This window comes from Plasmodium brasilianum, chromosome 12, assembly GCF_023973825.1.
Source record: "Plasmodium brasilianum strain Bolivian I chromosome 12, whole genome shotgun sequence".
Classification (NCBI taxonomy): domain Eukaryota; phylum Apicomplexa; class Aconoidasida; order Haemosporida; family Plasmodiidae; genus Plasmodium; species Plasmodium brasilianum.
The window spans coordinates 935,024-1,071,184 of record NC_090125.1 but is presented as its reverse complement, the minus strand read 5'-3'; the positions used below and the strand labels follow the sequence as shown (position 1 = coordinate 1,071,184).

Genomic DNA, 136,161 nt, shown 5'->3' with positions numbered 1-136,161 from the left:
AGCTCTTTGTGTTAAGTGATCAGCGAAAAAATTCCACTACATATATTCATTATTACATAAGAATATAATATAACTGTTCATTTTTGCTTTATAAACAATATGACTTAATATATGCATATATATATATATATATATATGTAATATAATTCACGATGAACCATTTGAGCATTTGCTTTTTTACAAAATTTATTTCGTGCTAAACATATTTAAGCTAAACATATATAGGTACAACATATATACGCACAACATATGTACGCATAACATGTTTACGCATAGCATACTTAAGTAGATTGTATTTTCGATGTATGCATTTGTGCAAAATATTTTCCTTTATTTAAGATTTGCAAAAATGTTTAATTATATTATAATAAATAAAATACATTCATTTTTATGTATACTCATTTAAACATGTCATCTTTTACAAGTTTTTTTTTTTTTTTTGAAAAATCTGTTATATACAATTTTGCCCCTTTTTGCCGGAGAATGGCGTCAAGCTTTTGCTTATATAGCGCCACAACAAAAAAATACTGTCCGCTAAATTTATTACCTTCATAAATGCATACATCCATACGTACATACATCCATACGTACATACATCCATACATACATACATCCATACGTACATACATCCATACGTACATACATCCATACGTACATACATCCATACGTACATACATCCATACGTACATATATACTTAAGTAAATACATATATTCTTACTTACATATATTCGTACTTACATATATTCATACGTACATATATTCGTATTTACATATATTCGTACTTACATATATTCGTACTTACATATATTCGTACTTACATATATTCGTACTTACATATATTCATACTTACATATATTCAAATATACATATATTCATACATACATAATTCATAGATATATTCCCATACATACATAGGTTCGTGTGCTGCTTTTTCGCAGCGCAAAATAGCCACCAATCGCCTAAACGAATCATGCAACAATTTTGGCTTCTTTTTTTTTTTTTTTTTTATAAAATTCTTTAACATAACACGTAAAATAGTATATGAACATGTAATTATATACATTTTCGTACAATATATATTTGAATGTTTTCTTAATTTAAATTGTGGAAAATATTAAAAAAAATTAAGTAGAAATAAAAATTCATTCAAAGATAAATGCATTATTCTACATTTTTTTGAATATGAAAAATAATTTTTTATTATATATATTAAATTTTTTAAAGTTGCAAGATTTAAAATTTTTGCGGAACAGCTTTTTCATTTTGGAGGCTGTGCTCACGCAAAGAGAAAGAAGTACAGGTAAACGTGTAAGCCAGTACATGTGTAAATGAGTACATAAGTGAGTACGTAAATACGTAAGTGTTAAAGCGCTTAAGTGCGAAAGCCAGTATTAAACGTGTAATACCGCATAAATGCGGAATGTCGCTTAAACGCGTAACACTGAATAAACGCGAAGACATGCATATGTATACACATTACTTACATAGAGCGGTATTTATTAAGTATATAACAGCTACAGCTCCTGTACGCCCGAGTACGAGGAAGACCCATCATCTTTACCTGATAACACGTTCATTCCGATGAAGAATAAAAGGAGGAAAAATAAAAAGAATTCATTAAACCAATTTGGGAATAATGATAAGTCAAGGGTTGTAAAGAGAAAGAAATTGAATGAAAAAACACAAAATAAAGAGAACTCGAGTAAGAAATTGGAAGTATCATTTTACAGTTACAAAAATTTATACTTAAAAGATATTCATAATTTTATAGTTAATTTAAGAATAAAAAAAAGTATTTTTAAAAATGAATTATTTGTAATAAAAAATAACGAAAATTTGAATAATTTAATTATATGTCTTGTCCCGAATTTATCAAATTGGTATATTAAAGACATAACAACAAATAATGTATTCAAAAAATTACAGAAAAATAATAATTTCAGAAAAGTTCATAAAGAGAAATGTGTAAAGAATAATTGCAGTAATTTAATTTTAAAAACATTAAGTGTATCTGTATCTAGTAATAAAAAAAAAAATAAATGTAATGCACATTTTAATATAGAGAATTATCTATTAACTAAAGAACAGCTATTATTAAATAAATATCCAAATAATAATTCCCATGATTATATAAATTTTGATAATATTAAGTATGTTAAAAGGGACAAGCATAACATAAGTGATATTAAAGAGTATTTGTCTGTAACCATGAATTCTACATACATTATGAATGATCCATATTTGCATGTTCAAAAGCACGAAAAAATGGAAGGAAATTTCTTGGAAACGGAAAAGGAGAATAAACAGTTTGGGAATAAACAGGTAGAAAATGTGCACTCAGAAAATATAAACGCAGAGACCATACTTGCAGAGTATGTTGAAGCAAAAAATGAACCCTTAGAAAAGGATAAAAAAAAAGAATTCCTCACTGATGAACAAATTGATCAAGAGCAAAAAAATACATTTACAATCGAACACATAAATATGTATGCTGATGCGTTACAAAAACTTTTAAAAGCATCGACAAATTGGAAAAAAATACATACAACGAATAAGAAGCCACTTGTAAAAACAGAACTTGTACATGTACCGATTCAAATTAATGAAGAAAATGAGAAAAAGGAAAATAATGAACTAAATGGAAATTCAAATTTGTTTACCCTAAGTCCTGTATTATATCATAAATGGAGCAAAATCGGAAATGAAAAAGAGTACGATGATGGTGTTGACCTGTGTAATCATTTGAAAGTTGGTCAAATGGACACAAGCACTCTGTTAAATGGTAGCTTAGGTTTGCTTGGGACACATGAAAAAAGTCGAAACAGTGTTAAAAGCGAAATGGGAAAGGAGAGTAGTATCAACAACGAAATCGGAAAAGGGAGTGATGTCAACAACGACGTGGGAGAAGAGAAGTGTCTGAGCAGCGAAATGTGTAAAGAAAGCAGCGTGAGTAGCGAACACAATGGAGGTGAAGAGAAGGAGGAAGAGATCCCCTTTGGTGATTTCGATTTAAACAATATTTTTAGTATAGACTGTGAAATGTGCGAAACGACAAACCACCAAAGAGAATTAACAAAAATTACCGTCGTCGATGCTTATATGAATATTGTATATGATTCTTATGTTGTACCTGATAATAAAATTACGAATTATTTAACACTGTACTCAGGTATAAATGAAAGTACCTTAGAAAATGTAAATACCAAATTAAAAGATGTGCAAGAATATTTAAAAAAAATTCTAAATAATAAATCTATTCTAATTGGACATTCCCTTGAAAATGATTTACATGCACTAAAAATAAAACATGATTATGTAATTGACACTTCAGTAATATATTCGGGTTCTAATTATTATTTTATAAAACCCTCCTTATTCAATCTTTCAAAAAAGCATTTAAATATTACTATGAAAAGAGACAATGGTCATAACTCCATTGATGACGCCAAAATAAGTATGTTCCTGGCCATAAAGAAGGTAATAATTCGTAGCCCCCCTATGTAGTGACGCCTTCGTTTGTCCATTCGATTGGACATTTTCCTGTGTATTTATTCGCATATATGTTTATTCGTATATATGTTTATTCGCATATATGTTTATTCGTATATATGTTTATTCGCATATATGTTTATTCGTATATATGTGTATTTGCACGTATTGTTAATCGCTATTTATTTATATACTGCTTATTTATTTTTCTACCTATTTATCCATTTGGGCGCCCCCCTTTTTGCACTATTGCTGCTTTTCAGATTAGCGAGTTTGGCGCAAACGAGTTCAGCAGCTTTTACCACCCCCTTCCCCTTTTTCTTAACAGAGATAATTATTCGAACATAGCCAATAACATAATTCAAGAAGAGGATATATGTTTTAAGTATGAGAAAAACTTATGTATATATGATTCAAAGAATAAATATATTGAAGAGAAAGTGCCAAAGATTTTTTTGAAAAATTGTTTCCACTGTGTGTGTGAAAATGATGATGAATGTGCAGAAAATTTAATTATGAATTTAAAAAATAAAAATAAAATAAAAAATTATATTTTAATATTTAGGGATTATGAAAATTTATGTAATGAAAAAATGTACAACTGTTTTAAGAATGCTAATAATGAGAATTTTAAAATTGAAAATAATGAAAAAATGTTTGAATTTCCAAGTAGAGTTGAAGCAAATGAAATATTAAATAAGCTTAGCTCAAATATTGAAAAAATTTACAATAATATGGGGAAAAATGACGCTTTAATACTTTTATCATTTAATGACAACTATTTAGCTGAAGAAAAAATTAAAGAAACATTATGTACAGCAAAAGATATATTTTATTCTGCAAAAGATATTAATGAAAAATTAAATAATGTTGATCAAAAAATAAAATCTTTAGAAGAATTTATAAACAGAAAAAAAAAAGACAATGTTTGGACAAAAATTCATTTTTTTGAATTCCAGCATTTATTATATACATATGATAAATGTATTTTAAATTATTTGAATGAAAATAGGACCAATGAAAAAAATATGTTCATTATTAACTCACTTAGAACGTTAAGAAATACCTTATGTGTCAACGACAAAAAAAGGAACTTCAATGGCTGGTTTTCCATTCTCCTCAAAAGTTAAGCATGTATATGTGTGCCTGCGCGGTACTCAACTCTCCTGTGTCGTCTTTGTGCAGCATAGCATATTATCGTGTAGTGGTACGCCGAATATCAACACGGTGCGTATTCATTTTATACATATTTGCTACACAGTCGTTTGTTTAATATATCCTTGTCTCATTGTATTTGTTTCATAAGTATATGCTACTTAAATATTTGCCTTTTACGTATCTACACACTTACCATTTTTGACAGTCTTTTTACACGTATCAACTGAACATGTGTAAAGAAAAAAAAAAAGTAAAACAAAAAAAAAAAAAATAGCAAATAAGATGTATAATCATTTTCAGTTAAACATAATGGAGATCAAAAAAAAAAAAAAAAAAAAAAAAAAGAAAAAAGAAAAAAAAAAGAAAAGAAAAGAAAAGAAAAAGAAAAAGAAAAAGAAAGAAGAAAAAGAAAAGAAGAAAAGAATAAAGAAAAGAAAAAGAAAAAGAAAAAGAAAAAGAAAAAGAAAAAGAAAAAGAAAAAGAAAAATAAAAAGAAAGAAAAAGGAAGAAAAAGGAAGAAAAAGAAAAAGAAAAGAAAGAAAAAAAGAAAAAGAAAAAGAAAAAGAAAAAGAAAGAAAAAGAAAAAGAAAAAGAAAAAGAAAAAGAAAAAGAAAAAGAAAAAGAAAAAGAAAAAGAAAAAGAAAAAGAAAAAGAAAAAGAAAAAGAAAAAGAAAAAAGAAAAGTTAATTACAGATTTCTTTTCTTTCAAATTAGCTTTATAATAGCTTTATAATAGCTTTAAAATAGCTTTAAAATAGCTTTAAAATAGCTTTAAAATAGATTTAAATGTTAGTTAAAATATATTTAAATAAAATTTAAATGATGGTGCAATTTTTTTTTTTTTTTTTTTTTTTTGCATATTTTATTTTTTTCTGTAATGTAATAAGTCATTCTGTTCTTCGGAATAAATAATGTGTTATCATAAGCATACCCGCAACGGGAAAAAAAAAAATAATAATAAAACAAAGCAGTACAAAGCAGTGAAGCGCAGCAAAAGAAAGATGATCATTTATCGTTTTCTCAAATTAATTTTCACAAAAGAGTATTATTTTTCTTATTTTTATAACAAAAATCAGTTGGCATTCATATCACGAATAGCTCAATTTTATTCTCAAGCAAAACGCAGACAATGTGTTACAAATTGTGTCATGGATCTGGAAAAAGAAAAATTTATGGAAATGTACGAGAAATTCGTTGTACGCGAATAAGTAAGCAATCAATTGTGTTTACTTGTATGTACATATATACAAATATGTGTATATATACTAATTCATATGTACATAAATGTGAATGTCGTTTATTATTTTTCCCCCTTCTTCAAGATCGTTTGAATTGATAATTCACCTAGTTAGCTATTAAGTATTCCCTCTATGTTATTACCTTGTACACTTATACATATGTCGGTTTGCGCAGGTATATATGTAGGCACATACATACGAACAAATGAAATAGGGGAAAAGGAGAAGGTAAAATATAATTAAAAAACGAAACAAAAGAAAACGAAACAAAAGAAAACAATGCATAATAAAATAAAACAAAGCATAATAAAATAAAACAAAGCATAATAAAATAAAACAAAGTATAACAAAATAAATCAAAGTATAACAAAATAAATCAAAGTATAACAAAATAAATCAAAGTATAACAAAATAAAACAAAGTATAACAAAATAAATCAAAGTATAACAAAATAAATCAAGGTATAACAAAATAAATCAAAGTATAACAAAATAAATCAAAGTATAACAAAATAAATCAGAGCATAATAAAATAAATCAAATCACGATAAAACTAAACATTACGAAACAAATGGAAAAGAAAGGATGCAGGCAGACGACTGCAGCGACAGGTACGCGAGTTACCTGTGCACCAAAATAATAAAATTCTTTAACTTAAAGAATGATGAACTGGATGTAAATTACATAAAATCTGTTTTAAACTGTAAATCATATAGTTTGTACAGCTCAATACACTTAATAAATGAATCATTTTTTGAAAATAATAAGAATATTAAATACTCACGTAGCAGGGTAGAGAAATTTACACAAGAACTAGTTGATTCAAGAACAAAATTTTTTGCCAGCGTTGATGAAAACCAGTCAAATGATACCATAACTGATAAACAGAGTTTCAATAATTTTATTGGTAAAACCATATGTGATTATTTTGAAAATGTGTTTGAAGGAAAGAATGACATTACGGAAAGTAAAAAAGTGAGTGTAAACAAAAATGTAAATGTGGATATAAGTAAAAACGCAAATACAAACAAAAATGTAAATGTGGATATAAATACATACAAGAACAATACCAGCAAAAAAGAGGTACGCTGTGTTGTACAACATAAAGATAAAGCTAAATCCGCCGAAGCGGAATTAAAAGAAAGTACTTGTGTAAAAAGTAAAAAAAAAGAAAATCATAGTGAAGAGGAACAAATACAAAAGAAGAAGGATGTTTTAAAAAAAAATAGTAATGAGGAAAATTGCAATAAATTAGTAAAGGTAGGCATCACATGCGAAGCATCAGGAGAAGACAAAATTGTGGAAACCAATAGTACATCGGTTGAAAATGTACGGACTAATGAATTAATAGGGGGTTTAAAAAATAAAAGAGTTGATGAAGAATTTAAAGGAAATACAAAAAATGACGCAAACAAAATAGGCAATTTTGAATTTATAAAAAATGTAGAATTAAACACATTAAAAAGTTGTAGTAACAGTAATGATAATAATAATAATAATAATAATAATACTGGTAATAATAATGGTAAGAGTAATAGTAATCATAATAGTAATAATAGTGGTAATAATAATGGTAGGGGAAAAAAAAGAGAGGACGATTATTTTTACATTTTTAAAATAAAGGAAAACAGTTATTCGTTAAGGACAGTCATAGATTTCATACAGGAAGAAAATACAAAGTCGGACGAAGGTGTTAACCAAAAGAATAACAAAAAAGAAAAAAAAAAGAGCAAGACCATATGTACATGCAATGGACAAAATCACAAAATTTATGCCAACTGTTTAATATGTGGAAAAATTTATTGCACGAAAATAAAATATAAAATATGTATTTTTTGTGAAAACCAATTATATGAATCGTCCGTAATAAATAATATATTCATACCTACTGAATGTGTAGATAGTTCACCTAAAAAAACTCTGATGGCAATAAAAAATGCAGACGCTTTCTTCCATAAATTTTATTTTGATTCAGGAAATAGCTATTTGAAGGAAGGTAACTCCTTTAGTCCATTCTGCACTATTGTTGAAAATCTGCATTTAAAAAAAAAAAAATATATTACAAGCATTTGGAAGTATGTGCATAAGTACACACGAAATGAGCAATGATCAGATGCATACCTACATATGTGTGCATATATGAATATGTGTTCTACATATATATGTATGTGCCGTTTACCATGTGCTTATATAAATGCACATGTTATGCATCTTACTACACAAACGCGCATTTCTAATGTCGTGTGCATGCTTGCAACTGTGAGCATATACACCTATTTGCATGCTTTCTTTACTTTTCTTTGTAGCCTTTAACCTACGAGATAAAATGCTAAGTAACTCTCATAATGAAGAGCAAACGAAAATAATTGATGATAGTATTGATTGGTTTGAGGACGATATTAAAAACGAATTTAATAATTATGAAATACATTTTTCTTGTTATGACGACGAAGTAAAAAATGAAATTATAGACAAATATACTGAAATATTCGGGAAGAGATTCAGTAATATAAATCAATACACGATATTATTCTCGTATTACATACATGCCACGTTCATCCATAATTCCACGTGTATATGAGTATCCCTCTACTTAACAATATGCTTAGATTTAGTCATTAGCTTCGAATATTTTTTATGTGCTTCATGTGAGCTTTTCCTGAGTAATGCATTTACAGTTGTACCCATTTGTTTCATATATATATATAATTTTTCTTTTTCCTTTTAACTTAGGTGATATCAACATCGACATCGATTTTGTAAATATGAAAATAAAGGAAAATAAGGACTACTTAAATATTAAAGAATTTAATGAATATTTAAATGAAAAAGAAAAAGAGTATAGAAGCAAAGTTGAGTGTAAAAAAGTGCTTGCTATTAATAGGAATAACGTTAGCAATTATTTGTCAAAGAAACAAAGGGAAAATTGCACTTACATAAACGATTTAAGGATATTATTTCTTAAGGAAAATATAATTACAGGTGATATGCCTTTAAATAAGGATAACGGGAAGGGGGGAAACAAAAATGAAAGAAGAAAAGACGACAAAAAAGGAAAAAAATACAAATATAACGTATTAAGTGTTAGTGAAGAAGACGAAGATGCCATATAGTGTGTTATTTTTATTTTTTTTTATTTATATTTTTTTTTTTATTTTTTTTTTTTTTTTTTTTTTTTTTTTTTTTTTTTTTTTTTTTTTTTTTTTTTTTTTTTTTTTTTTTTTTTTTTTTTTTTTTTTTTTTTTTTTTTTTTTTTTTTTTTTTTTGATTCTCCTTATACGTTATCTTGTTCTCATTTTCGTTCATATTTCCACTCCCTCTTCCTTTATCCTTTTTTCATTATTTTTTAACGAATTGGGATTGACTTTTTTTTTTACAAATTAAAAACCATAATATAGCATTAAAGAATAGCTTATTTAAAGACCCTTGAACAAACTTGTTTGTGTTCATATAACTTGAAAATACGGAACGGTTCATTTTTTCGAAATTGTCTTATTATTTCATTTTTTTTTTTTTTTTTAACAGCATGAATACACCTAAGAGGGGCAGCAAATACTGAATTGTTTTTGCTTCATGAGTGAAAGTAATTTGTTGTTAAGTTGTTCCATTACGTAACTGCTCGGTTGTTCACTATTTTTCATACGCCTTCTTTTTTATTTTATTTATTTTTTTTTTTTATAAAAAGTAAATTTTTTTAGATACAAAAAAACAAAAAGTTTAATTACCTAGAAAAGGAAGACTCTAGTTGGTGGAATTTATACAATTCAAATATTGAAATGAAAAAAAGAAATAAGGAAAAAAAATTGGAAAATTGGTAAATGTTTGCATTAAATAAACTGAAATTTAAAACTACTAAAAAGGTACACGCACATGTACATATGTATGTACTTATGCACGTATATGTACATCTATATGAAGAAACATTAAGATTACTCCATATTTGTAAGTTTTAATTATAACGCATGCATAAGTTTATATGGTCGTGTTTCCACGCCTTCACTGCTCTTTTTTCCCCCCATTCTTTTAATAAGATGCTTGTTCATTTATGAACAATTTGTATATGATTATTTAAATTACGTTATATCGTACTGGCCAGTCCATGCTACGTTTAGGCAATTCAGTTTCGAGGAAATATATACCTACACACACGTATATGTACGTATGCATCTATGTTTGCACACTCACGTGCTCATTTTTGTACGTATATATACATATGTCTACATATGCACGTACGCATATGCGCATAGATTCGAAAACTGTAATGAATGAAAACTGCATATAATTTATAGAGATGAATAAAATTGCTGCCTCAAGGTTCAGCTCTTTTTTTTTTTTTTTTTTTTTTTTTGATAACATAAATAACGGGCAGATATTTTAATTATGGAGTGGAGCGTAGACTATTACAATTTAATTACATATAATACATCTGTGTGAATTACGCATTTGGTTATACATTAACTTCGTGGGTATACACATATATATATATATGTGTGTGTGTATTTCCGTGTACATATTACTTCTGTGGGCTTCTTTTTTTTTTTTTCCCTGAAGGCGCTATGATACGATAAGGTTAGCCCTTGGAAAATAATCTGACTTGTTCACGTTCTCGTGTATATTCCATACTATTCTTAATAATCGCTTCAACTGGTTGTTAATATTTCTCATTCGTTTTGTAATATTATGAGTAATTAATCTGTCCCTCCCTCCTTTCGTTCATTCATATCATTCGTTATGCTGCATATCGGTTTCTTCTGTTGGATTGTTCTGCATATTAATTATTTGATCATAACTCAAGTTATTTAAGATGCTATTTTCGTACTCATTCATCATAGAACTAAACTGGTGTATTATTTCATTTTCGTTATCATTTGCAAAATTGCTGTTACTATAATTTTGATAATTAACATTATTTAACAAATTTACAGAATTATAATCATCCTTTTCGTTCGTACAATTCTCCTTCTGTTGCTTTACTTCCTTGTCATTCGCACAACTATATGTAATGTTTTTTATATTTGAATGAACATTATTATTTTCATATGAACTGGGTGCAAAAGATCTATTTATATTGTTATCCTCCCCGCTCTGGACCTCGTTACGGTTCACATTACAGCCAACACTACAACTGACGTTATTACTCAAATCGCGGCCTACGCTTCCATTCACGTTACGGCTTACACTATAACTGATGTTATTACTCACATTACGACCTATTCTCCCATTGACGTTATGGCCTACGCTTTTATTCGCGGTATTGCTACTGCTAACTTCACTACTAATCATATTATTGCTAATGTTGTTGATACTACCAGGACTTGCAATTTCAGCCAAATAATTAACCTTCCCCGATTTTTCCATATTATCTATTTTGTCATTATTTTCAAAAATCATGTTTATGTTTTGCGTATTTCCTCCTGTGCCTACGTTTATTAAATTAATATTTTCAAAATTCGTTGCAGCGTTTAGTAAATTTATATCCATAAAATCTATATTTGGTGATATATTAACATCATCATAAATGTTTAGCGGTTTTGATATGGAGGCATTGGGAATGATTGCATCGAACATAGCTGCATTGGACATAGGGGGACTACCAATACTGTTCATAGGTACCGAATTATCCGGTGCGTAATTTACATTTTTTGGCTCAACATATAAATGTTCATTGAAATTGTTAAGTAAATTAGTTATATTATCATTTACTAAACTATTTTTATTTGTACTTATCTCACTACCATTCGCTAAGTTTTCCTTTGCGTGTTGTTCGCCATGTATACAGTTGTTCTTTAGAAAGTATTCCTTATCGTTGTAATTAATCCTGTCACTGGTTTTACCGCCATTGCTTTTGCTGGTAATGATGTTAGCATTTTTGCCGCTAAAACTATTATTCTTCATATTGGAAATGGTTCTGCTATCCATGTTTGTGGTACCGCATTCATTACTATTGGTAGAGTTAGGCAGACCAGGTGCATTATCAAGGTTGTTCTTCACAGCGGTCTGAATAGGGTCATTTGGGGAATTTTTATCAATACCGTATATTTTATCTTGGTCCTTTAACTTTTCTATGTAATTCATAATTTGGATAATATAAGCTTCATCTTTTTCATTTGGTTCAACAGGAAATAATTTCCTTTGCTTTTTTTGTTTTCTGTTAATAAATGTTAAAACATAACTTGACTTAAAATTATCATAATGAATGTAGCAGTTGGTACATATCTCTTTATTTTTTTGCACGTTTTTATTTAAATTCCTTATGTCAATCTTTTGGTATTTCTTTCTTTTATCCACAGTATATTTTTGAAATTTCTTCGAATGTGAATGCTCCAAAATATGCTCCATTTTTGGTTTGCTCCGAAATGTATTACTGTTACCACTGTACTTCTTGCCACCGCCACTTCCACCGTTACTCCCTCCTCTATTACCACAGCTATTTCCACCGCTATTACCACTGCTATTCCCTCCCCGATTGCCATTGCTCCTCCAACAAGTATTGTTGCCCTTATTGCTGCTCTTATTGCTACTCTTATTGTTGTAGTCACTATACCCCCCTGTTGTACAGTCTATTTTTCGCCTTTTTTCCTTGCCTTTGGAAGGAAAATCAGTGGAATATCTGTCCGGCATGTTGCTAAGGGAGGAAAGCCTTCTACCCTGACTATGGTTCACATTATTATAATTTTCCTCATCAACAGAAAAATTATAATTCATAATATTTTCATTATTTGTGTTCATTATATCAATAATTTTTTCTATGTCATTATTTATCCTATCACTTATTATATCATTGTTTAACATATTTGGAAGCACTATATTATTAGGGTGAAGGAAGAATCCATCGGAAGAGTTATTTTTATTTTGTTCATTTCTTAACACACTTCCAAAATTTAACATATGTTTATAATTATCATACAATAATAATATTTCTTCATCATTTGTATCATATTTTGATTTCGCTTTTTTATCAGATACGAATGGCGTAGGTGCCATTTTAAAAGAGTCTTCTATATTTGTAAACTCATTCTTTAGTATTTCATCGTTTTGTATTATTTTGTGTATATCGTTGTATGTATTATTCGTAAAATTCATTAAATCATATTCAATATTGTTTTTTTCACATTCTATCATCATACTGTTATTACTTATGTCATTTTTTTCATTAAAATTGTTATAAAGATCAATATAGGAATTGTATATTTCGTTATACATCATTTCGTTATTGTAATTTTTCAAATTCATCTCCATATTTACGTTGTTCACTAAGTCTTTATTTATGTTTTCCATGTTTCCCAGATTGTTATTCCCTATTATCTTCTCGCTTCTTTTTTCGCGCATTACTCCTCCGTTCGAGTTATGTTCTTCTTTACCCATACTATTATTGCAGTAGTTGAAGTAACTGCTGACGTTGCTGGAGTTCGCATTGCTCAGGATGTTCATATCGTTGATACAGTGCATGCTGTTCATGTTGCTCATATTGCTCATACCGTTCATGCTGTTCATATTGCTCATACCGTTCCTACTGTTCATGTTGTTCCTACTGTTCATACTGTTCATGTTGTTCATGCTGTTCATGTTGTTCATGCTGTTCATGTTGTTCATACTGTTCATACTGTTCATATTGTTCATACTGTTCATGTTGTTCATACTGTTCATGTTGTTCATACTGTTCATGTTGTTCATATTATTCATAATATTCATGTTCACACCGTATACACTGTTAAGGCCACTTGCATTGTCCATACCGCTTACCCCGTTATGATCGCTTGTATTGTTAAGACCTTTTACCCCGTTAAAATCGCTTACCCTGTTGAGACCTCTTACATTGTTATGGCCCCTTAAATTATTAAAATCTCCTATGTTGTTCGAGTTGTTCAAACTGTTTGACCTATTCATATTGCTAAAACTAGTACTTGTTTCATTCTCATTATTGCAACTAAAGAAGGGTATCCTTGCATTAAATCCGTTAATATCATTTTTACTCGCATCCATAATATATTTATTCTGTAAAAATATATCTCTACATTCATCTTGTTGTGCACTTATTAACGCGATCTCTTTATTTAATTCGTTCTTAATTTCCTTTTCATTATTTACTAAACGTTCTGAAGATTCAATGAATTTCGCTTTGTCTGCATGGATATTGTTAAGTACATTGTTGCTTGAGCTATTTTTTAAAATGTTGTTACTGCTGCTGCTGTTACTGTCTCTACAGTTGTTACAGCTATTATTTCTGCAATTGTTACTGCTATTATTTCTGCAATTGTTACTGCTATTATTTCTGCAACTGTTACTGCTATTATTTCTGCAACTGTTACTGCTATTATTTCTGCAATTGTTACTGCTATTATTTCTGCAGTTGCTCTTACTGCTTCCATTACTGCTTACATTGCTGCTTCCATTACTGCTTCCATTACTGCTTCCATTGCTGCTTCCATTACTGCTTCCATTGCTGCTTCCATTACTGCTTCCATTGCTGCTTCTATTGCTGTTAATGCTGCTATTGCTTTTATTTATGTTATTGTTATTGTTAACGTATTCATTTTTCTTTTCCTTCCTATTTTCATCCTCATCCTCTTTTTCATTCTCGTTGTAGTTATCATTACTTCGTTTATTCCTTTTATCACTCTCGTCATCGTCATCATTATTGTTACCACTGCTGCTGTGGTTCCTCGATTCTCTATTGCCACTACCACTAATACCACTTCCGTTATTACCACTGCCGCTATTACCACTGCCGCTATTACCACTGCCACTATTATTATCTATCTTGTCCTTTTTGCTATTACTATCATCGTTGTTGCTATATGAGCAACTACTCGTCTGATCGTGCTTTGCACCCTCACAACTGGCACTATTCCATTTATTGAAACTGATATTTTCTGATATCCTATTATAACCAGTATTGTCAATGCAACTATTATAGTTATTATAAAAGTTATTCTGATTATCCTCATTACTGCCATAAGACTGAGCTGCTACCACGATTGCACTAATATCATCGTTCGATTCTACTATCGAAGTGGGTAATGAATTCCTTATGACTGCATCATCTAAATCATTATCCTTTACATCATTCGCTTTGTTCATGTACATTTCCTTTGTTTCATTATGGAAAATATTATATGAATTTTCATTATTCTCAAGATGGTAATCATTCACTTCAATAGTGTTACTATCTGCTGCTTGCACACTTTTGTAATTACTTATATGATTAAATTCTGTTGTTGTATTAAAACATAAATTATCATCATTTGAATTATAGTTCACATCATTTCTATATGTTTCATTAGAGTACGTTTTATAACAATTGCTTTCGTTTTTACAACTAGAAAAATCGTCCCTATGGAAATTCTTATATTTTTTACTTTGCTCATATAAAAGAGAACTATCATCTCCTAAATCTAAATCCACATTCTCACTCACACTCTCATTTACACTCTCACTCACATTTACACCTACACCATTTTGTATAGCTACATTGTCTACGCCGTATTCTATACTGGTAGACAAACTGTTCTCATTCATTATTTTACCATTTTGTTTTTCCTTGCTATCCTCTGCGTTTATTGATTCACTTTCTGTAACACATTTTACATCAATACCTCCATTATTCATTTTAGATTTATGATAATACATAATATTATCGATATTATTTTTTGTGGGTAAATTTGAAGTACATCCGGATGAAAATAAACTGATTAAATCAGATGTGTTACGCTGGATCAGTTCGTTGCTAACGTTATTGTTCTGATCTCTGCCATTTTGACCACTACTACTCTGATTATCTCCACTATTGTTTACTTCATTAATCATACCATCATTACTGTCTCTTCTGCTGGCTGTGTTACTGTTATTACCTGCACTGTTATCACTTATCACACGATTCTGACCTGTGCAGATAAATTCCATATCTGCAAAAACTGTATTATTATTAACTTTATTACTATTATCATTATTATTTATTATTTTTTTTGTTTTTTCACGATTTGCGCCGTATATAAAATTGGAATGATAATTAGTCATTTTATTTCCCTCTCCATTCTTTTCATTTGCTCCTGAACTGTTCATGTCAATTTTGGGTGTATAATTTCCCAAACTTTTTGCGTCTACGTTATTGTCAAAAAGTATGATATTATTTTTTGCACAAACAAAGTCAGGTGTGGGTACATTATTATAATTCGCATTATGATTATCACGAATAATATTATTATTAATTATTTCCTTATGTTTTCTTAAGCTTTCTAAGTTTCCATTTGCGCAGTTAAATTGTGTAGTGGATAGGTCATCTCCAATAAAATTGGTGCTACTCACATTTGGAAATACTAAACTAATTGAATCGTCTTTATTTATAGGATTATATGTATCTTTAAAATTTATTACGTTTTCATTATATAATGCGCTTGAATTGGTATATTTCTGACTATTCATGTAACTGCTGTGTTGAATGTTAGTGTGTGTATATGTACTTTCCACCGTATCCACAGCGTTGTCATATCTTTTTGTTAACATACTATCACTTTTCACGCTATTATTATTATTATTAAAAGGACGAACTGATGTATCCACTAAATTATTTATATTGTTGAATACACTCATTTTGTGTATAGAATTGTCGTTTATCTGACTATTCATATTTTTTCCAAAATATAGTGAACTGTATTTATTACAAAGGGCGATTTTCTTAAAAACTGGATTACTAAAATTGCTGCAATTTTTGGTACCATGAAAATTGTCATTATTATGATTATTTAATGAATAATTCGGAATAGCTGCATTTTCACCATTAAATTTTTTAATTTGCACATGTTCAATACTATTAGAAGTAAGCGGATTATGACGTAGGTCCACATTTTTTATATTGGTAAAATTATCATTTTCTTGAAGAAAATCTTCTTGCAATATATGTTTTTTTAAATAATTTAAATGGTCTTGTGTAATTCCTCGAACGTTATATTTTTTAAAAATATCTTCAACAATATAATCATAATTTAGTACTATTTCATCTAACTTTTTTCTTACCCTTTTCAACTCATTCTGATCTTCTTTAAATTCTTTGATATTTTCATCAAAAAATTTATTAAAAGGGGATAGTACGTCCATGTAATAACTTATGATGTTAATATATTTTATTTTTATTTTTGACAAACTGAAATTGCAAATTTTGTTATAATTGTGTATATTTTCGTTCTTACTTAAACTGCCATTAGCAAATTCTACCTGTTGCTTTGGTTTATTAGCACTATTATGTTTTACTATCTTTGAACTTATACTGTTCCCCTCGTTCGTGCAACCTACTCTGTTCATGCAATCTGCCCTGTTCATACCATTTTTCATGTTAGTATCCTTTTTAAAATTATTCGACTGTTGAATAACACATTTTATAAGCTCTAACAGAATAATATGCTTTTTTAGCTTCACCTGGTTTTCATTTATGGAATCCTTTTCACTCTTCTTACTCCTAACAAGATCGGTGTGAGGATCTACATTCGTACTCTTCCTACGTACGGGGTATTCTACTATATGATCCTTACTACTATATATTTTACTGGCGCATATACTTGTATCTGTGCAGTTTCCCTTCTTATCATCAAAGTTTTGTTTATTAAGTGTTTTACCCCTCATATTACTGTTCATATTACTATTAATATCGCAATATTTTACCGCTTCATTTAAACTGTTCTTATTCTCTTTTTCCTTATTACATTCATTCCTATTATTTTTGTGCAGATTCAAGTTATTTAACTGTACAATGTTGTCATTTTTACACTTATTTGTGGTTACCTTATCATCATCATAGATATGCATTTCGGAATAAGTTCCTCTGTATATATTTTGCTGTAAGTATTCTTCCACTAAATGCTTTAACAATGTTTCATCATTATTTATTTCTTTTTCGCAATTTATATAATTGTATTCATAATTTGTGTTATCCTTAACCGGATTTCCATTCATATATGTACTACCATCACGTATACAATTCATTTCTTTATCATATTCATGCACATTTGGTATGCTAATAGGGGTCATGTCGTCTGCCCCTTTCCCCTTATATATGGTACTTAAATCGTTTAACGTATTAACATTACATTTATTTGTTGCTAATGTTGATAATTTTGATGAGGATGATAGTGTTGATACCACATTATTTCTGCACAATTTTATTTCTATTAAATTGTACACATGAGTTACTATCGTTTGGATGTGATTTACTAATGTTTCGTGGATATTTAGTATGTCCAAATAAATGTTGTTAAAGTCTATTTTACCTACACAAAAATGCATGTCGTTGTTAATATTATTATTCTCAGTCATTTTTGTTTATATGTATATTTATACTTGTCGCATTATTTTTCCTTTCCTTCTGCAGTTACATCTGCTGCTTTTACTGCTGTTGTTCCTTTTTCTGCTATTTTTCCTTTTACTTTTAATTTTACTTTTGCATTTTTTTTTTTTTTTTTTTTCTAGCTTTTTATACTATAATTAATTTTTCATAATTTTCATTGAAAGATGGGCTTTAAAAAATGAATTCCAAATATATATGAGTACGTTTGAATACAAAAATGTTTGTGAGTAAATGTGTTTCTATATTAATATGCTTATACATATATATATATATATATGGGGTAACATACACATAAAAATACATGTTCAAATACAATAAAGAAAACAATGGAATGAAAAAACTTAAATAAGGATGCATATACGTATTTGCGCACACATATGTATATGCTTAATCATATATGGATGAAATAGGATAGTCGTGTACGGATGTGCATGTACGTGTATGCACGTGTATGGATGTATACGGATGTGTACAGATATGGTATGTATGAATGAACGAAATAAAATAAATACAATATTTGGTTATACAAATTTTCATTTAAAAAATTTGTCTTTCGATTTTTCAAAAATTATATTATTTAAAAAAAATTAAACAAAACGAAGAAAAATGAAACATAGAAATCATTGTTTTATGCCGTTCTTATAAGGACGCGTTTCAATAGACATACTAGAATTATGAAATGAATTAATCTGTACAGGTCATATTTTAAATTTTCGACACTCATACATATAGTTTGGATGTATAATCTAGCTACTATATAACTGTACTAGATGAAACACCAAATTTTTTAACTTATTTTCTAAAAAAAATTGAAAAGCTCTTTTTATGCTGTACATTAAAAACTTTGTATGGATAAACGCTTTATAAATATTCGCGTTCCGTTAGATTTAATTGCACGTATGTACGAGTGTATATATGTATATGTGTACATACGTAAGTATACGTAGGTGTAGGTAAATGCGCTTGGGCAAATATATATTTGCCTTTATATATAGGCAGCACCCAATTAATATGCAAAAGTAATAAAAGCAAAAATAATATATATATAAAGCACCTATAATTTGAGTACTAATAAAAGTACATGTTTTTATATAATTACAAAAGCACCATGAATATGCGCAGGAACAACGATATTTATGTTAACGCAACGAAAATTAGAAAAATAAAAGGGTTAATTATATATGCTACACATACATACATACATACAAATATATATATATTATATATATATATATATATATATATATATATAATATATATATATATATATATATATATGCATATGTGTGTATAACTGCTGCTTAATTTGATGTGTATACAAAATTTTTTTTTTTTGATCTCCAACAGACGTTCAATAATATTATTTTTTATAAATTAAAAAAAAAAAAAAAATTGAAAGAATGAGTATAAGAAGGTACGAAAGAAGGAAGAAGGAAAAATAAGGAAACGTTTATGAACTTATATACATCTGTGTTCAAATCAATTCACCCTATGACGCGCATACATAAGCATTAATGCATATCTACACATATACATCCCTATATATATATATATATATATATATATATACGCATTCCTACATGTGCACGTTCCTACATACATACGTACATGCATACGTTTACACATGTGTAGTACAGGCATATGACTGTTCCACACTTCCTTGTCACTTTTTACTTTTTTATTCCCCTTTGTCTTATAAAAATATATAGGTATAAATAAAAAATGTCCTAATAAACTGCCCGAAAAAATTATAAAGTACTTGCTATGAAATACCTTAAATATCTTATTTAATTAATAAAAGAGAAATAATGAAGAAAAAAGGCTATTCAAAAATTCAAAGAATATAAAATAAAATAAAACAAAAAGGTGTACATAGTAGAGTAAAAATTTACATATAATAAAGTAAAAATGCACATATAATGAAGTAAAAATGTGTATATAATATAGTAAAAAATGAAAGGATGGTATATATATAAAATACAAATAAAATAAAGTAATATTATATTTTATAATATAATGACGATTAAAGATTGAACATTAAAGAAGTTCAAAAGACGCTAAACATAAAAAAGCACTTTGACACAAGTAATTATATAAATAAAAAATTAAAATACAACTCAAACGTATTTATTATATCTTTTAATTTCTTATCTTAACAGATAACGCGTTTTCTCGTAAACAGTTTATATATGCATACAAGCATACACATGCATATATATACATATACACACATGTTTAAATACCCATTCTAACATGTGCATACGTACATATGTGTGCGCATATATACATATACATATACCTATGCATATATATATATATATATATATATATATACCTACATAACTAAGTGCTTCTATTTTCCATGAAAATATGCTTATGTCTATTTTCACAAAATAATATACGTGTTCCTATTATAATATATACAAGAAAAGAAAATATACAAAATAACAAAAATACTTCAAAATAGTAGAAAAATAACAATTTTAAAAATACAATATATATATATTTGTATTTATTACAGAAAAAAAAAAAAAAAAAAATTAAGCAGAACTTGGAAATGAAAAAAGAACATATATATCATTATTTTAATATTTCTTTTATTTTGTTATGTATATTGTAGCAAAATGTAGAAAATAAGAATATAATGAAAGAAGGAAATAATAAGAATTATGTACAAAAATAAAAGAAAAGAAGAAAGAGGAATGCAATATGTTGAACGTATATTGTTGAATGCAGAACGTAGAATGCAGTATGCAGACTGAAGAATGAAGAAGAAAGGAAAAAATTAAAGACTACATATATATTAACACATTTAAAAATTAAGAAAAAAATAAGTTAAAATACAAGACCTTAATTATAACTGCTTTGAATGGAAATGTATTTTTTAAAAATTAATTGTACATATATGCAAATATTTATTTAAAAGAATAAGCAATCTATGTATTAATATAAATAAAAATTGAATATGCAAATGGGAAAGGCATCTCATTATATATAAATATATATATATATGTTTACCTATGTATGTTTGAATTTATATGTATTTACATACAACATGTATATGCACATAAATATACAGCGTTTGCGTCCTAATGTGCAGTTATATAAATTAAGAGCATATGTAAATTTTGGAATACGTGTACATAAAAAAAAATAAGGCACATTGTTTACCTTGGAAAAAATAATATATATATTATAAATAAAAATACATAAAAGTATAAAGCACCATTGCAAATGTGTGTGCACCTATGAAACAGGTGAAGGTATATTAAGCTGACATGACTACCATGAGTAATAACAAATAAACTTGTTCTTAAGCTCAGTAATTAATTTGCGTGCATACATGTACATATATACATATTTCCACATGTATACATATACATAACATATATATAAACATCCATACGTGAGCATATATACATATATATATGTGCGTATGCACGTATGTGTGTATGTGTGGTGTAGTATGAATGTAACAGCAAATAAGGGTATTAAATAAGCACGTTCATTCAGCAAGGTATTTATTAATATACTCTTTTATTTTACATGCTTAATGTTTATAACTGTACACAGAATTTTATTCTTTTTAATCTCTTTAATCTTTTTTCAGGAATGAAAAAAAATAAAAATAAAAATAAAAGTAAAAATAACGTATTTCATTTTATTTACCTAAATGAATATTTCTGCATGTGCAGAGATAGTGTTTCTTTTTGCAGTTATGTCAAGTATTTTGCAAAAATTACACAAGGAATATGGTAATATGGTTCTTATTAATCTATTTAACGTTATATAGGTTTGTATTATGTACAGGTACACGTGCATATAAATATTAATATGTATGTACATACGTATATATATGTATATATATATGCACATATATATATATATATATATATATATAAGTATACATAAATATATATACGAATATGCATTCGAGCATTTAAATGTACGTCCTACAGGAACTCTTATACACATATTTGTATAAACAGGCAATTATATATTCACATATCCGCACAAGCCCATGTATACGTATTAACGTATTTATATAAATGCGTACTTAGGTGTTCATGTATTTATATAAAAACTTATTTATACATTCAAGCATTTATATCATATATAAATATATATATATATTAAATATATATAATAATGTCTAAGCAATAATGTAGCAGTTTGCATATGTATGATTTTTTGCTCCAATTATGAACAAATAATCAAGGTTCAGTAGTTGTTTTTAAATATTATTGCTGAAGGGAAAACAGGCGATAGGAATAAAAAAAAAAAAAAAAAGAAAGAAAGAAAGAAAGAAGGAAAGAAAAAAAGAAAAATTAATTAAAAAAATATATATATATACAAAATAAGCAAAATAAATTTATGTTCAAATGAGATGATTAATACATATGCTAGTACTCAAATTTAACGCGGCCGAATGTTTTGCACCTTTTATTTTGGTGTACTTTTTTTTTTTTTTTTTTTTTTTTTACGTCACTTTGCAAAGGGAAGTTGATAATTTGGAATTTTGCAAAAAAATAAAAATAAAATATGACAGTTTATAAGTACACATTTTTCTTTCAATTTAATACCATATATCATGTATACCAAATTATGTTGAATTTAAAAAAAAACTGAAATACATAATTATCTATAAATATAAGATTATACACTTTATTCCAAGATCATATATGTATGTCGTACAGTATTTTGTAGGAACGATTTTGATTAAACAAACTCATATATGGGTACACAAAAAAGTATATTTTATCTCCTCGTGGCATACCATTTCTAAAAATGGCATATAGAAATATGTATGCGTACATGCACATGTACAAATGGTGCAATTTGTGATTCTATAAAGAGCAATTAAAATAACATTAACTCAGTTGTATGCACACATATATAAATATATATTTACGTATTTATACTTGATATTTACATACATATATATAATTTATATTTACTTATATATATATATTTATGCAAGTGTGAACATTTAACCTTCTATTAGTGCTCGCTTGTTTGATTAAATTTTAACAGGTACATAAAACCTAGTCGTGCATTTGGGGTAAAACAAGCCTAAGCATGTGCACTTAGTAATAAGTGCGTAATTTTTCATGTTTTCTATATACATTTGTATCATGGTCGGAAGTGTACGTATATATATATATATATATATGTACGTAGATACATTTAAATTCGTTCATTCCTTAAAATCTTACATATTAATGATTACCTGATACACAAACTTTATATTTTCGATAAAAGAAACCCTCCAAAAAAAAAAAAAAATCGAAAAAATAGTTTCTTCAATATTATTATTATGCAATAGAAAATTTTATACTGTAGATACTAAATTCTTATCAATATATTTTTTCTCTCCAAAAAATTGAAGTACACATTTATTTATTTTGAACTTTGAAAGAATAAATTATTAACTTGCTATTTTAAGGTGTCATATAATATTTAAATATCTTTCATATATACAAAGTCGAAAAAAAAAAATATATTACCTTTTGAACTGATAAAAACTAATATATTAAATTTTTATACATTTTTTGATTAAATCACTAAACAGATTAAATTGTAAATTAAATTTGTTCTCATATAGTGAAGATACGTATAGCATGCATTTTATGCGGTTATTGAATCTGCAACAGCAGTACGAAGTTATTTTATTTTTTTTATTTTTGTAGTTTGATGTTGCTATTACGTTTCCTACTGCTTCAATAAATGCCACGTCGAAATTTTTAATCGTGTTTGTGCATTCCATGTGATATATATATATATATATATATATATATATATATATATATATATATATATAATATATATAAATACTATTCGTATGACTAAAATACAAAAAAAAAAAAAGATTAATAGCTGGTAAAAGAATGGGCAAAAGTATCATTGTATATTCCTCATAACAGATCTTATTACAACATACTACCATAGGTTGCCGTCAACATTTAAAAAAAAAAAAAATTTTTCAAATAAAATAATAAACTTATAAATTAACATAAGTGTAGAAATGAAAATGAAAATGAAAAATAAGAAAAAAATTTTGGTTAGAGAATGATTTATTTATATAACGACACATACATAAATACACATTTACTCATTTTGCTAAATATTTTTATTACATTCCTTTTAAACACTTTCCATATATGTTTGCATCAGAATTTAAGGTTATTGTTATTATAAAATATTATATTATAGCCCTATATATTAGTGTAATTGTAATTGATAAAATACTTTCTATATAAATGCTAAACGACAGACACACTACAATTACCATTTTATTTTATGTTAATTTTTTCTCACCCTTTATTACAAATTCAATGTGATCAATGTGATAAGGAGTTTGCACTACTTCACTAAATTCACTAAATATTTTATTTTTTTACATTCTATTTTTTTCTTTTTCTTTTTATTTTTCTTTTTATTACGACATTTTAAATGATACAAAATCGACAGCTACAGGATTTGAACCTGTGCGGGCAGAGCCCAGTTGATTTCGAGTCAACCTCCTTAACCACTCGGACAAACTGTCATAATTATTACTATTATATAGATAGGGCGTAATAAATAAAAAATTTTTTTTTTTAATGTAATTCTTTAAAAGCTTTTATGTACATACATTTGCAATTGCAATAGTTCTTTATTATCTGAAAAATATTATATGTATTAGTCAATACCAAGAGAACTTTTCAAAAGTTGAGAAGACTGGTATTTTATTTTCTTCTATTTATAATTTTTTTTTTTTTTTTGTTCTGTTTTTATTTAAATTGAAAAATTGAACCGTTTCTCCTATCATTTGGTATTTTTCAAAATTTGGTTGAATTTTGTTTTATCATTTTTTTTTTTTTTTTTTTTTTTTTTTTTATTATGTAGAAAAAATTACAAAAGGGATAAAAAAAAAAAAAAAAATTTCCTGTTCATTAGATTAACTTTTGTACGGGAAAAAACGAAAAAGAATTTAAAAAAATAAAAATATTAGCAATTGAAATGGAAAAAATTTATAATATTTTTTTTTTTTTCTCAACATAAATTTTATAAAACATTCTTACACCATTTTGTTCTAGTAATAATATTTCCGCGTTTTATCTTTTTTTTTTTTTTTTTTTTTAATATCTAACATTTTAATGTGTATGGTTTTTCCTTTTCCTTTGGCTTTTCCATTTTAAGGGTTAACAAAAATTGTTGCTTATAAATATTACATTTGTAATACTTTCTTTTTAATGTTAAGTAAAGGGAAATGTGTAGTCCCAATCACATAGGAAAAGGAATGCATATTATATGGCGTGTTAAATAGCGTGTAAATTGAGAAGAGAACGAATACGAAAAGTAAAAGTTAAAACAAAAACAAAAGGAAAAACAACAGGGGTGAACAAAACGTGCCTTCTAAACTAGCATATTTTACGATTTAAATAATTACAAAAAAATTATATACGAAGTAAATTTTTTCTTTTTAAAAATATGACCATTAATTTTTGTATGTTCCAATATGAAAACTGTCAATTAATAAAACTATTTTAAAGTAAATCATTTTATCCTTAATTTTATTTCGAAAATTTGGAGAATCCCATTTATTTTGAACGGATTTCAACATGTGCAGTTAACTTTTGTGTATTTCCTCTTTTAATCTGTATTACATGTTTATTGTCTATATATGTATATATAACATACATGCAAATAACATCTTTATTTTTTTTTTTTTCGTGTAGCTATTTCTTATTTTTTTCGGCAAGTATTAAGTCATTCTTCGTAGTGCGAAGTGATGTGTACATATGCATATAAACACTTGCATATATACATATACATACATATGCATACATATGCATACATATATATACGGATGTATATATTTTTGTATTTGTACACAGTGCCATATGCCTTAATATTATGCCAAATTTTGAAGTTTCCAAAAATAAATTTCATTTAATATCCATTTTGATGAGAAAAAAAAAGAACAAAAAATGGAACTGTGCCTACCGGTGCTTCTCATTCACCTCATTTTCACTTTACGGAAAATTTATCATTGAAACGGTTTACATAATTTACGAATGTTAAATGAATTTACACATGCATATATACACACATACATACATAAATACCCACATACATACATAAATACACACATACATACATAAATACACACATACATAAATACATACATACATACACAAATACATATATACGAGCATACATGTACATACATTCGTTTGTATAAGTATACGCAAAATTGGCAAAAGCTGCTTATTGCAAATGGTGTTTCTGCTGATAAACACAGGACAAATGAGTTAAGTTCTGCGTAGATTAAAAACGAATAAAAAAAAAAAAAAAAGAAAATATAAAAACAAAATAAAAAAAAAAAAAAAAAAAAAAAAAAAAGAGCATTATAATAAATTAAGAGCAAAAAAACAGCAAAATTATGGCAAAATAATAGCAACAAGACAGAAAAAAAAAATTCAAAAAAATACATAAATTTGCGTTTTGTATTCCTTAATTTTGTTCCTTTTTTGTGCCCTCTGTTTGAACAAATTCGACTATTCATTAAAGTACATAATTTATTGAAATAGCGAGAGGGGTAAAGAAGAAAAAGAAAAAAAAAAAATGTTTGACGTCAGTTCACTAATACATCTTGGAAATAACAACTCAATAAAAAAATGTATTACAGGTGAACTGTACATGTATATATCAAAAAAAAAAAAAGTCAAGGAACATTATCCTTTCACATATCTCCAAAAAAATATCACAACGAAAGAAAATGATGATTATTATGCAAGTTTAGAAGTTTCATGTAAAGGAAATTTTAAATGGATAAAATGCATTTGTTTTATTAAAGCAAATTTTTTTTATGTGTATAAATCAAAGGGGGACTACAGACCGTATGTTGTCTTCTTGTTAGAGGGTAGTCAAGTACAAACTATCAATTATCATTTAGCATTGAAAAATAAAGTAAGTTCTTAAAAGAGTATAACACAGCTAAGGCGAATAACAGACAACAAACTTCTGCATAAAGGAATATATTATTATTATTTTTATTTTTTATTTTTTTTTTTTGCAATTCATTTTTCCCTTTTCTCCCTACATTCATATATAACGTTTATTCAACATGATTGCTTTCTCAAAAAATTGTTAATAATATAGACTTCTTTCTTTTGTAAAAAATAAATTTTAAGTTCCTGTTCAGGTGATTGAAGATATAGGTGATATTAATTTAGGACAGAATGAAGATATTATACAAATAAAAACTTGTCCGTATATTGAAGATAACATTTATACATTTTATCAAAGTGATAAAGGGCTTTTAAAAAAATGGGTAAAGACTTTGAATAATTCAAATTTTACAACAATAAATAACAACATAAAAATTTTAATAGAAGAAAATGAAGACATAAAAAGTAATGCAGATAATGTCAAAAAACTTAAAGATATTGAAATAAAAAATAGGGATATCGAAATAGCTACCTTGAATGAGAGAATAAGATCCTTGAAGGTATGTTTAAAACGTCCATTTATGAAAGAACTGTAGTAATTTTTTTTTTTTTTCATGTTCACTGCAAATGATGTCCTTAGATAGGCATGCATACATACATGCATACATACATGCATACATACTTGCATACATACATGCATACATACTTGCATACATACATGCATACATACTTGCATACATACATGCATACATACATGCTACATACATTTATACCTCTTGGAGGGCATGTATTTATACATTAAGGCTTATATCCGTACATACATACATGTTTACAACAGTGCAATAATGAATGCAGCCAAATGCGAAATTTTTTTTAAACCCAGGTGGACGTAGAAAATATAAGGACGAAAAATAAGCGCCTGCAAATAGCAGCTGATGTGAACATCAAAAGTGCAGATGAATTTTTGCAGAAAAAAATAACAGAAATTGAGTTTATACATAACGAAATGGGCTTAAAAATTGAAGGTAACGGCAAAAAGTACATGTGCACCGGTATATGTGTATCGAGGTGTACTTTGCATAAATACATGACTGTATGCGTTTACCGATGTAGTCATTCTTCTAAGTCTAGGAGAATTCACATACGTTTCTGTGTACATAGCACAAATAGAAAAAAAAATTTCTTTAAAGACTAGAAAGATTAACTCTGCTTGCACACGTAAGGTAAAATTTAATTTTTTTTTTTTTTTTTTTTTTTTTTTTTTTTTGTGCAGAAAATAAGGAACTTAAGGAGAGAATAAAAAACTTGACAAATGAATCTGAAAAGAAGATAAAACTAATGAATGACTTAAAAATGGAAAATAGCGTACTAGAAAAAAAAATAAAAGATATAATGATAACATATGAAGAAGCTTGTACAGAACCAGAGAAAATAACATTAATTAATTTTAACACAAATAAAAGATATCAAAAGATAGTATTAAATAATAAAAATTTAAAAGAGGAAATAAACAAAATGAATGAACGTTTTTATGAACTAGAAGATAGATATAAGGAAAAAATAAAAACAATAAAAGAAATTGTTGAAATTGGAGATATATTTGATTATTTACATAAATTAATTATTTTATGTCAGACAAAAATAAAATTTTATGAACAGTGTTATAAATATAATGAAGAAGAACAGAAGGAATTAATAAGCTCACTTGAATATATGATAAAAGAAACAAAATTATCTGAAACAAATGCAAGGGTATGTTATATAACACATAGATCAAAAATATTAGAAGAGAGATTACAGTATTATACAAAACATAAATTGCCATCTGACTACTTTTATTTTGCATGTACAACCTTAAGGAGATTAGGTTGGGTATTTGGTGAAATAGAAGCATTAACACCTCTTCAGATAGATAAGAATGAAGTTTATCCTTTATATTCTTATATAGACGATATGAATGTAATACCAATGCGTGAGCAAATTTATTTTAATGAAGGTATTGAAGGAAGATCGAATTTCCAAATAGTAAATGATGTGGATATTTATTCCATGCCTATTAAAATGTGTCCATATGAACAAAAAATTTTAAGTGATAATAAATATGATTACATAAAAATTAAATTAAATGATTTAAAAAATGATTTTAATATTCTTAAAAAAAAAACAAAGCCTCAAAATAGTTGTATGATATCCGATTTACAATGGTCGGAAATTAAAAAAAATGCGTACGACAGATTAGAAAAAAATATGATCATTCTGAACAGGCAAATTTCCGAGCAAAAATCCAAGTTCTAAACAAGCACGAGAAGAATTACGCGGTGTTGTACGGACATGTACACTGTATGTTAATGAGCATGATAAGTTCTCGAAGAATAACCTTATTTGGTATTCTATAGCATTTTATCGATTTTATCGCATTTAATTGTATTTATCTTATTTTATCGCATTTATCGTATTTATCTTATTTTATCGCATTTATCGTATTTATCTTATTTTATCGCATTTATCGTATTAATTGTATTTTTTTTTTTTTTTTTTGTTATATTGTTTAAAATTAATTCGCTACTTCGCCCATGTGTACATACATATATATGTTATATATATACATATATATACATATATATATATAGATAGATATATATACATATATATATAGATATAGATATAGATATATATATATAGATATATATATATATAGATATATATATATAGATATATAATGTGAGCACTTCAATTTTTAAAAGAATTTTTAAATTTTTGGTAAAACGATAAATTTTTTTTAAACCATTTTGCACACGTCTTATTTTGCTAAGTTGGAATATACAACTTTGGAGATTTTATCCTTGTTCGTATGTTGTTTATGCTCAGGTAACTTACTAGGTACGTGAATACTACCATACACGTTCGTATATATACCCCTTTGCTTAATCATTCAAATTTACACATTTACATAATTCATACTTGCCTGCGGTACGTTTCCTATTACAAATTGGTAAAGCTCTCATAAGATGTTCACAAAAAACCCAAAATTTAACAGATAACATGATATGAAATTTATAGTACATTTGTTGTTCATGTTAAAAATTTAAATAAATTTTTTTTTTTTTTTTTTACACAAGTTAAAATTAATGCTAAATAAATTAAAGGAAGAAAAAAACCAAAAAACCAAAAAACAAAAAGCTAGCTATAGTTAGCTGTTAGGAGGGGGGAAAAGAATAAATAGTAGAAAATCATATAATTCTGGACAGATCATTTTTTTAAATAATAAAAACGTATTATTATAGGCATATAATTTTTTAAAATGGTAAAAGCAAATTATTATAGAAACATAATTTTTAAAAATAATAAAAGAATAAATAATTTTTATCAGAACAAGAGAGCTATTTATTTTATGATAACGAAAAAAAAAAAAAATTATATTTAAAAAGGGAAAAAAATGTACTTAAAAGAACAGCTTACAAAAATCAAAAGTACAAATTTGGAAAAAAGGAAAAATGTGGTGGTAACACGTAAACAAAAGGATAAAAAGTCGCTAACTTCTAATGGAGACTAAATTTTCGAATGAACAAAAAAAAGGGGCGCTGTTGTTTTCTTTCACAATCATTTAATATAATCAAAAGAGAATATAAAAAAGAGAGTCAAAAAATATTAATAGTGTATGAGGACATATATGTAGCGTAAATTGAAGAATAAAATGTAGCTTAAAAAAAAAAAAAAAAAAAAGGTCTGTACAAATTAAGTAAATTATAACGAAGAGACAAATAATGGATAAAAGATGCAATGCCAAAAAGTGGAAACTTCTCAGCGCATATCAGAATGTGAAAGTACGACGAGAGGGAAGTGGGGGGGGCATTTAGTGAGATATTGCACGCCTTGTATTTGTATTTTTGTACTATTATATTGTTGTATTTCTAAATTTGAAGAATATTCGGATGGGTAAAATTGTTATGTGTAAAATGCGTATGTGGTTATGTAAGGCTAAACGATGCAATGTTTTTACGAACTCGTATATATATGTGAATGCACGTACGTAACGTGGGGCGATATAATGTTTTCACTGCTCACACCTTCGGAGTTCGCTGCCGAAGGCATTACTCCTTAGCACCTGTCATCATTTTGTAAAATTCCTCGTAGTCAATGTACCCATCATTATTGGAATCGACCTCTTTTATCAAATTTTCAATAATTTCCTTACTAAATGAAACTTGAACAGCGCTAAAGGATAAAATTTTGTATAACTCCTCTTTTGTAATAACTCCATCTCCATCAAGATCAAAAACGTTAAAAGCATTTCTACAAATCACATCTTGTTGAAATAAGCTGTGATCAATACAAGCAGCTAAAAATTCTGTATAATCAATTAAACCATTACCATCCGTGTCTAGTTGTTTTAGTAAGAAATATAATTCTCTATCTAATTCAGTATCATTAACTTTTAGACATTGGAAAATTTCTGATATTGTTAATACACCATCTCCATTATAATCAAAAGCTTCAAAAGTTTTTTTCAATTTTCCTATATCTTTTTCATTTAATTGATAAGCAATACATGTGACAGCTAATTTTTTAATTTTACACAATTTATGGAATTCTTTAAATTTTTCTATTAATGTTCTATTTAAATTTTTATTAATAGAAATATTATTTGTTTTAAATTTTTTAAACCACTTATGATTTACAACACCTTCAACATCTATTCTGTCTTTATAATTGTAATTTAAACATTCACATATTAAATCTTTAGCATCATCACTAACTCTAGACCAATAATTAGCATCAAATACAAATTCCCCTTTTTTTACTTTCTTTAATATTTCATCATTATTTTTACCATTAAATGGCGGGTATCCACATAATAAGATATACATAATAACTCCACTACTCCATATATCGCATCTTTTATCATATTTTCCTTTTAGTATTTCTGGAGCAATATAATAAGGAGTTCCAACTACAGATTTTAAGTTATGATTGTTCATGCATTTACTAGCAAATCCCCAATCAATTATTTGTATAGGGGAATCTTCAGAGCTATCTACATATAAAATATTTTCTGGTTTTAAATCTCTATGCATTATATTTTTTCCATGGCAATAATATAAAGCAGAAAATATTTGCTTCATTATTTTATATGCTTCATATTCTGAGAAATTTCCATATTTTACAATTTTATCAAATAGCTCTCCACCTGTACATAATTCTAATACTAAATACAATTTTTCATTATCTTCATATACTTCATACAACTTTATAATATTTGGATGATCCATTTGTTTCATTATTAATATTTCCCTTTTTAATCTTTCTATATTATGTATTTTTTTTTTTTCAATTATTTTAATAGCTCTTTGTTGTCCTGTTTTCTTACTAACAGCTTTTACTACATTACCATATGATCCTTTACCTAATTTATACCTGTCTAGTTCATATACATCTGATAATTCGTTATTGTTCATAAGAATTATTTCTTGAACTATTTGGGATCTATCAAAATAGGGGGATAAATTTAAATGATGAGATAATGGATCAGATGTGTTACTTACACTGCAACGACCTTTAAGTCGGTTATCCTTAAAAGCTTTACTGTCCAATATTGTTTTATTCTTATTCTCTTCTGTTTTCTTTGATAAACATTTTGTGCACAATGTTATGATAGAGTAATCCTCATCACTGTCAGCCAACGTACTCTTTGTAGTACATTTTCCTTCTTCCACTTTTCCACTTGCTACTATTTCATCTTTAGCTGGTTTCACCTCCTTTCTAAATACCCTTATCTCTTCCACCTTCTTTTCTTTCATCTTTCCTTCTAAACTACTGCTAACTTGTCCTTTGTATTTCTCTACTTGGGCGCATAAATAGCGGTACATATAAATATATATATGTAAGTAGATGGGCGCGTATGGGTGTACGTGGGTAAGTAGGTATGCACGTATGGAAGCAGGTGTACACGTATATTAGCAGGTATGCGCTTATTTACGGGCGCACGTATGTTTGTATTTATATAGTATAATCAATTTAATAATGTATCTTTGCTAATTAATAGCTCAAAATTGAGCACATATCTCATAGAATAAACTATTAACAAATGGGACAAAATTTTAAATAAAAATTAACGAGTAAAAGAAAATATTTATGTAAGACAAACAAAGTTACAAACATTTAATTCTTATGCCAAAAAAGTCAAAATTTTGACACATAAAAAGATAGAAATAAATTTGCAAATTTTGCATTAACAAGTCAGAAAAAAAAAAAAAATTTTTTAAAATTATAAAAAATTACGGAGTCGCTAATATGCAAACAAAAGTTGGTCCTCGTGCGTATGTCGATATGCAAATATTATATGCATACATAAACACATACGAATAACGAATAGCAAAGTTATGTAGAACAAATCTAACAAAAAGAAACAGTAAAAATAGCAAATACAGAAGATTATGTTTTAAAAAAAAAAAAAAAGATTAAAGATTAAAGAAATATAAGAATATAACACTATTTTTTTAATTTTTTCTATTTTTCTGATTCATTTGTAGAAAAATAAAATGGCAAAGAAACGGTTAAACTAAATGAAGAGGGAGTATTCTGTAAAGTGTATAAAAACACTTAGTGATGATTTTTCTATATTTATATAAATACAGGAAAAATAGATCGAAATTTTTTTAGGATATTCTAAATTATCATAATGCTACTATTACCAATACTACTAAAAATTAAAACAAGGTAACTAGTACGTATATATGTACCGCGCGTACATATTATATACATATATATAAAAATATATTTTTTATGAATGTAAGCATGTATACAAAATGGCATGTACACATTTACGTGTTTAATTCGTCGAAGAAAAGGGAAACAAATTAAAAATTAGCTAACTTAATTCCAAATAATTTATCGCAAATATGTATGCAAGTGTTCATATATACATAAACATATAGAAGTACATATGTACCTTTTCCAAATGCAACTTAAGAATTTTACGAAATATATGTTTTTTCAAAACAAATTTTTGCAACATTTACAATATTTGCAACATTTGCAACATTTGCAACATTTGCAATATTTCCAAAAAATAAAAAAAAAAATTTTAATTATAGAAAAGAAGAAAAAAAAAAAAAAAAATATATATATATATATATATATATATATATATATATAAAGAAAGAAATTTAAAATAAATATTAGAAAAACTTGTGAAATCCTGTATTTATATTTAGCTTTTTTTCTTGCAGTTATGCATACTCAAATAAACAAATATATAGTTGTAATCAAGTGTACTTATAACGTAAGTTTATATGTATATATGTAAATCTATATATAATACGTATGTATATGTAAGTATAATTTTGAATTAGTAGAAACGCATATGCAAAGTATTTACAAAGAACAGTTCTAGCATCCGTTAAGCCGTTTAAAAAAGAAAAATTAATTTATTCTTTTTTTTTCTTTTTTTATTCTAATTAAAAGCTATTCACAATATATATTTTCTTTTTTTTTTTTCGATTCTTTAAAAGAGAAAGAATAAATATGTTCCATTTTAATTTAATACAACGGTAAAAAAAAATAAAATAATAATAATAAATAAAATAAATTAAAATAAAAATTAAAATGAAAATGAAAATAAAAATAAAATTAAAAAAATAAATCATATAAGCTATTACGACATATATACGTAAATGCATAGTATTGTACATATATATATGCAAGTTCTTTATTTATAGTAAATATAAAGTATACATGTATATATATATATTATTCTGAAATATGCGTATTTAATTTATTTATATGTATATAATATATATATTTACATTCTGTATATGAAAAATAAAAATTTATAAGTTATAATTTTTTTTTTTTTGGTAAAAAGATCATTTCATTATTCATATGTTTAATACATGAAAATATATGCTAAAAAATATTTCTTCATATATATATATATATATATATATGCAAAACTAAAGTAATTTATTTTATATATCCCTTTTATTTAAATTGTATACGTATATACTCAGTTTATTAACACTAGGTTCATTTTCATAAATATATTACTTTTTTTTTATATTTATTTAAAATAAAAATTTTGCAACCGTTCCAATGCACACAACTATAAGTTGTTTTTGACAACGGTCTCTCATACGTTTTTCTGTTTCAATATTTTTTTTTTTTTTTTTAAAAAAGGAAAGAGAAAAAGAGAAAAAGAGGAAGAAGAAGAGAAAGAAAGAATAAGCATAAAACAAAAAAAAAAAAATAAATAATAAATAAATTATATAATGAAAAAAAGTGAATAACAAATGCGTTTATTTTATATATATTAATTATATTATTATTTTATTGTTAATATTATTGTATTTATATATTATGTTTTATTTTGTTCTTTTATTTGTAAAACTTTGCATGTAAAAAAATAAATAGTAATAAATTAATAAATAAAAAATAAATAAATAAATATATATATATATATGTAGAATTAGTAAAAAAGGGAGAAGGAAAAATAGCTTTTATATAAAAATAATCTTTCAGGAGAGAAATAAAAAAAAGAATTGTAGATATATATGTATATAAAATGGGAGTTAATAAAATAATAATTATAAAAAAAGGCAGAAAAATTATTGCTAGCGTGTTGTTATTATGATAACTGTAAGGACTGATTCATTTATTTTATAGCCCCATAAATTTGTTATCTCTACATCGACATAGGTACATAAATATGTATATATATATATATGTTAAAAACATACTTTCCTTTGACATGTTAAAATTTTACAATATTTTTCGGCACATAGGGCAGAACTTTAAAAGCTGTAACTCTTTTTATATTTTTACGGTACGAGCATTTATTTTCTTATTTTTCTGCCTGCCTTATTCCGCTTTGTTTTCGATCTATTTTATTCTCTTTCTTTTCGTTCTTTACATGCCATTTATCTTTTCTTATCTTATATTTTCTTATATGTTCTTATTTTATCTTATCATATCTTTTTTTATTTTACATTTTCTTATCTTACATTTTCTTATCTTACATTTTCTTATCTTACATTTTCTTATCTTACATTTTCTTATCTTACATTTTCTTATCTTACATTTTCTTATCTTACATTTTCTTATCTTACATTTTCTTATCTTACATATTCTTTTCATATATATTCTTTTCTTATATTTTCTTATCTGATCATTTCTAATCTTTTTTTTTATCTTTTTTTCCTTCCTTTTTCTTTTTTTTAAGGTCTTACGAACAGTATGATATGGTTTGTTTAACGAAAAAGGCATTTAATGAATTTCTCGAATATTAATAATATTTAGTCTAGTTACAATATATACGTTATATACATATAAATATATACATATGCGCATAGAAGTAAGGTGCACCCTTTAAAAGCACTGTTTAATTTATATGTATATATATATATATATATTTTATTTTTTTTATTTTTTTTTTTGAAATAAATATTTTCTGAATCCATGATCACAACAAATAAAATAAACAAGCCCTCCTTCATTTTGAACTTCCTCAACAATTATGTTCATCAGATTTCCTTGTCATGTTTTTTTTCTTTAGATCGAAAATCAGTCCTTACATGATATGTATATGTTTCAGGCGTAATAATATTTTATACTTTGTTTTCTTTAGAATATGAAATAGGGTCCTCATGATTGAAATAAATATAACATTATCACTGTCATCTTAGAAAATTTTACACTTCTAAGATATGTATATATATATTTTTTATTAGTATATGGATATAGAAGTATACCGTGGTATATGCATATATTATATATGTATATATGTAGAATCGTGGTTCGCCCACCAAGGTAGTGCCGTTTAAGTGGTATATGTAGTACATAGTAAGTACAACGACATTACAAAATATTATTATACATATATATATATATATATATATATATATATATATATATGTATACCCTGAATGGACTTGTCTAAAGATATGAGTTTCATTTAACAAAAAGATTTTGATCATTTTATTACAATTTACAATTACTTAATTTTATATATCATTCTTTTTTTTGAGTGGATTAATAAAAATTGTTTTAAAAAAATTTACACAACAGGAAAATGTCTTCTAACGATCGCATAAAAATTAAAATCTATTAAGAATTTCTTTTTTTAATCTTTTATTTTTGTACAGAATTTTACCACAACTTTGTAATGATATTACAAAAAATTGTACTAGGCAACAACTTTATAAATAGGACAAATATTTTTTTTATTTTTTTCTTTTTTTTTTTTAACAATAATAAAAATCTACAAGTAAAAATATATAATAGCATGATAAAAAAAAATATATATGATGGCAACTCTGTATTTTCTTGAAAAGTATAGTTCTTCTCACACACCTCAAATATTTTAGCAATAATGAAATGAAGAGGGTAAACATACATTTAATTTTTCAAAAAAAAAAAAAAACAAAAAATAATGTATGATACATATAAAAGAATATATTTGATACATGTTCTGTCATTACAAATATAATACCATCTTACAACGCATATATCTATTTTTTTATTTTTATTCTATATATATGCTTTGTTAATATGGGAGAATTTGCTAAAGGAAAGCCTTTTTTCGACATAATTCTTTTGCTGCTATTTATTGCTTAATTTATTTTTTTTTAAAAGCGATTTAGCAGTAAGTAAATGTAAACGTAATTGTATTACCAAGTCAACTTTTTTTTTAAAAAAACAAAAAAAAAGAAAAGTAAATACATAATACTCATATACATATATATATATATATATATATATATATATATATATATATAATATAGTAACGTCAAAATAGAAACATTCCAATAAATTATTTTCATTTGAATTAACTTTTCTTCCCGCGGTGAAAAAACTAAAAAAAAAATTTTTTCTTCGGCATTTTATTGAAATATGAAAATAATTTATATACTTTTTGAGAAAAAAAAAAAAAATGGTAAGTATTTTAGCAAGAGGGGGAAAGTAATAATATTTAACACCCTTAAAATTATTTTTTCTTTTTTTCTTTTTTCCTTTTTTATATAGTATATAAGACGAATTATGCATAATTATTACAAGAGAAAGTCTTAATAACATAAGTAAATTAGTTGAATTCTATCATCCTTTTTGCAAAGATGGATGGGTATTATTCAGATGACGACTCGGACAGTACTGTAGAGGAAACATTGATAATGCTAAATTTACCGCAGCTAAATAATGATGAAAAGAAATTAAAAAATTTAAATATTTGTCGTAAGAAAAAAGGAGAAGAAATACATATAGAGAACAAAAAAGAGATAAAAAAAAATGAAAACACTGAAAAAAAATCAAGTTCAAATTTATTATCAAAAAAAGGTACAATACATAATTTGAGCAATATAAATATTGATTTAACCAATGATGAAGAACATATAAACGAATTTTTAAATAGTGACCATGCCCCAGAAACAGTTTATGGAGAGAGTACTAATGTTAAGTTAGATGGAAATGAAAAATTTCATGAAAATTTGCAAGATAAGGGAAACAAAAATAACAGGAACGAGAATTCTAAAGAAGATGCATATAACCTAAACAATAATGAGGGGGATATTATACCATTTGAAATTAATAGTATTTCTCTAAAAAATTTATTCGCGGAATGTCCTGAATGTATCATAAACAATAAATATAAATTTAAAGGCATGCATACGTCTAGTATTGGTACAAATTTATACTTTAAGGAACCGTACAATTTAAAAGATAAAAACCATTTAAGCAGTTATGAAGTGTCTTATGAGAACATTAACAGAAATATGAAAAATGAAAACAAAATAACTAGAGATGATTTTACTTCATACGAGGGATATTCTAGAAAAATAATATCCTTTGAAATAGATTGCTAGTGTAGCTTCTCTTTTTCTGTATTCAAAGCGAATTACTCTCATAGTTGAAAAATGAATACATGCGCACTTATACGTGCATGTGTGTACAAACTTGTGCATACATACATACGTACATACATACACGAACATACATGCGTATAATTACATATGAACGTTCATATGTGTATCTTTTTACAAAAATACGTACTGTTTACATAATGTACGTTCCCTTCCATTTTGAATGTTTTCTATATATTTAATGCACATTTGTGATCCTTATATTTTTTTTTTAATTCATGTACTCCCTTGCCCCGTTTATTAAATTATGCACAGTTAAGAAAAAAATTATTATATTTTTTAGTTATAAATCATAACTCTAATTCGTTGGAGTTTAACGTGGTGCAGTTTACCATATTCGGTAAGCTCCGCTACATTATACATACATATAGAATTGCAGTCATTTCTTCGAATGTATATAAATAAGATATTTTTGTAAAGTGTCAAATACAAATAGAAATAAAAAAAAAGGGAGCAATAAATAGAAGAGTAACGACACAAAAGTATCTGAGACGCAGCAAAAATAAAGGCTCTTATAGGGCACAATCTTTTCTATTAAAATAATTAAAGTGCGATTACAAGTTTGTTCTACTTCTAAAAAATGTTTATTTTGTTTTATGCTGTTTTATTTCATTTTATTTATTTATTTTTTTTTTCCTGTTTTTTTTATTGTTCATGTAAATATATACCTTTTTAACTCTGTTTATTTTTTTGGAAGTAATAGGCATATTTAGTGTACCCTTACCTGTTTGGCGCAAATTTTCTTTTTATCCTCTCTGTATAATAGTGTTATGTCGCATTTGTTAAAATTTGTTTGCACTTTCAACTAAATCTTCCCTTTTTTATATTTTAAATATTTAAAAATAGAAAAGAAAAGAAGAAGGAAAAAAGGAAGAAAAAGTTTAAATCAACAGTTTTCAGTATTATTCCATTATTCGTAAAACTTCAATGTACTAATCTTTTTTTATTTTGTGTAAGATAATTTCCCTCTTTTAGTGAAATGCTTTAGCAGTAAGTTTTCCTTTTCGGGAGAATATGGTAAAAAAATTTATTAGATCTGATGTATTCATTTCTTTTTTCTTTTTTCTTTTTATATTTTTTTCTTATAATTTATAACCAGTTTTTTCCTTTCTCTTTTTTCTATTTTATTGTTTTTCACCCACTTGTGATGTGCCTTTTTTTTTGTGGGTGGGAAAGGGAAAAAGAAAGTGCCTCACAAAGACTAATAAAATAACAATGAAAAATTAGAAAAGGAAAATTAATAATTTTATAACTTATATTTTGTAATTTATGTTTTATATTTTGTAATTTATGTTTTATATTTTGTAATTTATGTTTTATATATTGTAATTTATGTTTTATATATTGTAATTTATGTTTTATATTTTGTAATTTATGTTTTATATATTGTAATTTAAGTTTTTTGTTTTTTGTTTTATATTTTGTATTTTATGTTTTTTGTTTTATGTTTTATATTTTTTATTTTATGTTTCATATTGTTGGTTCATAATATATGAACAGACATAATTTTTTTTTTTTTTTTTTTTTTAAATGCTTTGTAATGAAGTGTATAAAGGATTATTTAAAGTTAAGTGAAAGTGGAGGTTACATAAAAGAATATATTTATACAAACATATAATATAAGTAAAGCATAGAAGTCTAATGGATATCATAGCTTGTAGTACCTTTGCTATTATTATTCTGGTTAGCTGTAACTGTCAATACATGAAGGAAAGGACAAACCATATATATATATGAGAATGTGCTTATGCATATAGTACATATAAGTTTTTATTACTCTGTTCACATTTGCATATTACTCTTGAAATGTGTAATATATGCATTGGGCTTGATTAATCGTTTTACATTATATCATAAATTATAGGTAGCACACGCGTGCATCTTATTTTGTACATATATATATATGCACACATATAGGTGTATGTTTATATATGGACATGTACAGCTAGCCATTTTTACAACCATACTTTTTTTTTTTTTTTTTTTTTTTTTTTTTTTGTTCTGAACAAACTTTTTATAGTTAATATCTGTATCATGTGGGACGTTTTACAAATATTTTGTGAAATCAGATGAATCAACATTATTAACAGCAGTTGCCTTTATTTTATCCTTAAGCACAAGTTTTATTTTGGTTTTGTTCATTCCAATAGATATATATCTAGTGTCCAATGGAGTACTATTGCATAAAAGAAATTTTGTATTTTTAGTAGAAATATAAACAGTAAATATATACACTTTTTTCCCATGACTTTTTTTTTTTTTTGTAGAACTTAGAAATTTCGAATTTGGAAATAAACCAGAAACTTATATCCAAATTTTATCATTGTTAGTTTGCATAATAAGGAAGTAACGTGCAATATACATGTTATACCTTTTTATGCTGCTTAATCTTTTTCATCATATGCGTGTGCATGTCAAATTTGTGAAGATATAGTTGTCACGTTTGCACATGTTCAATTGTTTACTTTTAATTCATTACTTTTTTCTGCAGTTATGTTTTGGGTGCTAATATTTGAAGCATACGTTGTGGTTCCCTTTTCCTATTTTTATCTCAAAAATAAGAGTAAAAACAAGAGCAAAAATGAGGGCATAAATGAGTGCAAAAATGAGAGTAGAAATAAGCGTAAAAATAAGAGCAAACATGAGAGCCAAAACTATAGTTTCTTCCGTATTTTTATCTCCTTTTATAAAAAAATTAAAGAGTGAAATATATGTATACATATATTTGTGTGTGTGTGTGTGTGTGTATTTGAGCATAATCCTAATAATAGTAACTTCTTTTTTTCTTATGCACCCAGATTCGTATAAAAATGAATTTGATGATAACATAATGCCATGCGAAAATGCGATAGAGTCTTTAAAAAAAACCGTAATAAAAAAAAGGATAATTTGTTGTGTGTATACATCAACGTCTTATAATAACTGTGGTATGTAGATGTACAATATTAATATGTTGTAGATATATTTTATATTTTTCTTAGTTGTACTGTCAATAATTGGGTTAATCTATAGACCGGGTCATAAGCTCGCTATGGTACTTTAAAAGGATATCATACCTTTAAACGCTAAACTTTTAAACATTACACTTTTACATGAATGAAAAAATAATTTTTTTTAAAAATAATTATGTGGTTACTGTGACTAATACAAAACAGTGCATGAAAAATAATAAGCAACAAGCAATATGTATTAGTCCTTTATAAAATTTTTTATTCTCAATAATAAGCATATTCAAATATATATTTTTACATATTTTTCCTTAATTTTGTTCATAATTTATTTAATAGGAAAAGGGAAAAGAAATGGAATATATTTCTGACTTGTTGGACATGAATCACAGTTAATGAATAAAAAGAATTTTAAAAAAAAATGAGAGAATAATTAATTATATAAAAAAAAAAAAAAAAAAAAGAAAAGAAATAGTAATATATTGAAAACATGGTGAAATGTTGTAAAATAATTTACGTGTCAGTAATAATTAAGAGCTTTCTAATTCGTTCATTTTGTTTTGTTTTGTTTTTTTATTTTTTATTTTATTATCTTTTATTTTATTTTATTATCTTTTATTTTATTTTTTATCTTTTATTTTATTTTTTATCTTTTATTTTATTTTTTATCTTTTATTTTATTTTTTATCTTTTATTTTATTTTTGTTTTATTTTTTATTTTTATTTTTTTGTAGCTGGACAGTCGGCAATTTTGTTTTTGATGGGATGCATTGTTTTGGTGGGTGTTTCGTTCTGGGCCACATACACAGTAATGATAAAGATAAAAGAATAAAAAAAAAAAAAAAAAAAGAAGAATGGATGATGGATGAGTGCACAAAATATCACTTCTGTGAATAAATAAAATAATGAAAATTGAAAGGATATATTTTTCTCTATGTCATAAACTTATGTTGTTTTGTATATTTTTTTTTTTTTTTTTTTTTTTAAAGAGTTATGGAATAGCTTGTCTACCCTTATCATTCTTACAACAAAAAAATATTGAATATGATAGAATAGAATTAGAAAACCGTTTTACCAATTTGAAGGAGAAAGAAATGATGATTAAAGTAATTAATATATTTGTGTATGCGTGTACATGGACAGTTATTTGTAAGTTTTAAGTATTCGTGCATAATATTCTGTAAGTACTCATTAAAAGGGCTCATAATTTTTTTTTTTTTTGTAGTATAAATATAACACTTACAATGAAATAAGAGGTAACGATAAATATGAAATGGAAAAAATAGAAAAAATGAAGAGGTAAAAATTTTCGTATGCTTAAATGTATGTTTAGTTTGATAAATTGAAAAGTGTTTATTGACATATATACATATATATATATATATATATATATATACACATTAGTGAGAAAAGTAATGACAATTTAGTGCGCTTTTTACAACGCACAAAAGGATACCTTCTGTTATTAGTTAGTGGGGGCTAACATATATATATGTATGAATATGTATTTGTGCTTATGTACATTTGTGTAATGGACATACTCCACCTTTACAGAGTGTTAAGTAAGTACAACTATAAACTTCAAGAAATAGAAAAATCGTCCGAATCTTGGGTTTCGTATGTTACAGGAATAGGTCTTACGTTTAGGTTAAAATATATACATACACATGGTCATACATATATATATATATATATGTGTGTTTATAAATATGTAGAGGTTTATATATACAACGTGCAGTTCGATATACTACTATTACTATTACTTTCTTTTTTTTTTTTCCTAATTCAAGGGTTATAACTGGGTTAATATTTCTAACGTTTTCTTTTATAATATACATATCCTTGTTAGCCTCTATAACTGACAAAGTAAGAAAGAGGAGTATGCTAAAATTTCTAAGGGAAAAAAAAAAAAAAATTATAAAATGATTAAAGAAAGATAGTTTGCAACCATATAGACATTTTTCACAGATATAAATAACTGTACATAATTCTTTTTTCAATGTTTTTAATTTAGTATTTTAATTCTATTTGTGCCTATAAATGTGGTTTTGTACTGGAGCAAATAAATACTATATTCAATTTACTGGATACGTTGCTTATATTTTTTTCACGGGTTTGTGCAGAATATGCAAAAGGGAAAAGAAGTATGAATGTATATAGGTGTATATGTGCATATATATTTATATTCATATATATGAGTATGCGTGGGTATATGTTTGTGTAAGGTACATATACATGCGTGTGTTTTAGTTATGCACCCTTTCGAAATACATCATAATTATTACCTTTTTTACTTTAAATATTTCTTAGTTTTTTCCCTTGGATATTTTAGTCATAGCTAGTTTAGCTATATACATTTTCTGTTGTTCTTTATATGGAATTGTAAATGTAGGAATACGCATTTTCTTTATACCCTTGTATAGATTAAAACCAAAAAAGTCTTCACCTGAGGTAATTATTAAATCGTAAAAGACAACTAAGTTAGAGGGTGGCTATTCCTTAGCACTCTTACCTTATCCAATCACGTTAAATTCTATTGCATTATACTGAGTTATATTTTATCTCACTAATCTCATTTTATTTTAATTTCTTTTTGCGGATTTTCTCTGTTAGACGCTTCTAGTTCTTTGCTTTTTAATTATTCATATTATTCTTGTTCTGATAATGACATTATTAACAGTAAGTAAAAAATATTAAGAAACAAGGGCATGATACTATTCAACTTTTACCCATTTTTAATTTATTCATTCATTTGTCCACTTGTGAACTCACAGATTTATTCATTTTTTTGTTTTAGATTGCACCGAACTACATTACCTACGGAATTCAGAAAATAAAGATAGACGTGAGCAAAATTAAAATTAGAAAAAAAAAAAAAAGGGCACAAATGGACTATATATATGTATAAGTATGTATATGTATGTATATGCTTATGTAATAATTTACTTATATAAGATATGCTTTAAATAAAAAACAAAATTTTTTTTTGCTAATATTTACAGGATAATATAGGATATATAAAATGCTCCTTAAAGACTGATAAGAATGTGTGTAAGATGTCTGTTTTATCAGTCTTCTTTAATAAGATTTTCTTCGGTATGTATGTATGCATGTATATATATATATATATATATATATATATATAAAGCTAATAGTTACAGTTGCATATGGACAATGGGTCATGGGTGATTTGCCTTATTTCAAAGAAGTGCGCAGAACGTTAATATGCACATACGTACATGTATACACATACAAATATGTGCATCCTCTTTTAGGCATTCCCTATTTTGCTAACAGTTACTTCTTTTCTAACTGGATGTTTATATGTATGGAAAAAAGGACAAATAAACGGAAGAAAATTTTAAAAAATATTTTTTCAATATTTTAATTAAATTTTGATTTTTCATAATTTGCTGATTTTGCACGAATAAAGCTTATATTACATAACATATAACTCATAATATATATTTTTTTTTTTTTTGTTGTTGTTGTATATTTTTATTTTTAGTAATGTACACATTCGCGTTTGTTTATCGCATTTTTTTCAAGAAGATAAGCTATTTGGACAACATAGATGTATGGAAAAAAAATAAATGAAGAGAAATGAAAAAAAAAAAAAAAAAAAAAAAAGAGAAAAAGAAAAAGAAAGAAATAAGAAAGAGATATAAGAACTAAAAGATAAAATATGTACTATTTGGCTTTAAATTGTACATGCCTATTTTTAAAAAGAATAAGAGTTTATATTTTTGCTTATATTTTTGTTCCTATTTCCATTTCTATTTCCATTTCTGTTTCCTTTTTTTATTTTATTTTTTGTTTTCTTTCAACCAGGAACAAGACTTTAACAAAGAGGACCTCGACGAAAATATAAACCTCCTTCCGTTGGAAACCTTGACCTAGTTTTAGGGCATATACCAATATGCGCGTATGTACATATGTATATTTATACGTATAGGTGTATGTACTTATGTATGGGTTTTTTGTACTTATGTATGTACGGATGGATGGATGTTTGTGCATATGCACCACCATTTGACATGTTCCAAATTTTAAGTATCAAAATGTGTTATATTTTTTATTTATTATTTTAACATTTACTTATTAATAAATTGATAATTGTAATTAAAATGGTTTTTCTCATATCGGTATTATTTTGTTTATTTTTATGCTTTTTCTTTTTTCCCTGTTTTTTCCTCTTTTTCAGTTTTTTCTTTTGCTTTTTTTAAAAAAAAAATTTCTAATGTTTCATTTTGTTTTTGTTCGAATTCGCATTTATTCACTTACCTACTTGTCTACATACATAATACATACATCTTACCATTTCAGTTGTTTTAACTTTTCATTTTGGTTTTACTTCTCATAGTTATACTTTTATCTTTTTTTTTTTTTTTTTTCCCTTTTTTACATTTTCAATTTTTGTTCCTCATTTAATCTTAGCCTGGCTTGTCAATTTGCTTCTCCATGTTAGAGTATATGATGGAGAGCAAAATTTTTTTAGACTTTATTTTTTTTAAAATATGAAACGAATTCATTTTTTCTGTATTTTTTTTTAAATCTTACCATTTTGTAAACTTTACTAATATTTATATGTGTGTCATATGAAACGGAATAAAATGGAATGGTCTTTACATAGTAGTAGAATGTAACACCATGGATTATGCTTTTTTACTTACAAGAAGAAAAAGGAAAAAATAAAAGTATAATAAATATTTAGGCTAACAAAAAGTGACTAGTTTATATTTTTATTTTTTTTTTTAAATCTTATTAAGTCTTAAAGTATGAAAAATATGGATAAAATTGTATATGTTTTCCCATCCATATAGCAATGTATTTTTTTTTTTTCTTTGTACGCTAATTTATGTTTTACTTATTACACAATTTCTTTTTTTTTTTTTTTTTTTATTTCACGTGTGCTTGGCATGAAAAATATTACATAGCGCCTGTTTAAGTAAACGGAGTTTTGTTTTTATTCCTTTCTTTCGAGAGCATATTACTACTAAAGAAGGAATGCCATAGGCATGTACGCATGTACGTATGTATGTATGTACGTATGTACGTATGTATGTATGTATGTATGTATGCATGTATGTATGTATGTATTCATATGCATAGATATGCATGCCCCATTATGCTTGAAAAAGCACATAAACTAAAATAAAGGAAAAAAATCAGTAGGTGCTTCATCATACATCTCCGAGTAAGCAACTTCAATCTGTAATTAGTAATATACGTTACGTTATACCACGCTATATTATACTTTTTACGATACATTAATTTTTTTTTTTTTTTTTTTTTTTTTAATAACAAAAAAGATAGTTTTTATCATGTTTGCCTGGTCATGACTCGATCGTACACTTTCAAATATTTTTGTAAAAACGAAGCAAGATTATACCAAGAAAAAAAAAAAAAAAAAAGAGGTACCATTATATTTTTATAAACCCATATTCTTAATTTTAAATGTTAATTCTTCATAATTAGAAGGATCTGAAGAATTATAAGGACTTGAAGAATTAAAATAATTATAATAACTAGGAGCGTTAAAATAATTATAATAACAAGGAGCATTAAAATAATTATAATAACTAGGAGCATTAAAAATTAAAGTAAGTCACTCTTAAAAGTTTAAGGGGGAAAATTCTTTTTTCACTGATACTTTTATTTTGCTATAATAGGTAGTACGAGAGAAACACACACTGTGTAGCTGTTATGTACATGTTTGTATGTATTGATGTATGTTCGGATGTAAGTACATATATATATTATGTGCAATAGCCCGTACGCGTAATAATACACATTTGCACGAGCGAATAAGAGAGGTAGCATTAGGGAAGAGGCATATGCATATGCATATACATATATATATATATATACGCACATATACATATAATATATACGTACATATATAGATACACTTTTATTCATTTCTGTTCATTTTTTCTCCTTTTCGTTCCGAAGCTTAGACCGAAGTGGAAGAAAGAGATGAAGGAGAAGGTGAAGAAGGTAGAGTACGCAGAAAAAGATGTAGAGATAAAGGAAATAGAAAAGGATGAAGGGAGCAATGTGTTTGTAAATAATCTATTAACAAGTATTAATTACATCAACAATGCTATAGTATTTAAGGATAATAGATATATCCTGCGGATGTTAAAATATATAAAGAGTATGAGATTAAGTATAAAAAATGAGAGTGAGATTTTGATGCCTATAATGATAAATTTAATAAAGAAAATTTTTAAAGAAAATTATCCTATATATACTATATTAGATAAATATATAAATGAGTTTAAAGAAATTCCTAATGTATTAAATGAATTTGGAAATATAAATGAAAAAACATATATATATTCTTTACCAGAAATAGAAGTATTTTTTTATATAATGATACTACTATATTTATTAGACAAGAAATATTATGAAGAAGCAATGGTATTATCAAGAGTAATAGTTAATAGAATAAATAAATTAAATAGGAGATCATTGGACTATATAAATGCAAAAGTTTATTTTTATTATTCATGGGTACACGAGTTAGGTGGTAAATTATCTTATGTTAGACAAGAATTATTATTTATTTATAGAAATGCATGTTTGCATCGTGATATTATGACTCAAACAGTTGTTCTAAATTTAATCTTAAGGGATTATATTAAACATAATTTATATGATTTAGCTGTCAAGTTTATAAGTAAAACATCATTTCCAGAAAATTTATCTTCAAATGCACAATATGCTAGGTACTTGTATTATATTGGTAAAATATTAGCAATCCAATTAGACTATAGTGAAGCACATAGTAAACTTACTCAAGCTATTAGAAAGGCACCTCAAAATAATCAAAGTGCAAAAGGGTTTAAACTAGAAGCGACAAAAATGGAAATTATAGTAGAGTTACTTATGGGGGATATACCAGATAGATCTTTATTTAGTAATAAAATTATGCGCAATAAATTAATTCCGTATAAACACGTTGTTACAGCTGTTAGAAATGGCGATATAAACAAATTTTCCAAAGTTATGCATGACTACAACAAGCTCTTTATGCGCGATGGGGTCTACCTCCTCATTAAGAGAATTCATCATAATGTAATCAAGACTGCCCTTCGGATAATTAACTTGTCTTACTCTCGCATTTCAATCGTAAGGGAGATGAGTGGCTAGTGGCGGCAATATTTACACACGATAGTGCAAAGATGTAATGGCCGTATATCGTGTCTTGCGTGGTACGCACAGGACGATATCCTTGTCATCGCGTAACGCACGAATGTGCCGCACATATATATATATATATATATTTACATTTTGTATATGTATATTTACGTGTATGTATATCTGTGTGTATCTATATTTACGTATACATATGTGCGCTTGTGGAAGTACAATGTTGCTTGTTCCCCGAAAATGCTTCCACCATTCTATCGCTCTAATATTCTTGTGCTATACGCTTTAGCGATGTACGCTTCACCCCATTCCCATTTTTTACATTTTGCAGAGCGATATTGGGAAGAAGATAGGAGTGGAATCTCCCCTGGACATAGTAGGAATAACGGCGAAGGCAATTCACGATGGAGTGATTGAAGCCACAATTGACTATGACAATCAGTATGTAGAATCAAAATCTAATAGTGATGTGTACATAACAGGGGATCCTATGAAAACCTTTCATAAAAGAATAGCTTTCTGTTTACAATTATATTCTGATGCTATTAAAGCAATGCAGTACCCAGATGAAAATGAAAAGAAGGAAAATGAAGAAGCGAAGGAGAGAAAAATTAGACAACAGGAGGAATTGGCGCAGGCAGAGGAGGGCGATCTAGGAGATGACAACGATTTGTTGTAACGGCAGAAGGGTTCACAACTACATGAACGTATATGTGTGTATATGTACGCGTGTATTTGTATGTACATGTGTATATACATGTGTATGTGCATGTGTATTTTTCCCCCTCTTAATGTTTGGAAAATTACCATAAATCAACAGCTTATATGAGGTAGTAACGCTCCCCCTTTTATACTTCCCCCGCATGCATACCTTTTTGCATAATAATTATATATTTTTTTTTTTTTTGCTCCATATTTATCACGCGTTTTATCATGATTTTTCCAGAATTTCCACGGTGATATATTTATATGTATATATATGTATACACATATACATCTACATTTTTATGCCCCACATGTTAACACTGCATTTTGACATACTCCTCATTCCGGCATGCTTCCCCTTTTTTTAAGTTATTATGACAAAAAAAGAAAAGAAAAGAAAAAAAAAAAAAAAACTAAACATGGCTTTATATACAAAAATGTAAATATAACATGTATTGCTTATATATGTCCCCAAGGGATTATCAGAATAATTTTTCGTAAGCAAGTTTTATTATTTTGTATTTCGGTAATATACAAAAAAAAAAAAAAAGAAAAACGAACACACGAGCATAGAAACTGGTACATACACACACACACACACACACCCAAGAGCTCGGCTATTTTTGCCTAAGTAATAAAGAGACGGCGCGCAAACCCCTCCTTTAGATGTACATCAAGAAATGGTCTTCTACATTTGACGTCGAAGTAGTTAGGAATATTATGTGCATGAGGATAATACCTTACAAGGTAATGTATTTTACATATATATAATAAATAACCGTATTTCCGCTTTAATACGTAATTTTCTTGAATCCTGATAGTTGCCAATAGGTTAGTGTTGTTATACACATGTACATGTATATATATACATGCATATACATATATATACATATACATATATATACATATACATATATATATATATACATATAAGCGCATAATTCAATTTTTATACTACTGCAAAGTGAACTTCTCCACTTTATACGTTCAAAACAGGATGCTACTCATAATTGCTCCATTTGAAAAAAGCATAAAACACTATTCATGTCTATCAACCGGTGCGTATAATATTGCGCACATGAAATTATTCTACGTATATTATATTTCTTTTAAAACTTAATTTTTCTTATCATTTTGTTGTTATGTAAAAAGGGCTTCCGTGCAATATGACGCGAGTGTAAAAATACGCATGTACCCATGTACACGTATGCATGTGTGTATATGTGAAAAAAATATAAGCAATGAGACAGTAAAGGATTAACTCGCGAATACAAGCGATTATGTGTACGACTTTGCAACGGGTTCTTCGTTTATAGAAGAGTAAAAAAAAAAAAAAAAAGAAAAAAAAAAAGACGTATACACATACCTCATATATGTGCAATGGCAAAAAAAAGGAAAGTATTTACACACGCTTCATATAAGTGCAATGGCAAAAAAAAGGAAAGTATTTACACACGCTTCATATATATGCATTGGCAAAAAAAAAAAAAAAAAAAAAAAAAAAAAGACTACAAATTTAGAATCTCATTTTATGCAAAGCCATATCATTTCTCAAGGTAAACCTCGACTGCAGATAAGCGGTAAAAACTTTATCTTTCAGAATTTCTGGTTTTAATAATGCTCCAAGACTTTTTTGTATTTTTTCAATTTTTTGTACTTTGGGGTCTTCTTTTCGAAATTGTCTTATTTTTGCAATAACATCATTCATAAAAAGAGCTTCATTTTTATTTTTAAGTAATTTCTTTTGTTTTTTTTTTAAATCCAAAGACTTCAAAAATGAATCATCATTAATATCTTCAGTTAGTTTGACAAATTCATCTTTTAACCCTGAAATATTTTTAAATTTAAAAATGTCCGTTGACGTAACAACTATATATCTTGCATCAACTCTTTTTAATGGTACTCCATTGACTTCATATGGGCCAACAACTGCTAGTAAACCTGATTTTAAAATTTTTGTTATTATACATCTTTTACCCATGTGTTTTCCTGTTAATATTATTGCAATCTTTCCTACCTCGATTGATTTTCTTATTTTTCTTTGAACCATATATTTTTTTTTTGATGCTAATTTCCTCCCATAATATTTTTTAGCTATTGTTTTTTTAGCATTCACTGGAATTAACACTTTTTTCTTTCCTTTCACAATATAGTATTTTTCTCCCTCGTCATTTTTTACACTCGTTTTTGCCTTAACTGGCTTACCCATTGTGATATGAAATAAAATAAAAAAAAAATAAAAATGGGGGAAAACGAACAATTATAATATACTGCAAGTTATGTGTTAAAGCGATAACGAAGCTTGACCTCTTTAAAGGGAAAAACGAAATAAGAGAAATGCCTTTTCAAACGAGAAAAAATGTAAACATATATGCATATATATGTATATTAAATATGTATATATATATATATATATATATATATATTTTTTTATGTCGTTAAAATTCAGCGATTGTTTGTACATTTACAAAAACGATACAATATACAAAAATTTTAACAAAAAATGTAATAAAAAATGATTATACTTTTTTTGCTATTTTTTTTAATATAAAATGAAATCCGCGCATGTTTATATATACATGGGATATACATATATTGGGGGAGGGGTTGGAAAAAAAAAAAATGAATAATTGAAGGAAGAATTTTAATTTTTTCTCTTGAAAAGCAATTTAGTTTGAAGCAGAAGATCGTATGGGTGTTTGTTACGCATTCAATATATTATATATACGTATAATAACATACCCTATGAATGTATACATATATATGTATGTAGGTGATTTATATTTTTATGAGTTCACATGCACATGTTCATAAATAAATACTTGTATTTAATTTTTTTTTTTTTTTTTTTTTTTTTTTTTTGGCCTTAGGAGAAAAATAACACAGGTCGGCAGGGTGCAAATCTGTTTTGAACTCTAAATAAAGAAACTACGTCAAAATAATGAAAAAAATAGTTCAAAATGGATAAAAATGATTAAAAACAATCCAAAATAATTCTCAAATTTATTAACAATTCTCAATATTCCTCAAAACGAAATTAAAAAAAATTAATTTGTGTAAAATTTAATTATGAAAGCAGGTTTTCTATTTTGCATATTTTGCCTTAAAAGAAAAAATAATATTTTATTTAAATGCAAAAATCGAAATAATTTCAACGTATCTGTTTTTATAACCCCTTATTTTATTTCAATTTTAAAAAATAAGCTAAGAATTTTTTTGCTTTTTACTTAAAAAAGGTAAACTCTTTTGTGTTTACAGTATTATGGAAAACTTTTGTTATTCTTACGTACAACAGTATTATCACGTATGCAGTTTTTATGATAATCCATTTACACTTACACAAACAGATGGGGAAAAACAAAACAAAATAAAGCAAAATGAAATTGAAATAGAAAAAATAAATAAATAAAATAATAGGAATTAATTTTTTCTAAGTGAATATGCATTTTGCTACCCATTCATTAATTTTTAACGTTTTTTGCAGCTGTTTATATGTTGTCGGTAATTATTTCGCGCTAGTGGGATTTTTTAACTCCGAATTGTAACTACTGAGGAGCTTAATTTTTTGTTTTTTTTAATTTGTATGTGTACATATATATATATATATATATATATATATATATATATATATTTATACATTTGTATGTATGGCATGTACACGTGCAATTATTTTAAGCCTTTATTAGGAATATTTTTCAAAAGTACACCACTTACGTACCCGTTATTCATTCATTACAAGTGCATAATTTTTTTTTATAAAGGGTCGGGGTATTATCAATATTTTTAATTTGTTTTATTTTAATTTTTTTACAACAAAAATGGGTCCTTCCATAAACATATATACATACATATATATATATATAATTATATACCTTATGCTACTATGCAATGTGTGCGTATTAAGGATACTCATTAAAGCATATATGCTTCATTTAATATGTAGATGAAAAGAGAAAAGAATACAAAAAGAATACAGGACACATAATTCATATTATTTTTTTTCAAACTAAGAATCATTTACTATATCGAGAAAAACACATCTGCAAAATTATAATAAATTTGTAAAAAGCATAATAAACAAAAAAATAAAATAAAACATTGATATAATAAAATATGCACAAAAATGTACGAAATTTCATTTTACGTACATAATAACAATGCCTTTATTAGTATATACACATATATATACATTTATATATATATGTATATACCCATCCTCTGTTACGAATAAGTGAAGCAACACAATTTTTCATACAAGTGTAACGTAACTTTTATAAACATTATATTATAAAGAAAAAATATGAACATGTCAGGAAAAAAAATAATTTTATCCTGATAAAAAGAAAAAAAAAAATAAACAAATTAATAAATAATTAAGTTAATAAATAGATTAATAAAGCAGGGAAAACAAAACCTTCTATATTTAAAGACCAATAGAGTAGTAATAAATATACATAAGTATGTATGTATTTATATACATATATATGGACAGTTTTTTTTTCTTTTTATATTTAATTTAACGCCTGAATGAATACTCTTCCAATTAATAAAAATATAGCTCTCGTAAATTTAATTTATAAAGGTTTTCACTTTATATTTTGTTTAGAAATTTTAATTTGCCAAACAGGTGTTCCTTTAAGAATAATTTTAATATTTTCTTTATATCATCCGTTTACAGTCAATCTTTAATCATGCTAATATAAAGATGTTTATAAAGGTATAAATATTATATACGTACGTTTGTACATTTATCTGCATATATATGTACACGTACATAAATTTAGATTAAAAAAAAATATATATACATACGTATATATATATATTATGTATATATACTTTTTTGTTTAAGATCATTTTTATCGTAATATTAACTGGAGAAAGCAACAAAAAAAAAAAAAAAAAAAAGCAATACACAAAAAATAAATTAAACCAGAGACCCTGAATTTTCATATATATATATATATATGTATATAAATATTATGCATATATAATTATCTGTGTTTATGTTCGTTTTTGCGCATTGTTCAGTATTGTGTAAGTTTTTTAAAGAATTATATTATTTTTTTCTTTTTTACGTATGTGAAGAGTTGGCAATGATATATTTACTAATCTGTTTTTTAAATAAATGATATGATTTCACCTTATTTTATTTTATTTTATTTTTTTTTTTTCATCATAATTTTATTTCATCATTTCGTTGCATATTTATGCAAATATAAATGAATTTAATAAATTATTAATGTAATTAAGTGCTTTTAAATGTATTTAATCAAAGATAAATGTAATTGCGCAAATATAAATTTATGTTTATGCATAATTATATGTACTTAAAATTAGTAGTAATAGTTCTTAAAAATTAAAGCGTTGAAGCCCCCAATCGACTATTTGAAATTTACGTAATTGTTTTTTTTATTTTTGTATTATTTTCGAGAACTGTAAAATTATTCGTTTAAACATATTTAAGGAAAATGGATTTTGTAAGAATAAAAATTGCAAAAAGAGAAAATCTCTATGCATATAGTTTGCGTAGTGTAGTAGTATGTACAGTGTAGTTGTATGTATAATGCAGTAGCATGCATAGTGTAGTCGTATGTACAGTGTAGTTGTATGTATAATGCAGTAGCATGCATAGTGTAGTCGTATGTACAGTGTAGTTGTATGTATAATGCAGTAGCATGCATAGTGTAGTCGTATGTACAGTGTAGTTGTATGTATAATGCAGTAGCATGCATAGTGTAGTCGTATGTATGATGCAGTAGTACGTATAATGACATAATGCGCGTGATATGCATTTCGTATGAACAAAAAAATGAAGCAACGAAAAATATAAGCAGAGTATGTGATACTCATAAAAGGCATAAAGGCAAAAGCACAGTACCTAATCTATGTGCACTATGCACAGTAAATGTATTATTGTAGGCATTTGTATAAATTAGGGTGTGCATAAATTTAACGGCTGTTTTTATGATTTACCATATTTATACAATATGCACAGCAGGAAAAGAATGTTATCATAAGAAATGAATGCTATTAGCTACATCGAAGTTGTGCATCTGTGTTGATGCATGTTCATGTGTAAGCATATGTACAAACGTTATTGTATGCATATTACGGTGCTTCACATTCGGAGGTGCGTTTGGGTAATTGTGCATATGTATCTTTCCCGCAAGGGAAGATATCATATTGAAAGAAAAAGGGAAAGGGAAAAAGGATAAAGGGGAAATAAAAAACAATAAAATAAAATAAATTAAAAAAAAAAAAAAAAAGATGCATTATTTTGTAGTGTGTATAAAGTGCCACATAGAAAGAGTTACTCATGCTTATGATAAATTAAAAAAATGATGAGACACACACAGACACGCACTTTTACACATACACTCTGCTTTTTGCTTTTGTGATGCCCATTTGCATACACATGTACTTGCATGTTGTTTCCTTATGATTTCTTTTTTCCCTCTCTTTTTTTTTTTTTTTCCTTGCAGAAATTACTGGGTCCAAAAAATGATATACGATCAATGAAAGTGCAAGCTGTAGCTTCCTTTTGTAATATAAAGTTGAATATACCTCAGTTCGAAATAGGAAAAGATAATAAGAGTGAAGAATTTTTGAAATATTCCCCATTGGGTAGGTTACCAGTGTTAGTAACACCAAGTGGGAGCTTATTTGAAAGTAATGCTATAAGTAAATATTTGTGCAGTTTGAGGAGAGAACAAAATTTATTAGGAAAAGGAGTATTTGAAGAAGCAGAAGTAAATATGTGGGTAGATTTTAATACATATGAATTAGAAATACCAGTATGTTGTTATATTAGTAATAAATCGAATGAAAAATCGTTAAAGCATATTAAAGATACGTTTACCTGTGTTAATAATCATTTATTATTAAATCAATATATGGTAGGTAATAACATAACACTTGCTGATATTTTTATTTGTGTTATTATTAGTTTTGCTATAAAATCAGGAAAATTAGAAGAAAGTTTAGTTAAGAAATATACAAATTTGTATAGGCTATATGATACTATATTTAATCAAAAACAATTTAAATATTTGTTTGCATGCCCACAAGGTGGTAAAAAAGGAGCCCAAGAAAAAGGTACCAAAGGAATGGATAAAGGGACAAATGAAAAAAAGAAAAAGAAAAAAGGGGAAGGAGATAATAGTGATAATGATGATAACACCAACAATGCAGGTGATTTACTAAGTGATGAACTTACTGAAAAAAAGCAAAAAAAAACAAATCCTTTAGATTTGTTACCTGCTTCCACATTTTCTCTTGATGACTGGAAATATAAATTTAGTAATGAAAAAGATTTACTTAATAATGCTATGCCATATTTTTGGAAAGCATATGATGATAAAGGTTTTTGTTTATATTATATGAAATATGATAAATTAGAGGATGAATGTCAAATATCCTTTGTTGCATGTAATATGGCAGGAGGGTTTTTACAAAGACTAGAAAATAATTTCTCAAAATATTCGTTTGCTGTTATATCAGTGTTAGGGGAAAATAAAAATTACGACATTGAAGGTGTATGGTTATTCAGGGGTACAGAAATACCTTTTGAAATGAAAGATCATCCATCTTTTGAATATCATATTTTTAAAAAACTGGATATAAGTAATAATGATGATAAGAAAATCGTTGAGGAGTACTGGTGTTCCAAAGAGACAATTGCAGGTAGGCCCCTTGTTGACAGGAAAGTTTGGAAATAATGTCGCATATTTTTAGCCATAAAACATTGGTACATTGGTGTGATACAGTCTCTACCATTTGAAGGAAAAGGCAGTATTTTTAATTGAAAGATGTGAAATAAAGAAGCGTAGAAATGAATAAAGTAAAATTTGCTCCGAAATGGGAAAATTTACATGCGAGAATGCATTTGGTGGATGGAGCGGAATGATTCAGATTTGTGCTTCGTAATAGTTGAATTATTTAAATTTGTATATTATATATACCTCCTTTTTTTTTTTTTTTTTTTTTTTTTATTATTATTCATTTATTTACTTTTTTCTTTCCTAATTTCTTCCTTTCATTTTATCTGACTTAACTAAAGAACACAGTTATGGATGAAAAAGAGGAAAAAAGAACGACAATTTTGAAGGCGTAAAATTACTGAGAGGTTAGATTCATAGTGTATATTATTAATAAGTACACTTCGTTAAATATGCAAAATGAAAATTGCAGATTTTTTTTTTTTTTTTTTGCATATTATTCATCAACATGATTCGCAGTTATGTTGAAATTTACGTCTGTTGGGCGGAAAATAAATTCGGAAATATTCCGTTTGGCAATTTGTTATTATGTTTAACTCTATTATATTTTATCATATTGTATTATATTATACTATACTATGTTTTACTAATATTATGTTTTATTTTATTTTTTTCCCCTTTCCTTCCGCGTAAATTGCTACAGTTCTATGCAGTAAAATCTGCACGCGCAGGGAAAAACAAAATTCACGAATACGTACTGTATACATTTATATAAATACGTATGTAAGTGGCCATAAGTACATGCATAAACGTTGGAACGTTTCGGGTAAGCATAAAACGAAATTGATAAGAATGTATTAGGTGAGAAAAATGTACATTTAAAAATATAATACTTTTTTTTTAAAAAAAAAAAAGAAAAAAAAAAAAAAAAAAAAAAAGTATTACTGGGGTATAGGCAGGATGAACTGACAAATTGCCTAAAAAAAAAAGCAGATCGAAATGTAATATATTGTTACCTCGTGCTGTACTAAGCTTAGTCTATTTCAAAATATTTTTTGCTTTCAAATGCTTTATGGTAATCAATAGAAATATCAGGGAATGATAATATTTTATCTTGGTTATCGTTAAATAAGTTTTTAATGATGTTAATTATGTCTAAATTATCTTCATCTAATCTTTTTTCTGAAAAACTTTCTTTTGAGTCTAATATAATTATGGCATCGTTAACTGCTTCCTTATCCATATTGTCATCTCTTTTTTCAAAGAATTCTTTCGTATGAGTAGTAGAGGTTGAGGGAGTACAGCAGTCATATTGAAATTTAAGTGGAGTAAAAGTAGTGTGAGTGCATGAGTACAAGAGGTGTGTGTCTATGTTGGTATGTATTATGCATATATAGATGTATATATGTATGCACATACGTACATATACAAACACACGTTTACAGCTTGTATTACCATTTTTTTTTTTTTTTTCTCCTTTATTTTATCTAATTTATTATCGAATGGAACAACGACTTGAATTCCCTTTTGCTGATCTCCTAACTCCTTATTTTTAACATCCTCGATTTCATTAATTTTGACGAAATTGCCACAACAGTACGATGAGTGTCTTCTCCCTGAACATGTTAAGAATTTTGTTTGTATTTTTAAAATTTCCATTTTAAGGTTTTCTAAATGGCTTCTTCGTTGCACAATTGTGTGTGTGTTGGGTGTGAGGAGGAGGTCAACATATGAAACTTTTTTTTTTTTTTTTTTTTTTTTTTTTCCTGTTTTGTTTCGTTTATATTGCCACCTCTCTATTACCACATCTCCATTGCTTCAACTTCATTTTTTTTTTTTTTTTTTTATGCCTATGCCTTAACTTACACCATTTTTCCTTTGGTCCCGGGGGCCTGTTCATGGATCTCTTGACATACCCAAAATGAGGAGGGTAAGTTCGGCAAACCCCCTTTTTGCAAAAAAGAAAAAAAAGAAAAGAAAGAAAAGAAAGAAAAGAAAGAAAAAATTTTAAGAATACATAATTTGTTTATCATACTTTTACTATTTTGTTTATTGGTCCATTTTTGTCTATATATTATATGTTTTTTTCTTCTCTTTTTTTATGTATATTTTTTGTGCATTTTTCCGCTGTTTTTACCGTGCACCTCCAGACATGATTTCTATAGAAGTTGACTTCGTTATGAAAACTATGATAAATCGTAATACATAGTCCTGTTGCTTTATTTATTCTGTACATGTGCTTTTTAAATTCCTTTTTTTAAGCGTAATACAAAATGGGTAGTAGCATATTTCGATTGTTAATGTAAACGAAAATGCGAAATTTTTGATCCACACACACAAAAAAAAAAAAAAAATAATAAAATAAAAATAAAGGTAATAAATATATAAATTCATAAATAAATATATGCATAAGTAAATATACGCATAAATAAATATACGCATAAATAAATATACGCATAAATAAATATACGAATAAATAAATATATGCACAAATAAATAAGCAGATAAATATATATGTATCACTATTACAGGTCCATGTCCATCGTGTCTAGAGTTATGTCTTGTTAAAAATAAAAACGCATGAATCATTTCATGAAGTAACGTCTCCTATAAAATAATATATATGTATATATATATATATATTATATATATATATATATATATATATATATATACATATATATATATTAGCATAATATAGCACAAGTAAAAGGGGAAAAAAAAAAAGGTTTGTAAGGTGAAAATTAGTATATACTCTGTATTCCTTTATTTTTCTTAGCTTCAGAAGGGGAAGTGATAACCGAATGCAGCAGTAACCCGATTTCTATAAAATAAAAGTAAAGGTCATTAAACCCATTGGACATAAGTATTTGTGTGGAAGCAGAAATGCAATTAAATAATGGTAGCATTTATTCGACTTGAGCGTAAAATGTGTATAAGTGAATGTATGGGTATATGCACAAGTAACCGGGTGTGTAGCATACCTTAAATATACATATCCCTGCGCACAACTTCATTTTATTGCTCCATTTCACTTGTACTGATTTTAATTTGCTAAAAAAATATTTCTCATTATACTCTGAAAATAATTCTTGCAGGTCAGGAAATTCCGTGTCCTCTTTTGAAAAGGGGGCGTGAAACATATGCAAAGGGAAAGATGTGAAATGGTATGAATGGCATATATGTTATGAATGGTAAAAAAAAATAAATAATCCTTTTTCTCATTTTTTCTTTTCATAAATGAAAAGAGTACTCCACAACACAACTAACAAATTCATTTTTCTCCCCCCCTTCCCCCTAAAGGTGAAGCAAAAAAGCAGTGTCGAAGTACGTACAGTAGTAGCAATATACATATCATAAATACTAACCAAATAAATGAAAAAAAAAAAAAATAAATATAATAAAATAAAATAAATTAAAATTAAATGAAAATGGTATATTTTACTCGATTCATCATATACGACTGCATCTTCAACACATTCTACATCGGAAGTGTCATAAATAAGAGACAAATTATTTTTTCCTCTCTTTTTTTTTCTTTTTTTCTTTTTTTTTTTTTCTTTTTTCTCTTTTTTGGAATTAATATTTTCTTTCTTATTATGAGCTATTTTATCCTTATTACAATTTTCATCATCTGATTCTATTTGGATAGAACTCAGTTGTCTAATAACTTCTAATGTGTCGTAGTCCTCTTCCGAGTTTTCCTCTTTTATGCCTTCTTCACAATTAGAATCGTTTGTACAACTAGAATTTTTTACATAATTAGAATATTTTACACAATTAGCATCTTCTACACTTTTTGAATCTTCTACACTTTTAGAATCTTCTATACCATTAGAATCTTCTACAACATTAGAATCTTTCACAACCCTGTACTGTTCTCTCTGCTCCTCTTCTCTAAGGTTATTATATGTCTTCTCTACAGCATCGTTAACTCCAATTGATATATTTACTTGATCTATAATTCTTGTATCATTTACTTGATAATCATAAGAAATTTCCTTATCTGTTAAGGTTTTCTGTCTTCTTTTCTTTCCGCTCTTTTGTAAGTACTCACTCTCAACTGATGTTAGTTTGCTAATCCCATAACTCATTTTAAGAAATCCCTTATCCTAATTGCATATTCTTTGTGTGTTTACTATTAAAATAGTATTGTTATACGCTTCATATATTATCTTACCGTACCATATAGTATACCGCATAATTTCTTATGGTATGGTGTGGTATGGTATAGTACCGTATCGTATGGTATATTTTTCTTTTTTTCCCTGTAAACACCTCTTTCAAAATATGCAAAATATTGAGTACTCCTAGATTTCTTTTATTTTATAAATAGCTTTCTTCTCTTAACAACGATTGACTATTCTTCGTTTTCATGAAGGCAATACGATATTTTGCTCTTTTAAAGACAATGCAAAATGGAAAAGATAAAAACTAAAACATTCATATAGAAGAAACTGCTTTTATTTTAGCAAAGATAAAAATAGTATGATTACAAGCAATAAATGATATAAACAAACGCTAGAGCGGTTCATCATACGTACATATGTATATGTGTATATATACATAGTCTATCACACATCGTTATCATGAGGTTAGGTTAATAATGATATTGAATATTGCACTGCTCAGCTTCTCTTTCCTCTTTTCCTCGAATCGTTATATAAGGAAACAATAAGAAAAAAAAAAATAAAATAACATAATGAATAAAAAATAAAGTAGATGAAAATGTGGATGTCTTTTTTTTTCTCTTTTTTTTTTCTCTTTTTTTTTTCTCTTTTTATTTCTCTTTTTTTTCTCTCTTTTTATTTCTCTTTTTTTTCTCTCTTTTTTTCATTTTCTTTCTTTTTTTTTTTTTATTCTATTTTCAATTATTATAACAAAGGATGGAAAAGTCTAGAAACAAAATGAAAGAGATTATCCCATCTGATGAAGAGGACTCATCACGACAGTAGTTTTCCCTATTTGTGGTCCTCCTGCTCTTTTAATTCTGCTACACACAAGAGGGATACGCTTTGTGCATTTTTTCCGTTCATTCCATTTCCTCTTTTTTACGCTAAATTGTTAAATTCAGTAAAATTAGAAAAAAACTCACAGTGGCTTGCATCAAAATGTGAGCATCATATATAAAGGCATAAGAAAAAAAAAAAAAAGAAAAAAAAAAAAGAAAAAAAATGTTTTTGCCCCTTTTTCTGACTTGCATGTATAAAGAGAGAATTTCCTTAATTTTTCTTAAGCATATTGACGTAACCTTGAACATTTTTTTGTGTATATCGAATTTTATTTACTCTTTTCATTTTTCAATTAGGTTTTTATATGGTAGAAACAAAATGAAACAATGAACTGGTTAAGAGAAAAAATGGCGAAACAACAGCGTGTAGATGACGACATCATGGTGTGGTCAAGAAAATGTATGATATAGTTGCACAATAAAGAGAATATAATGTAGTATTGGACCGGTTTATATTTTCAAGTGCATGTATTTGTGCTTAATTTTAAGCATGTTAAGGATCTAGTATTTTTTTTTTTTTTTCCCCTGCTCGATGGTATATTATAACATATTTTACAAAATTGGAGTATACAATAAAATTGTACTCTTCTTCTTTTTTTTTTTTTTTTTTTCATCTTTTTTTTATTCCTCGTGTTCCATATATCATGTATATAATTTACAAATTTTTTCTCTATTTTTTTTGATAGAAATATACGAAATATATCTACGTAACTCTTATGCATCATGTTGTAATTCTTTATAAAAATGCTTATCACTTGTAAATTAGTGAGAATGGCACCTTTTTCAAAGAAAATTAATTTATTTCATCCTTACTTGTATATTTTAAAAAAAAACTATCTTAATTTAACAGCAGTGAGTAAGAGCAATTTAAAGTACTGCCACTATGATAATAAAAAGAGGCATATTACAACATGCATCGAAAAGAACAATTTTAAAAAAAGTAGGAAGGCAAATCTGTTTGATGAAGAATTAAAAAATATATTCAAAGAATATCCAATTTTGAAGGTAACTAACAATGGGTGTAAGAATGAAGAGCTACTAATAATAGTGGATGAGGAAAGAAGTGAGTGCAAAAAAATAGGAGATATTATTAAGTTAGACGCTCATTCGTATGGCATAGTTTTACAAATAAATAGAAACAGCATTGTATTTGGTAAAATAAATGAAAAGAGTTTTGAAATGAGTGAGGAAAAAAAATTGAAAAATAAGGATCAAAAGAATGGAAAAAAAAAGACGAGTGAACAAATGTCGGCTAATGTAGAAGAAAAAAAAAATGTATTTTCCCCGTTGGAGTATTTAAATTATATTTTTTTTAAAAAAAATAAAAGCGTAAACTCATATTTAAACTTAGAATTAAATTCTAATATAAATATAAATTTGTTTAGTCAAAACAGCAAAGAAATATACAGCAAAAGAGCCATAAAAAAACAATTATATAGTAGCCTTTTCCTTAACGATATTTTCAATAAAATAAATTATGGACAAAAAGTGTGTGTAATAGGAGGTAAAAATCAAGGGAAACAAAGTGTGCTAAACTCAATTATTTATGAAAATTTGTTAGTTAACTTAATTAAAAAAGATGAAAATTTTTTTATCATTTGCGCAAATAGCTGTAAATCAGAAATTGTTAACCTTTTTCAAAATTTGTATGAACGGTTCAGAAATACGCACAACTGGTCATGTGAAAAAAAAAAAAATTGGTTATATAAAAAAGAGGAGGAGGAGGAGGAGGAAAAAATGGAAGAGATGGAAAAATTATACTCAAAAAATTATATATACGAAAATGTAAAAATCCCAAATGATATAATATTAATAAATTCAACGGCAAAGGACTCTTCCAAAGTTTCAATTTACGTTTCCCCTATTTTGTCCTTATATAATTTAAACGAATATAAAAAAATATATAAAAATGTTATATTCGTTTTTTATAATGTAACCACATATAGTGAAATTGTTTTAGAATTGCAAAACGAAATGAACACTTTAATAAAAAATTATTATCACAGAAATGAAAAAATAAACGAAACCAAATGGTTGTGCGTTTCTGCACTCCCTTTATCTATTTACACCATCCTTTCGAAAATTTTCTCGTTTTCCGTGTATCCCCATTACGTGGTGGATGTTGAGGAAAATGTGCGAGCGGGTCGAGGTATGGACTGCAAGGGAGCATCATCCAGAAGGGTTGCCACAGGCACGACTATTACGAGTTCTACGGATACTAATACCACTGCTATTAGAACGACCAATAGTGATAGCAAATATAGCGGCGTTCGATGCATCGCCCATTGTGAGTACTCGTTAGACGCCTTCATGTACTCGGACATGTTACATATGAAGGAGGAGGAAAGTCCGGATACCATATCAAACAGTGTAACGACTTTGTGTTTTTTTGATGAAGGTGAAGCGGTGAGTAGGATAAAAAATGATGCATTGTCATTAAGTGAAAATAATATATATTTATTAAAAAATGATTTAAATATTATCCCAGAAATAAATATTAGTCATATAATAAAAAATGAGGTAATTGAAAAAAATAAAATCTGGAAAATTATTAAAGATGAAATAAGACACATTTTTGATAAAAGGAATGAATTAATCTCATTAATAGAAAATAAAAAAATAATGAATATATATATAGATCATTGGGAATATGAAGATATGATTTATTATAATAATATATACTACATATTAGTTTATAAAAATTTTGAAATATTTAATTTAAATTCATTTGAGCAGTTAGTCTTTTTACGAAATTTGCTAACATATAATTTCACAAATGAAGTAATATCGAAAAACAGTATTAACACTTATTATAATCAATTCTTTGCATATTATTTTCATCATATTAAATACTTTTCTTTTTTACAAACTGAGTATTTTAAACATTTGAAGACCTTTACTCAGGACAAGAATGCGTCCATGTTTCTTCACACATTAGACACAGTTCTGAAGAATGTCAAACCGGCTTTCATTTACACCCCCCAGATGAAGCAGTAACGTAAGCAAGCGTGCATAAAAAGGAAAAAATTATAGCAGCAAAAAATAGCAGAACGCGTTAACAAAATGGAAATATTGTATTAAGGGTTATCCTTCTGAAAACACTTTTGCGTAATAGCTTTTCCCACTATCTGTAAATAAATTACCACATATATATGTGTAACATTTTTTTTTATTTTTTTTGCATAAGGTCAAAATTTTGAAGTCAGTAAAACTTACAAAGCGTGTATATTTTTACTCATTATATATTTGTGTGAAACTCTTGCAGTTAATTTGGTTTTGCGCATGAAATGTATTGTTGCCTTGTTATTTTGTTTTGTTCAGCCGGTTTTATGTAGTCATCTTATTTTGCATTTTATTGTATCACTTTAATTTATATCTATCTATATCTATATCTTTATATACATATATATCTATATCTTTATATACATACATATATATATATATATATATATATATATATATTTTTATTTATTTATTTTTTTTTTCTTTGTTATTACGACATAAAATTTTTTAAAAAAGTGAAAAAAAGTGAAAAGTGAAAATATTTGAAAAGTGAAAAAATGTGATAAAAAGTAATAAAAGGTGATAAAAAGTAATGAAAAGTAATAAAAAGTGATAAAAAGTAATAAAAAGTGATAAAAAGTAATAAAAAGTGATAAAAACTGAAAAAATGTGATAAAAAGAGTGCGGTGCAGGAAAAAACGCAAGAGGTGAACGTGTCTACAATGGCACTTTACGACAATGATAAACCAGTTATAACACGCGGTCAATTATGCAGCAAGTTGAAGATGTTATAATGTAAATATATACATAACCAACTTACCCACACGCCCAAGTTAACACTCCTTGGGTATGATAAAAATTAGTACACGGGGTACTCCTTTTTTTCCAATTCGAAATAGCTCATTCGTCCGGCATGTAGTCATCATATTCTCCATTGTCCGATTCTATTTCATTGTCATATTCTTCATCCTCCTCATATTCATCTTCTTCCTCCTCATCTTCATCGAAAGGAGAGTTGATCATGCTGCTATTATTTTCATCGTCTATCTTGTTAATATTTTTAATAATATCAATATTTTTTTCCTTATAGGATTTGTTGATATCCTTCAGTTTTTTCAGGTCATCGAACTGAATTCCCCTTATCTTGTCTTCGTTATCGTCATCGTCTTCATCATAGTCCTGTTTAGCAAATTTTGTGCTTCTTTCACTTCTCTGATCCCTCATTTTTGTTATATCCTTTTTTACATTCCTGTGCATATAGTTCTCCTTTTCCCTCTGCTTCTTTTTCGTTTCGTCACCCTGCTTTCCTTCCTCTTCCTCCTCTTCTCCGTTTACTAATGAACCTTCCGTTGCACTTAGTGCACTCCCTTTGTCCTCGGACGAGCCCCCCTCCTGACCAATACCTGCTTTCAGAACGATATGATCCCTTAGCTCATCTTTCGTATTTTTTAGGACAATTTTGTCAATAAGGTGAGCCATAACATTTTCAATTTTTTCATCATTCACATTAATAATAACGTGAAATACACTAGGCGATCCTAGCAAAATACCTTCCAGTGGTTCAAATATATTATCTTTAAAAAACACGACAACATCTTTACCTATGTTTCTATTCCAGTCTTTTCTACATACTAGTATATTTTTACTTGGTAAGGATGAAACAATTAACTCAAAAAAGGGAAGAATAACAATTTCTTCATCAATTTCTAATTCTTTCAATCTTTCTGCAATTTTTTTAACTAATTGTTTTAAGTCGAATAATGAAATATTATAATTTTTTCCTTCTTCTATGGTTACAAATACTTCTACTTTACCAGCATACCATGTAACATCATACAAATCTAAATTTGATGGTCTTCTTAATTCCTTATATGGATAGTCATACATTATAACATCTCTAATAACTTCTTCAGCTCTTTTCCTCCATGTACATTGAAGTGAGTCATCCCACTCATATAAAATATTGTCAATAGGAGACTTCGGTTTTGTATATAAAATGTTGTCTTCTAATAACCTGAAGTTCTGAAAATTATTTTGAAAGGCATCATCTTCGTTTGTTCCCTTACTCTCTAAATTCATTGTTAATGCTTCATCGTTCATTGCAATACCATCCGCCACAGGATCTCTACCACTATTACAGCCAGCAGTCCTGATACCATACGGCACTTGGTCCACATTACGCAGTGTATCTTGCGATACTGATACCTCACTCATCTTTCTTATCATATCCCTCTTCTCCTCCTCATACTGCTTGTGTTTATAAAAATACAATTTTCTGACTTGTTCAGGAAGTAAGTTCAATTCTTCTTTTGTCAAATTCCATCTGCTTCTTGAACATTTTTTTCTCTCATCCCATTTTATTATTTCTTCTTTCGCTTCTCTAATACTTTTAATAACTTTTTTGTAATACAGTTTTCTTACATCACTCACCGTTACATTGGTTATACTATTTGAAGTATATTCTGAATTACCAGGAGGTACTTCATCCTCACTATGAGGAGAAGCAAGCCCACTTAATTTATCATTGTTAATTTTTTCCCTTCCGATGTCAGAATATATATTTATATTTACCTCTGTTCTCTTTTGTTCTCCCTTATTTTTATCATTACTAGTACTTTTTTCATTTTCTTTCATTCTTTTTTTAAGTTCGTTTTGTTTAAATTCTCTATATCCTGTCTTATTATACGTTATGTTATATTCAATTTCAAGATCAGTTTTATCAAATTCATAGTTATTTTCATTCATTCTTAATTCATTTATGGATGGCCATGGCCCTATTCCACTAAAAGCAGAATCGTACTCAGTGAGATCGTGTTCTAAATCATTTACATCAAAACAGTCTACAGTAGCAAGTTCATCATGTTCATCAATATGTTTCATCATAGAATGATGTATATAATATTCACTTCCTTTTTCAATCTTTTTAATTAAACAAGGATGGATATACTTTTCATATTCTGTATCTTCAATATAATCCTCTAAAGTCGGTTCAGGTAATTCCCCATAAATTTTCACTATTTCATTATTGCTTTTTTTTTTGCATTCATCAATGGACATATTTCCCATTTGGTCATTTTGTCCGTTCCACTGTACTAGCTTCCCTTTGTCGTTCTCTTTCCTCTCACTCTCATTTTTCTGCTTTGTGTATAAGTTGTCCGGCACAGATATATACGGGTATCTTCAAAAGAGATTGGGGAGAAGGGGGGGGGAGCAAACAAGCCACGCCCATGTGTGTACATAAACTTATACATACGCATATACATATACATATACATACATATACACATACACATAAACATACACGTACACCCATACATATACATGTTTATATATACATGTTTATATATACATATATATTTCATTTTTGTGATACTAACAAAATTGCACACGTGCAAATGATACAGCAAAAAAAGGAAAAATACAGTGGAATGAACATAAAACAATCATAGATAGATATATATGTCTATTCTTATGCTTGCTAATTTCTCCCCAACGATAAGTGGAGAAAGGAAAAAATATAAAAAAAACAAAAAAATAAATATTTGGCTAGCTATACTTCTCATTTCATATATGCTTACATTGGTTCCTCTGGGATGTTATAATCTAGATACTCTTGAGGAATGTGAAACTCCGAAGAATTTGGTATATTTATTGAATTAATAGAAAAATCATTTCCCTTTTTTTTTTTTTTTATACTTTTACTCTTTATTACTCCACATGAATCATTTTTAATAAAATTGATAACATCCTTCTGTCTTGTGTTTATCTTAATGGGGGTTAATCTGCAGGGATTAAGAATTTTCGCATGTGTGTAAATCGTTTAGGAAATATGCTAAGACTAGGTAGCTCTACCAGAGTCGGGACACATACACACGTACACATAAATATACATATGTATATGCACATACATATACATATACATATACATACATATATATGTATATATATACCCGCGTACATTCCTAATCGTGCAAAGCAGAATTGCTTTATTTTTATACCTGTAAGTCCTTCCACCTATTGTGTAACAGTAACAAGCAGACTCAAAAAAAGTTGTACATAAGAAAAAGATCAGAACAGTGCTATATATTTTCCTTACTATGCAGTTAAAACACATTCTACTTTTTTCTAAAATTCAAAAAAAGAATATACATTCTGTCTCATTACAACTCTCCCAGGTATTCTCTGACATTTGTCACATTCACGATATTGGAATAACAGCAATAATTGCAATATTTCGATATTGAGATAATTTCAATGTTGCAATATTCTTACATGTGCAGATTATTTTTTTTTTAGCCCCCTTGTTGTGAATAACCCTACCGCGGAATTATTTTTGCTAATATGCACACACGTTTGCAAAAAAAAATGAGAGAAAAGAACATTTGTCCAGTCATTTATTTGCATATTTACTACGCATTTACTCATATGTTCATAATGTACGTACGTACTTTGTTTCATGTATATTTTTTGCCAAATGTTAAAATGAAAACATAAATATTATGCCTTTAAATGAAAGACGCTTTTCTCATTTTGATGGACAATTGCATTATAACACGTATGTACGTATGTATTTACCTACGTGTACTTAAATTTATATACATATATACACGTACGCATGATCGGCTTTTCATGTTAAAGTGTATGCTACTATTACGCATTATGGCAGTATCAAAAAAAAAAAAAGAAAAAAGTTCCTGACACGTACAGAAAAAATGCAGAGAATCTTAAAAAATGTTTTAATATAAGTTAACCTCCACCTAATCAAAAAAAAAAAAAAAAAAAAAGGCAATTTGCAATAAATAGAAAGCACATTTAAAGAGAAAAAAAAATTTATAGCATATGGTTCTTATGAAAATTCTTAATTTTTAGTATGTAATAACAATCTTTTGAGTCTTCACACAAGTGGGAGTATATATGCACTTACGTAAGATATATGTGTATTTGTATGTATTACGTAAGTATGAAATATGTACGTATGATCGTGGCACTGTTGCTAGACCCTATTTAGCACCCTCTCTTTTCGAATTTTGTAAATTTCACTAACAATATATTACATACGACACAATAAAATGATATAACTTATATAGTCGCACTTGCGCTCTGCCCTATCATCATAAAGGTGAAATTACATAATGGTAGTATACTTAACCAAAATGCCATGAGGATTTTCCTTTTTTAAACTATTCGAGATGGCTAACTATGTATAAGTACACTTAAAAAAGAGCAGCTCATTCGTTCTTTTTTGTATATTATTGTGTTATTATTTATTTTGTTTTAATCACTTTTGGGAGATACGAAAATCCGCCTCCATTTCCTTTGTAAGTGTGTATGTTTAATATTATACAAACATAAATGTTATACGTGTTCGCAAAAAAAAAAAAAAAAAAAAGAAAAGAAAAAGAAACAAGACGAAAAGAAAAGATAAGAAAAACACAATTTTGATAATTTTTATTTTGAATAAACCATTTGCTCATGTTTGTTATCTTAAAAGTATATACAACAACAAAAAAAAAAAAAAAAAAAAAAAAAAAAAAAAAAAAAAATTAACAATTTAGCTAGTTAACAAATATAACTATATAACACTATAACAGTGTAACAGCGCAACAGTGTAATAGCATAACAATGTAATAACGTAACAGTGTAACAATATATATGCATGAATATTTACCATTTTATATGGTTAACCATTTAATGGATACATTTTGAAATATCTTAAAACTGCTCTGCACTTGGGTGAACAAAAAGGGGGAAATAAAAAAAATAAAAAAAAAAAGTACATGCATACGAACATAAAATTAGGTGTATGCACATGCCATCATGAATATTTCCAATGACATGCTGATTCAAAAACATAAGAGCACACATACACATGCATGTACGCCCATGCCGCAGCTTAACAGACTAACGATGTGTAAAAAGTGAAAAGCAAACTGGAAAGGAGAACTTCCAACAAGAACAGCTTGAGTCCGATGAAGAGAAGGGGGGAAAATAAAATTTAAAATATATTCTTTGAGAAATCAAAGTTTTGCTATAATAATTACAACAACGATGAGATAATAGCACAATATTGTTTCGGTCAAAAATATACAAAAAGTTTTGTTTTAAAAAAAAAAAATAAAATAAAAAAAGACGGTTTCCTTTCATATTTATTTGGCAATGCGTATACATATATTTTTTCTTTTTTTATCGTTAAAAGATAGAGGCAAATCTGGTATAGATCCTGATGCATTCAGTTCATACGAAAAAAAATACCTTCAAATTTTCCCTGTAATTGTCGAACTGCGAAATGGTCGAACTACGAAATGGTAGAACTGCGAAATGGTCGATCTGCGAAATGGTCGATCTGCGAAATGGTCGATCTGCGAAATGGTCGATTTGCGAAATGGTCGAACTGCGAAATGGTCGAACCGCCAAAAGGTAGAACTACCAAAAGGTTAAACTACCAAAAGGTAGAACTACCAAAAGGTCAAACTACCAAAAGGTCAAACTTCCAAAAGGCCGAACCGCCAAAATGTCGAATTATCTGTTGATAATGCTGACCAACTTAACCCCTGACCATTCCCAACGGTCATAACCTGCTCCTGTCGAGCTTAACCAAATACTCAATATCGTTCGGTGAATTACTTAGCCATTTTTTTGGAGCAGTAGTAGGTAAATACCAGTCGACCTCATCAAGATTTTTGGTAGCGGATGACTTTAAAATTAATTTTAAAAATTCATGTCTGATTTGTTCAAAACTTTGATATACTTCATTTCTTTTCTCTATCATATAACCACATGCTTTAATATTATTCGTTATTTTACATAATCTCAAGAATTTCGATGAGCTGTTATATTTAAAAGTTGCTGTATAGATAACTTTAAAAATTGTTAGTACATGATCCCGAAATTTGGACGAGTTACTTGGTTCGACAAATATTATACAAGAATTATTTTTACCATTGCTATTACTGCTATTACTATTACTGTTACTATTACTATTATTACCACAACTATTAAAATTATTACCATTACTACTATTACTATTATTACCATTACTGTTACTACTTTTACATCCACTGCTTTGCAAAGAATCGGATAAACTGTTAAACATTTCAACAACTGATGGAGAAATTTGCAAATCTTCTTCCCAGTCACAACTATTGCCAATATTATCCATTCGGCACGTAATATAATCTAAAGTACTCTTTGCAAATATATATTTAAAACTATATGATTTGATAAAATCAGTTTTCGTATTTGGAGGTGATATATTCGACTGTGTTACTATACCATCTAAGGTATTATCCTCTTTATAATATTTCATACTTAATACTTTTATAAATTCCACTTTCCTTTTTAAAAATAAATTTTTTAACTTTTCACATTTTAAAGCTTCTTTACTAGCTAACCCACTGAATTCTACACCTACATATCTTCCAACTGTTCCCCATTTCTCAAACATCTGAACAGCTAAGGGATGATTACCATGTCCTATCTCCATTATTGTATCATTTTCCGTTATAGGTGAAAACAATTCTTTATTTTCAATTTTTATTTTTTTTACTTTTGACTTCAACAATTCGCTAATTATATTGACAGCTAATTCTGTCGATATACCAGTGAATGGTCTTACCTTGTCATTACTTTGGGTGTAGTAATCATCCCAGCATTTTTCTTCCTCTTCCGGTTTGAAATCGCACTCCATAATTTGGTACCCCTCGCCACCACCTTCAGTACCACTACTTCCACTGTTCTTCCTGTCATTATTGCTTTCACTAATGCCACTATTACTATTCCCAACGATATTGTTGTTGCCACTACCATTACCATTACCACCGCTGTTACTTCTCACCTCTTTCATCTCACCTAACGTTTCCTTCTTCAAACTTTCCACATTCGCGTTCAGCATTTTGTTTATTTTGGATTTTATTAATCTTTCGCTTCTTTTCAAGGGGCTACATAAGTAAGACACATATTCACTTTTAATATGTTCAGGTAATTCATTCACATGAGATTTATTCATTACCCATTTATCTGCTGTTTCTATTTTTTCATAATCAGATAGTTCCTCTAAATTATATTTCCTTTCTTCTCTTAAAGGTGTATGTGAATGTATTAACAATTCATCATATATATTTTTTTTTTTTTTTTTTTTCTTTTTCTCCGTTTTATTTTATTTGCACTTGTATTTATAGTATTATCATCATCATCATCAACATCAACATCAACATCATCCTTATTATTCATTTTTCTTTTATTTGAATAATATCTCTTTTTTGGAGTGCTGTACATTGACGCTTTGTTAATGCTTCCATCATTTTCGTCATTTTGATAATTTTCCACATTAAAAATGCTGTGGTTTTCAAATTTACTAGGTGTGTATACTCTCTTCTTGCTACTATACGTTTTTAAATATTTGGAACTTTCGGTTAAATCTTCTGTTGCTTCACTTGATGTCTTGTTGTACATATTGTGCAACATCATTGTCATCCTCATCATATCATCCGGTATTTCCTTCATATTGCTGCTACAATTTGTACGTTTTCTTAATTCACAAAAAGATTCTTCCCCAATAATAGTTGGTAATTCTTTAAAAATGTCCTGTCCTTTTTGTTCTATTAACATATTATCACTAAAATGATCTTTATCTTTCTTTAGTAGCGATACTAAATTGCTGTATTTTTTTTTCTTATTTATTTCAATACTTTCTATTTTGTTACTCCTTTCTAGGACGTAATCCCTTTCACCCGATGTGTCCATTATACTTGCCCCTACAGTAGTTGAACTTGCAGCTCTACACGCTTATATTGCTAGCGCGATAATTCTCACTGCTTCTATTGCTGTTTCTGTTGTTGCTAGTTTTACTCTTCTTGTTATTGTTATTGTTATTGTTATTGTTATTGTTATTGTTATTTCTTTTTTTTTTTTTTTTTTTTTTTTTTGGCCTTACTGCATTTTTTATTGTTATACTGTCTATCTAGATGTATATATATGCACATATACGGACATACACATGTATACGTATATATATGTATATTTTTTTTATTTTTTATTTTTTTTTTGCTACACCACTGTTATGTTCCCATTTTTTAATATTACACAGTTAATGTATCATTATTTTTTATGCCACGTTTATGATTTATAATTTTTTATATTATATTTTTTATATTATATATATATATATATATATATATATTATTATTTTTATTTTTTTTTTAACACAATTTTTCTATGTACATACATTCGTTTAAAAGAGACGATTTGCACATCCGTATACCCCTCTAAAATATTCCCCTTCTGAGCATACTAACTTTACAAAAAAAAAAAAGAAAAAAAATGTACACATATCGGATGTTTCCCTGTAACAGTGATCCCTCATTATATGGTTATCATGTATAAGTACGTAAGCAGCGCGCTATCCATTCATGATATGTGTAATATATGTACATGTATTCACATGCGTACATATATGAATATGTGTATATGTTCTCACTAGCTTTCTTTCTTGCCCATTCAACTTGGTAAGCAACTTAAACAAGCGGGAACGTTTTCCTTTAATTTGCAAGAGAAATGTTTTCAAGGACATAAAACAGGTACCAAATAAAAATAGCGATGATCAATGAATATATTTTCTCACTTCATCATTTACAACACATAAATGATGTGCCATTTGGTCGATATAATGATAGTGTGCGCAAATTGTTCAGTTTGTGGTAAAAAAAAAAAAAAGAAAAAAAAAAAAGGGAAAAGAGAATGAAAAAAATATATATATTTGAATCCTCAAAAACTAACCACAATAAACCAATATAAAACAAATTATTGATATATGTCCAAATGGCTGTATGGCCTTTTTTTTAATTCATGGAAAATAAAGAAAAAAGCAGCAAAAAAATGAATGTAAAATGGGAGAAAAAAAAAGTAAAAAGATGAAAACATCATAAAACTTTAAAAATGACCATTTTTCTATTTCGTAATATACATATATATATGTATATATATTACCTCCCTATTTTGCTTCGTATCAATGCAACCTAAACTTATTGCAAATTTTTTTTAAAAAAAAAATCGTATATCCAACCCTTTTAAAAAATGAGGAAAAATAAAAGTAAAAACAAAAAAATGATTTTAAAAATATAAACAAGTACATGTTAAATTAACACATAACTTCTCTTATGTACCTTTTTGAAAGAATTATTTATTTTTTATTTTGTTACTATTGTTTTGCCTTCATATATGAACATGTATTATGTATTACATTTTGTTGTACAACAAAGACGGTAAAAAATAGGCAAAAAAATATTCTAGTTTAATATTTGCGTATGTCATATATGCACAGTACGTATGTATTTACGCATGTTTGTATGTAAGTACCTGTGAATATTCATTTAAATCGTCAAAATAAAGAATAAAAATAAGGATGAAATTTGGTCAAGTTTTACCAAAAAAAATATTTTATACTAGGGGAGTTATTACAATTTAGTTTACTCCTTATTCATTGTGGATTATCCATTCATTCATTTTTTATTTTTTATTTTTTCCCATTTCATGACTATTTTTTAAGCGATTTTTTTTGCACGTTTATTTTAAGTATTTGTGCTAATTTATTAATATGTATATGTGCATATATGTATATACGTATGTATATTTGATGTATGTACGTACATTGGGATCCTATACGTAGTAGATATAAATATATATAAGAGCAATATTTCGTAACTTTTGTTTCAAGTTTAGAAAAATTAAATATGCCCCTTCAGATAAAATAAAGTTATAAAAAGAAGACTATATTTCAAATGACACATGCATATACACATATGTAAATCTAATTAAAATTGATAGAGAATAATGCAAAACTAATGAAACTGTTATGTACATGTCAACCGCTAATTTGTTAAAATAAAAAATATAAGTAATTAAAGCTTAATATGGCGCGAGCTGGTCCAATTAACAAGCACAGGACGTTACGTTATTTTACGTTGCTATGTTATGTTTTTCTTTTTTTTTTTTTCTTTTTTTTTTTTTTTTTTTTTTTTTTTTTTTTTTTTTTTTTTTTTTTTTTTTTTTTTTTTTTTTTTTTTTTTTTTCTTTTTTTTTTTATTTGATGAGGGGGGAATAATTATTAAAATGACGTTACATATTTGAAAGAGCTGATCCGTGTTCATAGTGCTATTTTGCATATACATTAAGACAACAACTATGGGAACAAAATGATATAAAACTTTTTGTTAATGTAGTGTGAAATTTGACTATGTATATAAACCTGTTTTAGTTTTATATTGTTCACGCAGGTATGAAGTATAACACTATATTTTTGTCTTAAGCAGAGCATATCAGCTATTTTATGTAGTCTCATTTTAGTTCCGAAAAAGTTGCTTATATGTATGTGCGCATGTATGTATATAATTATACAAGGGAAAAAAAAATTATTCTGAAAATTTTTTTTTTTTATGCCTTCACTTTTTTATTTCGTAATATTCATCAGCTAGCTATTTTCATTACATAAATGCACATACATGAATTATTTTTAAATAATTATTCCCGTTTCGGAGTCAATGGGGCCTGCAAAAGTGGCAACAAGGTAACAAGATACACAGGTGAATGAACATATGTACGTATGTACATTAGTTCGTATATGTGTAAACGTACACATATATGTACGTTCATACATGTATATATATATATATATATATATGTTCGTGGGTGCCAAACAAAAACCATCCTTCAGTGTTTTACCGCTGTCCCGTTTTATGGAATTTTCAGTCAAGTAATCCACGGCAAGTTTAGTGTATATCTGCAAAAACGTTACAAACAGTAAAAGAAAAATAAGCAAATAATAGAAAAGGGTTTAAAGGTGTAATTTCGAAAAAGGGAGCGAACAATTTTGCTCACATGGAAGGTATATACACATACATGCATGTGTACGTATAACCATGTGAACATATATATTTGTGTACATATATTCTCTAATTTAGTACCGCGGAGTTCTGAATTTCGCCTTCACATGGCCAATCAATGTTACAAAATTTTAAATAATAGTTTTTTTGGCTATCTGAAATATTTTTAAACTGAGATTGTTTTTTACAAATTTTGTTTTTATATCCAATTGGTGCTTTACAATACCCTTCCTTATTAGAAGGTATCCACCCCATAGGGCACATAAATGAGTAGTTACGTTTACACTCGGTCCTATCTGTACATGAGTAAAGGGATGTGCGTGTACATATATTTTTATGTTATTTAATGTTCATATTTAAATGGGGGGAAAATGTGTGAAAAGGCTTAAGACATTATATTTTTGCGTATTTTTTCTCATTACTATTTTATTTTTATTTTGTCTCTCATGAATTACCTTTAAAGGGAAAATCAACATTACAAGCGGTTGAATAAGATTCCTTCTGCTGCAGGTTCATGTTAACAAATGAAACTTCGTCATTGCATATGGAGGTTAGCTTGTAATTCTCAGGAGCTTTACACATATTATTTTCCATCAACGACCAGCCTCTAAAGGGTGAAAGGCATCATAAATTAATTAAAAAAAAAGAAAAAAGAAAAAAGAAATATCCATATTTTTTTCATACGTGGTTGTTGTTTTTTTATTTATTTATTTTATTATTATTTCCTTTCTTCATATTTATTTTATTTTTCGGTTTATTTATCGTCCTTTTTATTTAATTTTCCTATTCATTTATCATCCATTTTAATTTCATTTTAATGTTTATTTATTCAAATTATCTTTAATTTTCTCATTGTGCGGTCGGGGTTGCTTACATTGGGCAGGCCACGCTGTAGTCCCTTTGGCGCGCATTATCTTTGACATTGTAAGGCCAGTTCACTAAGCAAGCAATTTCTACGTTTTTCTTTCCTTCCTCAGTGTTATATTTTTTTAAATTAATAATATTTGGGCAAGGTCCTTTATAATCTTCTGGGGATTTACACTTGTAATCATACAGGTATGTCCAATATAAGGGGCAGATTGATTCAAAATTTGTTATATAACTAACAGACTTACATTTCCATCTTATGCCACATAATTGTTCGAATTTTTTCTTATCAACAATAGTCGTACTAGAAAAGTCTATATCATTTCGGCATTTTTCATTTATATATATACTCCTGCAAATACCTTTTCCTATATCTATCCAGTTAATTGGACAAGTAGAATCATAATCAGTTCCATAAGGACAAGCTAAAGGTATACATGGCCAATTAGCGCCACAAATATCAGCCCAACTCTCTTTTTGATTATCATATAGAAACATTAGCTTATCTTGTACCTAGGTTTTGTTTAGTCGTAAAATGTTTTTACATGGTAGATACTCATTGTTGTTGAGGGTGTTCATATGCAACATGTAAAAATACTCATGCGTGTGGGTTTGTATTAACGTTTACATATGTGTGTGGACACACGCTTATGTAGTATTACGTACTTTATTGCATGGTCCTTCATACGAATTTTGCGGGACGCAACCGGAGCTAGTCCGGAAAAAGTTCAGAGGGCACGGCAAAGAATAATCCTGATCGCATACCTAATTTTTGGTAAAAATTGGAAAAGAAAAAAAATAAAAATAAAATAGTGGTAGTGTTGGTTGTAGTGGTAAGTGCTTCCTTTTTTTTTTTTTTTTTTAAATCTAAACGAAATACGAGTCTTACGTCTTCTGAGTCCTTCAGTGTCTAAAAAAACGGGTGCATAAAAGGATCACAAAATAAGCAGAAAATGTACCGAATAAATAAAGAAAAAAAATAATTTTTTTTTTTTCTCCTTTTCCTTTTCACTTCTTTATTTTTTTGTTTTACTCTCCTTTCTACCTGTTCAAATTTTTCCAATTCATCGGAATCAAAATTTTTGTAAACGTTGTCCTTATTCATGGAATAGATAACTTCCGCCTGGTACTTCTTTACATTCTTTAATTCAGTTTCTTTTTCGGAGCTATTTTCATTCTAAAAAATAAAAAAAAGCATAAGAAAATATTTAAAATGTTTTCAGAGTTTGCATTAAAGGTATAGTGTGTATCCCCTTTTTACTGCACCATTTTTAGTTCTTTTTTTTTTACAACCTGCTCATCGGAAGAAGAGAAATTCTGAGCCGCTTCCTCCAAGTCATCTAGAAGAAATGCGCTTTCTTCCTTTGCTTCTTCTTCTTCTTCCTGAGTAATTCTTATAGTAACAATAACTTGTGTATTTGCTTTTAAATTAAAAAGAAAAACAAAACGGAAGCGCAGATAGAGACAAAAACATAGAGAGAAACGACGTATCATTTGATTTGTATTCATCTCACTTACTTCACTATTTCCAGATGATGGGAGTTGGTTTATGTTATATTTCTTTTTGATTTCATTTGTAGCCTCATTAACAATATCTGGAAAGTGGAAAGACAAGAGTACATTAGTCAACAAATGATTTTATTTTAATAGCTATTTGTGAATAATGAGTAATCTATGTAACTGTAATAACATTACAATATATTACACTGTATTATATTTAAATTATGTGGAAAAACAGATTAAATATTTTAAGAAAGAAAATTCGTTTGTTTGTTCACCACTCTATTGTCTTTGTTCTTCACAGGTGCACACATATTATTTATATAAACATTTATTTTAGGCTTATTTGTGAGTAATTATTTTCAGACGGTGCATTGTCATTTCTTGCGTTTTATTCATAAGTACATGAAAAAGAAGTTTAATTACGAAGAGCCGCACATATATATATATATATATATATATATATATATAATATATATATATATATATATATATATATATGTGTGAGTGTGTATGCCCGTTAATATATAGGCAAGCACACGCATAAATATACAAACGTATTTATACGTCACCGGGGCACTAGAATGTATATGTATGTACCTTCTCTCAATGAAATCATTTTAATAAAAAAATCAAAAATTTAATTAAAAAAAAAATAGAATTTTTACTTTTTACATTCTGGTCTGCCTCATTCATTTTTTCTCGATCCTTAATAATGATATCTAAGTTAATTGTGTTGTTTTCATTTTCTTCCTCTAATGACTTATTCTCTTTGGAGTATTTACTGCTTAAATTTAAATCACCCGAAAAAACAAAAGTTTTTTTATCATTTAAGACAACATCTGAAACACCGAGTTTTATTATATTAAGAAAAGACAAGGCGAAAAAGATAATAAATTTTTTCATTTTAAAAAAGAGAAAAATGAAATTAACAAATGTTGTTATATGTAATAATTAATCTAAAAGATTAAGAAGACAAAATTTGAAGCTTTCTTTCTTTTTTTTTTTTTTTTTTTTTTTTTTTTAAATTAAGAATAACATAGAATATATTTGTGTGCAAGAAATTGTACTACTATTATGTATGACGTTTTTCTGATTTCTCATTTATTTATTATGTCTTTTGATATTTACTCATCAATTTGTAATGCCAAATGTGTTACTAAATTAGCCATTGAGTTGAATATGCACGATCGTTTGTCCAGATATTAATAGTTGTTACATAGACACATATGCTAAAATATGCTCTTATATAACTTGCATATGTGATTACATTTCTTGTCTCATTTAGTTATGATATCTTTGTTGCTCTTTATTTTTATTTCATTTTTTTTTTTTTTTCCCTTAGCCAAAATGGTATGTAAATGTACGTACATTTTCCTCTTAAAATAGGAAAACAAAAAAAACAAAAAAAACGAAAAAAACAAAAAACACTAAAAACACAAAAACAAATTAGAAAAATGAACAGAAATGGGTATGATAAATATACTGTTCTAATTTAATTTTTTTACCACAAGGTCAAACATTTAAAATGAAGACTGATTATGAGCGTATGATACACAGAAATGTATTCTCAAACTGAAGTTAGAAATGTCTAACATGGTCATAATTTTTTGTTTACCAAATGAAGTTTTTTTTTTTTTTTTTTTTTTTTTTTTTTTTTTCATTTGAGATAACAATATCACAGAATAAATGTACAATTTTTATTTCTACAGCTAGAAATTTTATTTTTAAATAATGTACGGTTAAGGAGTTGTTAATAATTAGAAATGTAAAATGGGAGAGAAGAGAACGATGGATATAAGTCTATAATTATATCATATGTATTCCTAAGTGTATCGTACATATGTCTGGTTCATATTCATAAAATTCAATTGCCTCTATGTGTGCAAACTATCTTTGACAATTTTAATCCAAATCGGTGACTAGCCAAAAAAAGGAAAAAAAATATGGTGCACACACAAGATATTACAAAAAAAAAAAAAAAAAAAAAAATATAATAATAAAATACAGTACAGAAAAGAACAGTACATTCAAATAAATTACAATTCAGTACGGTACAACATACTGCTCTTCCTGGCAATACATACAACATGGACCCCTGTTACTGTTACAATGGTGTTCTCACTTTAAAAAAAAAAAATAGCTCCATCCTTTGCATCATTTCTCGTTCCTTTTCGCTCGTTATCACTTATTAACACTTGCCACTACCTACCAGGGAGAGTTAATTTTCCGTGAACCATGCGTGGTTGAGAGCCTGTTCAGCAGTTATACGAGTAGAATAATCAAAGTTTAGTAAACTCTTCAACAAATTTCTCGCGTTTTTATTTGGGAGTCCAACTCCCGATGGGTCCCTTTCCATCAAAATTTTCTCGAATTGTTCATCATTACAAGCATTACTGTTGTTACTGTTGTTGTAAAAAAAGTCTTTTCCATGTTTATTAAGCGGTTTAGTAACGTTTCCGTATACAACGTCAACGGGGAAATATTTTTCGTTCGAAGGAAATTGTGCTTTATACTTATGCACACATTTCCAGTCTGAGCATAGAGGAGAAGTAGGTATAGATATTAAAGAATTATATTTATTCGAAATGATATTATAAATAATATTGGAGGTATGCTTTTTTATTTTAATCAGGTTATTATTAATGTAATATTTCAATTTGTTAATAATGCTATTATTATTATATATAGACGAATAAGATGGCTTATTATGAAGTAATATTAAATGGTCCGATGAATTCGACCATGGAGTTAAGCATAATTCAGATAAGCTTTGCAAAAATATAGCTTCTTTTAAAATGTTTGTAGAATATTTTGAATACAAATTTTTAAGTTTCATTTCAATTCTTTTATTTTTGACTTCTAAAGGATTTTTAGTACCTAAGACAAATTGCAAAAATACAATGCCAATACCCCACATGTCATAATATGGTAAACGCATAAAATTATTTTTCATGTGACCAAATAAAGATTCCGGGGGTTGATAACCCTCTGTTTCTTCATTCTCGGATGGTGTATAAAAAAATTTATCATTTGAAAATTCAATAGCACTACCCCAATCACCAATTCGAACAGTGAATGGTGTGCTTGAGGACACAAATATATTTTCCATTTTAATATCTCTATGCGTAATGTCTTTTTTATGTGCAATATTAATTCCGTTTAATATTTGACGTAATAAATCTTTTAACACTAACATTCCTATATTTTGTTTTTTTATACTCCACCATAATTTACTAGGTGTAAGCATTCCTGAGTTATTCGTATCGGTATCGAAAAGATGTTTTGATAAGGAATACCCTTCATTTGCAAATGCTAACCATACATACATATGTTGTTCCTTATTTTCATCAATTTCATATTCTTTAAAATATTCAATAAAACGACTTATGTTATCATAATTTTTTAATTTTTCTCCAAAATATACTTCTCTCATAGCATTTAATTCAGACGTCTGTTCATCTTTATTTATTAGTATTTTTTTTAACACTACATCTTTAAAAGGAAAATCTTTATTTATGTTTATAGCATACCATATTTCCCCGTACGCACCTTCCCCCATTTTTTCTTTTATGGAATAATTTATTTTCTTCGGATAGTACCTGTCTATTTGTAGGTACATTGTTTTTTCTTTTCTCTTATCCGAGCTTGTTAAGAACAGACGCTTTGTAAAATCGATCATTTTGTATTTGCCCACGAACCAGTGTAAGGGGCGGAAGTCTACGTTCGATGGTGCTTTTTTTTTGCTTGTCCCTCCTGCTTCGGTTTCGGCTGCTGTTGTTGCTACTACCGCCGCTTCTATTTCTGCGATTACTTCTTCCTCTCCTTTTACTGCTTCCTTTTCTACTTTTCCTTTTTCTGCTTCTTTCCCCTCATTTTCTTCCTTTCCCTTATAAAGTTCATTACCCGCATGAAGCATATGCTCATAATCATAATACACTTGCACATCGGTTGACTTCGCTTCTGACAGAAGTTTACTAGCATCATCATCAATATGTTCACTTCTTATTTTTAAGGAATACAAATATTTCTCTGCATTAACTATGCAATTTTTGCATTTTAAATTGTTTACCAGCTCTCGTTTTTTTACTATGGTATCAGGCATATAAATAACGTCAACTTCATTTGGACTCTTTAAACTGGTTTTTCTAAAAATATTTTTTATTTTTTTTGTAAGGTAATATTTTGTATTTAATAAACTACTTCTTTCAAAATTGTAATAATTTCTTTTGTCATCCTTCAAAATGGGAGTACTACAGCCACTATAACTCTTCTGTTGAAGATTACCACTTCCACATACATCACTCCTTGTTTTATTCTTCCCGTTCAGTATATCTTTATTTTCGAAGCTGAAAAGGATGTTCCTTTCATCATTGTGTCCTTTCCTGTTCGGCTTAGAATATTGCTCCTTTTCGTTTGTTCCCCATTTTGACACTTCCCTTTTATTAGTGGCATCCCATCTCTTTTCTTCTTTATCAATATTCTCATTGAATTGCTTTGCTTTTTCTCTTATATCAGACGAGTGCTTCTTTATTCCATTTGCGAGAGCAAAATAGGAAGTATATGCAGCATCAATTTTTTTTTTTGTGTCTTTTTTGAGACATGTTAAAAGTTGAATTCCGTTTGCTATTATATTATAATAATTATAAATACAAACAAAGAATTTTTTTAAAATTACATGTGCTTTTTTTTTTTTACAAAAGAGAGAATAAAGGTAAGCTGTAAACGAGCTTTTATAAAACCTTCTTTTTTTTCTTTGTGAATTATCGTAAAATGAGCAAAATGCTTTATTATTCAATGCAGGAGTTAAATACCTTTTTATGCTAAAAAGAAGGAAAACATTTGGTGTATTAAATTCTATCGATTTTTTATATATAGCATTATATTTAAAATTATATAAAAAATTTTCGTCTAATAAGAGTAAAAAAGAGTGATATATGACTATTGTCACTGTAAGAATGTTGCATAATATGGAGGCGTAAATAATATAAGAAAAGAATTTCATTTTCTTTTTTTTTTTTTATTATCCCACCAACAATGGACGAAATAAAATTGAAGAAAAAAAGAAAACAAGATAATGAAAAAAAAAGGGGAAAAAAAGAAAATATGAACAACACTGTAATGATGAACTACCCTTACATGTATATAACAAATTAATTAAACACATGAGAAAACAAAAAAAAAAAAAAAAAAAAGGGAACATTCTTTTTCAATATATTATTAACACCCTACCCCTTTTAATAAAAATATTCCAAAAGGACGCAATTAAATACGTACAAATAATTAAGTGTACATTCGAACGTAAAAAAAAAAATAATAGAACGGCATTTAGAAAATATTTGCCTAATAAAAAAATACATGAACAGACCTAATAATAGTTCTTAAGTTTATTCCTTTGTTCATTTTACCTTTTATTTTCCCTTTTCCTTTTGTTGTTATAATATGTATATCCTAGTGTTAAATTATGTAATTACGTATACGTCACATTTGGGCAAATTTTATTTGAGTAAAAAGAACAAAGCAAATTAAATTAAATTAAATAGCTATAATTGGAGCAAAATGAATAAAAAAAAAGGGGAGCAGCATAAATACCTATAATTCGAGAAAAATGAATAAAAAAAAAGAGGAGCAGCATAAATACCTATAATTAGAGAAAAATGAATAAAAAAAAAGAGGAGCAGCATAAATACCTATAATTAGAGAAAAATGAATAAAAAAAAAAGAGGAGCAGAACAAATACCTATAATTAGAGAAAAATGAATAAAAAAAAAAAAAAAGGCAACAAAATAACCATAAATTGTATAAAAAAACTTAAATAGCTAGATATTGTAGAAATGTATTACCTGTGCAGGTAAAATTTACATTTAAAAAAAAATAAAATAATGCAGCATTTGTGGCTGAAAACGTAAAAAGTGGGAAAAACACCTTTTCCCATATTTTACGTTTTCACAAGTATGAAAAAAAAATTCAATGAAATAAGTCTTTTCACTGTACACAATAAAGAAAATTGGTAAAAAAAATTCATTCAACTGTTCACATAAATATTTGTACACAAATATGTTTACACACTTAAAGAATGAAATTTTGATGTTTTTAACACAGAACAAATTTTTTATTACACCATTAATTTTACTACTATAAAGGTACATATAATCACTAACACTGTTTATCCTCGTGTTCGGCTATTTTTCAAACTCCATTTAGTATAGACTTATTAATTTGTGTATGTTTTAATTAGAAGCAAAGTATTTTCGGAACTTCTAATTTCTCTACGATTTTTAAACAATGAAATAGACATATAAACCCTCATTTTTTGAGTGAAAACTTGGAAACTGACCAAATACACGTAAACAAACAAACACATACGTATACACATATGTATATACATGTGCATATGTCCATGTTCATGTTCATGTTCGTGGGTGTGTGTGAATATATGTTCTTTCACATCAACAGGTTCAGTGCTTTATTGCTTCCCTTACTTTAGCACTTCAAACGTTTATCCTGCTTTTGGCATATCTAGCAGTTAAAAATTATATACATTGAAAAATTAAACAATTCTTTAAAATAAGAAAATTTTAAGAAGCATAAAAATAATGAACATAATCCAAAAAATGAATGATAAACTAACGCTTAGGTAATAAGTAGAAACTATTACAAAAAAAAAAAAAAAAAAAAAAAAAAAACATTGTTTTTATTTTAAAACAAAAAAATACATATATAGTCAATAGGAACAGAGATTGAAAAATGGACATACTCCTTTTTTTATACCATTAATTATGCTTTATAGCTTCAAAATATATATTTTGGTAACCGTATATTTACAGCTAAATTATTTAAATGAATTCCGTGTATAATATGGCACATACATGAAATGTAAATATAGCCATGATTGCAATAATTATTTTGTTTTAGTATCTTTTTTTTTTTTTTTTTTTGTTTTTCTTGTAAAAAATAAAAATACATATTTATTTTCTATTTCCCCCTTCAATTGAGAGTATTTTTCTCCCTCGAGAGAAATTTACATTTATTGTTGTTTAAAGCGTTTAGGGTACTAATAATTGTATGTGTTAATTTTTTTGAAAACATTTATATTACATTTCAAAATGTGTGCATTTTACATCTTGTGTAAATATATATGTGCATAAGGTTAATTAGTTGTCTTCTGTGCAAATTTTACGTATAAATGCTCTACTGGAATTATAATTATAAAAAGGCGTTTAAATATTGCACGAGGGGGGAAAAGAATAAAATAAAAAAGAAAAAGTTCTTATTATGTTGGGCGTTCTAAAACTGAAATAAAAAGTATAATTTCTTAAGTGAAGAAAAGCTCAGTATTTTTTGTTATTTTTTTTTTTCAACAAAATAAAGCCTTAAAAAGGGAATAACTTTCGTATGACCATTATAAATTATAATTTTCTTTGTATTGTATTTTTTGCCTTATTTTATTTTTATATTTTAAATAGCTATTTTAGGTTTGCCTTAATTTTTAACTTCGACTCTATGCTAATTTGATATATATAAAGATGAGCATTCCATTGGCATCTTATTTTTAAAATGAACTATTAAATCAAATAGGATATATAATTTTAAACAATTCCTTGTTTTGGTGTAATCCACGAATAAACAATTTTTTAAACTCAATTTTATCATTAACCAAAGAATTAGTAAACGCCTTCTTAAAATGTTCACAAGAGACGGTAAATTTTTTTAAAAAAATAAATAAAATAAAATGTGTTCTTCTTATTAATAGGTTTCAGTAAAAGGTAAAACAATAATTAAATGTGTATGTGGAGATGATGAAGTATAATATAAAAATGAAAATAGCAATTTTGTTAAAGTAGTAAACCATAGAGTTGGTAGAGCAAGTTCGATAATAGCAGAAAATTAGGGCACTCCATAGTGTGTGCGTGTGTGTATATGTGCATTTACGCATATATATAAATATAAATACGTACAAATACATATACATACATATATAAATGTACATATATATATATATATATATGTATGAACACATTTGTGCGAGCTCATTGTTGAGCAAATTTTTGATATATGATTACTAATTTGTTTACTAATTAGAAAAAGAAGTATTATTAAACGTCTGTATTTTTAATTCTGAACATTTCTTGTAAAACACCAGCTCGTAAAATAAAGGGTGGTTTTCCTTTTATTTTTTCTTTCTTTCTTTGTTCTTTTTTTTTTTTTTTTAAGGAAAAAAAGTAATTCATTTTCACCTTAATAAAAATAAATGCAAATTTTTTCTTATAACATATATAATTCTCTTTAAAAGCTAATATTATATAAAAAAGAACTGTAAAATGTAAAGGAAATGACAAGTATTTACACCGCAAGTTAGTTAAAATGTTCCCATTCAGTTTTATCGTTTTTATTAATTTCTATTTTTTCTTTTTTCTCTTTTTTTTTTGTGCGTTGTATTATGTATCAAGGAAAATGAATTAAAGTATATTTCTCTTTTCTTTGTTTTTACAAATTACTTATCAAATATAAGCTATACGAACTAAATAAAAACGAACATACACATGTATTATGTGTATGGTGACAAAACGAATTCATTATCCCTGAAGGCACAATTATAATTATTTTTTATTTTTTTTTTCCCCCCTCCCTTTTTGTGAAAAGAGCATACAATTATAGTAAACAATAAAACAATACTTTTATTTTTTGTTCATTTGATTTTAATTCTCTTAGTTTAATTTTTGAGTTTTGTATTTACATTAATGGGAACATTGATACTTTTTTAATAAATTTAACTTAATGATTTATCAATTAATTATAAATTAAATTATTTTATTTTTTTTTTTTTTTTCATTCTACGTTTTCATGTTATAAAAATAACGTAAAGGGCCTGATTGGGGTGGGAGAATACATATTAGCGCTTTTAAAAGGTTGACTCGGCTACATACATATATATATGTTTATATAAACCTGTATTCATATAAATTTATGTTCATATATATACGCGTTTGTATAGGTATGAGCTCATATAGGTATGTGCTTACATAAATATAAGCTCATATAAACGTGGGTTCGCATAAACGTGTTCTTATGCATATAACTGAATTGCTTGTGGTATATTTATACATATATATATGTACAATCTTAATATTCTATTTTTTTTTCCCAAATAAATATTAGGCATATATATATATATATAAATATGTAATCACGGCAATTTTATATAACCCTCTAGATTTTGTTGAAATGTATAAGCTGGTGAGGTTCTACCATAAGCTGGTATATATAAATTCGTGTTATTGAATGTATGTGAAACTACTATGAATAACGTTAAAGAAACATGAACTATTAACACAAGGTATTATCTTCACAAGGACTTTTACATTTTACATGCATCAAAAACTTGCACAAATGGGGCTCTCTTTTTTTTTCTCCTTGTTTCAGGTCATTAATAATACAAGAAAAAAGCTCTTACTTCTTAACACTCTTACATTCTTACATATAAAATACTTTTACCTTCTATACTCTTGTTTTTCCTATATTCTTGTTATTCATATTTCACATTGTTTTATTTTATTCCAATTTGTTTCGTATCATTTCAATTTGTTTTGTATCATTCCAATTTGTTTTATATCTTTCCAGTTTGTTTTATTTTAATTTTTTTTTTTGTGTTTACCTTCGTTTTTACTAGTTGTTTCAATTGCACTTGTAAGCCCATGTAGATATAGCTTCTGTAGAAGAAAATCAATACTTATAGAATAAACTAAATTATTTTTAAAAAATAGCAAAAATGTTTTGTCCTTTATAAATATAAGAATATGCATAATATTTTAATATAAAATTTAGTAAAAAAAAAAAAAAAAAGTAGAGTTTTTATTGTACGCGCGTATATTTAAAAAAAAAAAAAAAAAAATATTATATATGCATATAATTCTCTGTATATATATATATATATATTATATATATATATATATATATATTTATGTATGTGATAAACGCTTATACCTATATATATATGTTAACAATATACAGAAGTGCAAACCATTAATTTGTAATGATAATATTTTTTAGATGAGGAAAAAATAAAAAATATATGACATATTGATTATATAATTTTATTGAAAGCAGCGTAGCTCAGAGGAAGAGTGGGGGGCTCATAACCCCCAGGACCGTGGATCGAAACCACGCGCTGCTATATATATGTATATAACATAAATAAGAAAATGATATCTTGGAAGGTGATGAAAAATTTAATTATTTTCAAAATTTGCTTTTAAAATATTATTTATTTTGCACAAATTTTTTATTATTACACTTAGTGTTAATTTTAATATATAGCAATATAATTAAAGTATTGTCATTCCCTATATAATGATTTTAATTTTGTGTTCCGCTTTTTTTTAATCGTTCAGTAGTGTGTGCATAGCTGCATGTGCTTGAGCATAATAATAATAATGTACTATTGAAAGTTTATCAAATTAAAAAAAATAAATAAACACATCATGACATTATATATATAATATATATATGTACATATAATTATTTATATAATAATGATGGGGGATAAGCGGAAAAAGAAAAGCTTTTTAAAGGAGTAAAGCAAAACGAAATATTCTCACTCTTTATATTTTAACAACTATATGTATATAATATTTATATAATACATTTTTATATAAGCAAAAGGAATCTAAAAGAAAAAACTCTTTTGAGTAATTAAGCAAAATAAATAAAAAAAAAAAAAAATAGTGTTTATAATTTTTAAGTATAATAAACAGCAGATTTATTTATTATGGTCACATAAGAAATGGAAGCGAACTCTCTGACATAATTTTTGAAAAAAAGATTTACTTGCCTTATTGTTGGAAGTTCCTGCGTAAAGGATAGGTTAATATATACATACACACATACATGCACACTTACATACTTACATACTTACATGTCGTGAGTACGTTTATGTAGCTTTTATTTGCTTAATCATTTTTTAAGTGTATCCCGGTCACTGGCTATTATTTACACAGTTATTACGATACATACTATATGTTGTATTGTGCATAGTTACTACTTAAATATTCGTAATCTCTGTCAAGCCAGGATTTCATTAGTGGCTTTTCCCCTTTTAAAGTTGAACCATTTGGAAAAATTTATCACATGCGTATTTTATTAAAATGAAATGTAAATGTAAACAAAACGAACAGCATATTTTATTAATTTGAATTGAATGTTATTCGCTTCTTATCAATTAAAATTTTGAATGAGAACTTCACTTATACGCTTATACATACACATACATAAGAAAAAAAAAATTAGAAGATATACAAGAAAAACATTTATAAATTTTTCCTGAGATTACAGAAAAATGCACAGCTTAATCTTTTTATTAGAAAAAGCTCACAAATGAGTTTACATGTAAAATTATAACAATTACATTTTTATTCTTCCGTTATTCTTCCTTTTTGCGCGGATACAAAATAAGAAAAGTATTACATGAAATTATTTAATATGCGATTTTTTTCTTTTTTCTTTTTTCTTTTTTCTTTTTTCATTTTTCTTTTTTCATTTTTCTTTTTTATTTTTTCATTTTTCTTTTTTATTTTTTCATTTTTCTTTTTTATTTTTTCATTTTTCTTTTTTCTTTTTTTTCATTCACTGCATAATAATTTATTGTATTCTTAATTTTCCATAAAAAAAAATTATGAAGAAAGGGAGGATATTTCACTTGACGAATATGCTACTTGTCATCGAATTAATCTGTACACAAATTAAAAAAAAATAGTGCCAACAAATAGCCTTGCGTTTTTGCTAAACAACTGTTTTAGTAGCTTTTATTGCATAATAAATATTACAATTATGTATTCATATACAATATAATAAAATAAAAAATAATATAAACCATGAGTAATCAATCATGAATACATTTATTTATAGAATTAGTAATATATATCACGTAAAATTTTATTCTCATTGTATAAGTATAAATATGTAAAAAAAAATACACAAAAAAATAAAGCAGTTCCGTTATGCGCTATTTTGTTTATTATTGCTACACACGTTTATATTAAAAAATGTGCATATGTGATAATACGCCAATAATTTTAATATAAATACATTATTATATGTAATGTATTTATACATGTAACACATTAAGCATTTTATACAAATCTTTTATCTTCGTTATGCACACAACATACAGTAAACACAGTAATACGCCTTCATAATTTCGCTTTTTAAATAATAATACAAAAATAATCTAAATTTTTCTATTACATATGAATAAGGAAACGTGGGTATATATATATATATATATATGTATATATATAGTAGGAGCAAAAATTATTTATTTAAAATTTTTTTTTTTATCTCAAAATATTTGCTCTGTTTTAGTTTTTAAACGTTAATACATGGGCTACTCCGGGAATTGAACCCGGGACCTCTCGCACCCAAAGCGAGAATCATACCACTAGACTAAGTAGCCAACTATTAATAATTATGTTGCGTAAAAAACTATATAATAAAATTTATTTCTTCACTTGTTTACTTTGACTCACATATTCAGTAGTACATTTTTAGTAGTATGTTTTACCTATTTTAAAATTTTTACAAGAACTCTTTTGAAACGATCAAAAATTATTTTATTGTTTTTCGCCCTCTCCCCCTTTTTTAATATTGCTTAATTTAAGAAAAAAAATATGTTATGTGAGTATTTTTAAAAATTACATTTTTTCTGTAATTTTTGTCGAGTTAATCTTATTTTTCACTTGTTTAAGTACTAAATAGAATGTTTTTATAAAATTATAATTTTTATTTTCGTGTACATGTTTCAAAAATATTCATCAAAGTAACATTCATCGTATGCTTCAAAAAATTGCAGTATTCAATTTTTTTACATTTTTTATATAAAATATATTCAATATATACTTATGAACTACGCTTTTTTTTTTTTTGTTTTTTGTTTTTTGTATGGGGGAAAAATTTCCCTTAATAAATCTCATTCAACCCGCAATTAATAATATACTACTCAATTGTTCAAAATGAAAAATAAATTTTATCTATTAACTATATACCTTTATGTGTAAATTTATACATGTGCACATATATATATATGTATATATACATATACGTTTTGTATGAAATCATTTTTTTAAGAGAAAAGCATTGCACAACGGAACAGCACGGTCTGTTATATTCGCATAAAACATTTTGAAATATATTCTTATATACAAAAATTTATAGAACTATCGTTTATTTTGAATTTTAGCTGATGGAATTACTTAGAAAGATTAAATTGTTTTTTCATTTGCAAATGCTTAAGACACAATATTTCTCTTTTATGAAAAGAAAACATTTATTGAGTTTTTTTTGTAATTTTTTAATAAAACAGTAAATAAGAAGTTGTTCATTAAATCATTACTCATTACTCACTAGTTGACTGTTTGTATTTTAAAATAAATTTATAACTCCTCTCTATATTAATCTATAAAAGGTGAGGTTTTCTCGTTTTCTTAGCCTTCAAAAATGCATCCTCCTTTTTCGCTTCGCTCATGTTACACACACAAATAAATATATATATATATATATATATATATATATATACATACGTACATTTACATGTATAAATATATTTCAATATGATTAATGTGCTGCGAAAATTCATCTACTAGACCTTCTAACGTAGTAGATAGTCGCATTTTTTTTTTTTTTTTCTCATATGAACAATTTTCTCCGTGCGATGAGACAAAACAAAACAAATGTTAAATTAATTTTACATGTTCACGGTTGAGTTCTTTCTCGTTCTGGTTTTTCGTATACGCTAGCACTACAACGATAATTGTGTTCCACCCTGTCTAGCTATAACATATGTAATTTATAAAAAAAATAAACAAAAAAATGCATTAAGTGAGAAATTCAGAAGTAATGAATTTGAGAAACGAAAAAATTAACGAAGTTAATAAAATGAGTTACAACGAACTTTATAACAAATTAAAAAAAAAGTATATAAATATTTATTTATTTAACCGTTATAACAAGTTGGAAAATTGTCCACTGTTGTATATATGGTGTTAAATTTGCTAAAATTGTACTTGTGTACATGCCACAAAATATTATGTATAATACTTGTACAATTTTGTATATACTTAAACATACACACTACTTAAAATTTATAAGAAAATACTGCAAAATTTTGTTTGCAAAATTATGGATTGTATATTACATTTTTAACATAAACATTGAAAAATTAAATGTTGACAATTCATGTGAACGGCCATTTTTTTTTTTTTTAATTTTACACAAAACTATTACACAAAAAGAAGTGGGAATTTGATTTAATTTTTAATTTAAATGATTAAAAAAATAATAATAATAAAAGATTAACACGTTCGTGTATAAATTCATTGCAATGTTACAAAAAAATTTATTTCTTAATTGCAAACTGTTTTGACTTCGGCTTTACTTTAATTAACTTTTTTAATCAAAAGTTCTTTTCATTAACACTTTTTTTTTTTTTTACAAATGTACTAATTAGAAACAATGAAAAAAAAAAATAATAAAATAAAGAAGAGGACTGAAATGAACAAAACTGAACGAACAATGCATAACATAACAGTAAGCAGCTTCCTAAACTTTAAATCAATTATTTGAATGTTCGGAAATATTGTGAAGTTCACATTTAGGTTACAAAAAGGTAAGAATTGAAATTAAAAAAAAAAAAAAAATATATATATATATATATATATATATATATACTTACATAATTAAAAGATCATGTAAATTTGAACACTACCATTTATATTAAATCTAATAAAGCAAGAAAACAGGGGAAAAAAAAAAAAAATTGTTCCACTTTTAACTACTTAAAAAAAGGCGCAATAATGAATACTCAAAAAATGAGTCTTTAACATAATTAAAAAAAAAAAATTTTAGGTAACGAGAAATAATGAATATGAAAGCGGAAAAAAAAAAGTATAAACTTTAATAGTACAACCATAAATATATGATGTAATGGACTCTTATAAGCACTATATATACATATATATATGTATATTATTATATTTGTATAGCTGCATTAATATAAATGTACACCCTTTTTTATACTTTGAATCATTTAATTTCACTTGGACAAAAAAAAAAAAAAAGAAAAAAATGTTTTTCAGTAGAATTAAGACTTTATGATAATTTTCGTAGAACGCGCCATTTGTTTACTTTTAGAAAATTGTCCCTTCACACATTTTTTTATTCCATATATATATAAATGTATTAATAAACTTAAGGGAAACCTCATTTTTTCGTAACACCATTAAAATTTAACGTCTTATTTAACACTTTTACATGTATATATATATATATATATATGTATATGTATATATATGTATGTATAAATTTATATCCTATTATATTTTAACAGTAATTAACTTAAATTTTTTTTCCTAAAATTTTCTCCTTTTTGTATATTTGTGAGTGCTTGTAGTAGCATTTCGTAAAAAAAAAAAAAGAGTATACAAAATTGTAATTATATGAATATACATATATATATATACATATATAATTTTATATAAAAATACATTTTTACATGTACATATTACATGTGTTCCCTTTTCTTCTGGTTATTTCCTATTTCTTTTATTTTCAATTGAGAACTGTAAAAAGTGCTTTAAAGTACATTAATATATACATATATAAAAATGTATACATATATATGTATATATATATATATATATACATATATATGTATACTACTTTTGTATATATACGTTGAAATCTTACAAAGGAATTTTTTTTTATTTCATAAATATAATTAATAATATAGTAAGACTGAAAATTACATAAATAACTTTATCCACCTACTCACATTATATTATATATATATATATTAAATATATTTTACGATTATTATGTAACTGCACTATTCTTATGTATGAATTTAAAAGAAAATTAAGAAAATGTAAAATTGCACAAATTTTCATATAAGTGTATAAATATAAATATATATGAATAAATTTTATTACGTATTTATCGAAAAAATACTCACAATAAATAGTCTTGTGAAGTTTTAATTAAATTTATATATTTTTGTACATTCTTAAGAATATTAAATTTAAATGCTAAAATTGCATGAACACAATTTTTAGAAGTACTGTAAATTATGAAAAAAAGAGAAATTTTTTTTTTTCACGCTACAATATATGTATGTATATACTTATATATATATATTATATATACATTTTAAAATTTTAAGAATTTTATAAAAACTATATTTGTTATATAACCCAATGTAAATTTCCTCCATCTAGTTATAGTTATTAAAACAATTCTTGCTTTAATTTTATTTTATAATTTACATAGTAATATGTATATATATATATATATATATATATTATACATATCAATTATTGTAATAAATATTAAAAAATAGAATATTGTAAAACATGCTTTTCACCATGTATGCAATGTTTGTCTATAATCATACATTCTTTTAATACATAATACATATGATATATACATTTATATTTATATATATACATTTATATTTATATATATATATATATATTTATATATATATATATATGTATATATATTTATATGCATCTTTTATTACTATTACATATATATATATTTATAATATTATATATATATTATATATGTATGCAATTAATTACCAAAAAAAATTTTTTTTAATTTTTTAATTATATATTAAAAATAAATTTATATAAATACAAAAAAAAAAAAAATAATAAAATAAGAATTCATATTTTGAAAAACATAAACATTTAATTTTAATTCTTTTAACTTAAAATTAATTTATTTATTTTATGATAATTCATTAATAAAATGTACATACGGAGTATTAACTAATCATGTATAGGAAAAAAAAAGAAACAGAAGGTAGAATAACTCAATAGAGATATAAATATATATATATATATATATATATATTACATGTAAAATTACTCTTAAAAAAAGAATTTACATAAAAAAAAGGAAATAAATTATATTATATATATATATATATATATATATTATATATGTATTGTATATACATTTATGCATGCTACGTTTTTGTAAATTGGAAAAATTAAATTAAAATATTTCCCGTGAGGGACTATATTATATACAACATAAAAGAGTTTTTTAAATTTACATATACATATATATTATATATATATAATTATTTTACGTTCAAAAAAAAAAAAAAAAAAACCCAAAAATTAAATAGCATAGTAATATATGTAAAGCAAATATTAATGGAAATTTAGGTGTTTTCATGAACTTTTTTGATATGTATATATATTTATATATTTATAACATATTACATATATAAAAAATATATTACTTATATATATAATAATATGTATATAATATACATATATTTATTAATTTACTCATTTCCATTGTGCTCATTGAAATGTTCTTTATGCATAAGTTGAGAATATATTGTGAACAAATAAAATACAAAGTTATATATGAAAAGAAAATCATATAAAATTATAATAAAAGAAAGAATGTAATACATTTTGTATATTTTACATGGTTTATTTTTACGTTTTATATTAGTAGTATACATTTATATATATTATAAATATATTCAGTTTCATATATTTATACTTGTTTTATTACATATATTTATTGTTAAGAATTAATAAATACATATTATTGTTGTCTAATAAATATTATGCATTATTATACAGATATTTTAATGATCCTTTTCATTTTTATTATAAGAGAAAAGAAAAACACTATATATATAAATAAATGTACAAATATATGTTTATAAATATATATATTTATAACTATGTAAACATATTTAAAAAAAAAAAAAAAAATCCTTAATTAAGGTACTATTTAATAGGATGCTTATTTTATAGTACAATTTTTTGACTAATAATTTTTTTTTTATGCATTTTGTTAAAGCTTATTGTCTCACATATATATATATATATATTTACGTGAACGTAAAAACATTAGGTTTTTACTTATTTTCAATAAATATATCAACACAAAGGCATATACACACAAAAACATATATACATTATAAATAAATAATTATATAATCATGCAAACATACATACATATAAATAAATATGCATTTAAACATATATACACATAAACATATATACAAAAAAGCATAAATACATACAAGAATACATATATACAAGCATACATATATACCTGAATATATACATACCAGCATACATACATACCAGCATACATACATACCAGCATACATACATACCAGCATACGTACATACCAGTATACATACATACCAGCATACATACATACTAACATATATACATGATAACATTTGTTCATTGAACAGTTAACAATTTTCATTTATTTATCATACTGAAGATTTTTCTTTTTAATTCATAGCATTTTTAACAATTTTAAAAAAAGGAAAAAAAGAAACACATTTAAATGTATCTCTTTTTTTTTATTTTATATTATTTTATTCTTTTTATTATTTTTCTGTTTTATTCTTTTATTCATTTATTTTTTTTTATTTTTTTTTGTCAGAATAATTCTTTATCTCAAAATTTTAATATATATCATTTAACATATTCATGTGAATTTTTTAATTTTCAGAGAAATAAAATTTCATTTTCCATATTGTAGTTACATAAATATTTGTTAAAATTTATTTTAAAAGAACTTTTTCATGCCATATGACAACGTGTAAATGTATATATATATATATATATATATATATATATAATATATTTTATATATTTATGTTATAGTAATACTTTTTTGAATGTTATTCTTTTATATATAACGGATTATTAATAAATTTTTAAAACATTCATCTTACAACAAATTTATGTGGAAATATTTTTATTATAAATTATAAAAAAAGGAATATGAAAAAATTTTGACACATAATTTATGTGTGTATGTGGCCTATTTATGTTTCACTAAACGTTTATACATATGTGTATATTTATACGTACATATTTATATATATATATAAGTGTATAGGCATATATATAAGTACATATGTATATATTCTCTCTTTTGATGTTCATATTACCTTTTTAGCATGTTATTATAGTTAACGTGTATATATAGACATATATATACTTATGTTATATATATATATATAAAAAAAAAAAAAATTTACTTGTAATAAGAATAAAATATGCTATTTAATTTTTATCCATTGTTCATATGAACCTTTTTCTTTTAATTGTACTTATAATATTTTACTAATAAAAATAAATTAATCTATTTCACACCTTTTTACTGATTTTTTTATTTTACATACGTGTATATATATGTATTATATATGTATATATATGGACCCATTTTAATTGAAAAGAAAAATTATTAATTTTTTTTATATATATAATTAAAACACTTAATTAATAACACATTTATGTTGCTTTACCTCTCTTTATTAACTTAAAAAACAAAAAAAAAAAAAAAAAAAGACAAAAAAAGGAAAAGAAGAAGTAAGAAGTAAGAAGCAAAAAACAAAAGCTTTAAAGTTCACTTTTATTTTTTTTATTTTTTTTCATTTTCCCGACCCCGAAAAATATATAGTTACTTTTTTTAAAAAGATAATTAACTGTTCATATTTAAAAAAAAAAAAAAAAAAAAAAAAAAGAAGTTATAAATTATAACTTGTAAATTGCAACTTGTATTACGTGTGAACTTTCAAAAAGTGAAGATCAAAGAACAAGAGGAACAAAGTAAAACTAATATTAACATAGTAGCAACATAGGAGCAACATAGTAGCAACATAGTAGTAAGGTGTAACAGTAACGAGGCAGAAAGCAGTAGAACAAAATCAAGTGAAGGGATAATTGTAATAAACCAGAAGATATTGGGCATATAAGAATAATGGAATTGCTAAATATAAAAAATGAGGACAATGTGTCATTGCGCACAATGAGATATTCGGACATACAATTTGACACAAGTGATATTTCGTCGAATGAAGAATCGTCATTTTTCTCAGTAGGTGATTTTCCGAACGAACTACATAGCAGCTTTGATGATATTTCAGATTATATATTAGTTGATGAAGCCGATTTGAAACGAGATCGTTCAGATAACACGAGCAGTGAGAATAATGATATAATGACAATGAAAGGTGCGTGTATAAAAAGAAATGGTACTGTAAAAATTAAAAAGGAAATGAAAAGTTCAAGTTTTATGGAGGGAGGAAGCAAAGGAAGTAGTGAGAATACTAATAACGAGGATAACAAAAAGCCAGGTTTGTGTAGGACATTAGGTACAGAGGGGAGGAAGAGGATGTTAAAATTATTAAGGAAAGCTTATAAGTATAATGAAGAATGTAAGATAATTATGAAAAATAAAAATCCACCTTTGTCTATTAGTTATTTACCGTATTTTAATTTGTCTATGTTATGGCAACTAGCAGAAGATTTTGGTGTATATAATGAAGCTTTAAAAATACACAGGGAATGTATAAAGAAGAGAAATACAAATGTAAGGTTTAAATCAAATGGAAAAGGTACTCCTAATTTCAGTGGTCAGGATGTAAAAAAAAGTGCAAAGTCTACCAAGTTAGAATGCTTGTCCGATTATGCTTGCACAAATATAGATACACAAACAGGGGAAGATTATGATGTAACGAATACCACGTTGAATGATGAGGCACATGGAAAAAGGAAAAGAAAAAAGAATAGCTTCTAAAAATAGGTTCACACACATACATATATATATTTTGTATGTATCAGTGTGTGTATGCATATATGTATGTATATTTTGAGAAGTAAATGCTGTTAAAAAGGAATAATGTGAACACTATTTCCCATGCTCGTATTGTAACATAAAACTGTTGTAGGAATTTATTTTAAAAAGTTCATTCATGTTATTTTTCTTTTTATTATATTGTAGGTTTATTTATGCTATAAATTAGCTATACTATGCTATACAATTTTTGTTAGCATATATATATGCACATATGTATGTACATACATATAGAAACCTCATGTTGTAAACATTTTTAATTTCCATAGCAGTCACTTTAAATTCTATTTATAGTTGTATATATTTATATATATTAAATATTATATAGGTGTGTATATCTCATTGATATAAGTAAATATATTGTGTATATGAGTGTTCATGTGCATATTTTTGCATACATATATGTATATATATATATGATTATATTGTTATATTGTTATATTGTTATATTTATAATTTAATCGGGGACACTATTTTTTTTAACAAAAATTTTTTAACATTACTTTAAATGCACTTTTATATATGTATGTTATAACCTGTTAAATTTTATTTTTTCCCCCTTTATTACATATCACGGGTATTAATTGACATGATGCATATATAATTGCATATATATATTACTCTTTTCACGAATTACCGTGTCCTTATAATTTTAAGTTTTAGTTTTAATATTGTATTTCTTCCATATATATATATATATATATATATATATATATATATATATCTAATATTATTTCACTTTTTGGTATTAAATGTACACAGTTTTTTTATATAAAAATTCATATTTACACATGAGTCATCTTTTGATTTTTCATTGCCCACCCAGGAAAAACAAACTTATATCTTTATTCACATATATTATATATATATATATACACACATGTACGTACCTACATGCAGTTCTTGCGCATTACATTTTCAAGTGCTCACTTTTAATTGTTGCTCTCATTTATCATATCGATGATTAAAATTATTTTATTTTTAAAAAGTATGTCTTATTTTAAGAATGGAAGAAGAAAAAAATTGAAAAGGACGAAAATTAGGAAAAAAGGGAAATAAGACAAAAAGATAAAAAGAAGAAAATATAAAAAGACGAAAAGACAAAATGATAAAAATAACAATAATCCCTTATTTTTTTTTTTAATATAAAATAGTAGTAATTTAAAACTAACGCAATAACTTCAATTTATATAGAAAAAGCTTTTAAAAAACTTTTATCAAAAAATTAAAAAGTAACAGAATAACTATGTGTTAGTTATTGAAAAATAATAATTATAAAATTTTTATATTTTTTTGCAAATTTGCGAAGGCAGAGACCAATATAATATGTTGGATAGACTTATTTTAGTTTATCCTTTGATATGTGCATATACCTAGGCACGCTTTATTCTTTTTATGAATTTTGCATGAACTTTGGGATAGCTTTTTAAAATTTTTGCGTTTTCAAACGAAAAGATGGAAAAAAAAAGGGACAAGCACGTCTACGAATATATGTATGTATGTACGTGTTCATATGTTTATATTATGTTCATGGATAAGCTCACATGCGTTTACCCAAATATGCAAATAACTACATGCTGTGTAAATGATTAAGGTACTCTGTACCTTTGCCGTCTTTTCTTCTTTTTCCTTTCATACAGAAAGTCGAATAAAAAATTAATTAAAATGTATAAAATAAAATACGTAAATTTTTTAGTATTTCGTAGTCAAACTTATTCTTTTATTCGTTATTTTTCCATTTACTAAATACATTTAATTTGTTGTTTACTAGCATCCTATAATATATAAAATACATCCAAAAGGATATATGTAAATAAAATAAAATATTCATTGATATATTTAACATCATCTTGCTCCCAATTCCTAAAAAATAAAATTACAAAAGTGGATTACATGAATGCGCACAGGGAATTTAATTCGTAAAATAGAAAAGAAATCATACACACATCTGTATATATATTACACACATAATATTATACACATAATATTATACGCATATATATTATACGCATATATATTATACGCATATATATTATACGCATATATATTATACGCATATATATTATACGCATATATATTATACGCATATATATTATACGCATATATATGCAAGCATGGCGGTAATCACTAATAACACCCTCGTTATGACAAAACTACATTTTACTCTTTCTTCATGCCTCAATCAGTTATTGAAATAAAAAAAAAAAAAATTCCAAAAAAAAATGTACAATAGACACTTTTCAAAAAATAATTACCTGCCCATTCTTCATTATCCATTTGAATAAAAAAAATATTATTTTTGGGGTCATAACTTGTTTTAGGAACACCTACTAATGCTGCTCTTGAGAAATCATGATTTAAATCTAAATATCTTGAACATCGTTTCGTTTTTTTTTTCACTGAGTTTATCATTTCTCTACATTTCCAATAAAAAACACCTCCATGTGTTGGTTTACTAATATAAATTAATTTTTTCCCACTAGAATTATTTGTTGCATTTATTTTCATTCCATTATTTCCATTTTTTAACAATTCATTAACTTTATTTTTGCCCATTATATCAACTTTGGAAAAAAAAATTTTATTTATATTCATTTTTATAATTATATTTTATTATTCTAATTGTTTACTAATGCTTCTTATTATTGCTTCTTATTATTGCTTCTTATTATTGCTTCTTATTATTGCTTCTTATTATTGCTTCTTATTATTGCTTCTTATTATTGCTTCTTATTATTGCTTCTTATTATTGCTTCTTACTATTTCTTCTTATTATTGCTTCTTATTATTGCTTCTTATTATTGCTTCTTACTATTTCTTCTTATTATTGCTTCTTATTATTGCTTCTTATTATTGCTTCTTATTTTTTTTCATTAAAATATTCTGTATATGGGTAAATATAAATGTCAAAATATTATACCATATACCTTTATTTCTTTTCGCAAAAAATGTCTCAACACATTTTACGTACACTCATTTCTTCATATATTTCTACGCAGCGAGTTGCACATGCACGTGCGCGTACATATACATATATATATATGTTAATGTGTATATGTGTACATGCATATGTGTATGTATATACATATATGTATATATGAATGCACGATTTATTTACTTTTTTCATACGCTAACTATTCAATTTTATATATTTATTTAACTATTTGAATGTTTAACATGAATTTTGCTTTGTACCCTTTTTTATTGCACACCCGAATGTGTACACATGTATACATATATATATATATATATTGTACAGAGTAATGTTTTCTTCTTTTCAAGCAATATTAAAATTCCACATAAAAATAAAAAAAAAAAGTTCTGAACAGGACAGGTAAAAAATTTATAGTTATATTTTTTTTTTTTTAATCCCTTAAATAGATAAAACATATTGATAAAAAAAGTTGCTGCATTCTCGTAATAAAAACGTGCAAAATAAAATAAATTTTTTCTTTTTTTTAAAAATTTTCTTAGTTTAACAACACAATTCCAATTTTGCTAAAAGCTTATTCCCCTTCAATAGCCGATATATTTAAAATACTGCTTAAAAAAAACATAAAAAAATACAAGAGTGTTTATAAAAAAAAAAAAAAAAAAAAATCTTACATTTATTAGTTATGAAGATATTTTACAAAATTAATTTAACTGCAAATATACATAACACGTGGGCATAAAATTATCTTACGTCTTTTATTTTCTTCTTATGGTTTCCTTTTATTAAGAAGCAATCCGTTTTCTCTATAACATTCGTGTTGCAAATTGATTCGATCTCCTTTTTCAAAATCTTTCAAAGAGAATAATTAATTTATAAAATTTTCATAAATGTGTAGAGCATAAGGTATATAGAAAATTGCTTCATTGAATGAAGTACAACAAATTATAAATTGAGCACTTCGTAGCATTTATAGACATATATATATGCGTATACGCATGTAACTACATAAGTATGTACGTATAAAAGCACCGATAATCGTACGCTAAAACAATATATAGTAAAATGCATCATAAACAGATGAGATAACATAAAAAGGTTTGTGCACATATTTATATACAAGCAGGTACGCACTATATCAACAGTTTTTCGCTTACCTCCTTATTTCCTTTAATCTTTCTAATGACAGTCACGACTAGATTCTTGTTATTTTTGTATTTTAGAAAGACTGGTAAATTGTCCGATGCTGAAAATAACAACAAAATGTGAAGCATAAAGTATAGACATTTTTTTTAATATATATAATACATACATCATATATATGACGTATATCACGTGTGTTATATACTGTGGTAGTATTACCCCTTGTTCCATAAATCAAATAAACAAATTAACACACACGCGCGTACTATACCAAATGAAATTATATCTAATTCCTTAAAGTTGTTTCTTCATATAGTGCATACATACATTATACATACATATGTTTGAATAAATATTAATTTATATAAGTGTATGTATGTATGTATGTATATATATATATATGCACACCTGTTCTTCTTATATAGAAAGGAATTCGGTTTATCTTCTTTCTGTAAGCATTTAGGTATTCATTATAAATGCTGAAATGAAACCTCGGCACATATACAAATTTAATGGCGTTCATAATTTTTTAATTACCAAAAAAAAAAAAAAATTACAGACTTGTATATGCATGTATACTTGTATGTAGGTATACGTATTTGTACATGTAAATAAATATGCATACACAAATATATACACATATTACAAATCCTCATATACATGTTGTTTTAGCTATAAAATAAAATAGGCCCTTTCATTGGAATGTAATTTTTTTTTTTTTTTTTTTTTTATTTTTTTTTTTTCTCGAATGTTTAAAAAAACATTTCACATATTCGCGATCGGATAATTTTTTTTTTTTATGTACTTGCCCCTGTAAAGGGTTAAAAAAATATGGGGGTAAATATAAGGGGTAAATTCAGCCTATATTTAGCCTTCCGCAGGGTGCAAAATTTTACTGCAAAATTAAATTCCACAAAATTAAGGATAAATAAGCAGGAGGGTTAGCAGCATTTTCATGTAAACTTATGTACATATATGCATACGCATATGTACGTGTATGTATTAACGTATTTCCACACAGAAAGGAAATCTATATCTCGCTCGTACAGTTAAATAGATGTATGTTAAAACGCTTCTACGAAATGAAGATATAACAGAAAGCTTCAATAAATATGTACAAGAGAATAAAGAGAAATCAGTTATTCGTGCTGGTACTTAAAAATGACATAAAGACTAAAGTAAATAACACGAGTAATACAAAAAATATAGATTACGAAATAATAAAAACTGTTATTCGTAAGGAGAAGGAAAAGAATTTTAAAAACATTTTCCTTAGTGTGAGTTTAATTAATATAAGTATTTTTATTTTTACATTTCATAATTATTATAGTAAAATGAATAATAATTATTATTGCCATAATGATATAACTATTGCTGATCATATTGTGTTAAATGAGTTGGTTAGTTCATTGGGAATAAATAATTTATCCGTATATTTAGAGAACAATTTTTACAAGAGACTCATTAGTAATATTCAATGTGATGAGTACTCCTTTAAGGAAAATGCACTTCTGGGCTTGTTGGAACTGATATATAAAAGTAGGACTGCCTTCATGAAAATTGAAAAGGGGAAGCGCAAAAGTAATCGCTGCAGCGGTAGTAATGATCGTAATGATGAACCTGATGAAGATGAAGGGGAAAAAAGTTTCGATGTGCTTGCGTATATCTTTGAAAAGCTGCAAGGTGGAAATTTAGAGAGTACCAAAAAAAAGATTTATTCGTGTATTTTATTTTATTATATAAAATATTCGAGTGAGGTTTTTTTAACGTACGAACAGATACAAGAACTAGTATATAATGAAAATTTATTTTATTGCCTGAACAGTCAGAGAGAAGAAATTATATCCTATCTCTTGTTTAAGGTTTTAAAAAATGACAAATGCATTTCGGAAATATATGAAAGGGAAAAGAAATTTATTCAAGCACTTACACAACAGAGGGGTTATCAGACTGATAAGACTGATGAGAGTGATGATACTGATAAGACTGATGAGAGTGATGATACTGATAAGACTGATGATACTGATGAGAGTGATGAGGCTGATGATACTGATGAGAGTGACATAAGTAGTACTACCAAACGTGAATGTAACAGAAACAAAAATAGATCCGTAATACATTTTTTATTATCATATAATAAAAACAAGGAAATAATAAATGAAGACTCTATATGGAAATTATACTATTCATTGAAACAAAATAATACCAATTATTACAAACAGAAAACCCTATTTTTATTACAAAATTATCTTAATAATATTAATGTTCCTTTTTCTTTTTTTTTTTTAAAGCAGAACAATATTACAAATACTGTTATTAAAAAAAATAGTTACAACACTATTATGAACAAAATTTATTTGAAATATTTTGAAAATACAGTTTTGTATACATTTATTTTTTCTTTTCTTCTTCATAATATGAACGCAAAGGAGTATAATTTGAAATCTTATTTTCATATATGTAAAGATATATGTAGAAGTATATATAGCAATTGTTTGATCAATTCCCTTTTTTTAGTAGAAAAATCAGTCATTAATAATCTAAATGGGCAAGCAGACAAAACCCCAATTTTTATCACCTCCCTTTTTTTCAACCTGTTTAATTCCATGCTTTTTTCCCTTTCCATTTACAAGTGCAAATATGGTATTTATAAAAAAGAACAAGTGAAGGCAGGAGCGCATGAAAATAGAAGGAGAGAACGCATGTACACAAAAGTATATATGTATGTAAATGCGCATATTGATGTATGTACTTATCTGTACATGCACATGCGCATATTTACAAGCCTATGCATACATATGCAACATAGAGAAAACCATTTTTCAGACCGATGCTTTCTTACTCTTACTCTTTCCTTTTTTTTTTTTTTTTTTTTTTTCAGCATTGGCTCCTCTACTGTTCTCACAAATGGTTAAAGACAATTTTTTTCTTTAACTTTTTTTTTTTTTTTTTTTTACGTGAAATTTTTAGTAAAGCAGAGAAATATGAACAAAGGGTGGGAGAAGAAGGAAAAAATGACAAGGAAAAAGATAAAGAAGTTTTTTCAAAAAATAAAATAGAGAAATGAATATATGGTTCAAATTAAACGTTTAAGTAATGTATAAAAATATAAAAAAAATTAAATTACCCATTGAACGTTTTTTTCATGTAAAAAAAAAGAAGAAAAAAAGAAAAAAGACAATAAGACAGTAAGGTAGTAAGGAAGTAGGGTGGCAACATGGCAAAATAGCAAGATGACTACTGAACCCCTTACACATACACATGTACGTATACATGTTTACACTTTGTTTGTGCTGACGCTTTTTTCGAAAAACCTTACGATCTTGTATAGGAAACACCAGGATTTATACTGCTACTCGTGCAAGTAGAAAAAATGTTTGTATTTTGGAGTGGATTATTCCATTTCTCGTCACTTGTGTATGTTGTGTTACTACTTATATTATTCGAATGAATTGAATTGTTCATTTTTTCTTCTTCCCTTTGAGCATACATTAGTTTACCATTATGATTATCATTATCATTTTTAAGGATATTAATAAAATGTGAATGATCTTTTTGATTTCCAAGTATGTTGTTATTACTGTATTTATCCCCTGTTTCGTTACTTGTAATATTATTTCTTAGAGAATTACTATTAAAAAGAAATTTCTCACTTTCCTTTGAATTACTGCATATGGATTTGTGTATATTATTGGTAAGGGTAGCGTTACGAATAGGTGTTAACATTTTTTCTTCATTTATTTGAAAATTGCAAATTAAATTATCATCAACATCAACATTATCATCATCATTATCACCATAGTCATAATCGTTATCATCAGCAGCAGCACCATCTTTATATTTAAAAAAATGTTGCATACCTGTTGATGTACCCGTTTTTACTCCTACATATTTATCTCTTAAGCGTTTTAATTTATTGTAATAATTTTCAAAGTAAGAATTTTCTTTTCTACTGTTCATATCATTATTTGCACATTTCTGTTGATCTGATGGAACTGAACTCTTTTTCAAAAAATTGAAAATTTCATTTTGTTCTGTAGATAAACTATTTGATTCCTTTTTTTTACATTTATACGATAAAAGGAAATTATGAAAATTTGAATTTAATGCATTCTGTATGGTTAATTTGTTACTGCCTTCTTCCCCTTCTCCATCTGTTCCTATGTCCAGTGGTTCACAATTATTATTTGTATTTTTTCTAAAGTGGAAAGCTGCACCTATATCTTCCTTTTCGTTTAATTTAAACATTTCATTATCTCTTAGATTTCTGTATGACTGTAAATTTTCTTCTTCTCCTATGATATTATTTTTTAGAATTTTTATCTTATCTAAATAATACATATAACATCTCCCCCTTTTTTCATCTGGTGCACTACTTTCCCCATGTAATATTTCGCTCCTTGCAGTGTCAAGCATACCTATATTTTTGTGTGCAAAGTGAGAACGGATTACTTTTTGTGGTTTATGTGATAGTAGATTGCCATCACTCAAGTCATTTTCCTTTTCATTATCACCGGATTTGTAATGTTCATTAATGCTCTCCTTGTCGCACTCCACTTCTGACTCACCCCCCCGACCGCTAACTCCACCACTAATATCATTGCTAATATATTTCGTACCATTTTTGCGCAAAATGGACTGTGGACCAACGGATTCATTCGTATCTTTTTGCTTTTTTGAAAATGGATCCACCTTCAACCCCAACTTCAATTCCTTTAGCACGTTCTCCATCTCCTCATCTGTTTGACAATTCTTCTTTAAGTCATTATTATTTGAATTATTAAAAGCTGTTGCAGAATTGCACATCGTTGTGTTTCTATTTTTTTGATCATTTGAATTTTTTAAGTCCATGTTGGTGCATACAATTCTCTTTTCAATATCTACAACATTCTCATGATAATCGTGAGTTTTATTATTTATTTCACCTTTCCTATTAATGCTGTCATGCAAAATGAGGGTACCATTAATGTTTCCTTCTCCTTCTTTAACAGCACAATCGAAACTGCTTCTTTTTCCCTCCACTGCTTTTAAGCTAATCCGTTGGGGTTCTTTTCCTTTGATAAGATTAAGAAATATGTCTTTCTTACTGTTCTTCTTACTTGATGAGCCTAAGAAAAATACACCACTATTATCGTTGGTACTATGAGCGGCCTGAACAACATTGAAGGAACCACTCATTCTGGTCCTTACATAATCTTCACTTTCGTCATTGAAATTTGCCATGGGGAAATTGCTGATTGACTTTTTCTTATTTTCTATATTTTTATAAATACTTTTTAACCTCTCGTTAATGATAAAGAGACCATATATATTGCTTTTATTCTTATACTTACTTAACAGATATGATTTTATATTTGTTTGTTCATTAAAATTGTTGAACATATCGTTCTTAAAAACTCTTTTTTTATTTCTTTCGATAAGAAAATTATTGGGAAATACCTTATTATCATTTGATAGTTCACCTAAGTCTTCTTCTTTTCTTCTATGTGGTTTACAATCAGAAGCAGGCTTTTGTTTTGTGAGCCATTTGTGTAGGTAAGTTTTATTTTTTATTTTGTTCACTATATCATCATAATATCTGTTTGAACTGATTTTTTCATTTTTTATATTTGAAAGAAAGTAATCAATAGTGTCTTCTTTTTCCGTATTTTCTTCTTTTAAATAATAATTCTCAGGGTGTTGTAATAGCACTCTAGTATTTGTACCTCCCATTATTTTTTTTTCATTTGTATTATATGATGTAATATTTGTTAACACAGGAAAAGACGGTATTTCCTTTTCGCTATTGTAATTTTTTAAAAATGTGTTCTTGTTCATATTATTGTTGTTCATATCTTTTATGATACTAGTATTACTATCATATAGACTATTAATACTGTATATTTTTTTTTTTTTTTTTTTTTTTTTTTTTCCTTCAGTCAATATATTATTGCTAAGACTAAACATATTACACTTTTTTAAATTATATAAATTTAAATCGTACAAATATTTATTACTGCATAATTCTTTGTTAAATAGGTTAGTGTTCGTGCTTCTAATTTTAGATAACAAAACATTGGGTTTTTTTTTTCTTTCTTCTTCGTTCACTTCATCCGCTTGGTCTGCTTCATCTGTTTCATCTGCTTCACCTGCCTCGTCTGTTTCATCTGCCTCGTCTGCCTCGTCCGCCTCGTCTGCTTCGTCTGTTTCATCTGCCTCGTCTGCCTCGTCCGCCTCGTCTGCTTCGTCTGCTTCGTCTGCTTCGTCTGCTTCGTCTGCTTCGTCTGCTTCGTCTGCTTCGTCTGCTTCGTCTGCTTCCCCTACTTGCCTCTCTCTTGATGTTTTTTTTCTTAGCGTATTCGAGAGGGCATGCCACTTGTCGACTTTTCCATCCTCTCTACATATTGAACTATTTAACATAACAAAATTGGATAAGCTATTTCTGAACTCCTTAAGGTTTACTTCTTTGTCGTTCACTGCACTATTCTCCTGTTTGGGATCCTTATAGTTGGTACACCCACAATATGCCTTATTTGGGTCTGCATCAAGACTGCTGCTTTTACAACAGCTACTGCTTTTATTAAGATTACTGCTTGCATCACGTCTACTTCTTCCATTGCAACAGTACTTCCCCATATGTGAACTACACCGAACACTACCCTGACTTCCCCCTTCTGCTCTATCACTGGTACCTTCCTTTTTATCGTTTCGCAGGGCCCTCTTCGCACACCTTGCCGATTCTTCCACCCCATTTGGCTTAGGCTCACATATATTGAAGGTGTATTTTTTAGGACATAAAATACCTGTCTCTCCTAAAACGATAGCATTGTTGTTCTCTTTTTTTTTTTTTGACTGTATATTATTCTTTTTTATTAATGCTTCTTTATTTTTACCTAATACATCTTCCTTCTTTCCTGCTCCATTTTTTTTTTTTTTTTTTTTCGCCCCCTTTGTATATTTCTCATTTTCGATTGATTTTTTCCTTCCGTTTTCTTCCTTTTCGGGATCATTCGTGCACCAATTGGTGCATTTCATCGTTAATGCATCATGAGATAGTACATCATCTATTTGTGCTACATCCTTACCAAGTGAAGCATTTACCCTTCTCTTTGTATGTATTTCTTCTATTCCTATGATATCCTCCTCTTCACTAGTAGTACAAGTAGAAATCTTCCCCTTTTGATCAATATTTGTAGAATCGGAAGAATATTTTCCCAGTTGGTTGCTTTTTCCTCTTTTTATACTAAGAAAATTTTTATTAAATACAAAATTTTCTTTTTTCAAATATTTGTTTTCATTAAAAAGAGTAGTAATTTCTTTTTCCTTTTTCCTAATATATTCATTTAACAATTCATTATGTTTTCTCAACTTGTCGTTATTTACTCTATACCCTTCTATATTATTTTTCAGATATAACAAATCTTTTTCATATTCCTCAATTCTTTTTACTAGTTTCTTTTTACTCACTTCATTCAGTTGTTTTTCCTTCACTAATTCTTCGTACACATTTTTTATCAATAATATATCCTTAACCATATTTTTAATGCTTTCGTTTTTTTCATCAATGATACTTTTAAAATTTTGTATTTCTTTTTCGTATTTCTCTATGGTCAATTTTTGCTGCTCACTTTTTTCCCGTTCACCACTTAGCATATTTGAAAAATTTTTCTCCATAGAGTTTGCTTCGTCTACTTTGTTTTGCATATCCTCCAGCTGGGTATTAAACTGTTTAGTTATGTTTTCCATCTTCTTGGTAATTTGTTCCCTGTCCTTAGTCATTCTGCCTAATTCTTCCTCTATTTTTCCCATCTCCTCTTTCGTTTTATTCATATCCGCTGCCATTTTTTCCATATCTGCCGCCATATTTTCCTTTTCCGCTTGGACTCTTTCCATCAATGCATCCTTCTCTTCATTTTTTTTCTTTTCACTGAGGTATTTGGCTTCGCACTCGTACAGTTGCGTGGAGGACTCCTTTTCAAATGCTTCTATTTTTTTTTTGTAAAAATGTTCTTTTTCATGTATTTCGTTCGTGAGAATGTCAATACGCCTATCATAAGACTCTTTTACTTTAACAATTTCCTCATCATAAATATTCTTTAATTTTTCAATTTCTTTTTTCATATCATCAATACTTATACTAAGAAGGTTATTCTTCTCTTCAACCACTTTTTTCTGCTCATTTGTTTTATATTCTTTTTGTAAAGACTCTTCTACTTCTGCCTTTAATCTATATATCTCATTGATTAAGTATGTAGCATTATAATTATCATACACAGAATCATTATATATTGTTCTGTTTCGATTATATTTGTTCTCTTTCGAATGGACGTCATTCTTTTCAATATACGAATTCGACGTAGCAAAATTCGAACTCACTATATCGGTCATGTCTATATTATAAGTATCTTCAATATATGGGTTTGGATCATTATTCTTTCCTTTTCTTTTATGTATTACTTTTTTTTTTTTTAAGAAATTAATAATCTCTACTTCATTCTTATCTATATCATCATTTTCGTTAAAGATATCAATAAATTTTAGCTTCTCTTTTTTTTCATTTCCTTCTTTACTTTCTTGAGCTTTTTCCTTTTCTTTTTTTTTTAAAATTTCTGAGGGTGATTCATAATTTTCCATTTTTTTCGTCTCATCTTAGGGGAACCTTGAACTCTGGGCAAGCTTAGGCGTAGCGTTAGAGTAGGAGTTACAATAGCTGTTGGGTTTGGCGTTATCGTTTGGATTAGCGATAACGATTTGGTCTGTCGTGTGTGTGCATATATTATGTACACATGTAAATATACTAGCGTATTTGAGTATACATGTAATTAGCAAAACTGTACGGTTTTTCCAAGGGCACTTGCAAAAAATTTAAGCATAATTTGTGCAAGAAAAACAATTATAAGGCTGCCTTCAAATAGAGTTGAAAGGAAATTAAAAAAAAAAAAAAAAATTGCGACCGAAGCAGTAGATCAGCAGTGCAAATATTTTACGGACTTTAAAAAAACACAGACATGCAGGTATATATGTTTATGTAAGTATACGTGTATATGTATATACGTACATACGTATACAGTATGCATGTTATAGTTCATACATACATATTTTGCTATGCATGTGTGGTAGGTGGGTAAATGAAAAATGTTCGTGCGAAATTCTTTGCGTTACAACAGAAAAAAAAAAAAAAAAAATTCAATTAGAACTTTCTCAAAAAAGGTCGTAACCCGTTAAGACAATTTTAAATTTTACATTACGCGTTAGGCATTACGCATTAAGCATTACACATTATGCATTAAACAGTTCACTTCTTACATTTTTTAATTATTTTTATTTTTTGTCCTACGCAATTATACCCATTTGAACATTTAAACCTTCATACAAATAAACTATAGTTGTGCGTATTTTTCTTCCTGGTACTTAAGTTCGGTTATTCGTAATTTCAAGAACAATTTTAGGCTTTGCACTAATATGTTGAAAAATTTTCCTTACACGATACGAAGGATATATCATTATTTTTCCTTTTTTTTTTTTTTTTTAATTTGAATCTTAACTTACCCATTTAGGTGAAAGAAATGGTGTACTTATTTTGCACGTATGCATACGCGCATGAATAAGTTTACACAAGTATGTGTTTGTATGTGTATGTTTTACCCGCGTATGTTTATGTGTGTATGTTTACACTTGTATACGCGTGTATCCGTTAATGTGCGTTCTGTACTGGGTACATGTTTGCAGTATTTATTTATTTTTTTTTAAAATAAAAATTTCTCGTTTTTTTTGAAGTTTTAAAAAATTACACGAAAAAGGTAAAACATGCGAACGATTTGATTATGCACTTTATGTTTTGGGTTGTACTCTTTACAATTTTTTTTTTTCCTTTTTTTTTTTTTCCTTTTTTTTTTTTTTTTTTTTTTTTTTTTTTTTTTTTTTTTTTTTTTTTTTTTTTTTTTTTTCCTTCTTTTTTTCCTTCTTTTTTTCCTTCTTTTTTTCCTTCTTTTTTTCCTTCCTTTTTTCCTTCCTTTTTTCCTTCCTTTTTTCCTTCCTTTTTTCCTTCCTTTTTTCCTTCTTTTTTTCCTTCTTTTTTTCCTTCTGTTTTTCCTTTGGTTTTCCATTAATTTCCATTAATTTCCAATGGATTGGTTATCCCTTCCTCTGCAAATTTTTGCTAGCTAAAAAATTTTATTCTGATGCCATCCCTTTCTACTTTTGTAATTTATATTTTTATTCCTCTCTTTCGTTTATAAGGAAAAACAGCTAAAGCTTCCCAGCAGTTGTTCGAAGAAAAAGGCACACACAAAAGTAAGAAATGAAATAATATAAAACAAAATAAAGCAAAATAAAATAAAAATAAATGCCCGAAGTATATAAGGAATGAACAAATGAACAAAAAACAATGAGAATGGTAACAAAAAAACGAAAAAACGAAGAAACACAAACGAATAATGTTATGAATGGAAATAACATTGCTGAAGACAAGTTTTAGAAAATATTATATTACAGGTACCAAATGAATATATGCACCTGGAAATTCTTAAAAAAAAATGAAATTCATTTATCTTCCTTTTGAGGGAAATATTAATCATTCTGCTTTTTTCCCTGTATACATGACATATTAGGTCCTTTAGCGTAAATACATGCGTATGTTTACTAGTATGTTTACCGATATGTTAACCAGTTCGTTCACCATTATGTTCACGTGTGCATATATATACGCCTCTTTCTCTTTTGGTTTATGCACGTTCATGATGTTGGTGCATGGGACGACCTAAGCGTTTCCTTGCTTGAAATTATTTATATTGCCATCTAAGTTTTGCAAAAATTTCTCCCGTTCCTTTTTTAACTGAATAATAATATGTGAAAGGATCTTGGGACTAACTCCATATTCACATAATTGTATTAATATAACAATGGTTTCTTTATCTAGGTTTACATTTAGAATATTTGAAATTTCATAAATAATTTCAATAGCTTCTTTCTTAGCTTCCTTATCACTCATCTTAGTATAATTGCTTATTTTAATTATTTCTACACACACACACACACACACACACGCAGGGGGTTTATATTATAAAGCGCAAAATTAAAAATTTACTATTCTAAAATGCTAAGTATATAGAGTATGCTTTTGTTTTTCTTTTATTTGATATTCATATATTTATGCTACTCTTTTTTTTTTTGTAACTTCCTTTTTGTAAAAAGCTTTTTTTTTTTTTTATGCACATATATACGGGACTATTTGTGCTAATCCTTTCTATGATGATAGACTTCGTTGGAGCATATTTAATGAAGTATGCGTTTTTAATACGTCCTTATATATGCACGTAAGCATATGCAAGCATAAGCAAAATACTCATATAAACACATACATACTAATGCATAATCATGTGCACTTTGCTGTGTTTACGTAAGAACTTATATAAATATCCTCGCACACTTCTTCTATACCACATTCCACTTTATTTATTTCAGCCTTTCGCAAATATGTATTATATGTCAAAGAGTCGATAAGCTAACGAGTTCATTTATCTTACACATGCGTGATTAACTAAACGCAAGAGAAATTTCTCAATAAGCACAGAGTTTCCCTTTTGCTTCGTCGTGAGTTTCTTTGTTCGTATGTTTGTCTCTTTGTTTCTCTGCTTCTTTGCTTTTTTGCTTCTTTGCTTCTTTGCTTCTTTGCTTTTTTGCTTCTTTGCTTCTTTGCTTATTTGCTTTTTTGCTTCTTTGCTTCTTTGCTTCTTTGCTTCTTTGCTTCTTTGCTTCTTTGCTTTTTTGCTTATTTGCTTTTTTGCTTCTTTGCTTCTTTGCTTCTTTGCTTCTTTGCTTCTTTGCTTCTTTGCTTTTTTGCTTATTTGCTTTTTTGCTTCTTTGCTTCTTTGCTTCTTTGCTTTTTTGCTTCTTTGCTTCTTTGCTTATTTGCTTATTTGCTTTTTTGCTTCTTTGCTTCTTTGCTTCTTTGCTTTTTTGCTTCTTTGCTTCTTTGCTTTTTTGTTTCTTTTTTTTTTTTTTTCCTCTTCTATAAAAAAGAAGACATATTGCGTCCCCTCAACAATTTTACAAATTTTATGAGTTGAAAATTTATGCAGATTTCTTTTTTTGCATATCATGAAAAATAAGCAAATGACTACACGTAAATTATGCTTTCTTTGACAGTTAACAAGCAAGGCATACGCTGTGCGTTATAGTTGTACCCCTTCATACATACGTGCATACACATGGGCAAACATACGTGCATACATATGGGCAAACATGCGTGCATGCATATGGGCAAACATACGGGCATACGTATGGGTATACGTATATAACTTTGTTTATATGCGATACATCACAAGTGAGATTATTACAAACTACACTCTGTTCAAAATTACAGCATAGCAAAGATTTCAGGAAAATATAAAAAAAAAAAAAAAAAGGAAAAATGTAAGATGAATAAATTCGTGAAATATAGGGGAGTAATAAATTCTTAAAATACAGGTAAATTAATTTAGCAAAATATGTGACCAAAAAATGGCGAAAAATAAAACGAAATGGAAAATAAATGGGGGACAAAAATTTGTCAGTTTTGACAGAACATGCAAAAAAGGTACAGTGGAATTGTTCGTTTCTAATTTTTTAATTTAATTTTTGAATTTAATTTTCATTTTCATTTTAATTTTCCTCTTTATTTTTATACATCACATATATTATTAAATTAATCATCTTGCAGACCATGTTCTTCCGACAAAGCTGTATTTCCTCAGAATGGATTTTTTTTTTTTTTTTTTTTTTTTTTTTTTTTTTTTTATAAATGTAAAAACAATGCATATTAATTATTAGAGCATTTTAAATGAGGTGTATGTTTTTGTGGTGGTAACTCATTTTATTATCAATTATTACATATTATTATATCTTACTATATTTTATCATGTTCTCGTTTTTTGTATTTTTTTTTTTTTTTTTTTTGTACTACATTGTATTGTAGTATAGTTTATTTTGTTCATTTTGTTCATTTTGTTCATTTTGTGCTAATTTTATTGTGTTGCATTGTACTGCTACTTTTTTTTTTTTTTTTTCTATAATTTCGGCTTAGCATGGGTTTTCCATTGATTATTTAATTAGCTTCATAAAAAGAACTATGTTATTGCTATGTTACGGGAAAATTTGCGTACACATGTAAAGCGGCATGTACGTACGCAAGAAATATATTCAAACTTACAAACACAAGTGTTATAAGCACATTATAGGGACGTTATAGAGACGTCATAAGGATGTTATTGAGGTGCTATAGGAACGTTAGAGGCATCAAAAGGATTTGATAGGAACGCCATAGAGACGACGTGAAGAATCAGATATTGCATGCAAAATGGGAAATGCTCTTCGAAAATTAGGGGAAGGTGAAAGAAGAGGTACAGGTCGTTATTTAGAAAGTATTCGTAACATGTTTGGTCATAATGATACAGGGGATGCGAGTATTGACAATCCTAAACGGAGCATCCGAAGTGTAGATGGCTTAGAAATGGGAAAAGGAGTAGTAGGAAGAGAAGAAATGGGAAAAGGAGTAGTAAGAAGAGAAGAAATGGTAAAAGGAGTAGTAGGAAGAGAAGAAATGGTAAAAGGAGTAGTAGGAAGAGAAGAAATGGTAAAAGGAGTAGTAGGAAGAGAAGAAATGGTAAAAGGAGTAGTAAGAAGAGAAGAAATGGTAAAAGGAGTAGTAGGAGGGGGAACAGAACGGATGAACTACATACTGAGGGCAGTAAAAGACATGACCGCGTATGAGAAAACACTGCTGTCCATAGCTTTACTATTTTTAGCTATTAATGCATATACAAATTTAAGTTATCCAAAAATAATGGGTCAATGTGTTGAAGCAGAGGATGGGGAATATACCAAGTCTAATTTGTTAATAACATTATTGCAAAAAACGAATTTTTTAAAAAAATTTTTATTCAAATCAGATAATAATAAGACAGTAAGTACTATATTTAATTTTTTGCCCTATTTTGTATGTGGAGGGTTAGCATCTTATTTTAGAATATACTTTACAAATAAATGTATTACAAGAGTGGAATACCGATTAAAGAGACAAGTACATTATAAGATAATTACACAGAATGATGAGAAGTTTAATAAAACTAAATCAGCTGACTATTTAGTGAACTGCACATTTAATGAAATAAAATTATCATCGAAGGAATTGATTACATGTATAACTCAAATCTTACGTTATATAAATTCAATAATAGGAGGTATTATATCGATGGTTTTTATCTCCTCTTATTTGACAAAATTATGTATTATCATTGTACCAGCATATGGTTTCTTTGCATTATTTATTTTGAGAAGGTTAAGAAATATTAAGATGGATGTAGCTCATTTTGAAGAAAAACAAATGGCTCGTTTTTCCGACATTTTAAAAAAAAAAAATATTATTTCTTTATTTGCAAATGAAAATTATGAAAATAAATATTTTTCCGATGAGTTAAAATTCACAAAAAAATTGAATGATAAATATGTCCATTGTGAATCCTTGTTTTATTCTTTTTTAAATATAGGTACTAATCTTGTTATTTGTTCAATTTTATGTTTTGGTAAAATCGAACTCAGTAAGAATAATATTACCCATGGTCAGCTTGTCTCTTTTATTGCTTATAGTAGTATGTTAGGTTTGGGCCTAATAGGTATGATTAAGCTGAAGAAGGACCTAAGCATTCTTCACTTAAGTTTACGCAAAATTTATGAAATTATCGACGTGCCCCCAGTAGGTACTCACACATGTGGAAGCAGTGAGGCATTGAGCAAGTACAACAGTAGTAACGATCCTCATGAGGAGAACTGTCCACCAATGGCCGACATCATCCAGAGGAACTATAGCCTTGTTTTAGAGCCGCACAAGAAGATAGGCAATATAAATGATGGCAGTAGCAATGGCTGCATTAATAATGTATGCAATACAGATAATAGTAGTAGTAGTAGTAGTAGTACTACTACTAATGAGAGCAGTACTAATAGTGGCAGAGTAGAGGGGAACGTTTGCACCCCCCGGAAGTCCCTACCAGCGGATGAAAATAACAGGTTTCCTCGAGAGGTTAGGGGGTCGATAAGATTTGAAAATGTACACTTTTCATATAACAGTTATGATGAAAATAGGAAAAAGAAAGTGTTGACAAATATAAATTTTGAAATAAATAAAAATGAAAAAGTAGCCATTGTAGGAAAAAGTGGGTCAGGTAAATCCACATTATGGAAATTATTAACAAAGGAATATGAATACGAAGGTAATATATATGTTGATAATTATAATATAAAAGATATAGACAAAACATTTTTTAAAAAAAATATTGTGTCTATCAATGAGCAGGAGTGCTGTGTTTTGAATAGGTCCCTTTATGAGAATTTAACTTACGCGCTGATACCTGTTCAAAGGGAGGAAGAAAAAAGTGGAAAAAAAAAAAAAAAATCAGTTACAGTTGTGGGCGGGGTAGTAGTAGTAGTGGAATTGGTAACAACTGGGAAAGAAAGGACAGTAGTAGGACACCAAAAATAATTTTTGACAGTATGGACTTTGAAAATTTGATACGCAAAAAAATTTGTTTTCAGGCCATCATGCTAGGGAACCAAACAAGTGATAACGCTTCATCCAATTTAACACACAAAAATGAACACATTTCATACAAGATATATCATAATAATTCTAAAAGATTTTCGAATAATATTATAGAGGGTAAAGATAATATTAGTCCCTCTTTAAATTCTTCCGAGGAAGAATATATTTCTTTCATTCGAGGAGAAAAAGAATTAATAATACGTGAAAATGTAAAAGATGGAGTTGAAGATGATGATACCACAGATACAACAAACAGCAATAGTTGTATGAATAAAACTATTTTAACTGATAAAGTATCTACAGAATTGTACAGAAATAACTACGAATTGTTGAATCATTATGGACACAAATTAGACATAATAAATGCAACAGTAAATGTATTATGTGAAGAACTAAATTTAAATAATTTCATTCGCTCAATGCCTGAACATATTCATACAATTATTCAAAATGATTCCATCTCATCAGGACAAAAACAGAGATTATCAATAATTCGCTCCCTTATGAAAGATACACCAATATACATTTTTGATGAAATTACTTCCTTTTTAGATGAAGCAAATATAGACAAGCTATTCAGTCTTATTAACATGTTACTACCAAATAAAACTATAATCTATATTACGCACTCAGCAAAAATTCTGCATCAAATGGATAAGGTAATTATCGTTGATGATGGGGAAATAAGCTCAGTGGGAACGTACGATCAGGTCAAAAATCATCCACTCTTTATGAACATTTTTTCAGTTGCGCAGTAGTAGTAGTAGTAGTAGTAGTAGTAGTAGTAGTAGTAGTAGTAGTAGTAGTAGTAGTAGTAGTAGTAGTAGTAGTAGCAGTAGCAGCAGTAGCAGTAGCAGTAGCAGCAGTAGCAGTAGCAGCAGTAGCAGTAGCAGTGGGGCACACCTCAACGTTTTACTTCTATTAACTTTGTCGCCCTCCGCGTTTTTCGATATCTCACGGGAAAGAAGTGCTAATTTTTTTTCTTTTTTCCATACATGTGCATGCGCATATTTTATTCAGAATTAAGTATTTATCTATGCATTCCCTTGCATCCAAAATAGTTTTATTTTACCAATGGCATATGTTGGCTTTTATCCCATGTGAACTGTTGTTTATGCACTTACCCCCACCCCCTTTTAAATTCCCTTCATTTTTAATAAGCATATCGCCCTTTTGTTAGAAGTGTATGCATATGGACATGTGCATGTGCATAAGTCTACATGTGTGTATACCATTTTCTCTTTATTTGAAAATAATTAAAAACGAACTCAAGTATAATTATGTTTTAACCGATATGTGCTTTCATCAAATTGTACGTTATAACGTACGCAAAATCATATGTCATATCACGCATCATAACATACGTCATATTGTACATCAAACCGTTTCAACTATAATTCAGTTTTCTCCCCCTCATTAACATTTCTAACTTTTCGACTAAACATGATACATAAAACAGCCTAAGGTAGCCGAATATTAATACAACGCATTTACATTTGTAGCCTATGTACAACTTGATAATGTCTTCTTCTATACAAATGTTGAATAACTATATAATAGTAACACTAATTCGAAAAGGTTTACTCAATTATATTATGTTAGAATATAGTACGTTATAATAAGTCGAAGTATTAACAAATTGAATAACAGAGAAGAAGTGTAAAAAACTATACATGGTGATGACCTTATTTTTAGGACATCACTCCCTACACTTTTCTAAAAAATTTTTGTAAAAATTGCAAAGTAATAAGCTAGAATAAAAATGGGACTACAGAAGGGATAAAGAAATTTATGTATCACCTACTGTATCTCGAGCTCAGCAAAAAGTACCTTTTCAATTTTAGATAAATTTGGTGAAATTTGGCGAAATTTTAACAAATTTTAACAAATTTTAAGAAATTTTAACAAATTATTGGATGAGTATAGCTCTTAGCAAGCAAGAAAGTTAAAGCAAAATTGGTAATGAAAAAAAGTAAAATAAAAAATAGTCAAATAATATAAAACAGAATAAAATAAAGCAAAACTAATTAATGGTTAACCAAAATGGATATTCAACAAATAGACAATGGCTTATCCATTATTAATCACAACACATCCTTCGTTAAGATATAAAAACGATATTTCAAAAATGATAGATCGCCATTTGCACATTTGTATTACTCTATACACTGATGATTCGATGCTCGTAGACATTAACTAAAGCAAGCGCTAACAAATAGTGCTAACAAATACGAGGAAAATCGAATAAAAATTAGTAAAAAGAAAGAATATATGAGGGTGTATAAACTAAGCACATCAATTGGGGCTCTGTTTAGCCAAATCAGAAGGAGCATAAACAAAACACCATGCAAATACTTATGGTAAAAGATTAATTAAATTAAAAAAAAGGGTATTTATAATAATATATATATATATATATATATATATAAGCATAAACAATCCCACATTCATATGTGACGTTATGAAAAGGCAGACAAAGGAGACATATGTCACTTCCCCTTGGGGAATAAGCATGCTGTTTCTCATGTGCCATATTTTTGGGGTGACTAAAAAAGAAAAGAAATATATATATATATATATATATATATGCATCTATGTATGTATACATATGTATCTATGTATAAATGCGGTTGTAGGTATTTTATGTGTATATCCTGACGTATCACTTAAAAATTGTAACAATCATTCGTTTTTTCAATCCACAAATTTTCCAATTCCTTAGGCGTGGCATAAGTATCACTGACAGCTTCATATATTTTTCCTTCAAATATAACCCTCTCCCCTTTACTGTACATATTATTCATATAGTTCAAAGCACCGCAAATATAATTATCATAATCACATGACCCTTTTAATTTCCAATCAGTAATATTGGTAGTAGGCATAGTATCTGAGTTGACCATATTCTGAAAAACATATCCACTTAATTTTACTAATTTCCCATCTTCATCAATATATTCATGATTTATGTCCCAATCATCTATGAAAGAACAATTATACAAATGTAAATTATACACTTTACGAGAATTTCTTATTATATTTTTCTTTTTTCTAATTAATGGATGTTCAGAACTTTCTATATTCTCTACACTACTTTTATCATCATCATTAAACTGTTCTAAATTTTTATCTTCTTTCATTTTTTCTTTTATTAAATCATTCAGTGATTCGTGCCCTTCTTCATCTAAACTAATTGAATGTTCCTCTTCATCACTTTCATCAGATAAATGATTTATGGCTTCAGTATTGTTGCTGTCCTCATCATCATCATTCTCGGCGTCCTCCGTTTCAATAGTCATGCTGCCGTTACCATCCTGCATGTTCATCTGTAAGAACAATATTTTTTTCTCTTCCTTTTCATGTTTTGTTCCTTGTTTTACAACTTTAGCTTCTTTTAATTTTTCAAAATTTTCTGGTACTACTATTGAAACCGACACTTCCGGTGTATTATTCTTAATACCCTTTTCATTATCTTCAGATGAAATATTTTTATCGTATTTTTCCTTTTTATTTTCCGTATACTCTAAAGGATTATTTGCACTGTAGCTCAGATCAGTTAAATCTCTATTTTTTTTGTTTCGTGTATTATTATGCTCCTTTTTAGCTTCTACAATTTCTCTGCTGTTTGTCTTCTCTACTATGGACGCATCCCCGACATTAGTGCTCTCACTGCTACCACTGCTATCAATTCTATCACTACTACCGATAATATGTCTACTGTGAATGCTGCTATTATCACCCTTACCTCTGTCGTACTCATAGTCATCGTTACTTCTTACATGTGAACGATGTTTCCTCTTTTTATTTTTTGACTTTGTGTTATGCTTTTTCTTATTGAGCGAATGCTTTCCACTAATTTCAAAGGTAGGGTTAGATATAACATTTATATTTATCGTTTCACTCTTCGGTGGTGTTGATAAATCATCACGTTCATTTTTAACTTCATTTACAAGTAAACTATTATCATCACTACTTATATTATTTTTTATACCATTTAATTCATTTTCTCTATGATATTTCTCCGTAGCACTAGCTTTATTGTTGTTACTCCTTAACGTGTCCACGGTATTATCCACATTTTTGCTGTTTTCTATTTTTACCATTTTTTGAGAGTTACTTTTGTCTTTCCCTTTATCATTCTTTTTTTCATTATTCTTCTTTTCATAATTCTTCTTTTCATCATTCGCTTTTTCATCACTCTCGTTTTCATTATTCGCGCCTTCATCATTCGCGTTTTCATCATTCGCTTTTTCATCATTCACTTTTTCATCACTCTCGTTTTCATCACTCTCGTTTTCATTATTCGCGTTTTCATCATTCGCATTTTCATCATTCGTGTTTTTATCATTCGTGTTTTTATCATTCGTGTTTTTATCATTCGTGTTTTTATCAATATATTTTCTCCTATTAATTTTGTTCCTAATTAGAGTTTTACTTTCTGCATTAGCTTCACCAGTAGTGCTTGATTTATCCCCAGTATAGTCATTATCCTTATAATTAGTTTTATTTTTTAATGTGTATTCATTTTTCGCTTCTTTATTATTAGATTTTGCTATATATCCCATATTAGTTGAATTTACACTGTTAGATTTATCCTTACCGTTATATCCATTATATTTAGGGTTGGAGCTGTCATTAGTATGAATTTTGTTCTTATTTAATGTATCTTTGGGTTTAGCTATGTCCCTGCTGCTAAATTTGTTATTGCTACTACTACTACTACTACTGCTACTACTACTACTGCTACTACTACTACTATTACTACTATCACTACTATTACTCCTATTACTATTACTGTTACTATTGTTTTTACCTAATTTGTGCCTATAGTTGCCCTTGTTCTTACCATAACTTTTGCTACTATTTTTTAACGCTTGTCCGGAATTATTTTTACTGGAAGAAATTGGTTTATCTTCAAAGTTAGTTTCATTGTCCTTGTTTAGTTTGTTTTTCGAATTGAACTGTTTCTCATCTTTTGGTTTGTCAATATTATTTGTTTTACTGCTATTCTTTAATACACCCTTAGCGTTAGCTGTATTGATATTATTTAATATTTCCTTCGAATTATGTTTATTGCTATTGTTGAATAATTCGTTAATAGTATTTTTTTCTTTAAAACCAATTGTGTTGTTATTTTTGAGCTCTTCTTTAGAATTACCTTTACGCTCTGTGTTTACTTTCTTTGTTTCTACTTCTTTTTTGTCTACGTTTTTGCCTACTCCTTTTTTGTCCACTTCGTTTGTTTCTATTTCGTTTTTAATGTTATATTTGTTCTTAGGGTCCGATGTGTTATCATTATTGAATTTATTTACAGTGTCGTTTATTTTATTAGATTTTATTATATCTTTAGTATTGGTGTCCTTTTTATTGCCAGTAGTTAAATTTTCCGTATCATTAGTTCTTACCTTTGTATTTGATTTTGCGTTTTTATCTAATTGAAGAATTTTATTAGGAAATTCAAGAAAAGTTTCATTTTTGTTACTTAAAGAATTATTATATATATTATTGAAAGCATTAGAAACATTCAAAGAATCACTATCATCATTTTTGCTAATATATTTATCTCTGTTTAACACATCACGGGTATTACTATTTAGAATGTTGTCAGTACCATCCTCGTCTGCATCATCCGTGTAACTGTCTAATAAATAATCATTATTATTTGACAAGTAGTCAGTGATATCGTCGTTTAAATAGTCAGTATCACTGTCTAATAAGTAATCCCCATCATTTGAAAAATAGTTAATCGTATCGTCTTCTAAATTGTCAGTACCCCTGTCTACTTCGACATCATTATCATTTGAAAAGAAGTCTGTTGCACCATCATCTAAATGGTCAGTACCACTACTTACTTCGACATCATCATCATTTGAAAAGTAGTCTGTTGCATCATCATCTAAATAGTCAGTACCACTGCCTACTTCGACATCATCATCATTTGAAAAGAAGTCTATTGCATCATCATCTAAATAGTCAGTACCACTGCCTACTTCGACATCATCATCATTTGAAAAGAAGTATGTTGCACCATCGTCTAAATAGTCAGTATCACTGCCTACTTCGAAATCATCTTCATTTGATAAGTAATCAGGTGTATCGACGTCTAAATAGTTAGTATCACTGCCTAATGTGTAATCCTCATCATTTGAAAAATAGTCAATCGTATCGTCTTCTAAATCGTTTGTAGAGCTGTCTAAAGTGATAACGTCATCCTTGTTCATTGTTCTACCTCTATCATTTAGAGACATATCATCTGCCAAGTTATGTGGTGCATGTTCACTGCTCAACAGACTTTCATAAAACGAACTATCTTTAGCGTAATTACTTATAACACTATTGTTATTGAGCGTACGGTTATCATATGTTTGTTCATCATCTCCTTTTTGTGATAAATTACTATATGTACCACTTGTTTGTTGGTTCGACGAATTCACATCATCTACATTGTTTTGTGTGTTTAATGTTTTAAAATTTTTATAACGTTGAAGATAGTCCTGGTTGTTTTGCATACCATTATTCATCGAAAAATTCTTTGAATTGAAATGTTCCTTCATATTTGCAAAATCGAACTTTACAGGATTGCTTCTCAATATTTCATTCGGCTCTAGAATATTAGCCGATACATCTTTTAAATTGACATTCTTTCTTTTTTCAATTGGTTGAGGAAAATTTCCTTTCTCTAAATTGTCATTTTGCTTTTCCTTATAATTTCTTATTTCGTTAGAATAATACTCTCTTACATCCCTTAATCGGAGAGCACAAAATGTTTTTAAAATAAACGAACAAGAAAAAACTATCAAAAACTTTTTTTTTATATTCATTGTAACGACTGTACTGTGTGAAAGTTTAAAATGAGTATGGATTACGGTCTATATTTTAGTACGACAAAAAATATATATATATATGTGTGTGTGTATTCTTTAACTTTATATATGCAAAAAAAGGTGGTAACAAAGCCGTTAAAATTTCATAAATTGTTGTATTTGTAAATTATACTGAAAAATGGCTAAAATGGCTAAAATGGCGAAAATGGTAAAAATGGTAAAAATGGTAAATATTAGAGAAAAAGATTTTAATTCAAAAGAAGATATAAAAATAAAAAAATAGTACATACACATATATGTATATATATATATATATATATGTGAGCAAATGGTGAAAGATTAAAGCTACAGAACAATTCTCAAATGGTATAAGTTCAGATTATATATATATAGATAGATAAATGTGCGTATGATCCACTAGATCTGTTTTTCGTTCAACATCATGTTAAATATATCCTATGTCACAATTTTGGTTACTTTAATTTATTGATACATATTCTTTTAAAATTATGTCACAATTGTAAATTTGTAAAAGTGGCCTTTCCTAAGTTAAAATAATTAAAACATATTAATTTACACATTTTAGCTATTTTTTTTTTTTTTTTTTTTCTCCCTAATAGCACGTTGCACACAACTAAATTGCCAGTTAGTAACACAAAAATGTAACTAATTTTATGACCTGTTCATAAATATAATAATTAAATGTATAAATATTATGTACATCGGTAACGTGCATACTCATTTTTGATTTTAAAAAAGGCTATTTTTTTTATTTTTTTTTTTCTAGCTATTTTTATTTATTACCTGAAATGTCGATAAAAAAAAAAAGAATATATATATATATATATATGAATAAAAGAACTAGCCAAATTTTGTTTTACAATATCGTTTACAACTTAAAATTGTGTAATATCCAAAAGATACAAAATCACACGTAATTAATTTTTTAAAGTGGAAAAATAATCCGACAGTCTAATATGATAATTATTGCTATTTTAATAATGTGGACCTCGTATATATATATATACATATTTATATATGTATATATGTATGTATGCACACATATAACGTTTGCGCAAGTTTCTTTTATTTTATTAGGGCACTTCTTGTTCGTATTTTACATATTGCTTCATTAATTTTCTCAAAGAGGAAATGTGAAACTTTTATTGAATTTTCAGTCATATTTAATATTGAAGATATTTCCATTGATATTCCATAGAGCTTATGAAATGCTACACATTTTCCGCTTGATGTAATAGCCACTACAAAAATATTTTCAACTAATTCCTCTTCAATCTTTGACATATCGTATATATATTTATTGTTTATTTCCCCAATTGAAATACATATCGGGATATTTTCATACGGAAAATTGGTTTTCTGGTTTTCTACAATTTCTACTTGATAGTCCTTACATTTTGTGTTATGAAACATATTTAATTCATCAATTTTTTTTTTTGGTTTCACAATAGGCATGGTCATATCATTTAAAGCTACATATATTGCTATGCTAATAATGTCTAATAGTCCTCCTCCAGCATTCAAAACCATTACATTTATGTCAACTCCCCAAACAAATTTTGAAGGCAAAATACATAATTTTTTTTTATTAATATTGTTTTTTATACATAAGTCATAAATAATTGATGTCATAATTTGTAAGTGTTCTTTCTTTATTCTATTTGCACCTACAGATGCAGGGCAGTCTATCTTTAAATTGACAAAACCTTCATCATTTGCATCTGCACTAGGTGATAGCAGAGAAAGTTTTACTCCACATATTACATTGTTTTCTTCATTCATAACACTACTACTCCCATCTGCTGATACCAATATATTCTTGTTTATTTCGATAGTTCTATATGTTAATAATGTTCTCCCGTCAACTCTTATGTTTGAATTAATGCCATCTTCAATGTATTTTGAGGAGCTCATTTTTTTTCTGCTTCGTATGTATGTATATATACGCTTATTCATATATATATATATATATATATATATATTTTTTTTTTTTTTTTTCAATTAGAAATGAGGTTTCGGAATTTATAAATAAATATTACTTAACCGCTCAAACAAACGAACGTTTAATTACTTTTGTTTTTATGAATAATATGAATATAAAAATTTCTCTTTTTTTTTTTTTTTAATTATGTTTTTTCCTGAATTAAAATGAATAGAACTTGAATGTGGGCACCACAACAAAGGCAACACGTAAACGTGTACACATGTAATCGCTCAAAGGTGTAAAAATGCAAACTTGCAAACATATAAACATATACAAAACAAAACAACTTAACGCAATGACAAAAAAAAAAAAAAAAAGAAAAAGAAAATAAATGAACAAACATGAGAACAAAAAAACAAGCAAACAATTAAACAAAACGTAAGAATAATATATTGCTTATTTCGTGTCAAAATATAAATGAAAAATAAAGGGCCTTTTCGTTAAAACAAATTGTAAACTTATATTATATGTGTCATTAGTCATATATATATACATATACAACGGACAAAATTTCAATAAACAAATGTACACTTTAAATAAAGTCTGCGCACTGATAACATCTAAATGCGTGAAGAACGAGCTTTCTCACACATACACTTAAGTAACGAATAGTAATAAGTTGAAGCACGTACATGGATGTATACACATATGTATACATATGTATATATATACATATACATACGTAAACGTGCCATGTTGCGGCTAATCGCATTGCACAAAAAAAAAAAAAAAAGGTATCTATGAAGAAACAAACATTAAAATTGATTCAATATTTTGCAAGAAAACTTGGCTAAAAGCAAAAGTGTAGGTATAATGACAAAGAGGGTTATAAAACCTTTATTTACAGATAGTAGTTATCACTATAATAATTTTGATGTTCTCCAATTTCTTTTTTTACGTCACTTAACTTTTTTGATTTATTAAAACATATGAATGAATTAATATAATAAAAGTTTATTATATAATTTTTCTTCTTATTCCATACATGATACAAAAGTATAAGCAATATAAAAATTATTATTATCATTTTATATTTTTCATAAAAAGGTGTTAACAGTGTGTATTTATTAGTACTAGTAACACGAATAATTTCTTCTCAGTATGTATATATATTCATACATATGCATTATATATATAAATGAATACATATTATATATATATGCATACATATTATATATATATGCATACATATTATATATGTACATATACACAAACACGAATTACGAAAAAAAAAAAAAATTTACTTATTTTCTGGTTTCATAACATGAAAATACACCTAAAAGTATAAACATTTGTTTTTAATTATAGTTATGAAAAAATTTTTCTTTTTTTCTCACCTTTTTAATTTTTTCTATTTTTTCTCTTCTTTTCATTTATTTTCATTTCTTTCCTATTTTTTTTTTTTTTTTTGTTTATACAATATGATGAAACTTTTTTACTATACTGGGAAAAAAAGCAATATACATAAATCATATATATATGCACAATTAAAAAAAAGATAAACTTAAGGGGAGCTTAGTACCTTTTTTTGAATATTTTTTTGAAAGAATTTAGTCTACGAATATTAAAATTGGTGGTATAAGCTACGAACAAGTCAATTATTTAAAAAAAATTAAGTGCATAATGTAAATAAAATATATATATACATATATATATATATATATATGTATAACGTTGTGTGGATATGTTTTTGGAGCTAATGTAGGGTAAAGAAAAAAAAAGAAAATGTAAATTTGACTAATTCAATACCTTCGTATTTTATTTTTTTTTCTCGTTGTTGTGGTAATTGCGTAAAAAAAAAAGTAGTATATATATGCATATTCTTAAATGATTTATTTTTTTTTTTTTTCGAAAAATTCTTAAAAATTGTTTTCTTTGCTGTATTAATTTGTTAGCATTGGTATGCTGTTTATTTTATGTGGAAAAAAGCAGGAAGTATGTTTAGTAAGGACCGGTATACTTTAAAAATTCAATTAAACAAGTTTTATTATAATATTGTGCTGGAGCATGTTAAATATATGAGCCAAAAAAATAAAACGATAAAACGATAAAACGATTAAGCGATAAAATGATTAAGCGATAAAACGATTAAGCGATAAAACGATTAAGCGATAAAATGATTAAGCGATAAAATGATTAAGCGATAAAACGATTAAGCGATAAAACGATTAAGCGATAAAACGATTAAGCGATAAAATAACAAAACAGTGGATTACGTAATTTATTTAAAGCAAAAAAAAAGCCATCATTTTTTTTCCAAAAAATATGAACAGTTATATTATTCAGTACAAACAACACATTGAAGAGTTTGTTTACTTTTTAATAGAGGCCGTGCTTTAACAATGTGAATCATGTTTTTAAATGAAAATATAATACAACACAGTATACTCCGTACTGAGCAAATTTGTTTACATATAATTATATAAGTACGTACGTTTGTACGTATGTTTGTTCTTATGTTTGTACGTACGTTTGTACGTATGTTTGTATGTATGTTTGTTCCTATGTTTGTACCTATGTAGTGTATCCTTTTCCTGTACCATTTAACCAAGTGCATCACTTACTTTCTTTCCTGTGTAAAGGGAATTTCAAAGAATTTTATTCTAATAACAACCTGTTTCCGCATCTTGCATAGTTTGTTTCAGATTCATACCATTTACTTTTTTGCTTAGCAGAAATTATAGCAAAGATATATATACATATGTATATATACATACATACATATGTACATGCATATGCATATGTATGCAGCCCAAGAGGAATAACGAAATAAGCGTTCCCGTACTATTTTCTAAAGAGGAAATACTGCTGTATATGTACATGTATATATATATATATATATATATGTGTGTGTGTGTTTATACATATGTACATATTTATTTACAGTGCCTGTAGAGAATGGATCTAGTAACGAGTTACGGTCAAAGTGAAAAACTGGAGGTGGGGAATGAAAAAATATATAAAGGGGAAGTAGAAAAAAAAAAAAAAAAAAAAAAATATTAAAGAGTCCCAAAGAAAAAATTTCCAAAAAATGTAGTAGCACAAAATATTCAGAAAAGGAAAAAAAAAAAAAAAAAAAAAAAAAAAATCGAATCACCTGAACGGGTTGCAAAAAAAAGAGAGGAAAAAACAAGTACAGATAGAATATAAGGGGGTGGAGGCGTATACGGAGGAGTACACAGAGGATGACGAAATAATCAGTTTGGAAAACTTTTGTAAAGAAAACGAAATAAATGACGCTAGTTCCGGGGAGGATAACTTAACAAATTTAGGCGAGCCCATTCTGAGCAACAAGAGAGACAATGAGAATGAAAATGAAGAAGGAAATGAAGAAGGAAATGAAGAAGGAAAAGTTATCGACATGATATATGTGAGTGGACACTTAAATTCAATTAATAAAAATATTAGTTTAAAAAAAGTAGTAAAGTTATTAACAATTTTTAAGGATGCTCTAAATTTATTTATTGTAGATGAGGTGCAAGATGAGTTGCCCAAAATAGCAGATAAGAAAGAGGCAGAAAAAGAGAAAAAAAAAAAAAAAAAAAAAAATTTAAAAAATGGAAAAAGCTGTAGAAATGGAAGAAATGATAAAATAAAATACGCAATGAATGTTGACACATCCCTATTTGTTATCTTTAATGTGGTTTACAACATTAACGAATTCTTCTACAACATGGCAAATGAGGCAGATATGGGTATAAAGATATGGAACATAGAGAGCATCAAAAATAATGAATTATTCGAAGTGGAAAAGAACACTGTCAGAAGTAGTAGCGCCTGTAGGGATATCAATAAAAAAATTGATGGTAATGGTAGTAAGGGTAATAGCAAAAGTAATAACAAAAGCTATAGCAGCAATAGTAGTAACTCTGAGCTAGGAAATATGTACAGTTATAAACACATCCAAAAATATAGGCCTTTCATTGTATACTTTTTTAACACTCTATTACAAAAAATAAAAAAGCTAAACAACGATGATGTATGTTCAGGAATAATAAAAATAATAAAAAGAAAAGAAATTTTAAGATGGATTATTATATTTAGTTATGGAAAAATTTTTTTAAAAAAAATTTGTAAATTTTTTATTATTACCAAAAAAAATGATATCTATTTTTTTTTATATATATTAATTCAAAATATGTTTGAATTATATAATGAAAAAAAAAAAATTATACTTAATAGTTTATCAAAATGTGAATATGACGAAGAGAAGGAGATTAAAAAAGCATTTGATGTGGAAAAATTAATATACGCAATTTATCAAAATTTTTTACAGACATACTTATTACATTATGGTCATAACTATTACAATATTATATATTGGAATTTTATGAATTTTAAAGAAAATTGCCTAATTGAATTATTTTCTTATCTATCACATGATGTTGCATTTACAATTGCATTTAGGTATATACAAATAATTATTCAAAAAATTAGAGAGCAGTTTAAGGTTCTCCATGAGGAGAGAAAAAGCACAAAAGGGAAGAGTACACAAGAAGGGGGTGGAAAAAAAAGAAAAAAAAAAAAAGAAAATGAAATGGATATAGAAGTGGAAATGGGTAAAGTAAAAGGCAAATCGAATGCAAAAGCGAGAACGAGGGGTAATAAAAAAGACTTAATACATTTAGAGGAATTCCATTTGCACAGTAGTTACATGATACTGCTTATCAGATTTTTAATAAAAATTATAAAAGTGTGTGATAACTTGGACAATTTGACATACGGTTTAACTATATTAATTATTGCTATTTTGAAAACAAAAATTAATCATATGAAATTTATACCGTTCAATTTACAATTAATTAATTTTTTGATTCGCATAATAGAAGATAAAAAAAAGTATATTCCATTATTTTCTTATTTTACTTGTATTCTAAATGGGCTAAAATCATATAAACATATAAGATCAATTTCAAAAAATCAAACGGTAAGATTGACTATTGAAAATTTCGATATTAATTCAAGTCTTCAAATAGATGAAAAATTAATTGCTGACTTTTCAATAGCACATCAAATTTATGATAAAATATATGTTCTATTATTTGATTATATTGGTCTTATGGTACATCATATTTCTTTTCCGGAATTTTTCTTTGCTATTGAATCCTATTTAAAAAAGTATTACGCTGAATGTGAAATACATTTATTCAAAGTGAAGATAAAAAACTTACTTGTACATGCAAAAAGCTCAATTGATATTATACTAAATAAAAGAAAAAATATTGATATATATACAGTACATGATAAAATAAATCATTTTGAAAATGAAAAATTTCCTTTATCAAACCAGAGATTAATCATTTTAAAAAATTACGAAGATTGCTATTTAACAAAAATTAAAGGTAAATTAAGTGGACTGCAAAACATTAAAAATATGAACAGTGCAGGAAATAACCAAAATGAGCAATACGACAAAGAGAAAAAAAAAAAATATATAAAAAGGGAAAATAAAAAAGAAGGGGAAGAAGAAAAGGCAGCACATAGGAGGGAAAAAAGGGCCGAAGAAAGGGGAATAGAAATGGAAAAAGAAAAGAAAAGAAAAAAAAAAGACATAAAAAGGAAAAAAGAAGATTTAAATTGTGTAGACAATTCTTTTCCCAAAAAAACAAAAACAGCAACAGCAACTAGTTCTACAGCCGTACCCGAAGCAGACAAATTAGAAGTCTTTTCGATATCAAGTGAGGAGGAGCAAATGCCATAACTCGGATTGGAGCATGTTTAAACTAGAGGACTTGTAACCCTTTTTTCAGCTGTTTTTTATGTTAAGAGATGCATATATATGTATGAATGTAACCGCTTTTATTTTGCATGCGCAAATAAAATTACGTGGGTGTTACATATATGTATATATGTATTTATATATATGTATGTTTATATATATGTACGTTTATATATATGTATGTTTATTTATATGTTTGTTTGTATATTTATTATTATTATTTTTTTATATGCACAATTATACCTGTGTTCCCGAGTGTTTGCGAAGCATTTACCCTTCACGATATATTTAATGCCATAAATATCTGGCAGTATTTTTTTTTGCATTTTTTTAAATTATTATTTAATTTAGTAATTTTATTATATCCATTATTTACATCATTTACATAATTTACGTTATTTCCTTTACGTCAATTATTTCCAATAATTCAAGTTGTGATTGTGCTTCTCTTGTTTGAATATACTGAATTATACCATTTCCCATTTTGTTCATTTTGCATTACTTAAATGAAAGAACATCGTAAATGTATATATTTTTAATATTTCTTTATAATATATAATTTTTTTTTAAATGCGTCTTATCTTTTATCGAAATATAATACCCTTCTAATTAATGAACTAACACAAAAGTGAATACAAAAAAGATTGTGCTTTTTAAAAATTTGTATGTAATTAATATTTTTTTTTTTTTTTTCTCCCTATTTTATCATTTACAAAAACAGGTGAATTTGTACAATTTAACATTAAAACTTATGTCATTATTATACTTGTCAAACAAGTACAGACTAAAAATAAACGTTCACTGGCTTGCTTAAATGTGTATATAAATTACAAATGGGGACAAAATTCATGCACCCACATTATTATAGAGAATTTATTTTTTCCTTTATACGCGTTTTGACATATTTTAATGACTTTTTAATATATATATAAATATACATATATATAATTTTTTTCACTACTACTTTTTCTTTATCTCCTGCATTAACTACGTAACTGCAGAGGATAGCAAATTTTACCTATTTCATAATTTGTTTTCCAAAAAAAAGATCAATATTTTTTGATTTTACAATTTTGTTTGTTCTAAGTTGCAGCACAATTCATGGACATGTAAGACTAACAACATGAATTATATTTATTTTATATCATGAGAAAAATGCAAAAGAAAAAAAAAAGAGAAGACAAATTAAAATATACACTTTTATTTGAATCACAAGTTATATGCACGAGAAAAATGACAAATGAAAAAATAGGGTAAGAACAAATGAGAGCGTAATTGAAGTTGAAAACGACATGATATAAATGACAGAAAAAAAAAAAAAAAAAGAAAAAAAAAGCTTCTATGTTTTTCTGTTTTCAGTAGAACATTTCTTTTTTCTTTTTTTTTCCACATGGATATTTTAATGCACTCGGAAAGAGATTTATTTGTTAGCTTAAA

General features: G+C 26.8%; 24 protein-coding genes and 1 pseudogene across 25 annotated transcripts; 12 read left to right on the top strand and 13 right to left on the bottom strand.

Annotated features, from left to right (window-relative positions):
* Positions 1 to 1,582: 1,582 nt before the first annotated feature.
* On the top strand, positions 1,583 to 5,370 carry MKS88_004205 (uncharacterized protein; the record flags this gene model as incomplete). Its single annotated transcript, XM_067217361.1, has 3 exons — positions 1,583 to 3,478; positions 3,754 to 4,615; positions 4,949 to 5,370. The coding sequence occupies 3 exons, from the start codon at positions 1,583 to 1,585 to the stop codon at positions 5,368 to 5,370; spliced, it is 3,180 nt and encodes a 1,059-aa protein (XP_067071797.1).
* Positions 5,371 to 6,470: 1,100 nt separating this feature from the next.
* Positions 6,471 to 8,998, top strand: MKS88_004204 (zinc finger protein; the record flags this gene model as incomplete). Its single annotated transcript, XM_067217359.1, has 3 exons — positions 6,471 to 7,881; positions 8,192 to 8,389; positions 8,619 to 8,998. 3 exons carry the CDS (start codon positions 6,471 to 6,473, stop codon positions 8,996 to 8,998), a joined length of 1,989 nt encoding a protein of 662 aa, XP_067071796.1.
* A 1,609-nt stretch (positions 8,999 to 10,607) lies between these two features.
* MKS88_004203 (uncharacterized protein) lies at positions 10,608 to 18,191 on the bottom strand (the record flags this gene model as incomplete). The annotated part of the gene is made up of 1 exon (XM_067217358.1): positions 10,608 to 18,191. One exon carries the CDS (start codon positions 18,189 to 18,191, stop codon positions 10,608 to 10,610), a length of 7,584 nt encoding a protein of 2,527 aa, XP_067071795.1.
* Positions 18,192 to 26,832: 8,641 nt separating this feature from the next.
* MKS88_004202 (uncharacterized protein) lies at positions 26,833 to 29,453 on the top strand (the record flags this gene model as incomplete). Its single annotated transcript, XM_067217357.1, has 4 exons — positions 26,833 to 27,177; positions 27,413 to 27,718; positions 28,042 to 28,183; positions 28,432 to 29,453. 4 exons carry the CDS (start codon positions 26,833 to 26,835, stop codon positions 29,451 to 29,453), a joined length of 1,815 nt encoding a protein of 604 aa, XP_067071794.1.
* Positions 29,454 to 31,249: 1,796 nt separating this feature from the next.
* On the bottom strand, positions 31,250 to 32,956 carry MKS88_004201 (calcium-dependent protein kinase 5; the record flags this gene model as incomplete). Its single annotated transcript, XM_067217356.1, has 1 exon — positions 31,250 to 32,956. One exon carries the CDS (start codon positions 32,954 to 32,956, stop codon positions 31,250 to 31,252), a length of 1,707 nt encoding a protein of 568 aa, XP_067071793.1.
* Positions 32,957 to 38,266: 5,310 nt separating this feature from the next.
* MKS88_004200 (uncharacterized protein) lies at positions 38,267 to 39,013 on the top strand (the record flags this gene model as incomplete). Its single annotated transcript, XM_067217355.1, has 1 exon — positions 38,267 to 39,013. The coding sequence occupies one exon, from the start codon at positions 38,267 to 38,269 to the stop codon at positions 39,011 to 39,013; it is 747 nt and encodes a 248-aa protein (XP_067071792.1).
* Positions 39,014 to 40,711: 1,698 nt separating this feature from the next.
* Positions 40,712 to 45,918, top strand: MKS88_004199 (LMBR1 domain-containing protein; the record flags this gene model as incomplete). Its single annotated transcript, XM_067217354.1, has 17 exons — positions 40,712 to 40,753; positions 41,091 to 41,243; positions 41,338 to 41,395; positions 41,562 to 41,693; positions 41,869 to 41,939; positions 42,358 to 42,409; positions 42,753 to 42,826; positions 43,008 to 43,124; positions 43,244 to 43,317; positions 43,573 to 43,665; positions 43,809 to 43,884; positions 44,033 to 44,162; positions 44,632 to 44,697; positions 44,816 to 44,863; positions 45,031 to 45,114; positions 45,527 to 45,594; positions 45,850 to 45,918. 17 exons carry the CDS (start codon positions 40,712 to 40,714, stop codon positions 45,916 to 45,918), a joined length of 1,407 nt encoding a protein of 468 aa, XP_067071791.1.
* A 2,079-nt stretch (positions 45,919 to 47,997) lies between these two features.
* On the top strand, positions 47,998 to 49,855 carry MKS88_004198 (26S proteasome regulatory subunit RPN3; the record flags this gene model as incomplete). Its single annotated transcript, XM_067217353.1, has 2 exons — positions 47,998 to 49,155; positions 49,508 to 49,855. 2 exons carry the CDS (start codon positions 47,998 to 48,000, stop codon positions 49,853 to 49,855), a joined length of 1,506 nt encoding a protein of 501 aa, XP_067071790.1.
* A 1,542-nt stretch (positions 49,856 to 51,397) lies between these two features.
* Positions 51,398 to 52,090, bottom strand: MKS88_004197 (60S ribosomal protein L6; the record flags this gene model as incomplete). The annotated part of the gene is made up of 1 exon (XM_067217352.1): positions 51,398 to 52,090. The coding sequence occupies one exon, from the start codon at positions 52,088 to 52,090 to the stop codon at positions 51,398 to 51,400; it is 693 nt and encodes a 230-aa protein (XP_067071789.1).
* Positions 52,091 to 55,901: 3,811 nt separating this feature from the next.
* Positions 55,902 to 57,599, top strand: MKS88_004196 (elongation factor 1-gamma; the record flags this gene model as incomplete). Its single annotated transcript, XM_067217351.1, has 2 exons — positions 55,902 to 55,928; positions 56,364 to 57,599. The coding sequence occupies 2 exons, from the start codon at positions 55,902 to 55,904 to the stop codon at positions 57,597 to 57,599; spliced, it is 1,263 nt and encodes a 420-aa protein (XP_067071788.1).
* A 1,033-nt stretch (positions 57,600 to 58,632) lies between these two features.
* On the bottom strand, positions 58,633 to 61,693 carry MKS88_004195 (annotated as a pseudogene). Its single transcript has 6 exons — positions 61,045 to 61,693; positions 60,584 to 60,717; positions 59,737 to 59,850; positions 59,466 to 59,547; positions 59,033 to 59,215; positions 58,636 to 58,868 (listed from the first exon to the last, which is right to left on the bottom strand). Coding segments are annotated over exons 1-6 (1,395 nt in total).
* A 1,688-nt stretch (positions 61,694 to 63,381) lies between these two features.
* Positions 63,382 to 65,607, top strand: MKS88_004194 (uncharacterized protein; the record flags this gene model as incomplete). Its single annotated transcript, XM_067217349.1, has 1 exon — positions 63,382 to 65,607. One exon carries the CDS (start codon positions 63,382 to 63,384, stop codon positions 65,605 to 65,607), a length of 2,226 nt encoding a protein of 741 aa, XP_067071787.1.
* A 906-nt stretch (positions 65,608 to 66,513) lies between these two features.
* Positions 66,514 to 69,802, bottom strand: MKS88_004193 (uncharacterized protein; the record flags this gene model as incomplete). The annotated part of the gene is made up of 4 exons (XM_067217348.1): positions 66,514 to 68,791; positions 69,192 to 69,395; positions 69,564 to 69,627; positions 69,763 to 69,802. 4 exons carry the CDS (start codon positions 69,800 to 69,802, stop codon positions 66,514 to 66,516), a joined length of 2,586 nt encoding a protein of 861 aa, XP_067071786.1.
* A 2,379-nt stretch (positions 69,803 to 72,181) lies between these two features.
* On the bottom strand, positions 72,182 to 74,355 carry MKS88_004192 (uncharacterized protein; the record flags this gene model as incomplete). Its single annotated transcript, XM_067217347.1, has 2 exons — positions 72,182 to 73,665; positions 73,779 to 74,355. The coding sequence occupies 2 exons, from the start codon at positions 74,353 to 74,355 to the stop codon at positions 72,182 to 72,184; spliced, it is 2,061 nt and encodes a 686-aa protein (XP_067071785.1).
* A 2,764-nt stretch (positions 74,356 to 77,119) lies between these two features.
* Positions 77,120 to 80,762, bottom strand: MKS88_004191 (CPW-WPC family protein; the record flags this gene model as incomplete). The annotated part of the gene is made up of 11 exons (XM_067217346.1): positions 77,120 to 77,154; positions 77,311 to 77,386; positions 77,571 to 77,785; positions 77,945 to 78,096; positions 78,364 to 78,869; positions 79,023 to 79,121; positions 79,246 to 79,266; positions 79,402 to 79,533; positions 79,647 to 79,777; positions 79,871 to 79,951; positions 80,525 to 80,762. The coding sequence occupies 11 exons, from the start codon at positions 80,760 to 80,762 to the stop codon at positions 77,120 to 77,122; spliced, it is 1,686 nt and encodes a 561-aa protein (XP_067071784.1).
* Positions 80,763 to 82,077: 1,315 nt separating this feature from the next.
* Positions 82,078 to 84,861, bottom strand: MKS88_004190 (serine/threonine protein kinase; the record flags this gene model as incomplete). Its single annotated transcript, XM_067217345.1, has 1 exon — positions 82,078 to 84,861. The coding sequence occupies one exon, from the start codon at positions 84,859 to 84,861 to the stop codon at positions 82,078 to 82,080; it is 2,784 nt and encodes a 927-aa protein (XP_067071783.1).
* A 14,808-nt stretch (positions 84,862 to 99,669) lies between these two features.
* MKS88_004189 (uncharacterized protein) lies at positions 99,670 to 100,488 on the top strand (the record flags this gene model as incomplete). The annotated part of the gene is made up of 1 exon (XM_067217344.1): positions 99,670 to 100,488. One exon carries the CDS (start codon positions 99,670 to 99,672, stop codon positions 100,486 to 100,488), a length of 819 nt encoding a protein of 272 aa, XP_067071782.1.
* A 1,777-nt stretch (positions 100,489 to 102,265) lies between these two features.
* On the bottom strand, positions 102,266 to 105,143 carry MKS88_004188 (cytochrome c oxidase subunit ApiCOX14; the record flags this gene model as incomplete). The annotated part of the gene is made up of 6 exons (XM_067217343.1): positions 102,266 to 102,408; positions 102,801 to 103,109; positions 103,803 to 103,866; positions 104,231 to 104,329; positions 104,635 to 104,723; positions 105,029 to 105,143. 6 exons carry the CDS (start codon positions 105,141 to 105,143, stop codon positions 102,266 to 102,268), a joined length of 819 nt encoding a protein of 272 aa, XP_067071781.1.
* A 589-nt stretch (positions 105,144 to 105,732) lies between these two features.
* On the top strand, positions 105,733 to 107,687 carry MKS88_004187 (uncharacterized protein; the record flags this gene model as incomplete). The annotated part of the gene is made up of 2 exons (XM_067217342.1): positions 105,733 to 107,324; positions 107,591 to 107,687. The coding sequence occupies 2 exons, from the start codon at positions 105,733 to 105,735 to the stop codon at positions 107,685 to 107,687; spliced, it is 1,689 nt and encodes a 562-aa protein (XP_067071780.1).
* A 248-nt stretch (positions 107,688 to 107,935) lies between these two features.
* Positions 107,936 to 113,233, bottom strand: MKS88_004186 (uncharacterized protein; the record flags this gene model as incomplete). Its single annotated transcript, XM_067217341.1, has 1 exon — positions 107,936 to 113,233. One exon carries the CDS (start codon positions 113,231 to 113,233, stop codon positions 107,936 to 107,938), a length of 5,298 nt encoding a protein of 1,765 aa, XP_067071779.1.
* Positions 113,234 to 116,158: 2,925 nt separating this feature from the next.
* On the bottom strand, positions 116,159 to 116,966 carry MKS88_004185 (uncharacterized protein; the record flags this gene model as incomplete). The annotated part of the gene is made up of 2 exons (XM_067217340.1): positions 116,159 to 116,609; positions 116,962 to 116,966. The coding sequence occupies 2 exons, from the start codon at positions 116,964 to 116,966 to the stop codon at positions 116,159 to 116,161; spliced, it is 456 nt and encodes a 151-aa protein (XP_067071778.1).
* A 969-nt stretch (positions 116,967 to 117,935) lies between these two features.
* On the top strand, positions 117,936 to 121,725 carry MKS88_004184 (ABC transporter B family member 5; the record flags this gene model as incomplete). Its single annotated transcript, XM_067217338.1, has 4 exons — positions 117,936 to 120,071; positions 120,170 to 120,835; positions 120,924 to 121,143; positions 121,679 to 121,725. The coding sequence occupies 4 exons, from the start codon at positions 117,936 to 117,938 to the stop codon at positions 121,723 to 121,725; spliced, it is 3,069 nt and encodes a 1,022-aa protein (XP_067071777.1).
* A 1,117-nt stretch (positions 121,726 to 122,842) lies between these two features.
* On the bottom strand, positions 122,843 to 126,997 carry MKS88_004183 (secreted ookinete protein; the record flags this gene model as incomplete). The annotated part of the gene is made up of 1 exon (XM_067217337.1): positions 122,843 to 126,997. The coding sequence occupies one exon, from the start codon at positions 126,995 to 126,997 to the stop codon at positions 122,843 to 122,845; it is 4,155 nt and encodes a 1,384-aa protein (XP_067071776.1).
* Positions 126,998 to 128,086: 1,089 nt separating this feature from the next.
* Positions 128,087 to 128,935, bottom strand: MKS88_004182 (exosome complex component RRP42; the record flags this gene model as incomplete). The annotated part of the gene is made up of 1 exon (XM_067217336.1): positions 128,087 to 128,935. The coding sequence occupies one exon, from the start codon at positions 128,933 to 128,935 to the stop codon at positions 128,087 to 128,089; it is 849 nt and encodes a 282-aa protein (XP_067071775.1).
* A 2,968-nt stretch (positions 128,936 to 131,903) lies between these two features.
* On the top strand, positions 131,904 to 134,706 carry MKS88_004181 (nucleolar complex protein 2; the record flags this gene model as incomplete). The annotated part of the gene is made up of 2 exons (XM_067217335.1): positions 131,904 to 131,945; positions 132,046 to 134,706. The coding sequence occupies 2 exons, from the start codon at positions 131,904 to 131,906 to the stop codon at positions 134,704 to 134,706; spliced, it is 2,703 nt and encodes a 900-aa protein (XP_067071774.1).
* Between the last annotated feature and the right edge of the window lie 1,455 nt (positions 134,707 to 136,161).